General features: G+C 36.3%; 1 protein-coding gene and 2 long non-coding RNA genes across 6 annotated transcripts in view; 2 read left to right on the top strand and 1 right to left on the bottom strand.

Moving 5' to 3' along the window:
• The window catches only part of ERBB4 (erb-b2 receptor tyrosine kinase 4), a 1,157,221-nt gene extending 1,115,490 nt beyond the window's left edge, over window positions 1–41,731 (top strand). For 2 of the 4 annotated variants that reach the window (XM_047722026.1, XM_047722027.1), the window contains exons 23-28: window positions 2,843–2,989; window positions 5,449–5,546; window positions 6,665–6,835; window positions 34,929–34,976; window positions 35,741–36,038; window positions 39,066–41,731. In XM_047722026.1, the coding sequence (XP_047577982.1) occupies window positions 2,843–2,989; window positions 5,449–5,546; window positions 6,665–6,835; window positions 34,929–34,976; window positions 35,741–36,038; window positions 39,066–39,511 (1,208 nt within the window). In that variant the 3' untranslated portion in view covers window positions 39,512–41,731. The remainder of the gene's footprint in view (window positions 1–2,842; window positions 2,990–5,448; window positions 5,547–6,664; window positions 6,836–34,928; window positions 34,977–35,740; window positions 36,039–39,065) is intronic. The other 2 variants (XM_047722028.1, XM_047722029.1) reach the window with 1 other exon arrangement.
• A 28,148-nt stretch (window positions 41,732–69,879) lies between these two features.
• Window positions 69,880–97,333, bottom strand: LOC125095406 (uncharacterized). Its single transcript, XR_007125870.1, has 4 exons — window positions 97,265–97,333; window positions 88,391–88,592; window positions 83,425–83,496; window positions 69,880–70,098 (listed from the first exon to the last, which is right to left on the bottom strand). It is a non-coding gene; the product is annotated as an uncharacterized LOC125095406 (long non-coding RNA).
• An 81-nt stretch (window positions 97,334–97,414) lies between these two features.
• On the top strand, window positions 97,415–143,678 carry LOC125095407 (uncharacterized). The gene is made up of 3 exons (XR_007125871.1): window positions 97,415–97,579; window positions 97,698–97,765; window positions 143,507–143,678. It is a non-coding gene; the product is annotated as an uncharacterized LOC125095407 (long non-coding RNA).
• The last annotated feature ends 501 nt before the right edge of the window (window positions 143,679–144,179 follow it).

Below are 144,179 nucleotides of genomic sequence, written 5' to 3'. Positions count from 1 at the left end.
TAGTAGTAAGAATGAATCAACACCCTTTCTAAGTTTAAATATGTTGCAAAGAACCAGTATTTCTTACCAATTGAAAGCATGATGCCCTTTAAGCAAAAGGTGGTGGTGACTTGAACGTATGTTACAATTAAGTTTACTCAAATTTAAGTCTAGCTTTATCTTTGTTCTTTATTTTTAGAAAAAAGACTTAATCATTTAATCACTAAAGAACTTATACCTCTTATCTAGAGAAGCACAAATTATCTTTTAAAAAAAAGTTAAGACATTTCCGTAAAGTGTTTTTTCCCTCCACGCACGTATGCTGTTTGTTTAAAATTTCCACAAAGGTTCTGTGTATTCCACGCACATATTGCATGGAGCACTGGGTGTAGTACATAAACAATGAATTTTGGAACACTGAAAAAACAAAAAAAATTTTAAAATAAGCTTTGAAGTAGAAAGTGTGCTGTGCTTGAGATTTAGACAAGTATAGGGAAACTATTGAAAAATTTAAGTTGTTGAACTGTGAAGACTACACAGAACACAAATCTAGTACATATATTACATGAAACAAATTAGATTTTATATTTTAATATTTGACATGTATATTTTAATATGTGACATATATATCACTTTTCTTTTCCTTTTTTTTTCTATGAATGTTTCCCTCAATTAAATGTGGCAATCTGCTGCCAGCAATTTTAAACAACCTCTAAAATAAGTACATAGATAGATAGATTAGTACTCTGCTTTGAAACATAGCCTAGGTCATCAACTCATATCCATAAGGCATTTTAAGATTTTTATGATATATCATAGTTGATTGCAAAAGGCATATAAGTCAGAGAGTAAAAATAATGTTAACACTGCACCTTTGTGGAAAATTGCCACCAGATGTGTATTTATTTTTATATAATTAATTTTTTAAAATAAATATGCATTAGATATGGTTTATGTTCAAATGATAAGATTGCAAGTTTTGAGGATGTTTCTGATTCAGTTTTCCTGGGACTGTTCTTCTATATCCATCTCTGTTTAACCCTATCTTGTGGTCACTCCTGCAAAGATATAATTGGATTATTATTGGCAGAGGTGGGGATTTTGATGTTCCTTCTTTTGTTTTTATATTTATTATAGTTTATATTCTCTTTATTATAGTTTCCATTATTTTGATTTGTAATTGCTTTACAATTTTTTATAATAGAAGTTCTTTTTTTTAGAAGTTCTGATAGAGAGGTGAAAACATCTGTTCTTTTATAACTGCATACGTAAGTTAACAAAATGCCCTCATTAAATACATATTCTATAAATACGTATTTATATTGACTGGATGAATAGAAATGGACAGCCATCCTCTTCTTAACTTGTTCCGCCTGCCTCTTGGACACTCAATCTTAATTACTGGTTCTACAGAGCCATTCTTCAATATGCAAAATTAAGTAAGATTTAATCAAGATCAAACAGTTAAATTATGTTACTAGTTACATTTTTATATTGTACCTAAGAATCATAAGATGAAAATATTAGCAAGAAAAATCAGGTAATTGTTAATGATATTATGATAAAGGATAATTTGAAGTTCACATGTACTTTTATATCTTAAGCTTTATATTTTTATTATCAGCCAGTAATAACTGTTATAAGCTAAAAAAGACCTCAGTTTGAATAAATAATTCATTCCAGTAGGAAAGAAAGCATAGTCCTAATTAAAACATACGTTGTGTATTATATGAACTCATCAAAATTCACTAGGTAAGAATCTTATGCACAGACTGCTATGTATGAACTTAAAATCCTTATCCTTAAGAAATGATAACTTTTTAATTGTATATTTATGAGATCATAAAGAGACCTATAGCGTATATACTATTGTTCAAACCAGAATCATTATTATTATCAGAATTAGCTATTTGCAGGCTGGTGTTTAGGGTATTTGCTTTTACAGAGGGAATCACTGTTCTAGTGGTTCAAGAAAGTGATTTCTTATCTAAGGAATCGACTATTATTGATTCCCTTCAATTTTGTGATACCTCTTTCACAGGTATTATGTTATATTTGGATCCCTCAGGCTCTCTCAGGTGTTAGGTATAGGAATGTGTTTCATTCCATCTGTTCTCTTTGTATGAGTCAAAAAGAGAGCCACAATGATTTACCATAACATAAGGTAATCATTCTGGCAGCCCAGCTTAGCCTATAGGACTTGAAATCACAAAAATGGTAATCTCAAAATTAGTCAACATCAGATTTTATCTGCAATCATAATTACTTGGTACTGAGCATACATGTATATAATAAATTGTTTGATAGGCTCTATTGCTGCGTAGTGAAAATTAACTTGGACCAGCAAACATTAATATTACCTAAAAGTAGAAATGGGGAATAGACCCTGTATTCTGACATTCGCTCGGAATTGTCTCTGCTACTCATTAACAAATTTCAAGACAATCGTAAGATAATTGAATTTCCCACAAAGATTTTGTCACTGGGCTTCTCCTAATGGATATAGAAATCTGAAGAGCCTTTCTTTAGACTACTTTTTTAAAAGACTTATTTATGTACTTTAGATTGGTGGTGGTGGTGGGGGTGGGGTGGGGTAGGGGAAGAGAGTCTTAAGCAGACCAGGCGCCGAGCGTAGAGTCTGAGGTGGCGCTCGATCTCATGATCCTGAGATGACCACCTGAGCCAAAACCAAGAGTCTGGATGCTTAACCAGCTGTGCCACCCAGGCACCCCTCTTTAGACTTTTTTTTTTTTTTTTTTTTTTTTTTTGCCTTCCAGGGAGTTTTCTTTGTCACTGGCATTCTGCTGGTTTCTTCAAATTATGTTGTTAATATGCTTATGTAAATATTTGATGTCTAATTTAGGAGTCACTATATGGGAACTGATGACCTTTGGAGGAAAACCGTATGATGGAATTCCAACCCGAGAAATCCCAGATTTATTAGAGAAAGGAGAACGTTTGCCCCAGCCTCCGATCTGCACTATTGACGTTTACATGGTCATGGTCAAATGTAAGATTGCAAAATAATTTTATCATCACCATTATCACGCTTAGTAAAATAATAGTATGGATTAACCTACCTGCCTAATGTTTTTATATATTGAAAAATGTGAAGGCTCAAAAGTAATTACGAAAAATCATGTAAACACCTGTGTTTTTGGCTTGTTGTTAATAGGAAGCAATATGCATCAGTATGCATGCTTCCACGTTATAAAGTTGAAATTATATGACTCTTACTCTTCTGATTCATTTCACTTTGATTCTTATCATTTCCATGACAATCAAATTGTCTTTCACAAAGAGATGTAATTAGTCACAATAATGTTAGTAATCTTTATAGGAAAATAGCGATCTAAACAAATGATCTAAATATAAAGAAAGAAAGCTTGAAACTGATAGTTTAAAAAGATGAATTAAATGGAAATAGGTTTACCAGTTTTAGTCAACAGGAAATTAGCAGGGCAGAATGGGAAATGAGAAGACATGAATTTCTGCAGTGAATTAAAAGATTACTAATGTTTGCTTTTTTAAAAAAATTTGATCATTTGTTTACATCAAACGCTCTTACTTTTCATTCTTCTTTCTATGCCCCAGACACATATGTATTATAAATGTGTTTTGGCAGCCTAGGCTCTTAATTTAAATAGAATTAGGGAAGTCTCTGGAGTTTCCTACTTAATTTAAGTGAGATTAACATTCAGCAATCTTTCTTGTGTAATCTGGGGTTTTCCCCTTTTGATTTACACAGGGTTAGCAAAGAAACAAACTGGTGAAGGTGAATAAGCATCTTATTAATACGAGACTTTGGACCAAGGTCTACTCAGATTTATATTCATGACATGTGTGATACATTCTGTCAGTGAGGGAAGAAATAAAAATGTGCTTTCCAGTTCAGGTCAGCTTGCCCTTTTCTCTAAGCATAGTTCTATTTACTCAATATTTAGTTAGAAAGAAACTGATACCTCCCAGCGAAGTTAACCTTTTTTGATTCCAGTAGTTCCAGAAACACCTATTTCCTCATTAGCTTCTTGGTATCAAAAGCATTTTTTTTTTTCCTAAGCGGATGCAAATAGTTGAGCTTTGTTAAGAGAGAAAAAAATTCAGCTGATATTAATGATACATGAAATGACACCCAAAGACTTCCCAGAACAAGAATAAAAATTGAACTCCCGGAAAAAGGAAATAAACCTTATAGCTTTATTGGAACAAACATCATTCAGTAGTCATCTATGGAAGGAATTTTAAAGAACATGCATGCATTATATGATTTGATCTCATAACTAGCATCAGAAGTGATTTACATACTTCATTTAGCTGCTCTGATGAAACAATGAAAAATCAGGAAAGTATTTTGCCTCATAGGGAGTTTTACCTTGCTTTTATGAGTTTTAATACCTAGGAAGAGGGTCATTTGGCAAGAAAATAAGGAAAAGCTTGGTGCTTTTCTTCTTGTGATCTCATCAACTAAACAGAGCCTGGGGAGATAAGACCCACTTTATCTAGACTCCCAGCTAAATAATAATACATACCTTGAAAATTGCTGATAGTATTTTTATGCTGCAAAGGCTAGTACTTAGATAAGCTAATGGCTATTGCTGAACAAACATTACCAATCATTTTGCACTGGTTATTCCCCACCAGGAAAAGAATATATAACCCACCAGGAAAAGAGTAGCATGAGAAAGTTGCTTTCATTTCCCTTCTCCCCCTCTGTGCTGGTGTACTGCATTGTAACCAAAGCTCCATGTCACTCCTGACATAAAATAATAAATTATATCCCAATCGCGTCTTCTATTACCATCAAAAAAAAGTTTAAAAAAAAAAGCATTCTCTCCATACTTAAGGAAATAAAAAAGAAATCAGAGCTTCTGTAAGTTCCCATAGTTAGCTTAGGTTATGATTCCTAAGAAGAAAAATTAACTTTAAATTAGATCAATAAAATAAAAATTTCTGTTCTTTTTTCTTTTTTAAAGATTTTATTTATTTATTTGAGAGACAGAGATCACAAGTAGGCAGAGAGGAAGGCGGGCGGGGGCGGGGGGGGGGGGGCGGAAGCAGGCTCCCTGCTGAGCAGAGAGCCTGATGATGCAGGGGTCGCATCCCAGGGCCCTGGTATCTGTGCAGCGTTGGTGGTATACTGGTGAGCATAGCTGCCTTCCAGGACCCTGGGATCATGACCTGAGCGGAAAGGCAGGGGCTTTAACCCACTGAGCCATCAAGGCGCCCTTAAAAATTTCTGTTATTCTATCATATATTTCATTTACTTCTGAATATCAACAAACTGATTGAGATAGAAGCTCACCTATTGGATTGTTTCTTTCTTTAGCTTTCTTTGTGGGTTTTTTTTTTTTTAGATCATTATTATTAAAACAACATTTTTCAAACCTAGCCTATGTTTTCAAAAAATTAACATCCTACTTCTTCATAATTATGGATAGAGTGACTTTTGTGTTGTGTGTGAATTTCTAGGTTGGATGATAGATGCTGACAGTAGACCTAAATTTAAGGAACTGGCTGCTGAATTTTCGAGGATGGCTCGAGACCCTCAAAGATACCTAGTTATTCAGGTTGGTACAGATCTGGTCTTTTTAACATGCATTAAATCATTTCCATTATTATAATCTTTCCTTTTCAGAATAAAAGAAAGATGGATTTTTGTTTTAATCTTTTCCATGGTTGAAGACAGTGAATTAAAAGTTTCAATATATTGACATTTAATTTCCTAAAAAGTATTTATTAATGTGTCTTGTTTGGGAAGATATACAGTATCCAAGCAATAACTCAGATTCAAGTGAGTTGATGTACATATGAGTCAAATGATAGCCCAAAGAACATTTTATATTAAACAGTAGAAAAAATGGATTAGATAATTTAAAAATTATAGTATATTTATCTATGATTATTTTTACCTAAATCATAACCAAATAGACCCTGAGTTACTTTTTCCTCAGGAATTAATTTTCCTCAGGAAAACAAGGTAGCATTTATCCTCCTATCAATAGTCTGACATGAAGATAAAAGCCAGGTTTTAGAATAGTTTCTAGTTATCTTTTTCCCAAATTAATTTGCACAAACAACTTGTTTACAAAAATATCCATAATTTTGAAAAATGAAAAAATCATATTTAAGAAATAGTTGAAGGAAAGAAAAGAGTAGGATTTTGGTGTCTCTCCCACCTTCATTTATATGATTTGCCTCTTATTCTGTGATTTTGAAAGCTAGCACATTAACAGTGTTATGTTATAGGACAAATCATGGAGCCTGTGTGTCCTGAGAGTACTACAATGTCAAATCAACTCAATAAAGTAAAGTAAAGGTTGATAAGTCAATTGCCCTTTATTATTTATTCTTAAAGTCAGAGCTCAAACATCCTGGCAATGAAGCCTACCGTTATTCTCAGATCTGAAATAGATGATGCCTCCCTCAAAACAGCCAGAGCATCCTGCTCTACTCATCTCTGATGGCATTTATCACAATCTGTTAAATGTATTTATCCTACCCTGTCACATCTAAGTGTGTTACAGGCTTCTTCATGACTGGTACGTGTGCTAAAGAATTATGTTTTTAAACGAGTGCATGGATTTTCAACCACTTGTTTTGATATTCCATAAATTTGCTGCAAAGTCCACATGTTTCAGAAGAAAGGAAGAATTATCTTTTCTTTGTCTGGTGGGCAAACTTTTAGGGTGATGATCGCATGAAGCTTCCCAGTCCAAACGACAGCAAGTTCTTTCAGAATCTCTTGGATGAAGAGGATTTGGAAGACATGATGGATGCTGAGGAGTACCTGGTCCCTCAGGCTTTCAACATCCCACCTCCCATCTACACTTCCAGAGCAAGAATTGACTCAAATAGGGTAAGAAATAATCATCTACCACCTCCCATTTTGTTTCTGAGAAATGAAATCATGCAGAGGCCCCTGGGTGGATCAGTCGTTAAGTGTCTGCCTTTGGCTCAGGTCATGATCCCCGGGTCCTGGGATCAAGTGCTGCATTAGGCCCCCTGCTCATCAAGGAACCTGTTTTTCCCTTTCCCACACCCCCTGCTTAGGTTCCCTCTCTCTGTCGAATAAATAAATACAATCTTTAAAAAAATAAAAATAAAAATAAATAAATAAATAATAAAAAATAAAATCATGCAAATATATTTTAAGCCCTAGAATTACAAAATAATTATGCAGCTCATTTCAACAGGATTGCTAGATTAAAAACATACTCTATCAATGAAAGGCCATGTATAGTTAATTTTGCAATACAAGCATGGGTAATATGATAAGTACTCTGAAATATCTTTAGGATTTCAAGATGAGAAATGTTTTCTTTGTCTTATGTTAGTTAAACCTTAGTTTTTAAAAATCTACCAATTCACAAAAAATCAACCCATTCAAACTAATAAAACTGTGTGTTTATAAATAAATGAAAATTCTTAACAAGGTAGGCTCTCTTAAAAAAATGGTATGACCATAGTCAAGAGGTGATACAAGTATAACTCTTTCACTTAAGAGACTAAATATTCTCTGTCAATTTGAAGTATAAACAGAAAACTTCAATACTTTGGACTTTAACAATCATTTTGGGAAGACTGCTGAATCATTTCTAGAGGTAGATTGAAACTTCAAAGGCAACTTCTGAAAAGAATTTGCATTTAATATTAAATATTTAGCCCACTCTATATGAATACCATTCTTTTTCTGAAAATTGTCAATCCATAGTTCGGTTATTTTTAAAAATTCATTTATTATTCACTCAACATGTATTGAGTATGTCTGTATGCGAGACATTATTAGTTACTTGAGGTTCAAAGAATTTTGACAAAACTCCACCTTCAAGAAGTGCTCAGGTTCCTGCATTTAAGGACATTATCACAGCCAGTGAAACAAACTATTCATCTTGCCCATAAGCATGAGAAAACTTTCCACCTGCTGCTTACTTTCCAAAATAAAGTTGTTTGCCTTGTTTCAGATTCACAGCAATAATAAAGTAACACTCACCTGGTGCTTACTCTGAACCAACACATGTATACTAAGTCTCCGAATCCTTACAACAATTTCTTTCGGTTCTATTATCATCCTTTCCATCTGACAAATGAAGAAAACTTGTCACAGTTAAGGTATTTGACTGGTGTCATACAGTTCGCCAGTGGAATGGTAGGATTCCAATGCAGGCAGTCTGTCTCTACTGCACATACTATTGCTTCAAAGTTATTAGAACATGTTATCTTCATGATACAATGTTTTTCTTGACATCTACCTCACTGTTTGAGGCACCTGTTGCTTGGAAAATCCTCCAGGTGATTTTCTTATGAAATGCATTCCCCAACCTACTCCATACTTTTGTTCATTTGCCCCATTCAGAAGGGCTGATGTAGAAAGAGGCAAAAAACAAAAGAAAACACCTCAGTTTTTCTTTCCTATGAAAAATATGTCATTCCATCCCAATGGGGAGAAAATAACTAAAAGGTTTAAATATTAAGTCAATTGATAGTCATTGACATCAGTACTGTTTATAGGAAGGAACAAAGTCTTTCAGGTATATAAAGGAATAAGTTTTTTTTCCCATTTTATGCTTAGCAATGTGGCCAACTTGTAACTCTGGTATTTAAAACTTTATGTGACATATTAATTACTTTTATTAAAACAGACATTTCAGGGGCACCTGGGTGGCTCAGTTAGTTAAATGTCTGCCTTCAGCTCAGGTTACCATCCCAGGATCAAGTCCCACATTGGGCTCCTTGCTTAGCAGGGAGCCTGCTTCTCCCCCTGCTTGTTTGTGGGCTCTCTCTCTCTCTCACTCTCACAAATAAAAAACAAACAAACAAACAAACAAACAAACAAAGAGAGACATCTCAGAAAGTAGTTTTCTTTCCTTAATATGAAATGCTATAAAGGCCAACAGCTTGAATCTTTTGCTTTTATAAGGCTTCTCAGATTCCAACTCTGTTCATTTTAATTTAGGCTCAATGCAAAGAATTCTTAATAAAGGTTTGAATTAACTAAATGAAATTAGTGAGACAAAGTACAAGCCACCTGAGAAATTATTTGGCCTTTAGTCATCATTTCTTATTCCACATTATTATTTAAACAATGTTATCCGTAGATATCTTTTTAGTTTTTCAGGTCTTTGTTAAGGGAATTGTTCTTAAATACCATTTTATTTTCAGGCATTAAAAGGCCTTATTAATCACCTGTATTTTCCTGTTCTTTAAAAAAAAATCTAGTTTTATGTAGCTTCTATGGTAATTTCTAATTTGTGCAAATGCTGTTTTCCCTGTATAAAACTAAATTATATTATTTTATAGTTAGAAAATAAATTATTTCAACTTTAGGTTCTGTGCCAACCTATGTGGTAAGGGAATATCTTAGAGTGAATTTTAATCAAATGTTTCTTGAGCCTATCTGTTGAACCTTGAAACCAAAATTTTCAGTTTTTGAATATAGACTATTTTGCTAACTAACTGATAAGTTTTAGGTAATGCTCTTAACTGTCTTCCCAACTTCTTTCTTCATTTGTAAAATAAATACAATAAATAGTCAACTTCTGTGATTCTTAACTAATTTTCTTTTAAAAAGTTCCAGGCAACTACTTTTTCTTTTCTAGAATCACTCAAAGTTCATTTTTAGTTATTTCCTTGTCAATATCGTAAATAACTATGTTTTCTTATAAAGTTTTCCTTCTTTCTTTCTTTCTTTCTTTCTTTCTTTCTTTCTTTCTTTTTTTTAAGATTTTATTTATTTATTTGAGATAGACTGCACAAGCCCGTGTGTGAGCACAAGTGGGGGCAGGGCAGTGGGAGAGGGAGAAGCCAGTTCTTCACTGAGCAGGGAGCTGGACCTGGGGCTTGATCCCAGACGCAGAGGTCTGGACCTGAGCTAAAGCAGATGCCATCCAGGTGCCCCTCTTATAAGGTTTACTACACATTTTCTATAAAAAAAAAAAACAAAACAAAACACACACACACACACAAACAAACAAAAAAAACTGTTCCTTCAGTCACTACTTGACAAGGAAATTATTTCTGCTGATGTACTTTTATAGAAAATAAGATATGGAACTCATTTCTCCTATGGTGCTTTTGGTTATTTCAAATTCTGTATGTATTTTGATTCATTATAACTTTAAAGCAATGAGTCAATTAAAAATACAATGTTGACATTTATCCAGCAAATTGATAGATACAAATGCAAGTAATGCTAAAAAAAAAAGAACCAACTAATTTATAGTTGTTGTGTTATTATTGTTGTTATTGTTAGTGCCTTTTAATTGTATCTTAAATATCTTTATCACAAGAATATACCAAAAACTATTACTCTAGCATGACGTGAATGGGAAAGCTTGAGAAAATGTCGAATTTCTACAAACTTTAGTTCTGCACATCTGTGAAATGGGATTAAAAATAGTCTCAAAATATTGTGAAGATTAACTTTTTAGGATATCAAAATGTGTTCCCCATTGATGGATATGTAGTAGATACTCAGTAGTGTGCAAATAAATGAAGACCCACTAAAAGAGAAAGGTGAAGGCTCTTTATTCAGAGCTTGCTATATAGTAAGGGAGTTAGCCACTGCCACTTGTAATGTGCAAAGACTTAAAGGCAGGCAAAACAGTGGGAAAGCTTTATAGTGGAGAAAAGGGAAGTCTTCAAGTTTGCCTTGGTTCCAGGCTTTTGGTGTGGGGAAGGTGTAAGGGGGGTAATTAGAAGTGAGGCATTCAATGTGATTAGTTTGAGGTGGCTATTTGTCAGTCCCTGGTTTCTCCTAAATTGAAAGTGGTGACAATTTAGTGAAACTGTTAGTTATCAAGTCTTGACTGCTTTGCTTCAGTTATTATAGATGTTATTGTTTAGCTTCCTGGATTGCTGCTGGAGGTAACAATCTGACTTCCTGCAAGTCTGACGTAGAGCAGGTTGGCTTCCTAGGCTGTTTATTGTAGATATGATTTCCTAGTCAAGTTGCCGTAAGCTGGGAGTTAGACTTCTACTTTTATGTATGATCTGGCCTCTGTCCATTTGTGTATTCAGTTTGTAATAGGTTTTAGGTTCCATTGCTGCCTTCTTTCTCTCTTGATATATTTATTTAAGTACATAATGGCTGATACTTTCAATTAAATGCCTGCAATGGTTTTGAATTTTTATGTAGATATTTTTCTGTTAAAAATTTTTTGTCTCTCTTTTTTTTAATTACCCAGATTTGTATTTCTTTGGCATAGTGAGTTGTACACCAAATGCAGCAGCAATTAAGAAAAATAGCTAATAATTTGATGTGGCTAAAGATACATTAGCTTTAATGATATCGGAAATTTTTATTTAATTTAAAAGCTTCAGTGCATTTTTGTAGACAAGGCTTCAGTTGTTACAGGATCATTCAGTCATTGGTGATGAATAGTTTTAGAGATGCAGTGTTCTATGTCTTTCAAAACATATCAGCTAATTCTTAGTTATCCAGACCAGGTGAAGACAAAGGAATTATATCTGCTGCCCATTGGTGTAGAAGGCAACCCACAATAGATCTCTCCTTGCAATTTAAACCTTTCTCCACTTCTTTCACATCCTCTAAGAAATAACTATATTAACAGAACCGTTTTTTTCCTTCTTTTTTGTCCTTTCTTTCCTAGAATAGGTAAATAAATGAGTTGCAAAATAGGAAATGTAGGCAGAATAAATAAAGGATGAAGAAAATAAAGGATCTTAGTATCTCAAAAATGAGACCAGTTTCTAAATAATTAATTTAGGCTGAATATTTGGCTGCTCATAAAATGGGATTTCATATATTTTATTTTGTGCTACTATCACATTTCCCTCAGATTAAATTTTGTAACTTTGATAAAAGTATCCTAGAAAGGTTACCACACACATGGTAATTCCTCTTAAGATTTTTACCAATTCACCACACAAAATTAAATAGAAATACAAGAATACTTTGGTCTTCTCTATAGGTTTTATGATAGTGTGCTAAATGTGCTTCCTAATGATGTATATAAATTAGAAAAAATTCAAGCAAATAGATAATGTAGGAACAGTGATGTCATTTTTAATAATGACATTTTAAAATATAATTTTCAAATGTGTTTGTCTTTGCTGCCCAAAAAAATCAAAGCCACGATTTCTTATTTTTTGAAATAATGAAACTAATAATAGTTACATCAGCTTAAACTTATTGAGTGCTTTCTATGATCAAGGTACTATGCTAAGTGTTTTAAATTAACTATTTCACTTTTATTTCACTAAGTCCTATGAGGTAGACATTAATATTTGTCTCATTTTAAAAGTTAAGAAAATTGAATATAGAGAATTTAGATAACACAAATAATAAAAAGCAAATCTAGAAATTGAGTCCAGCTTTCCACAATCTCACATGGAGGCCATACCTAAAATAACAGTGGCTTGGGGGAAAGTTCCTGAAGTTGCTATTAAACTTCTTACGATGTATGAAACTAACACTTTTTATACATTTAATGGCAATTGGATAAAAGAAAGTAGGTAGGATGTCTGGAGTCTCACATCCTAGAACAAACTCTTTGGCATTACAGCCTTAACCCTATCATGTAACCAAATTCAGTTTCTTCACATCGGTGATGAGAAAATTGAACTAGATCACTGATAAGTTCCTTATAATTTTAAAAATTACCTTATTATTGAATGACTTTTTTGAACTAGTTATTATATTTTATACATTTATGTATCTTCTAGAGAATATTTAACTGGAAAATGGCCAAAACCATTTTGGGTTACCTCTACATACTTTTGTTCTTATGTGATTTAATACAGAAGAGAAAAACTCAAGGACACAGTGAAGGAAGCATCTCATAGCTAAATGATGTAGTGGGAGAATTTTGTGATGATATAACAAGGTTACTCTGGTAGCAATTTACCAAGGATCAATATCAGTTCTAACAACAGCTGCTTCTTGATGATAAATGATTGTAGTCTCAGGATATTGGTTTTACATTTCTTCCAAAATATGTCAAGGATTCCTGCATGGTATCCTTGATGTGATGCTTGGGATTTTTTTTGTTTTGTTTTTTTAAATCTATTAAGCCTAAAGAAGGAGCTCTTCCTACTGTGACATTTCATATCACTAGATACTTTTTGTTTCAAAGTTTTCTCCATCTACATAGTAATTTTTAAATTGTTCAAGTTATTATGGTGAAGGAATAGATGAATCAACACAGGAGCTAGGCACTGTGTTGGACGATGAGGGTACAAGAGTAGCAAATCCAAAGTCCTGCCTGAAAAGAGTTTGTATTCTAGTTGAGGAGATGATTTTTTGCAAACCATATGCCAAGTATTATAGGAAAAAGGCAAAGGAAAACAAATCAGCTTAAGTGTCTACAGAATGAGTTGTATTTGAGCTATATCATTATTAGAGAATGAGGGTGTAGCTTGCAACAGGAGTTTTGGTACTGCAGGTCTGAAATGGGTCAGAAGGAAAGCTAAACAATAAAACCAACCAACCAACCAACCAAACAAACAAACAAACAAAGCCCACATGAAAAAGGGCAAGGAGATGTCTTTTTGAGAATACTTTTAAAAATCTGTGTTTTTGTAATATTTCCATTTTGTACATGTTGAGAACTCTTTTATGTTATCAGAGGAGGTGGGGTGGGCTTCCTCCCAAATTTCCTATTTATCATTGTTAGGAAGGCTTGAAATATGATTTTGAAATCTCTTGATTCTCATTAAAATCATCCAATTCAAAACAAAATCCTTTCTTGACCTTCCTCGTAACAGCTCTCAAATGTCTCTTTTCTCTTTCTTTTGTCATAATTGCATTTCAAGCCCTCATAACTTTACAGAAATTACTAAGATGTCTCCCTAACAGACATCTGCATTTCTTTAAATGGGCTTTATTTCTAAATATAGTGTTTACATTGTACCCAATAAAAGACAATATTACTGAATATTTGAACCCTAATTCTTTTCTTTTTTTTTTGTTTTCATCGATTTAGATTATACCTATCATTTTTATCAATGAGATAAATCTGAATGATATATGTTATATAAGAACTCTCTTTATATGATATATAATCCTATTGTCAACAATGGTTGAAGGATTTTTGAACATTAATCCTGGGAAATTCCATTGGTCATTCCAGTTGACCAGTCTCTGAAATTTATTTTTTACTACCCTCTAGCTCACACACACAAAATTGCCCAGAGCTCTAAGCATTTTCCCACTGTTGATCTCTTTCAAAATACAGATCATGTTGGGGCTTTCTGTTTTAGTTTGGAGGTGTGAGTAGGTAGTTAATTTGTTTTAACATAGAGGTATCTTTCCTAATGCATTACAGATTTGTCTCTTTTTTTACTAAATGAGAATATAATGTCGAATTGCCTTTGCTTATTCTTCAAAGTTCTAAGCAATGACAGGGATATTAAAAATGGTTCTAAGATCTCTGATTTACCACTAATTTGAGAATATGCCTCACCCTCTCAAATGATAGTTTTTATACAGTAAAATATCAAGTGACCTTTTTGCGCAACGTTTTCTCTACCAGTGACTTCCTTAAAATCTGGATATATTATTTTATTACACTATTCTTTGTAAACTTTTCTTCTCTTTTTCTTTTCCCCATTGCTATCATTCTTTTATTTCTCACTGACTTCCTATGGGTTTTCATTGAATTTAGATCATGACATCCTGTTAAACATTATGTGAAACCCTTTATAGTACCTGCTCTAGATTCTTCATTTAAACTTATGTTAGAAATTACAAACAAAATCAAAGTATCTTTTAATTTCTCAAGTAAAAATTTTTAGACCTCTTTCTCTAATTCTAACTTCAGGTATCATAGAAATCACTTCTAGTAGATTTGGACTTTGGGAAGAACCTCTTTGTTGTAGCACATTATGATTTCCTCTACCGTTGTTTCTTTATTCTTTAGAGAATCTGCTTTTTCTGTTAGTGAATGATTGTATACCCTTCAAAATTTTTTCTTATAATAAATTTTAGTATTATTCTCTTTCTCTCCAATCTATAAACAAAGTCTAGTACTACATGTGTGTAAAACCTCGGTACCAATGCCTATAAATGTGTGCTTACAGATTTGATTGAAGTGGAATATTCCCTATGTCCTAGTAAATCGGAGTGATTTCTCCACTCCTGACACAGGCTAAAGTAGCATCAAGATATTTAGAACTTCCCAGCTCCAACCTTGATGAAGGAAAAGAGGTTGGCAGCACATACATACATACATAGCAATACATTATTTCGTGTACATTAAAGTCTGTGCTCCCACATACACAGAGACAGGAGCTCTCCTTATCATATCAACAAAATAATCTTCTTCCTATCATTTACCACTGCCTTTTCCTTCCTTTCTCCTATCTTATCTCCTTCTCTGGACACTTGTTTCAATGAGATTTTTCCTAGTTGAAATATAACCAGTAGAATAGAAATATAACCAGTGTAGTTTGTCCTTGACCCATGTAAAAAGATCAAATTAATATAGTAATTTGCAACACTCACATGTCCCGTTGTAATATGAGATGGATGCATAAGTAATTATAAACTCATGGAGTATCAGAGTGGAAGAGGTCTTACAGCCCTTCTAGCACAAACTCTCTCACTTTATAGATGTAGAAACCAATACTGAAACAGATAAAACCTATAATTCAGCATTCTTTACTTTCAAGGGAGCAGTGGGAAGCCATGTTCTAATCTCTCAAGTCTAAGTCTAACATTCAGTCCTCTCTTGGCTCTGTCTGGTTTTTTACTGGTCAAAACATGGAAATCTTCATTTTGACTTCAAGTCTAATGAGAGTTCGCATCAATTGGTTTAAAAGTCTCCTGCTGGGAGTGCAATGAGAAGCCAGAGACCCTGCTGCTGTTTTGCCTCTTCTGTTTATTCTTCTGTGAGACTCCCCATAATCAAGAGTTAATGGTTTAGGAGGGTCAAATGGAACTGACAGAGCCAAGAACAAATTAAAAGAATTAAGAAAAGAAAAAGAAACAGAAACAGGGAGAACAATGTTTGCATGGAGACTTAGTAATTACAGGCTTGAAACTAAAATGATCTTTACAAGTTTCACAAATGTTTCAAAATTTTCACATGCAGACCTAAATATAGCTACCATTTATTGACCACATATTTATGTGTCAGGTTCTACTCTGAGCTCTTTACACTTATATCCTTAATCTTCACAACAAAGGTAGGTGGAGAATACTACTGCTCACATTTTATGACAATAGAAACTTGAGGTGAAGTTGCAGTGTCTTTTTGTTGAGACTTCCAGCTTGAATGATCAAAAGTGAGATTTGAACCCAGATCTCTCTGGTCTACACTCTATGCTTTTAACTTCCAACCTTCATTTGGGGGAAGAACAGATGACATCAACATATCCAATAAATAATAATTAAACAAATTATGTTATAAGCCCAATAATTATTCAAAGGAAGATTGTTAAAAAATGGTACAGATTTCTCTCTCTCTCTCTCTATATATATATATATATATATATGGCAATCTTTATGAAAACTTTTTTACTCTAGCTTACAAAATAGTATTTCAAAAGTCCCCTCACCCCTCCTTGAATCTTCTGGGGACTCAAAGTCCATTATAAGCAGTATAATTATAAAAGCAGGGAGTCACTTCTGTTCTTGAAACATTCTCAAAAATAAGTAATAGCTGAAAAGGCTTTGAAGTTTACAAAGTGGACATATGTAGCATTTTATTTTCACACCAGAATCCCCATTTTGGAGTAAACAAAATTCCTGACCTAGTAAAATGACTTGGTGACTCAGTTAAGAGCTTGGTTACTCAAGAACCAAACTAGCGTCAGATCTTCAGACTCCAAAGTGAGTGACCTATCTATTAACTAGTGATTTTTCCTGAGAGGACTTGTATCACTGTAGCTTTTTACTGGTACAGGAGTTGGATACTGGCAAACAGGTTCCCACAACACCGAGACAACAGGGACCAGGGAAATGCTGTTTGTTTAAGGAGAGTCTGGCGTCGAAGAACATTTCAGTGATCTTTACGAAATTATTTTACACTTGAGCAATTGTCAGCTGGCGTAAGAAACCTTTGTGAACAATCAGAAGAGGCATTTTTCCTTCTTTGTTCAAATGTACTAAAGAAGAAAATCAGAGCTAGGAAAGAAACAAAGAGGAGGGAGGGGCAACTAGAAATGATACTTAGCTTTGGAATGTTAATGAATGTTTTATCTAAATCATTTAGATGGTTATTTTTTAGTATTATTACCACAAGATTCCTAGCTCTGCTCTACATTATTCGAAACATCTCATCAAGAAGCCTATTCTTTACTGTGCTAGACCTGGAGAGCTCAATTGTGAGTTTCTTTACCCTTCATACAATAGAATTGGGAGATTATCATCAACTTTCTATTCATATTTTGTGGAGGTTACTTAATTTATGTATATCTGTATTTATTTATTTATTTATTTTTACAAATCCATCTTTGTCTGCCGGAGCTCCCTGTTCAGGCCAGCCTGTTAACGATGATTGCTCCTGCAAAGGCTTGAGAGAGAGAGGTTCTATTTCATTCTCAATAAAGATTGATGGCATTTTGAGAGGTTCAGAATATCCTTTGATTACTCTGGGAAACGGAATGGAGAAGATGGTTGTGGATGGTGGGGGGCGGGCCTGCTCATCAGCTTCCCTTTGTGCACTTCCTGCCATTGAACGTACCCTCATCACAAGCATCTTGTGTTTCAGCCCCTTCCCTCGCTCACCTGCCCAGATGAAGAGTTCCCTTTTCCCGTTGAGAATTCTGACAGACCCGAGTGTTCTAAAGCAAGGCCGGTTTGTGCTCTGTAGTTTTCACTCAGACGCTGTAAATGAAAGGCTGTGGACTAGCCTCTCGTTACACGTGAGCAAAAGCTGAATCGAGAGATGGGTAGACACCGTGGGAAAAATTCCAGGTGTGATGGCTGCCCTTCTTATTGCAAAACGTTTTCTCCACTGTGATGACAAAAGTATTACAAGTCAGAGAGGGAAAGAGATGGGAAGTTTAATTCACAACTAATTCCAACAATAATCATACACTGTGGTTAGTAACATCCGTGCTTGTTTTCTGTCCCTGGAAGAAAATAATAATGTTTTAAAGTCTTAGTGTGTTGGATTATGTAAAACATACATAATTCAGATTCATTTGGAATCTGATATAGTCTCTTTTTAGTTAGAGGCAGTAGCACCTGTGGTGGCTGTGGTTGGACTGGATTGGATATTCTGGGTTGAAATGAATAGATTCATTCTTTTATTCCTAGTAATCCCATATATTTATAAGACTGTGAGATGATTTAAAAAAAATAAATGATAAGAAGTGATGCCCATTATTATGTGCCAGGTACCCTGTTGTCTAATATTTATTAGTTCTTTAAATCTCATGAAGACTCTGGGAGGTATTTACTATTATTACTGCCTATTTTGTACATGAGGAAACTGAGGCATGGCTATTAAATGACAAAACCAGGCAGCCTGAAGGAGGTAGGTGGGAGTCTGGGATAAGTGGGTGGTGGGCACTAAGGAGGTCACTTGATGTAATGAGCACTAGGTGTTATATGCAACTGATGAATCAGTAAATTCTGTCTCTGAAACTAATAATACATTATGTGTAAATCGAATTTAAATAAGGAATTTAAAAATAAATAAGTTTTTTAAAAAAATTAAAACCCAGGCAGCCTGGCTGCAGCATCTGGAGAGGCTGAGGTCTTCACCACCGTGATGCATCTCCTCTAACTCCACTTCTGACTTTTTTTTTTTTTTCTGTTTTATTATTGCTCTAAGTTCAGTACTCAGTATTTTAAAGATGAGATGAGTACAGGAGTAAAGAATTTTGACTTTTAAAATTTTTTTATCCTTAAATTCCTTATAAAGGTTAATGTTGATCTTTAAGGGGTTATCTGAATAGTCTTCGAGTAGTGCTTCCACGAATTCAGACAGACATTTTCATTCATCTCTGCCAAATAGGAGATTATTTCCAGCAAGTAGCAAAGACCAGCTGTTCATTCAATCATTTATTCTTGATGGAACATGAGTGAGTTATCTACTATGTATCCTAACCCTCATGATTACCTCCTACGGACACATCCAGCCCTGTCCTCAAAAAACTTACAGATAGGTAACTAGCCAATAAAATGCAATGAGAAAAAATGTTACAGTAGAGACAGAGAGTGCATAAGGAGTCATTTGAACAAACTGGTGTTTTTAAATGGGGAAAGTAACAAGGTCAGATTTTCTCCTAGTGGGAAATTCTGGCAGCTTTTGAAATGTGAACTAAAACAGATGGATTATCTGCTGAGGCAAAGGAGATAACATGTAAAGTTTCATGTGGGTGATTTTGTTGTTGTTGTTGTTTTTGTTTCTGTTTTTATTTTGTTAGTTTGTGTAAGTGATGGTTTTGGAATAGAATCAACAGGATTTGGGTATCAGTTGGATATTACAGAATGAGATAGAGAAATCAAGGTGACACCATTCTAATTGGAAAACTGAGAAGATGTTAACATTATTATTAGTGATTTAGAACACAGGATGTAGAATAAAGACATACAATTAATATCTTGGAATATAAATAGATAATGCTCTAAATCAAATGAAATTACATCTTCATTTGGAAGCCACCATTATTCATGATTCATGACATATTGTTATTCTTTTTATATTTTAAGATTTATTTGAGAGAGAGAGAGAGAGAGAGCTCACGAGCTGGTGAGGGGCAGAGGAAGAGGCAAAGAGAATCCTCAAGCAGATTCCCCACTAAGTATGGAGACTATTGTAGGGCTGGATCCCAGGACCCTGAGATCATGACCTGAGCCGAAACCAGTAGTTGGCCGTCTAACCAACTGAACCACCCAGGCACCCCAATATTGTTACTCTTTTAGAGAGGAGTTTCAGTGGTGTGGAGAGCAGAATACAATTATCTGAAGAGTAAAGGCAGGAAGTGAGAATTTCTTTGAAAAATTCTTCCATGTGAAGGAAAGAAAGGAGACAGAATGTGAAATTAGAGAGAAAGTGGTCTCTTCAGTAGGAGCAAGTCCTTTCAGACTTCACTTAGTCCCTTCTTTCTTTTTCCTAACAACAAAAATAATTCTTGCCAGGACTTTGTGAATTTGGTGGATTTGACTGAAGACAGAACCGGTGGGTAAGACTGAAGAAGGATCACATCTAGAGAAAAATCTTCTAACTTACCCTTTTCTCTACTCTTTGCCTTTCTCAGCTCTGTTTTCTCTCAGATTAACCTAGGCCTCTAAAATTTTCTTTTTGTGTTGTATAGTATAATCTTCTCTCTCTTATCTGAAAGTTTTGAACTCAGCTCTTGGTTGATTTACCTCCCACTTCAAACATTTCATGAAGTTTTTTTGGTAATTTTTCACAAATTAGTTAGTTGTCTCCCAAAAGATATTCAGACCAGTCATAATAACAAATAACAAATTTTCCACTTCATTTAATTTTGAGAGTAAACTGACTCACATAGAGCCAATTAGATTTTACTCTCCCTATTATATAGAGAGTAAGGTTGTCAGAGAGAGAACCGAGATGTGTTAGGGAGTTTAAAAAGATTGGCTAAGTCCTGAAGGAAATGTAGTAGTAAGGCATGTGAACAAAGACTAATGAGGTACCAGTAAATCTGAGGTCTCTCAGAGGTAGAAAACATGGCTTTTTATTTGTTTTTAATTAATTTATTTTTTTTAAAGATTTTATTTATTTATTTATTTGACAGACAGAGATCACAAGTAGGCAGAGAGGCAGGCAGAGAGAGAGGGGGAAGCAGGTTCCCCGCAGAGCAGAGAACCCATGTGGGGCTCGATCCCAGGACCCTGGAATCATGACCAGAGCCAAAGTCAGAGGCTTAACTCGCAGAGCCACTCAGGTGCCCCGAAAACATGGCTTTTTAGAAGCACCATTCTACTTGGATGAATGATTGTTCAGTCTTACCAAGAGATGAGCAATGGAGAGAAAAAGCATGTTTGAAATATCAAGGATTCAGAATTAGTAAGTAGCTACACCAAAATAATATGGAAACTGAAGGCTCTAAAGGTTATGTTGATGGTAAATGAAGTAATTAACCATCGGTACAAGTTCTTTAAAACAAACAAACAAAAAAATCTATCAGGGCACCTGGGTGGCTCAGTCGGTTAAGTCGATGCCTTCAGCTCAGGTCATGATCCCAGAATCCCGGGAATTTAGCCCTGCATCAGGCTCCCTGCTCACCAGAGAGTCTGCTTCTCCTTCTGCCCCTCACTCTTCTGTTGTGCTCTCTTTCACTCTCTCTCTCTCAAATAAATAAATACAATCTTTAAAAAATTAAAATAAAAAATAAATAAAAATAAATCTATCATCTATTATCTACCCAATTGTGGATAATTGTGTATGTAATGTGAACTGAATGTTATATAGTTTCTTTCTTTACATACATTCGTATTTAAAAAAAAGAATACTAACAAGAGAGGGGGCATTCTTTCCCCCATTTTAGGCCAAGGAAACTCAGACTCAGAGAGGCTGAGTAGCTTGTGACAGACCTAGTAAGTACATAGGATTCAAACCATTATCTACCTTACTGCAAAGCTCATGCTGGTAAAATAAAATGTCGGGCAATTAACTGAAAAGTACCAAAAAAAAGCAGAAGATCTGACTGAATCAGAGGAAAGGAATCACCAAAGTGAATGAATAGAAGCCTATGGTCAGAAAAAAGGATACTTTTATAAAAATTCTGTGTTGGGAGTTTTCCCAGTTGTTATGATAGAGTCATGTGGTAAACTGAGGTAGAAGCATAGGCAAAGAGGAAGCTCAGAAAATTAGATAAACAGTGGTGTTCAGGGTGAAAGGGATTAAGTATGAGTTACATATCACAGAGTAATTGGAATATACCAATGAACATCTGGGTGTTGGAAAGTGCCTGCAAAGACTATAGATAATCACAAGGATAAGGACCTGTGGAATAATCATCTGGTATGAACCTCAAAAAGAGAAGGAGTTTGAAGGAATTTTGACCTATGACCTAGAAGCTTACAGCATAGTAACCTGGGCTCTGATGCCTGAGTTGAATCATGGAAGGAAGATACTTTACTAGGAAAGGATATTCCAAGGAAGCCTTCTGGATGTGCAGGATGACTGCTCATGAATGCCAGATTTCTTTTCTTTTTCTTTTTCTTTTTTTTTAAAGATTTTATTTAATTAGTTAGTTAATTAAGGGAAAGAAAGAGCACACATGTGCATGTGTACGCATGAGAATGGGATAGAGAGTGGGCGGTAAGGAAGAGGGAGAGACTTCTAAGCAGACTCCACACTGTGCATGGAGCTCTATTCAGGGATTGATCTCAGAACGCATTAGTCGTGACCTGAGCTGAAATCACGAGTTGGATGCTTTACAGATTGAGCCACCCAGGTGCTGCATGAATGCCAGGTTTCTGATAAAAAATAAACTTCGGAAACATTCTCAGGAAAGTGAGGGTAAAACTTGGGTGGATCAAGGCTATGTGGAGCCAGACACATCATTGAAAGTAGGGGTAAAGGGGCGCCTGGGTGGCTCAGTGGGTTAAGCCTCTGCCTTTGGCTAAGGTCGTGATCTCAGGGTCATGGGATCGAGCCCTGCATCGGGCTCTCTGCTCAGCGGGGAGCCTGCTTCCTCCTCTCTCTCTGCCTGCCTCTCTGTCTACTTGTGATCTCTCTCGGTCAAATAAATAAATTTAAAAATCTTAAAAAAAAAAAAAAAGAAAGTAGGGGTAAAGCCTCTTTTAGAAAAAGAATACAAAAATAAAAATCTGACTTTTGCAAGATTTACCAAATTCCAAAACCAAGTGAATCTATGATGGGTTCTTTCCCAGCCTTTCCCAGGCTATACAATTGAAGAGCCTGAAGCTCTCAGCTTTATCGGTTTAAAGTAAATTCATTCTGGGCAGGGAAGGTGAGGAAACATGTAAGAGTAATGGTTGCCAGGAATGAATGTATTCTTGGCTTAAACAGCATATTAGTGAAATCTTCCTTTGGGGCTTCTGGTATTTAGAAACTCAAGATGGATGGCGCTGGCCCCGAAAATTTAATATAAAAACAAAGAACCCTTTATTTATTGTGCTTCTTTCCTCCTTTCTGGAGGAGGATGGCCCAGCATTTTTAAAAATTTTATTTGTGGGCTATAAACATTTTATGAATGTTCATCTGACCATATGCTTAGGATGTGCTTGTTACTTGTTTTTGCTTTTCTCTCGACCAGAATTTAAAAGCAGGAGAATATGAAGGTATTTCAAAGCAAATAACTCACAACCTGGGCTTGTGTCAAGCTCTCTTGGAAATATCTTCTCCTCTTGCATAATTGACATCCAATATGCTTTTGTATGGTAACAGGCTGGATGAAAATCCTGGAAGTTCTCTCAGATTCCTAATATTACTTTGAATTTCTCTTGCTTGAATTGAGCTTTTGGTTACCTACCTTTCAATAATGATTTGGGAGATCAGTCCTAGGAGTGATCAGAATGTCCTCTTCTCACTTACTGTTTTTGGCAAAATCTAAGGTTTTACTAGCTATCTTTTTAATACTCAGATGAGTAAATTTGGAACAAATATGAAAGGAGGTGAGATATTAACACAACTGGTTGCCCATATATTTCAGGAGCTTGTCACCCTAAAAGATGATGCAGATGAATTAGAAACAGCTTCTAAAACTCTTAGAAGTATTTGTAAGTAATAAAAACAGTAAAGATTCCTGAGAGAGCCTGGGGTGACTTACCACGTAAGATTTATAGCAAGAAAGGCAGTCTTCCTCTCCTTTGTGATTATATTTGTAAGATGGAGCATTAATATTTTCTTTTGTCAAAACATAGCTGCACATTGGCTTAATATCTTCCTTTCGAAATGATGAATAATAATTACTCTGGTGTAATAAAGGACAAAGGGGCCTGGGAAAAATACTAGGGACTTTTCTTATCTGTCTAGTACTTTTTTGGTTTGTTTGGTAGTCCTTGGGAGAAAGCCCAGGGTATGTAATATGTGCGAGAGTCCAATCTATTTTATTTTTCCCAACTCCCAAGTCATTTATCAAATTATTTCAGGGTCGTAAATCTAAGCACTTTTCTGTAACTCAGCTACTTTCTTTCCGAGACATATCTTTCTTGAAGAAGTTTAGTGGGCTTTTCAAATCTATAAAATGCTTAATGTGTTAAAGAGGTGACACACAGGAATTCTTTCTCCGCCAGCATCTGAGAGTTCAAATATTTCTTGCATTACCACGTGCCTCCCTTAATGTGCTTTCCCTGAAAAGATTCACAATCACAGGGAAGAAAAAAAAAAAATCAATCTAAGCACGCATTCAGCACTGAGGACTTCTCCTTGGCCTGTTGACAACGCCCCAGCATGAATTCTGAGACATATCTTATTAGGAGTCTATCTGGATGCGTTCAGGCGTTCGCTAGCAGTGATTCAGGAACGTCGAGGCCAACACACACTGGGCAGAGATGTGAATTTCCAGTGTTTGTGTTTCATTGACTTTCTCACCCTCATCATCTAAAGAAAACAAAAGTAATGAAGATTTTATTTTAGTTTATCATAATCTCTACTATTAGGTCACTCAGTTAATTTATTTTAGTTGCATTAAAGAATTGATCTTTGGATGTAGAATATGCACCTTTCTGTGACTAAGGGGTGGAAGAGAGTTCTGTGGGGTCTTGTTTTGATTTACTGTGGTACCAAAAAAACATACCATTATTTTTAATTTTCAAAAGATTATTTTACAATGGCTTTGAATGGTGTAATAACCAATATGTGTTCAAGGGAAACCTGTTCATTTTCACCCACTATTTTATTTACATCAATAACACCAATCATTTTTGGGGTGCCTGAGTGGCTCCGTGGGTTAAGCCTCTCTGCCTTCGGCTCAGGTCATGGTCTCAGGGTCCTGGGATCGAGCCCCGCATCAGCTTCCCCCTCTGCCTCTGCCTGCCTCTCTGCCTACTTGTGATCTCTCTCTCTGTCAAATACATAAATAAAATCTTAAAAAAAAAAAAACAATTATTTTTGACAGTGGTTTCCAATGAAATATGTGATCCCAAATTTGCAAAATAGCCTCTTGGCACACAGAGAAATATGTAGCTGTATGAGGGCTCTTATGCTGCTAAGAAGCATGTGCTTATTTGATTTGCAGCAGTTAGTGTGGTCTTGTGTGAGTGATACTTGGACAAGTCAGGATTCAGCTGTATTTTCCTTAACTAGAAAAAAATACCATGTCACTTATGTGTATTTTACATTACTTTATTCAAAAACATTTAACATAAAAACAAACTTGTAAAATTCGTAAAGCAGGCAGGACAGACATTATTGTTCCCATTTTACAGAGGAGGACACTAAGCTCTGAAGAAAACTTACCCATGGTGGCAGCACGGTAGAACAGCAGTGTTTCCTCTTCTGGAGCTCTCCTCCTTCAGCTTCTTCCCTTCTTGAGATACCCACTCTGTAACTTTGAGAATTTCATTTATTTATTACTTTGATTTTCTATACTATTCAGCCAAAATTCCTTTAAAACTGCTTTTTGAAATATTTAAAGTGGTCCTTCCCTTCCAGTGTTTGTTTTGCACCACAGTGTAGAAATCCAGGTAGGTGGTGTGTACCACATAAACGGATACTAATTGGGATTTGTGTTTGACCTGATGGGCCAAAACTGCATTTTCCATCTGCCTGATGGCACTTTATCCTTGTGTTTGTGTTTCGTAGCGTTCTTAGTTAACAATTTGTATCTTCAGGGTTAGAGCCAAAGCCTGAGTTTGCTAGACCGCCCAAGCATTAGGAAATACAAAGATGTCTCAAGAGGTCGTTGTCATACTAGTGATAGAATCTTGGTTTTATAACTGCATGGGAAATATGTGCCGCATTTGGAACTACTCACTTTAAGAAGATTTTTTTTTTTTTTTTTGCCATAAGAATTAAGATTTCAAGCAATGCCTCCAGAAAGAGTAATCACTGATAAAAAGAGTAAGTGTACTAGATGAGAGATAATATTCAGATTACTGTATGGGGGTTCAATTTCAATTTAAGACTCATCCTCAGTATCTATAGGCTAAGATGTGTATAATATATAATTCCAGGGATGATAAAATCATATCCAGTAAAGCATAACTTGCTGGCTGGCTTGGGGGAGTCCCTGAGATTCTCATTAATAAAGCCACTCTTTGGGTTTCATATACTTTCCTAACTATCCATCCATCCTTTGGTCCAATATACTTTTGCTGAAAATTTCACCATGTCCATGTCCCTAGTCTGTGTTAGGCATTGAGGCTATCATGACTATTAGCGTAAGTCCTCTTCTGAATCTGCTCACGGTATATGGAAGAAAGTATACTAATGGAGTAAATAAACAACTAGAATACAGCGATAAATCATTCACACAGGGTACATAATAAGTTAATAATTTTCTTGAATCAATAAACATGATACAGGGTGTGAGTTCAGTAACTCCGAATGGTACACCTTCTTTGCAAGGAGGCTATAGTCACTTTTCCAATAGAACCAGGGCTGGAATCAGTGGGCTCTGCAGCCTGTTAGTGGAAAGTAAATAAAACTAGGCCGGAAACTAAGAAGTCAAGCTTGGTGAGGAAACACTGAGATCAGATCTCACCTGCTTTACAGTTTTACTATGTTGCCCCTGACTTAGATATTCTAAGAACATCAAGTAGATTTTTTTTCTCCCCATTATAAACCATAAACATGTTTTTGTAATTAGGTCTATTGACTTTGGCTTGTTAGTAACTAGCTGTGTGACCTTGTGAAAATAGGGTATTTGGTGATAAGGTGATCTCTGGGATCCATGTTAGATTTAAGTTAGATTCTCTTATTTTAAGTCTTTTATATTTTGCCTCCTTCATATATATATATTTTAAATTGAAGTGTCAGCCATTTTCGTATTTAAAAGGAAATGATTATGACCATGGGCCTGGCTAATTTAAGTTGACTTTGGCAACAAAGAGCGTAAATAGGAAACTAAGAAGTATTGGCCTTTTGTTTTTGTTTTTGTTTTTAAATTCCAAAGTGGTCCACAAATAGGTAGAGGGATTCTTTGTATAGTTCCTTCTTCCTTTTTATATGCAGCAAAGTCAAATATGGAATCTTTTTGGAAATGGTGCAAATACTTAGACTATAGCCAACAAGTAACTCTTGGGAAGAACTTTTTTCTCTTGGGGTGCTACCTTCAATCTGATATTCATTTTGGCTCAGATCAGTTGTAAATACCATCCTGTTTCTGTGAAATGTAACTGGTGTTTGCTCTGGGCTGGTGGGACAGCCATGTGCTGTTTGCTCTGTCAGTAGCTGTACCCAAGTATCTACAGTATATTATTCAGATCAGCTCTCATGAACCAGCTGTCCTAATTCCAGGTGGACCATGAGAAATCTTTCTCCTTACAGCAATAGCTGTGCCACCTGGTAGCTTAAAGAGTAGTGGCTGGATGAATCAGCCATTGTTACAAATTCACTTTTTATCTGGTAAACACTTTGCATAAACTAGCATAACTGAACATATTTCCAACCTGGTCTAGGACTGAAATGAAGTGAACACTGAAAGCCTTATCTGTATTATGTTAAATTGTTTGCTTATTGTCAATACCTATCATTAAAACACTGAATAAAATCTACATGCCAAAATTAGATTTATAAAATTTACAATTCTGTTTCTCATCATACTGCTTTCAAACTCTCATGATATAACTATGTCTTTCATATTCTTTACATTCTCACACAGAGATTACTCTAAATACTGTTATTGCTATTTTAAATATATAATAAAATTTCCCCAAGCTTGGATTTTTGCTAAGGAAGTTGAACTATGCAATATTTTACTATTGCCTTATTATTAACAAGTAATAAAAATAACTCCAAACAACTACTAAAGAAATAATTTCTAAATAGAACTCTTATACCTAGTGTTTTAGGGAACAAGATTTATTTAGTTGATAAATGATATCCACAGGTGAAAAACAGTAAAAACAAAACAAAAACAAGCCACAAATGATCTGACAGTCTGTTAAAAAAAAAAAAAGTTTGAGTGGGTTCAATAAGCCTGTTATTTTGTTTTAAGCTATTAATTTTCTTAGTATGTGTATGAATGCATATACACATGTACATACAAAACCTAAAATTGTGATTTTCAGTCTTTATTAATAATACAAAAGGAAGCATATTATACCTAGGGCAAGGTATAGCATTTCAAATTTTTGAGTAATGTCATTAGGCAGAATATTCATCTTATGTACAAATAATTTGATGGTTAAAAGTGATTTTTCCCATTGCCTGTTCCATAGTCTGACTTCTCTTTTCAAAGATAAGTAAATTGAGGGTCCAATAGATTAAGGGATTTGTTAAAGATCCCATTGATTAGTGGCAAAATGTTCAAGAAAACAACCCTATAGGCAGAAGAACCACAGGTGACCGCTGGTTACAGATCTGTGGAATTGCGGTCTTCAGAATTTCCTGGCCTCAATGCATTGCTCATGTATTAAGAATCTTCATTAATATTCTTCATGATGCTGGGATAAAAAACTTTCAAGCAGAGAGGCAATTTTAGGCGTCACTTGAAGACTTAGATTTCCCAAGAATTTGAACATAATAAAGACTTAATGATTTCATTTTTACTCTTAAACAAAGATGCTGCAGTTGAACCAAATGTTCTTAAAGACAGGTTAAAAATTTTAAGAAAAGCTACCATGCTTTTTCTTACTGAAATGAACTAGTAAAAGGTCTTTTAGAAACCTCCTAGAAGTTCTCCTCTTTAAATTTCTAACAGCATGTGTTAACTAAAAGCTAGGTGATAACTACAAAAAAGGTTCAAATACCACAACACATTTCTGAAAAGAAATATAAACATATACAAGAAAATTGCCAGAAACCAACTAACCACAAAAGATATTTAGAATATGTACCAGGATGAAGGAATATAAATTAATTTTTCACAAGAAAAAAAATTGTGAGAATTCATTTAAGAGAAGAGTTAAGGCACTATGCCATGGCAGAGAGAGGGTACAGATAAGAGAGAAAAGATATACTAAAGTCAAAATCTACATGTGGCATGCATGATAAAGGGTAACAGAGTCAGATAGCCACTAATGGCTGTGTGTACATGGAAGAACTTTTAACTTCCCTGGTCCTCCGTTTTCTCATCTATAAAATGCAAGTCATGATTTTTAGTGATGATATGTACTTTGAAAGGTTGTAAGAATAAATAAAACCTAAGATAGTCTCTGACATATGGTAGGTACAGGACACATGTGAGTCTCGCTTCCTGTTTCTCAATTTGCCTAAGAGCAGTCATATATTTATCTGTGAAACAGAATAGACATTATAATTAATTGGACTTCAAGAACTGAGTTAGGAAAGTAGAGTTATTAGTGTTTATAAAAAGCATCCTCTACAATTTGTAAATTTTGGATTGACTCCCATTCATATTTACTGATACCATTCATAGCTTCCCTTCATTAGAAATTTTTTTTTTAGTAATAGAGTAGATGAAACATATGAGAGAGGTAAGATGTTCTAAGGTTAATGAAAAAAGAATGAACAAAGGATGAGAGCCCAAGTTAGTATTCCTTCAACTGAATCACAGGCCTATTATTAACTATTTGTTGATGTATTTAAAATACTATTATATAATTTTGTGTATTTTTATTTATTGTTATATCGTTATTTATTTATTTTGTGTATGATCGAGTAAAAACTTAAAGTTTCTTTATTTTTCTATTTTTTAATTGTTCTTCAGTGTGATTCTTTTTTGTTGCTGCTGCTTCTTCTCTAAAGAGTCTGAATCATCCTATATTTAATTTTGCTTTATGTTTGATTTTTAAATTTGGAATGTAGTTTTATATTTCTCCTTGTGTTCCCAATTGCTTTTTTTCTTGATTATCAAAGAAACATATGCCTTTTTTTTTTTTACAATATCTATAACAATATCCATATTTTTGTTGAGGTATAATTGACATACACTACATATTATTTTTAGGTATACCGTATAGAGATTCAACATTTGTCTACATTGCAAAATGATCACCACAATAAGTGTAGTTACCCTCTGCACTTACAAAGTTAAGACAGTGTGATCGACTCTATTCTCCATGCTGTACATTATATCCCCGTGACTTTATTTTATAACTGGAAGTTTGTACATCTTGACCCAAAAAGCAGCATCCCACATAATCAAACAAAGTAGATGGATGAGGACATTAATAAATAAACACATACATAAATAGACAAAAGGTGTTTTGTGGAATTTGTATATACATATGTGTGTGTGTGCATGCATATGACTGTAGGAGCCAGCTGCCTACCTAGATTCAATAGGGTTTCTCCTAGTTCTTGCTGACTTTTTCATACATGGACACACTTTGCTTTCTTTTGCCTGCTTTATGAAAAATGAAGATTCTAAATCTAGGTGCCTCAAGCATTGATATGTTGAACTCGGTTGTGAAAAAATACATAAGTTGTAGCCAGGTACCAGGACTTGGACGTAATGCCAAAAACATTTTTTATCTGTCGGCTACCTGACCCATAACAATGTGAAAAGGCCCATCGCAGTGTTAAGAATACATGCCAGGGAGGATAAAAGGTTGAGAACCCTTAATAGTGGCATGTGTTTAGATAATAAATGAGTGCTGATGGATTAGTAACATCTTACAGAGATACATTCTGTTTTAGTTAAAAGGATTTAGAGTGTTTCTTGACCCTAGAAACTTTAATCCTATAGTTAATATTAATAGGAACAATTATCTAAAGATAAAAAATAAAACCCTCTCTCATTAAGTGCATGTTTAATTTAGATAGCAGTTAGGCATTAAGTATGTATTTTTGTTTCCTGAGAACATAGATTTGTATGATATTTAAAAAAAATATTAAAAGACAAAACCCATCTGGTTAACAATTTAAAATTCCCCAGGAGCAATATTAAACAATATAATGTTCTAATTAAAACAATAAATATGAGAAATACAGTGCCTGTAATAAGACATTTTCATATTTTTATCATTCAACTGGAATGCAAATTTCATAACATGATGTATGCAAAGTGCATTTAACACCATATTTGATACATTTGCTGATATTTTCCTTCTCTATAACCTCTGGCATCTGAGTCCAAGTTAATCATACAATGTCCGGGTGATAGGGCCACAAAATTAAACTTGACTCTCTCCATCACCCTTACAAATCCCCCCCACCAGAAACAAACTCCCTATCACCTGCCAGTTTATAGCCCACCTCTTTCTAGCTCTGTGCAGCTGACAGTAAATCCCCTTACCAGCTAATTGAACAGAGGCACTCTTTACTTCCTGAAGATCCACAAAGCTGGGCTTTGATGGACAGCAGAAAATGGCACAATGAAAAAAAAAAAACAAAAGCCTTTTAACTGAGAGCACTGCTTTGTTCTGCTCAGAACTTTAAGGTCACTCCAGCGTGTTCTGACTGTGGGGATCTTAATTTTTACTCAACCAATTTACTTGCAGCTGTCATTCTTTTCCATATTAAAAGTTCAGCTCTTCCAGTGTGGGGAATTGGAAGGGAGTGGGGTGGGGAATGAGAAGAGCTTGTTACAAACTAAAAACAGCAAAAACAAGTAAAATCTGGCTTGGCTCTTAAGTACAAAAAGTTATTTTCAAAGCCTATAAATTATGACATAGTGATTAACATGTAATTTAAATATATTTAAACAACAATTATATCACATTTCCAGCCCGGCTAATTGGCCTCACAGATGTTCCCTTGTAGCTGCATTGCCCTTCCAGGGAGAAAATGAATGAGGTGCTTTTTATCATGGAAAACAGAAAAAAAAAAAAAAAAGGCAAATAAAAAAAATGGAAACAGAAAAATAAAAAGCAGCCAGTAACCCTAAAAACAATGAATGCTAAAGGGATTTTGCTTAGCATTTTTTTTTTCCATTTTAATGCAGAAAACTAGAAAGAGCATGAAGACACTCCTGTTACTGTGATGGTATCTGGCAGCATGTCCAGATCCAGATTTGGCTGATGGAAAGACTTGTCAAAGCAGGGACAGTACCTGCATTCTAATATGGCATGGCCTCTTTTCAAGAGGTCCAGTTATTTATTTTTTTTTTAAGATTTTGTTTATTCATTCATGAGAGTCAGAGAGAGAGGCAGAGGGAGAAGCAGGCTCCCCACTGAGCAGGGAGCCCGATGTAGGACTCGATCCCAGGACCCGGGGATCATGACCTGAGCCGAAGGCAGATGCCCAAACATCTGAGCCACCCAGGTGCCCCAAGAGGTCCAGTTATTTTTAACACAACCTTTTTACAATCAAAGGCAGTCTAGCTCAGACCATGAATATATATAATAAGGTATTTCCTGATAAAGAATGATTTACGGGTTTTTCCTTTCATCACTTATCCCTCAAGTTTTATAAAATCCAAACTGGATAGCCATAGCCGTCAGTGCCGTTTCCTGAGCTGTTATTCTAGTCCAACAGGACCCAGTACGGCAACTGTTGTAATGTAAGAGGTGAAAGGAACAGCAGTAATTACTCATATTTTGGAATAACTGTCTTCTAATATGCAATCATAGAATTCAAATAAATTCACTGCAGCTTCGTCTTACTCTTGCTTTTCTTCTGATAATCTCAAGTAATATTTGATCGTTCAGTATAAATTGCAAAAGGCCAGTGGTTCTATCTCTGTCTCTCCTTGTGTCTCATGGTATCTCCAGCATCTACCATAGATCCTGTGCTTTCACGGTAGAGGTTTAATAAATATTTGTCAAATGCTTGCTCAATAATTGGGGTTTAATGATAGGGTAAAGGCCAAGGTTTATAATATGATAAAATTCCGCCAGGCACTAGTCGTATTTCCCATACCTTCCCTCTATTTTCCATATCACTGGATTATATGGCAAATTTCCCCTCAAATTTTATGAAAAAATGTATTTAATTTTATATCTTTCTAAAAAATAACAAAATATACCTATACTGAAAATGATATGGAAAACAGGGAAGCTTTTTTTTTTAATTTAAAAAAATTTTTTTTTTTTAAGATTTTATTTATTTATTTGACACACAGAGAGAGAAATCACAAGCAGGCAGAGAGGCAGGCAGAGAGAGAGGGGAGAAGCAGGCTCCCTGCGGAGCAGAGAGCCCGATGCGGGACTCAATCCCAGGACCCTGAGATCATGACCTGAGCCGAAGGCAGAGGCTTAACCCACTGAGCCACCCAGGCGCCCCAATTTTTAAAAAATTTTTAAAAAGATTTTATTTATTTATTTGAGAGAGAGAGAGAGCATGAGCAGGGGGAGAGACAGAGAGAGAGAAGCAGACAGGGAGCCCAGGGCAGGGTTCGACCCCAGGACCCTGAGATCATGACCTGAGTGAAGGCAGTTGCGTAACAGACTGAGCCACCCAGGTGCCCGAGGAAGCATTTTTAAATGCCTCTTGATAAGTAGCTTTGGCATTTTGATTGATTGACTTTAAAAATCTGATTTAGCAGATGTGAATGCTTAAATTTTTATCTATCCTCTACGTTTTTATAGTAGTACACAGCTTACCAAGTTCATTTATATACACCTTCTTACTTTGTCTTCATTAAGATACAAGGAGTGAGGGGCCAAGGATAAAAATGAGATCTGAGGTGTTTCACGACTGACCACATCACTTGTAACTGGGACTGGGGCTAGAGATCTGACAAATCATAAAACAATGTGTCTACTGGACAATACTACCTCTTATGCTTAGCAGATTAAATATGTCTCTAAATATATCTTCAAGACGTTCTTAGTTATTAGAGAAGGAAAGAGATCAATAGTTTCTATCCCATCATGTAAATGACTGAAGTTTTGAAGAGAGTTAAAATGTAAACTTAATGTAAGATTTCAGACCTGGTCTTTGATTAGTCCAGGGGACTATGTTAATTATGAGATATTGTGTTATCTGGTTGCTATTAATTTACATTAAACAGTTAATCTCCATGGAACCATATTTTTCTTAGAGTTTGTTTTATGAATGTCTAAATTGTAAAAACACTGGCCTGGAATAATACTTAGCCAAGTTTCATACATGTATGCAGAGAATGCAAACTTCATAAAAGCAACGATTTTTATCTGCATTATTCATTATCTCCGTTGTCCAGAAAAGTGCCTGGCACATAGATAGTAGGTTCTCAAGAAATGTATGTAAAATATGTATATTATTAAGAAATGGTGTTGATATTCATATAACCCCCTCTACTTACCCTAAGGAATATTATCCTTAATATTTTATCATATTTTTATATCCACTTTTATTTAGCCCATAGGATGGAGTATTAAGTTATAAGAATACAGATGCCCTTTTTTTAAAACTGAAATCTAATTTTAACTGATTCTAAATACATGAAAGTAATGTATGCAAAGCATAGTTCCAGGAACATAATTAATTTTCCAAGATTTTCTTCTGTTTCTTAACTTACAAAAAATCAGACTGAGGAGAAAATAGTATGTATTTTTTTTTTAAAGGAAAGGCTAAGAAATTGACCCTTTGCTGCAATAGTGAAAATAAATGTAACTTGGTAATAAAAATTATTCAAGGAAAATTGAAATCCACTTCCATCTCCTTGTGGATAAGTTTCTTTTTAGAAGAGAGAATCAGTGCTGTGGTATATAGCCATTTTAGCCATACAACAAGTAAGGAAGGAAATGGTTCTTTATTTAAAACTGTAGTTAATTATTTACCATTTTTTTCTTTCTTCTAGGGTTAATCAGAAAAATATTCATTACCAATTTAATTTTTAATCTATTTAAAATTTTACTTTATTTCTATATAATTTTTCTTTTCAGGGATTGAATTAAAATATTTAATATTCTCAAAATATAAAAATTAACTCATTTGTAGCCAGAGAGCATAAAATTTTACCATTTATTAAACTTCACTGTTGTGCATGTTTTCCCCTTCAGTTCATACAATTCATGTGGCTTTTCTTTTCTTTTTTCTTTTTTTTTTCTTTCCATTCATATTACCTCTTATTATATCCATCATTCCATTTTTCTTTCCTATTAGAGTGAAATTGGACACAGCCCTCCTCCTGCCTACACCCCCATGTCAGGAGTAAGTATTTCATGATCAACCTTCATCTTTTAGTATTTATGGTCTTTGCTTATCATGTTTCTTCTCTCTTGTCTCCCCATAGTTTCCTCATTTTGCTTTTGCCAACAGTGAGTTAAGAATTTGCTATAGATTGTATAGCTGGCTTTGTGGATATGTTTTATCTCAGTAGATAATCCAAAACTGAGATACCATGCATCAACAGTAGCTTTCAATTTTTACCTGAAGGGCTTACCTGGACTCAGAAATTATGCTTCTCGTTGAGGAGGTTATCATTATCTCCATGATTATAGGTTGTGTGCTAAAAAGTCAGAGTCTCTTTAATGATTCCCCTAGTTAGGTACTTGGGGACTCAAACTCAGAGCAACCACAGAAGAGAAGGTAAGAAGAAAATATCACCATCCAAATCTCTGTTCTTAATGTCAACTTTCTACAGTTAATAACGTTTTCATTTGTCATGAAATTTGAATTATATATCAAAAATAGGTGACTGCGGAAAATAACATGAAATAGTTTATATGAGATCATGTGCTGGGTGGTCAGTGACATTTAAATATGTATTTCCAAATTCTTTCCCCAGGTTCACTTTTAAAGAAAAATTGGAATTTTAGGTGGTTGTAACTCAAATTTGTTAGCTATTCAGGGGAAACACTCAATTAAGAAACTGTGGCTTTTGTCTGAAAGACAAGTTTTACTATCCTTTTGGCTATTTCTTTTCTACAGCTATTTCTAATAACTTCTGTCTAAATGTGTCTCTCTATTGACAGAACCAGTTTGTATACCGAGATGGGGGGTTTGCTGCTGAGCAAGGAGTGCCTGTGCCCTACAGAGCCACAACCAGCACCATCCCAGAAGCACCACTTGCTCAGGGGGCTACAGCCGAGATTTTTGATGACTCCTGTTGTAACGGCACCCTACGCAAGCCAGTGGCACCCCACGTCCAGGAAGATAGCAGCACCCAGAGGTACAGCGCTGATCCCACAGTGTTTGCCCCTGAACGGAGCCCACGAGGAGAGCTGGATGAAGAGGGTTACATGACCCCTATGCGAGATAAACCTAAACAAGGTACAAACAAAATGTGCAGAAATGATCGTCATTCTGCATTTCACTTCCATCAAAATGAGCAATATAATATAGAAGGGAAATTGCCAAACCACTGGACGTCATAACATTTGTGACCCAGAAAAGACCTGGGCTGTTGCTCTTTGTAGCATATTGTCCAAATCCGTAACATTTACACCATCTGAATCTCAGGCACCACCTGATTAGGAATATGATTTTTAACAAGATCCCTATGTAACTCTTATGCGCAATCAAGCCTGAGAAGCACTGATCTAAACTTACCTTCATAGGAATATCTCTATTGAATATTTGAGTGAGGTAGCACATCGCAAGATTTTAGAGCCATGGCTTTTCTTGAACTTACTGTTGAGTTCATAAAGACTGGTATTTTTTTTTAAAGATTTTGTTTATTAATTTATTTGATAGACAGAGATCACAGGTAGGCAGAGAGGCAGGCAGAGAGAGAGAGGAGGAAGCAGGCTCCCTGCTGAGAAGAGAGCCTGATGCGGGGCTCGATTCCATGACCTGAGCCGAAGGCAGAGGCTTTAACCCACTGAGCCACCCAGGCGCCCCAAGACTGGTATTTTGATGGTACCAATAAAAGATTTGGTCAGTTCTTTAAAATCTTGCATCATTTGGGTGATGTTGGTCATTATAGGAGATTATGATTCCTTATATGATACATTTCAAAAATTAAAGTTCTGACACTACGTTTACTTATAGGTATACCATCATGTCTTGAAAATAATTCAGTTTGTGGTTCTACAAAGCTCAGCGATGACTGTACAAATTTACTAGCAGAAATATTAGACATACAAATCAAATGACTTTTTCAACTTTGAAAAATCCACTTTCCTTCCATGGTAACAGCATCACATGAAGGAAAAGATGGATAATTGTTATTAAAAACTGATGATTGTGTCTCAGGGTCTTCAAAGTCAAGTAAACTTTATTTTAAGACTCCATATGAGGGCCCATTATGCCTTTGAATATATGGTTATGTTTAATTTTATAAAATGCAATTAAGGGATCCCTAAGTACACATTGTAAATAACTTATTAAAGAATATCTATGTAGAGGCATAGATAGGCATTACGATACTGAAGAATTAGATGCTTTGGAAGAATTGGATTGCAGCCCAGTACTGACACAAATATAAGTTTTGAGAAGGTTTGGCAGATCACCCTAAAAGTACAATACTCTCTGGGAAGAGTTTCACCTTAACCATAGAGTTATTTCTCCAAGTAGATAGATAAGTAGATTGGATTGAGCAAAGGTAATATGAACCTTCTAGGAGAAAACACAAGACTTCTAAGTGAATCTAAACACTCACTCTAGAGCATCCCTTGATTTTGTCTGAGTATAAGCTTCTATAGAAGATTATTGTACTCCAGCCTACTTCTCAGAGAGCAGAGAATGTTAGTACAGACATTCTTACACTTTCAGTTAAGAGGTTTCAGGAAACCGGTAAGGAAAATCAAATTCTGCTTCCCTTAGAAGTTGTTGTTTTTTGGGGTGTTTTTCCACACATTTTTCTTAAAATGACCATTACTTTGAAAACCATTCAAATTCCAACATGTTATGATGTGAAAAGTACTCCCTACTCCTTTAGGGACAATAATGAAAATAGTACAGTAGAACAAGAAGGCTGCTCAGGGGATTTTCGATCTGAATTCTAGTTCCGTACTAGTTGTATCCCTCATACATCATTTAATCTAGGTTTTCTGTTTATAAAGCTGAAAAAAATATGGCTTCCACTTCCTTCCCTACAGGGTTGTTGTGAGCATGACTTAAGTTCCTGTCATTCCAATATGTGATGGTGGGATAGTCATTACTATCTTTTAACTTGCCCATTATGCTAAATACTTAAGTATATCAAGCAGGCCTATATCCAGGGGCAAATCACCCTGACTTGATGAGATTATTTTTCTCTACTTGTCAGGCTAAGTATAGGGGATAGAAAAGAAAGTTTGTTTCAGAATGGTGGCATCTCAACGAACAGTTGTGCTCTTTCCCTGCCCCAACACCAAAATAGGAATAGCTAAAATGTCATATCTGTGTCTACATTAAAAGAGAGGGCAAGAAGGTCTACTGTATGTGGGAATATAGGCCTATATATACTCTATACATAGAGGTGGAATTAAATTTAAGAAGAGCAGCATTGATTAACACCTTTTTAAAAAATTCCAGGTCAATATTCTTTAGTAATTTATTAGATCGAATCATGCAAAACAGCCACTACTATGAATGGTTTCAACCTACAAAACAGTTACTTCATATGATCAAACTAACAGCTTGTTAGTTTGTGATTATGGTTAGCTAGTGGAAGTGAATGTTCTAATTACACTTTATTCTTAGGCGTATGTATTGTCACACAAGTCAATTTAGCAGCATGTTAGATATCGATCGGGTTTTATTAGTTGAGTCTTTTCTTTAGATATTTCCTTTCCTATGTGTAAAGCTTTCTGGGGAACATCTGTAATCAAATCCATTTTACCTATATGGACATTATAGCAAAACACACAGACTGAAAAATGTCGTTCCTTCACTTGATCCATTCATCTTGGCATGGAGTTAAGCTATAGACATTTTGATTTTCCAGTACCCTTTTAGAAATTCTAATTTCTCCACATTTCAAAGCTCTTTAACCTGGTTAGATTGTCCTATTTTTCAACAACAACAAAAAATACTGACTTTTAGAAAACGGAAGCATTTAAACAAGTAGCCTCTTATGTAGGAGAAACAAATGCAATTAGGAGGAAAGAGAAACAATCTAGAAGACAGGAAGTCTGCTTCCTGACTCTTTAGTCATTAATAGTTTTGGTCCAACCTACTCTTTCCTACTCTTTTGACATATGACAAAAGTAATCAATGAAGTAATCAACAAAATGGTTTTTGTGAAAACTCATGAAAACAAATCCATGTTTGCTTAATTGTTCTGGAAAAAGAAGCTAACCATCCTGTACAACCTTGGTCTGATTAACACATTCCAGAAAGTAGATATTGACTAATATTTGTGTATTCCCCCAGAATACCTGAACCCTGTGGAGGAGAACCCTTTTGTTTCTCGGAGGAAAAACGGAGACCTTCAAGCTTTGGATAATCCCGAATATCACAACGCTTCCAATGGTCCACACAAGGCAGAGGATGAGTATGTGAATGAGCCACTGTACCTCAACACCTTTGCCAACACATTGGGGAATGCCGAGTACCTGAAAAACAATGTACTGTCTGTGCCAGAGAAGGCCAAGAAAGCATTCGACAACCCTGACTACTGGAACCACAGCCTGCCACCTCGCAGCACCCTTCAGCACCCAGACTACCTGCAAGAGTACAGCACAAAATATTTTTATAAACAAAATGGACGGATCCGGCCTATTGTGGCAGAGAATCCTGAATACCTCTCTGAGTTCTCGCTGAAGCCAGGCACTGTGCTGCCTCCTCCGCCCTACAGACACCGAAATACTGTGGTGTAAGCTCAGCAGTGGCTTTAAGATAGAGACACACCCGCTCCAATTTCCCTGCCGCCTCTCTTTCTCTTACAGTCTTCCTCCTATTCCCAAGGCCAGTAGTTTTGACACTTCCCGGTGGAAGATATAGAGATGCAATGATAGTCATGTGCTTATCTAACTTGAACATTAGAAGGAAGAACTGAAAGAGAAAGACAGGAGGAACCACACTGTTTCTTCATTTCTCTGCATGGGTTGGTCAGGAGATTGAAACAGCTAGAGAAGGACCAGCAAATATAAGGCAACACTGCCTGCTATCAAGCTAGTTCTCAATGTTTTCTCTTTTTCTTTCAATTTTTTTTTTTTTTTTTTTTAAAGCAGATGCCTGAAAGACCCGTGCTATCTGTTCCTACCTGTAGGAACTGATCTCTATATTTTCAGTACCCTTGGAAATCGTAATAAATTTTCCATTAGAACAAAAGGATAACCTTTTCTAGAACATATGAAAGTAACAGATTGAAAATCCAGGTTCTTTTCCCAACAGTTTCTATCCTGATAAGCAAGAATGGACAACTCCGCTTTCATAATTTCTTAATCTTTCTCAAAGTTATAACAAGTAATTATGTTTGGAGGGATATTTTTGGTCTTTTTGATTCATTTTGTTTTGCTTTGGTCTGTCCCTTTATATTACTTTTACCCCCATATATTTTTACTTTAATATCTGATTGGAAATATTTTTACATCAAAGTTTCTTATGTGTTGTTATAAATTGACAGAACTGTAAAAAAATATTTTAATATGGTGCAGTGACCGTTATTTTAAATATATAGCCTTCAAATTTAGAAGGGGAGGCCAAGACACTAGTCAAGTGTAACATCAAATCTAACTGTCATGTTTTACACTATTGAATCTGTATCCCCACTTCCTTTACATTCTTCAACATTTTCTTCTCCATAAATGACAGTAACATAGGCAGTTGATAATGTAAAGAGTAAAAGGGAAACTAAGAGACAGTTCTGTGTGGTTCATGAAAACTACTGACACTTTCAGGGGTGGTCCAATGGGGAATCCATTGAACTGGAAGAGACACTGGATTGGGTATGTCTACCTGGCAGATACTCAGAAACGTAGTTTGCACTTAAGCTATAATTTTATTTGTTCTCTTTCTGAACTCCATTTTGGATTTTGAATGAAGCAATATGGAAGCAACCAGCAAAATAACTAATTTAAGTACATTTTTTTAAAAAGAGCTAAGATAAGGAAAGACTGTGGAAATGCCAAACCAAGCAAATTAGGACTTTGGAACAGTATCCAGAGATTATGGTGAGAGGGCCAGCACATTATCTACAAATGATATCACATTTGCTACACAAGGAAAGCTATCCAGTTTGTATACTCCACGTGAAGGAATGTAAGTAAAGATTGGCTTGATTCTATGGAATTTCTAGTATGAGACTCTATTTATATTAAGTAGAAGGTAACTCTTTGCACATAAATTGGTATAATAAAAAATACACAAACGTTCACAGTTTATAGGTAGATTCTTGGGTCAGAAGTTGTAAATAAACGTGAAAAAATTCTCATGTAATTATTTTAATATCCAACATACTAATCTTTTGATACTTTGTATAATAATACTTTCTTCAAATATATCATCCTAGTTCTAGAACCATCTTTTTATGTATCATTTTAAAAGAATACCTACTAAGATGAGCAATGGGAACAAATGTTAGGAATGAGTCTCCTGGAACAAGAAAATCAGGTAGTCTCTCTTTTCTAAGAAAATCTGCTTGGACAGTCATATGAATTAATTTTTTTTTAAATGTTAAAATTTTGGCATCAAATTCAAGTCTACTGCCAAAAAAAAAAAAAAATCAATGAGACTAAAAATCTTTGTTGGTAAAGCAGAGAGTTTACAGAAAGGGAAAAAAATGCAAAGAGATCTAGGTTTCTTCCAGTTTTGAAAAAATAAGTCAATCCATCCATTCAGCTCCCTTATTTTTTCAACTGATATTTATTTAGAGTCTACTAAAAGCACTGTGTAAGTGGGGAATATCAACATAAATGCAATATTATCACTAACTTAATGATTTGAAGTCAATTTATTTAGAATAACATTTGAATTTCCCCCATAAATTCAAGGAATAAGATTTTATGGACTACTTTGTGAGCAGTCATCATAAAATCCATTGTTTATTAGATCTCCTATGAACTCATTTGGAACATGAATTAAACAACCTACAATTTACCAGAGCTGACAAGTCTACGGCCATACCACCCTGGACGCGCCCGATCTCGTCTGATCTCGGAAGCTAAGCAGGGTCGGGCCTGGTTAGTACTTGGATGGGAGACCAGAGCTGACAAATAAGATAGTTTTATCCAAACAGGAATTGGTGGAAGGATGCCTCACTGGCTAATTGACTTATCTGGATTCTACTTTGACCATTAAGTCAACAGTAGGTGTTGGTCTTTGGCCAAGAATATTGGAGGTGTCAGGACTGGTTTCTTATTAAGTTATGAGAAAAAAGGTAAGCTAAAAGAGTGAAGCAGAGCAAGGGAGAGGTTTGTAAGACCCCTTCTAGTAAGGTTCAACTATGAACTTTTCTGGGTTGAAGTCACAGAATGACTTAGGGGCTACAGCCCAACAGCTTCAAATTCTCTCACCCATTCAGAAGATTCTCCAGAGAAAGGGGACCTCACATAATTTCTTGTAAGAATTTGGATATAAGCCTCCCTTTCTAAATAACTCTGTACCAACTTAACACTGACAGCATGCTTGTTGGGTACTAGAACTTTTTTTTTTTTTCCTTCTGATCTACAATAGTCATGGTTTCTTCTGGAATATGGAAAACAGAATCACTTATTTTGAGAAGGAAAGAAAAATAATTTTCTTACTGTTAAGGTAATAGAATATATTCAGTGAATGTAGTTTCCTTCATTCTAAGAACACAAAACCCTTATACATCAGGTAATCTACCACTAACAACTAGAGATAGATGCAAGTGTAATCCAAAAAGACCCAAAATGCTTCACAAAAACCACTTTATTGTTCCTTTTGAATGATTTCTATAGTACATTTTTTATTTCAGTTGTTTTTGTCCCCCTGGGAAAATATATTTTGATGTGTGTGAAAGGAAGAAAAGAATTGTTTTATCTGTTCCAAAAAATAACTTACTCAACCCAGCAAAGTGAAATTTTAAAACGCCATTTGAAGCCTGCAAAATGCATCAGAATATCAAATCCCAGAGGCTAGTTGTAGTAATTCAAACATGCAGAACCAATTAAGTAAATTTGAGGAAAATTAGTAGTAAAGTTACACAGACTATATTTTTTAAGTCACCAAATTTTGTAGCCGATCTTGGGGAATCCCATCTACAGATAAGGAAACACTGTATAACTAAATGGTTGTTTGAAGAGCCATTCTTTGGTTCTTACATGAGAAAAGATGTTCTCTCAATCAGAGTAGACCCAGAACCACAAAGCATCCTGTACCATAAAGAGGTGCTTGGACTACTGAGTAACATTTGGTTTTCCAAATTTTTGTGTCATAGGTTAGGGTGAGAGTTCTTTCTCAAGTAATATTCTTGAAATTGAATTAAAAACAGTGCAAACTCATATTTTATTAAAATATTCAAACTAAAAATATGAACTTCTCTTTTAGTAGATCAGAAAGAATGATTATTTGTATATTGAGAAACAGAAAAGAAGAGAAGTGCTCTAAATGTTATAAGGTATGTGTTAATACCTTCTAAAAGTGGGACATGACATGAAGATCGTGCATATTCCCAAAGCCGAGGACAAATCAGTAGAAGGTCTGTGAGGTTCTGCTGCTAGATGAAGTCCAAAGGGCTATCAAATGCTTTTTGAAGTGTCAAAGTGAAAAGAAAAATAAAATTGTTTCAGCCCGACAGGGAAGGATGTAAATACATGTTTTCTAGAGCTAACTAATCTTTATTTCAAAACTTGAATTATTCATCCATCTATAAATGTTGATTATTTAACTAGTATGTAGTTCATAAGGTAATAGAAAAGGTGATCATGAGAGCATGTATATAGCTGGGCAAAACCATGATAATCCTGTAAGATGTAGATTTAGTTATCAGATATTAAATGATTTTAATATTATTAAATAAATCAAACTAGAAAATTAACCACAAACTATTATGTAACAAAATAAAATGCAGGTTATGAAAATGTAGGATGGATTTTGCATAGTAAAAAATAAGTTTGCCATTTAAAATTGTTATTTGTTAGGTTTAGCGGAAAGTAGGCATATAAAGAGCTGGTTCCACTTGTGAAAATTTGTTTTAAAGCATTGCAATTAAATTTTTTCTCATTCTCTTATTCTTTTGCCATTTTTAATTGCATTAAATGTGAAGAGAACTTTTTTTAAAATTTGTTTTGCAAACACCACTTGCAGAGTTTAACAGGCAAATATGTTATGTGACTTTAAGTAAGAGGTCTTCAAAACAAAGTAAAGGAAATGTAAATGTTCTATTACCTTATGCAGAGAAAAAGACTGAGTGGTGCCCTTTATTTAGTAAACAAACAAAATGCATTTGATTTGTGAAATATCCCTTTTTTCCCTGTGTTACCTTCCCATTTCCAAAAACAAAAAGAAGCAATTAGTTAATATTCTGATAAATAGTACTAAACCAAGCATTTCAAACTGCTGTTATTTCCATTATTTTGGACTCTAGTTATTAGACTGATGGTTTTTAATACTGCAAATGAGGAGTCCAGGTGTATAAACTTCTAGTCATTAGAAAGCCAGATAAACTAACTTCTGTATATGCCAAAGGCAAGAAAATTCTGCTGTGCCTCTTTTTGTGTATATGGACTTTGAAGGGCAGCCTTGTACCCGTGTAGACACATGAAGGCAGACTCATGTCTCCTGATTGCCATTTGCTTAAGAACGAATGACATTATACAGATGTAGATTAGATGTGATTTTAAAATAAAAGTTCTCAGTGAAGACCTTGATTTTACTAATATTACAATGGGGCCAGCTTTTATACTTCTGGGTAGAATGAATACAACTTTTCTAATCCCAGAGATGCCTTTGCAAGAGTAGTTCTCTCCGTACTTAGAAGCATGAAGCTGTTGTGGGCACCATGTTGGGTCAGGAACTCTTGAGTTTGTATGGACAAATGGCTTTTAACATCGTGGGCTGCATTAAAACGCAAGTTTCATTAAAACGCAAGTTTCTATCAAATAGTAGAAATCTCAGACACTGTTCAGGTGCCACTGTTTTTGTAGAGGTACAAAAATGGAGGCTGTGTCACTTTTGCAAACTCCTGCCTCACCTCTTTCCTGCCAGGTGATATTTCGGGCAGAAGAAAATGCTTCTCTTTCAGTTATGAGCTGAAAACACTCTAAGCCCCAGCTTCCTGGGGGTAGACTCATGCTTCTCTTGGAAATTACCCCTTGACAGTCAACTTTGTGACTAAGTGATTATCTTGTTAAGAGTTACAGAAAATTAATTTCTCTCGAGATTTAAAGAAAAATACCACCTTTGCTTCTTTCCCCATTGACACAATCACCTCTGTTCTCTTTATTGTCTACCACCCTCTTCAAAGTGGCCCTTTTGAGGCTGTACCTCTCTGAAGCCATAGTGGATCTCTGAGATCCCATACATTGCTTTGTGGAAACACTGACTTAGCCTCTGCCCTCAAATGCCTGACTTTTCTATAAATGATTCTAACAATGCGGACATTGTTAAAAATACTTCTCAAAGAAATTACTGCACAGAGTATTCTTTATGATATGAAAATTATGTTTTTCCATAAAGATCGATTCTCTTACAATATCCTTCTCTGCAGGAATTTGAGTCGAGTCAGCCCTGTGATGAATCTTGAAACTCACATATGTGCACGTACCCTTGGTAGGACTTAGATTTAATCTTTTCATTAGAAACTTACATATAATCAGAAGTTAGTTTTGCCAGCAAATTAACTTATTTACTTTATATATTTATTTTATTCCTGATCGCAAATATTTCACAGCTGCTGTATTTTTTTTTTTCATAAATGAAGAGTCTTATTATCAGAAAGGTAAAGGCTATTCAGCTTTGAGACCCACCTATAATTCTTTATTGGACCATTCATCTATCTGACAAATACATAACGAGGGCAGTTTCACTGCAACAGAAATCTGTGTTCTCTAGTAAGTTGCCACCTTTTCTCTATTTTTGATTTTTAAGGACATTTTTATTTCAATGCTCTAACAAATTTTACCCATATCGTCTGAAGTGGTTTTATTTGTACAAATATACAAATATAAGGAAACCAAGTTTCATACCTGTAGACAATAGTCTGACTTGTCCAAACCACTTTGCCTTTACTGCTATTTTTACCCCTAATGTGTAGATGTTACCCCTCAGCCTGCAGCTCTTTGGAAATAAATCAAATCATACCTCCTACATATTGACATAACCTGGTTCTTGAGTATCATTTCCAGATTCTTCAGTTAATGGGGGTTGTACATTGTCCCTAATGTGAGAGTCATTTTCCTGTATATTTCTGGATCTCTCAGGGGCTGGGAGGGGGGGGGGAGTGAGGGGACTACACCATAGCACTCCAAGAACCCTTTTGGGCTTACTCCAGTAATCAAGTATGGAAGTTATTTTCTAAGTGTAGATATGTAAGCTGTTCTTTTAAAGTAAGGTACTTTGAAAAATGTAGCATAAATTGGTACTGCTGTTAAATGGGTCGATTATAAAACTGAGCAGCTGTGTGAGGGCAGCTAACTTTGAATGCACACCTCACTGGCTGGTGTTTCTACATCTCCCGTTGTGACCACCAGGGACTTGCATTGCTGCATGTCAGAACTGCATCTTTACATGGTATGACTAGTTCATCTCTTTCTTAGGCACCATTATAGCAAGATCAAATGAAAATGAGAACAGTCTGCAAGACAATTCATAGCACAAAAAAACAAAGTCATGTTAAATCGTCTCTCAAACACTCATCTCATACGTGCATCCAAGTAGTTGACTAAGATCAGTTCAGGTGATAAAGGGAGACATTTTACCGAAAAGGCAGAGGCTTAAGGTGTTATATACATTTGTATTCATTTCCTTATGTTCTTAACTTGTAAAAAGAAAACAAGCCCTCTCTCTTGTGAAGTATCTTCAAAGGGCAGGGGTGCAAAAATACCTAGCTGGTAAGCCATCAATGTTTCATTTAAATCCCAGTGTTCAAAGTTAGCTGCCTTTTTGAAATAAACAAACAAAAAAATACTACTGTATGTTTGAAAATGTGAATAGTATTTTTATAGCTTGTTAAAGACATGGCTAGTTGCATTTGTAAATAAGGATAATGTTGCTTTGATTTTCTTTTGTGGACATCTTTATTTGGGACATAATGTCTTTAGGATTGATTTGTATATAAGTAATTGGCTTGTGATTGTTTCCTTTTGGTTGGAAGTTATCATTTTGACATTACTTGTGATTCTGTGTTCAGCACTATTGTGACGTGTTCAACCTCTGCACTCGCTTACACAATAGGATATGCCAATTGTGTGTGGTGTAATGTTATTTTGATTTTTTTCTATTTTATCTATGAAGGATTATGCACTTAACACATACTAACTTTTTTAATGTTAGGTATATTTTTAGTATAATTTCCCTTATTCTTTCTTCTCTGCCAACCCTTCACCCAATTCTACTTTCCTTCCCCCAATTTCTGTTGTTATTTGAGAATGAGGGACAAACAGTAATTTAAATTTCTGTAATTAGGCTTTTCAGTTAGTTCTCAAGGATCCTCTCTTGGCTCTTGGGAAAAAGAATTGTACCTGTATAAGGCAATTATAGAATGCGACCTGCTTTGCCTCATTCCATTCTGATCATCCCAGCTGAACAATTTGAAAACTGTTCTGCCTTTTTGTTACATGAATCTGTCAGAAATATATTTTTAATTTAATATAAATGAAATTCAATAAAATATGAAACAAATGTTCTCTTCTGTGTCAGAAATTTGTCATAAGAAAAACCAATTAGGAAAGAGGAAGATTTGTTCTAGATTTAATAATTTGAAGATGTGAACATGAGCTTATTTTTGTCCGCATTTATGAATGCCATTAATTATTCCTTGGAACTCTTTGGTTGTTTGGAATGTGATACATTCCATATGTTTTTGCCATCTAACACATATGCCTATTGATGTGTACAGACTTACTCCTCCGTGCAGACTGCTTTATTAACTGTTTTGTTTCTTTGAGAACTATATATATATGTGTATATATATATATATATATACATATATGTATGTATATATATATATATACACATATATGTATGTATATATATATATGGAATATTTGTATTTGGTAGGTGATATCCCAAGAAAAGTAATATTTTCTTACAATTTTTTTCTTTCTGCCCTCTTGGCAATTTACACAAATGGTTCTGGAAAATCTTTTGTTAGAAAGAATATCAAATGTTAGTACCATGCTTAAAGAGCAGGAAAGAGAATGGGTCCATAAATAGTCAATGAACTGACTGCTGATTTTAGATGAGCCTGTAGAAATGTGTGAGAGTAATTTTAGAGACACTGATGATGTGAAAACGTTCCTCTCTCAAGTTTCTTATTCTAACTCTATTTCAAATACTGTTTCTTACTCCTTCATGCCTCCCAAGTGTAAGAATTTTAAGATTCCAGTAACTTTTCATTCAAGATTCTATTATCCTTTCAAGCTACTAGGGTTATTTGATTACATATGATCTTAAATGAGTCAGTGGACAGAAAGTGTATTTTTCACATTAATAATTGGAGTAAGTTCTCTCAAATCTGTTCAGATATGGGTCTTTAAAGATCCTGTTGATTGCATCTCCTACTATTTGCGTGGACATACACAAACATATTCTCTTCCTTAGATGTTTAGACCCATTTATTTGAGATCACTGTATTTTGTTGTGTCCAGGGTGAGATATGTCAAGGTACCCTGCATTTTAAGCCATTGATAGACTGAAGAAGAGGGAGAAACAACTTAGGTTTCTAATGCTTTAAGGTACAGTTGACTTTTCCAGCGGTACCATATTAGTTGCAAGCACAAGTTACATAGTGCTTTACAATGTATATACTTATTCCACATACTTTGATTCATTTGGCTCATGACACCCTTTTGAGATAAATGTTATTGAAATACTTCTGGTCATCGGATAAGGGAAATAAGACTAAAATAACAAATTTAGAGTCATGTGACCATTACTACTAAGTGGTTGTAATCACCCCTAAAGCTGCATCTTCTGACTTAAATATCTTTCTTCTGCTACTTAATCACTTCTCTTTCCTCCTGTGCAAAGGGGGAATCCCATTCTGATCACAGCATACTTCCTCCTGACACATTGACTCAATTTAAGATCACCAGTGGTCTTCATCTGTCCTTTGACAACTGATCTGATAAAACTGAAAACTTCCTTCTGCTTTCTCAAACTACACAAAAGCCACTCATCCATGATGGAGAGTCAGGTTCCTTTCATTCAAGACAGATAAATACACCATAATCATGAGTAAACAGATTTTTTTTAAATGACCATAGGGAGAAACTCTTGATTGTCTCCCTTTCTCAGAGTCTTACAATCTGCCTATTAAAATCACCACTTGTTCCCTACATATATCAGAGAATATAGCATATAACTACTCTTATCTCTAGCAATTTTATTACATAATATTAATAGAAGGGAAATCTCACATGAAAAACCCAATTTACAAATAACTTGGTAAATTTCCTAGATTTACTACCTGCTAAACAGTCACTGAAAACCTTTTCTGAAAAACAGCATAGAATCTGATCCTGACCCAATGACAAAACTTCAATTAAAATGATGATGATAAGAGGAAAAAAATTATGGAAAAACTGTGAGGTATATAAGGGAGTAGAAGGTTAGAATCCAAAATGAATGTCACAATTCAGATTTGAATTCACAATTGTTTAATTGTGTAAGCCTGTGGAAAGATAGATATCTCTGTATACAGATCTTCCTTGACTTATGATGGAGTTATGTCCTGATAAACCCATTGTAAGTTAAAAATATTGTAAACCAAAAATGCATTTAATACACTTAAACTACTAAACATCATAGTGTAGCCTCGTCTATCTTAAATGTGCTCAGATCACTTATATTAGCCAATAGCTGGGCGAAATTACCTACTCCAAAGACTTTTTTATAACAAATTGTTGAGGACTGCTTGGGTGGCTCAGTTGAGTTAAGCGTGTACCTTTGGCTCAGGTCATGATCCTAGAGTTCAGGGATTAAGCCCTGCTTTGGGTGGCCTGCTCAGCAGGGAATCTGCTTCTCCCTCTACCCCTCTCCACCACTTGTGCTCTCTCTGTCCAAAAAAAAAAAAAATAAATAATAATAATAATAATAATAATAATAAAGTGTTGAATCCTCATGTAATTTATTAAATACTATACAGAAAGTGAGAACCAGAATGATTGTATGGTTCCAGAATGGTTGTAAGTGTATCTATTGTTAACCTGGTGATCACATGGCTGACTGGGAGCTGTAGCTCACTGCTGCAGCCCAGCATCATGAGTATTTATTACCTATTACTAGCCCTGGAGAAAAATCAAAATTCAAAATTCAAAGTACGCTTTCTACTGAATGTGTATCATTTTGTTACCATTGTAAAGTTGAAAAATTCAAACTCAAACCCTTATAAGCCAGGGACTGTTTTCCTAGACATATACATAAATATCAAGAGAGAGACTCTATAGAGACAATATATTATATAAAATATTTAGGTATTTTTATATATTACAGAATTTCATACAGAATCTCTGTTTTCAAATGATTTCACTACAAGCCCCAAGATGTATATCATACTACAACTTACCCTCATAAAATTGTAAACTGAACAGGTGCATAGTTAGCTAATTGTATTTCCCTCCACAGTATCATCAAGCTGCATGATAAACCATGGGGAGCAAAGCCACTAGACAACCATCTTAGATTAGAAACAGAAGACTGTCACCCAGATAGCAATTTTAAAGCTATAAACAGAACAATTCACCACAAGATAGCAATCAGGAGACTGTAAACCAAATGGTACACATGAGACATGCAAATAGTGAAATACCTGCTCTTGCAAGTTACCCACAGATTTTTAAAAGAAATACACTCATCTCACAAACCTGTTTCTACCTATTTATACTTCCATGAGAAGTAGCGTGTTGTACAAGCTACAACAGTCCAAGTTTTTTGCCTTTTTTAGGAACAAAGAATAACAAAGATTCCAAGCTATAAAGACATATTATGTTACCTGTCCACTGATTCCTATAGGAAGCATGCATGTACCATAAAATACCCTGAAGATAAAATCTTAATATCTCATGTATTACAGGGATTTGTTGATTCATCTTGCCTTTACTTAGGGCAAAGCTATTGTATTTGTGTGGATTTTCAACCACTACAACATTCAAATAATAATAAACATTGATTGACTATTTCTCTTATGACTGGCACTCTATTAAGAACTCTATTTCGTTGTTTCATTTTATGTTCACCACAACCCTGTAAATTGGGTGCTATTATTTTCTTCTTTTCAGAGAAAAGTAAAATTCTAGAAACATTCAAAAGCTTGTGCAAGGCACATAAAAAGTGGCATAGCTGGAACATGTATCCACTCAACATCAAAATACTTTACCCTTAAAACTATATTGTATTTGTTTAATAATACTAATCACAAGGGAGCAGGTGTGGTTTTTCCTCAAACATTTAACTCAGTACAATAAATGTAAGTTTATTTTTTTTCCATAACAAAATATAGTGTCTTTCCCAAATCTCCAGTTTATCTAGAAGGAGCAAATACAAACTAACCAATTAAGGAGTTTTCAAAATTAATTCAAAATATATTCAGCCAATTTAAGGTTTTCTCCTATCACTTTATCTCAGGGGAGATATCTAAATTCTAGGGTCTATAAAGAGTTGCAAGATTCAGTAGCGATGACAGATTAATCCTAAAACATCACGGACTTATCATTTAAAGCTTATTTCTGATACGAGGTCTGACACCTTTCTTCCAAATGGTCCTTTAGGAGATCAATCATATTTGCTTCATCTGTGGCTCATATATGTCAGCATGTTACCTCCATGATTATTGCAACAGAGAAAAGGATGTCTGGGGTTAGCAAGGGGGTTTCACTACCACAACCCAGAAGTGACATATCACTTCCACTCACAATCTGTTGGTTAAAACTAGTCACCTGGTCCTACCCAAGTTCAAGGTAGCTGTGGGAACATGTGGATATAGATAATGAGTGAACATAAATTCTTCTGACACATGGCTGATGTAGCATTATGTCAATGAAGGGAAATGTCTAGTCCTTGGCCAATATATGATGATCGTATCTGTTAGGGTATATAACATTGCCCTAATTGTTGGTAATGATTCCTCTTCTTGCTCTTACACCAAATGTCTACATTCCTATCAGGTATCTAGCTATTTGGTCTAATCCATATTCCACTATCATACACCCTTAATGGGACCATAGTTCTTGGATTCTCCTATAAACCTTTCTAAAGGTTACAGTAAAATTTGCTTGCTTACACCACTTTGAGGATCTAGGATGGAACCGAAGGACGCAGCTTTTATGTGGCAAGCCAGATGGAGTTAGAGAGGTTTCTCAGGCTTTCTGTAGATTGTTTTGAATAATTCCGCAGGCCTAAGGAGGAAGGAGGTTTGGCATCTGGAGTCTCTGGCAGTTGGGTGTGTGTGTGTGTGTTGTAGCCCAGGAGTGCTAGAGTCTAATAAGGGAAGGGATTGGAGTGGAGTCATAACAAACTTCCCACAAAGGAGTATTGAGAGTTTTATAGCAATGACCTCAAAACCAAGTCAAGACAACACTTTCTGAAATATTACACTACAAGTTGTCATGGTTTCTTTTCAGTCAAAGTAACTGAAGTATACAAGTGTTAAGTCACTTAGCCAAAGTCACACAGGTGGTTCTTTGCTGTACTGGCAATAGGAATGTAATTGCTTAACATTCTACAGAAAATGATCAACTTCACTCTTGTTACATGCTATACTCCCCCTAACTCTCAGTGAATGACAGATAAAGTAATCAGCCATTTCGATGGCTCATTATTATGATCTGATCCATAGTTTTCACATTCCAAATGCCCACAAAGCAAAACTATATTGCCTAGTCACCCACTCTGATTATCCCATTTCAGGAAACTCCCAGAAATCTAAATGCTCAGGAAAAATTCTATTCACCCAACTGTAGATATGGTCCCAGATAGGCGATATAGAAAAAGCCCACGTACAAAGGAAAAACATATATAAATGGAAGTTGTTGATTTTCCAGCGGATCTATAGCAATAGCTAAAATGTTATGTTACTGAAGTAGCTTTATACATGAAGCATAGTATATAAAATTTCAAAACATCTCATAGATTTCAACAAATGATTAATGATTTGAAACTGTTTCCTAGAAGAAAAAGCTGGAGGAACGAAATATAGAGAGCAAGGGACAAATGTCCAAGGAAGGAACCAATAATGCTTCAGGACAAAAAACTATCAGATGAACGACAGAGCATCAGTGATTTGTCTCCTAAATAATCTCCCCAAATCTACCGACACCAAAGAACCAAGAGAACCAAAGCAGCTGCTGGGTCCTAGGCACTTAGCTTCTTTCTGTTCTTCTCTGTGGTCACTATGACCAGTCTTCTGCCTGGGCCCCTCTCCGGCCTTCTGTCCTCTATGATGAAGATCTCACTACGGCTTATACTGCTTTCTAGCTCACATTAACATTTTGATTCTCAAGTGTCTCAGTAGAGTCCCCAGTCAAAGGTGTAGAAGTGTAATGTTCTCCTCACATGACAAAAAAGAGAAGGCCCTTGAGGTGAGCCTCTTAGATTCAGTTGCTCATTAAGATTGTTAAATAGATGATTTCTAGACAAATATTGAATACATTCTTGGTAGGGAACAGAAATGGCAATGCAAATTATATGGCTAGGAAATTCTGGGTGGAGTGGGGAGGTTATGTTGTGGGGGTCTGACTACAACCTTGAAGCTTTCTAATTCACTACAAGGACTCACGACACTCCCTAGCAGACTAGGTTCACAGCCAGAAGCAGAAGTAGCAAAAGGAAAAGAAAAAAAGGTATGCATAGGGAGGAGTCCAGAGAATTTAGGCATAAGCTTCTGAATCCTTTTCTTTGATCATATAAGATGCATTTTTCCCTGTAGCTGGGAACTGTGGAGATCCATGCAAATTGTCTCTGTCCAGGGAAGCCTGCTCAAGTCTTAGGATCCAAGGTGTTTATGGAGAGCTGATCACATAGGCACACCATGCTATGTAACCAACCATGGTAACTGAAATTCAGAATCCCAACAGTGAAACCAGGAACATCACCAATCTTCATGTTTGCATAAATCAATGCTGACAAGTTCTGACAAGCTGGTATAGCATGCCCCATCCCTCTAGGCTTACATACATCATCAATTAGTAACATAAAAAAGATTCTGAGAGCTACATTTCCAGAGGTTAGTCAAGTGTCAGTAATGGTTCCAGGCTCCCCTGGAAATATGCAAGGATTAAGCAACCTGACTTGATATGCTAACTCTCTCCCCACATCTGTATTTGGAAGTAGAATGGGAGTGTGACCCAATGATTACATTCCCTGCCTGCTTCCTTACCCAACCCACAGCTTTAGAGAGACATTGGTGAGTATCATTCTTTGATGTTATAAAACACTGCAGGTTTGACATCTAGGAAAATTTTCTCCTGCTACTTGGGGATAGTAAACTAGAAGGGGCTATGGTAATCTGCTTTGTATTTTTTCCCTAATGAGTAGATAAACCTAGGAGGCCAACTTTGTATTGAAGTCCTTAAGTAAGGAGGGCTAGCTAAGTTGTTCACTCCAATTATGGTGGAAATGACCCCAGAAAGTCAGCAGATAGAGCACAGACTCAATATTTTAACTATTTTGGGCAAATTGATTTTAAAGTTACTTTAGTATTTGGCTTACAAATAATTCATATTTATTGGATAAAAAGAAAATACAGATACAGAGAATAAAAATTTAAGTCATATGCCATCATATCACTTACATATCTTTAAATCCACAGAATATTTTGCAAATATGAAATTGCTTGCTATATATGTTTCATTAACTTTTTTTCTCCCTCAACATATCATAACCATTTTCCAGGCAGGTCCATAAATACTTTTTCAAAAGTTTGTTTATAACAGGTACCTATTCTTGTATTGTTTGGAAATATAATATTTTTAACCAAATTCTTTATTGATGACAACTACATTGCTCTGGCCTTTCATGTCCATCATACGTTATTTTCTTAGGACAAATTCTTAGGAAGAGAATTTTGGAGACAATCACTGTGCACATTTTTTAAGAGACTGTGAAAGAATGGTTTAATATGCCACAATTTACATGTCTGGCTTTGGGGGATCTTTGTGGACAAACTTAAAAACATTTTGATGAGGGAATAGAAGGCAAGCTGAGGACAAAGCAGAAGCTGACACCCCCAACTCCCCCCTCCATATCATGTGTCATATATATGACATTCCTCAGACTCCTGGCTGCCCTAAAGCAAAGGAAAAGAAAGGAAAAACAAATAGTTAACTTACAGAGATCACAATCCTGCAAGACACAAGTCTCCCTCAGTTTACTATTTTAGCAATCTACAGGAGCAAAGCATTTCTATCAATGGGCTAGTTTCCAGAGGGAAATGTAGATACAATTAAATGTCTTATAACCTGCAGCCCATGACAGATACTTGAAGCAGGCACGGCAGAGTGTAACGTTCTTCCAGGAAGCTCCCACGGATCTTATGGTTAATGCCTTGCCAGAGGGAAAAACAGTGTTAACTTGACTATGACAAGGCCTCTGGTATCCTGTGAGTCTTCTTTAACATAAGAAATCCTTTTGAAAACCTCCTTTTTCCTTACCTCTCCCAACCCCATAGTATATAACCAGGCACCCTTCACAGCCCCCATGCTGCCACTCTTTCTGCCCATGGGTCCTGTCCCTGGGCTCTAATAAAACCACCACTTTGCACCAAAGATGTCCCAAGAACTCTTTCTTGGTTGGCAGCTCCAGACCTCACCCTACTGAGACCCCCCACCCCCGCCATATACCCACACCCTGTCAATGTAAAACAAATAAAAACCCACAGAAGGCCAATTTGCCGGCTCATTTCTGGAACTTGTTGTGTTGCTAAGAATGCTGACGTTGAGCTCCCCCTCGCAGAGACAACGTTTTGATGTAAGACAGGACCGACATTCTCTACCGCAGGGGACTTCCTTAATCTTCACCGGCAACCTTTCACCTTAGTCATCTGGATTTTGATGGGTTTTTGGTTTTGTTTTGTTTTGCTGTTATTCTTTTCTGGTATGAGAGACATGAGCAAGGGATGGGTTAATAAGGGAAGAGGAAATTGATCTGAGATCTGAGATCAAGATGCTTTTCTTTATAAAGTGGTCTTTAACACAAGACTGATTGAGCAGGGATACAGATTTTGAAGCCATAGAAATGTCTTTTCCTCATTTGAATTCCTTTTTCCTCAACCACAGATAGTAGCTCCTGGAGCTGCATTAGCTTTGTGTTAGGGCCCTGTGATTCTCCCTTGGGGGATACGACATATATTCCTTCAGCATTCTCTTGCTACGTAGCAAATATACCAGTTGGCATTGATGCTACTTTGTGCTGGCGTCCATTCTTTTATTTTCAATTTCCACCCCAATCCTCCACTCCTCCCCCACCAGCCACCCACCACAACTGAAGACACTATTACCCCTACAGCAAATCAGAAAAGATAACAGATTTTACTTAATTTTCTATTAAAAAAAAAATAGGGATTTTAGAGCTGCACTTTGAAGAGCAGGCCCTGGGACACCTGGGTGGCTCAGTTGGTTAAATCGCTGTCTTCGGCTCAGATCATGATCCCAGGCTCCTGCGATCAAGTCCCAGGTCGGGCTCCTTGCTCAGTGGGGAACCTGCTTCTCTCTCTGCCTCTGCCTGCCTCTCTGCCTGCTTATGCTCTCTCTTTCTCTGACAAATAAATAAATTAATTTAAAAAAAAATGAAGAACAGACCCTTACATTTACTTAAATATTTTTTTTTTAAGATTTTATTTATTTATTTGACAGAGAGAGATCACAAGTAGGCAGAGAGGCAGGCAGAGAGAGAGAGGAGAAAGCAGACTCCCTGCCAAGCAGAGAGCCCAATGCAGGACTCGATCCCAGGACCCTGAGATCATGACCTGAGCCGAAGGCAGAGTCTTATTAACCCACTGAGCCACCCAGGCGCCCTTAAATATTTTTGAAATGAAACTATACAGGTTATGCAAATATCTTTACTTTCCTTCTAATAGTCTTAATTGCCTAGAGCTCTTTGAGGAATAACATCACCATTCCCGACAGAAAGTCAAGTCCCCCGTCATGAACAATTACAATGTATATTCGAAATATCATGAACAATTACAATGTATATTCAAAATACCAACGAAATATCATGAACAATTACAATGTATATTCAAAATACCAACGAGACCATGTGCTGTCCATCTGGAAGGAGCGGGAATGGAACTCCGCAGCCTTTTAAACTACTGCCAAGACTCCTTCCATCCCATTCCGTACTCTTGCGATAGTCGTCCCCGCCACTGTTTTTATATTATATCGTTTCCCACGTTGATCATGGTGCGTTGAACACAGTAAGAGAAGCATCACTTGAAGAATTTGAGATGAAAAACATTCAAATGATCTAAATAAGTGGGCATTTGCATTAATGCCACTACCAAAAGGGATTCTGAAACCAAACCCCGGGGAAAGCAAGACCTAGGATAATAGAAAAACTACTCAAACTCTACCAGGGCCCTTTTCTAAGAGGGCAAGAGAAAAGTCTGCATTTTATAATAATTTTAAAAGAAATTTAAACTTTTTTTCCTATTTATTAAGCAAGCGCTACTCATCTTTAGCATATAAACGAGGAATAATAATTTTCTGATATTGAAGAATAAATGCTTGACAAAAATCCATGACCCTACAATAGAGGTATTAGAGAATTAATTAATTACTTGATGATCAAAATATGGTGTTAACAAGATAGAAACGTCACGATAGCTCCTATGCCTGATATAGCTCCCGAATTCCTTGGCCAAATTAGAGAAAAGGGGAAGCTACATCCTATAACTGCAAAGTTGTTCGCCACACGAAGGTGGTGAGTGCTTTGTGTTTTATCTAAGTGTATTAGATCATAGTGAATTTCCATTTGTTTTTCTCCTGGGGCACTAGCTGTACAGATAAAAATTTTTCCAGGCAAACTCCTCTTCATTTTCAATATTATGAGTTTTGGTAAGTTAAATGCCCTAAGTCTAAATGCTTGAACACCTCAAATCTAACTTTCCCAATAAATGTGTAATCTGGACGCAGGTGAGCATTTTATATTTACTGAGAAAAAGTAAAGGTCATTTAGCTCTTCAAGGCATATTTTTAAATATTCCAATTTCCCTAGGTGCCAACTATTTGTTTCTTGAATGCCCTCGATATTTTATATTCACCAGCCTGGAAAGGTCATTTCCTAGAAATGTAATTCTCTTAACTGGAAATGTCCATGTTTCTCATTGTTTACTTGGAATGTAAAATATGTTAACTTGCATGTAACATGCCAGAAATAGATGTGTGTGCTAATTTACACAAAGTTTACAGCCCCAAGTTGTGTGTGGGATGAAAATCATGCTGATTTTTCCATATCTTTACAAATTTCTCCTATTGAACACTGGTTTTCCAACTTTGTTTTTCTCTGCATTAAATATTGAAATGTTAAGTTGATACACAAGACAAAAGCTCTATTAATTCCACACACTCATATTTGATGCACATGATACAAATTGCACCAAAACACAAAACAAAACAAAAAATGTTTCAGCATAAAATTTAACTTCTCAAAGCAGTTACACTAAGTTTTTTAAAAATATACTTAAAAAATGGGATGAGATGAGGAAAAACATGCCTTCGTGTAGCTAATAAAACTTATATTTACAAAACAGTTGAGAAAAATATTCCTTTGGAGGGAAAAAGGAGTGTGGGATAATCCTGAAAAGTGTGATGTGAGTCACATGTGGGCTCTTCGAAGCCCTCCTGCTTCTTCAGAAGCTGGTTTCTCCTTGGGTTTTGTGACTATTTTCTTACACACCTACCTGATTAAGTTTCTTGGTTAGCCACTGCTGCCTCTTTTCCTTTTGCCTCCTCTTTCTCCTTAGTTTGCACATTTTTGTCTGAAAATTTGTTTTTTTCTGTTGCCTTTTTGGTCTATCTCCTCTTGGTTTCTCCTTTTATTGTCCCTTAGCTGACTTGACCTTCCTCCCAGGCCCACTGGCAGTGGTTATGAAAGGGGGGAGTATGGTGATAGCCTCTGAGAGTCCAGGCTACCCCAGGGCACTGCCTCTGCCCTTGTTTCTTTTAGTAGTACCACTCTTGGCTTCACATGTCCAGATAGCAATCTTTGTAATTAAGCAGTTATTAATATTGAATCTCTTCAGTTTGAGGGAGAAATAGAACACTGCAGTCCACACTAGGATCTATAGCTTTAGAGTATGATTCATCTCAAGATGGTTTAAGCCTATTGAAAATAAGCCTATTATTTTTTTTTCCTCTTCCAAATAATGATATTATTTGGATGGGGATCTTTTTCTAAGAAAATTCTTAAATATGATTTTTTAAATTCATTTCTGATCTATGTGTCTGTCTGAAGGCCTGTACAGAGTTTATATTCTAATAAATTCTATCAAGTTACTCTTATCCATCTCTCCTTTCCATTCCTATTTCTGTTATTCTCAGTAACTCTGGCCTGAAGAATTGATCCATAGCGTCTGCAAATTTGTTTCCTTGACTTTGATGTAGAAAAGCAATAAGATGTCCTGGTTCTAACCCCTGTTTAATCTCTGTGTGGTATTTTCAACTCATTTAACCTTACTGGAGCTTAGTCTCTTCATGAAGGTAGCAGAATGTGCCACACAAAAATATCACTTTGGGAGTGTAAGACTTACCATTCCGAAATATGGCACCTTGGTATATTGGGTATTTTAATCTGTAGGCACTTGAAAAACAACTAATGGAGAGAGACTTTCTCTGAACTCCTCTTATCTGCCTAGAGACAGACCCTCCGAAAGGAAATCAATTGTCATAAACCACTTCACCAGGAGTTTTATCAACTAAGGAAGATTGAGTCTTACCATGAGATTAGAAGTCCATACCATACCCAGATAAACTGTCACAAATCATCATACCTCCCATCTATTCTTCTAAGGCCTCGTTCATCTTTCCTGAAAACCAGTCACTTTCCTCTAGGAGGCCTACCCCTTCTACATGAAGATGGTATGCAAGCCTGAAATCTAAGTCATATTTGAGAGTTATTCATTTTTCCCTCATTATTTCCCAAGTACGTCTGAGGTATACATGCTAATAAACTTTTTATTTTTCTCTCGTTAATCTTTTTTTTTTAAGATTTTATTTATTTGACAGACAGAGATCACAATTAGGTAGAGAGGCAGGCAGAGAGAGGAAGGGAAGCAGGCTCCCTGCCGAGCAGAGAGTCCGATGTGGGGCTCAATCCCAGCACCCTGGGATCCTGACCCCAGCCGAAGACAGAGGCTTTAACCCACTGAGCCACCCAGGCACCCCTCTCTTGTTAATCTTTTATTGCAGAGGTCTCAGGTGAGATCTTAGAACTATAGAGGGAAAATCATCTTTGCTCCCTTACACTCATTTATAAAACCTTAGATGTTAATTAAATCACTACTTAAAAAAAAAATCACTACTTCTCAACCTATTTTCCCCACTAGTCCCAACTGAGCTGTCAGTGTGGACAAGACTGTCATTTCTCAAGCATTAATGTGTGTGAGCATGGTCTAGTGATCTGTTACAATGTAAAAGCATCCTGCCACTGCTTTGGCCCACAGACTGCCCTTCAGCTTTAGACTGTCTACTTGCTCATTGTCAAACATATGCTCAGGGCTTTATTCCAGAAGACCTTCTCTTACTCTATCAAGCTGCTCCTTCGCCTTTAATTTCCAGTTCAATGCCATCATCTTCAGTAGGTCTTTGCTAGTCACTCTCTTGATTATCCAAACAGCACACCAAATTACCTTATACTGAATTCTTATGAAGTTGTAGGGTTACTAACATGGCAATTTCCAGCCTTCACTTTGATTTTTTTTTTTTTTTTTTGGTAATCTTGTCTTATTTTTCTGTTTGATTTTAAACTCCATGGAGGTTGTTACCCATCCAACCCATTGTTAGTCACTCTCCCTCTTTATGTCTAGAACTGCAGTTCTCAGACTTCAGGAGCACCAGAATCAACTGGAAGGTAAATGGAACACAAACTGAGGGGCTTTACTCTCAATGGTTCTCATTGGTCAAATGGAGTCAAGAAATTTACATTTCTGCAATCTAACAGTGCTGAACATACTGGTGGGTTAGGCAATTATACTTTCTGAGACCCCCTGTGTAGTAAAACTTCTGGCTTTGGAGTCAGAAATGTTTGGACATGAATCCCCATTTTTTTTGTGTTACACTGGGATGTGCCTAAATACTTCTCCTTTCCATTCTTATTTCTTCACCAATAAAATAAAGGTTTTCATATCTCCTAGGAACTGGGAGTGCAAGAAATTAAAGTATACATGAAGGTCCTTTTTGTTATCCATTAGTGTTTTTTCTTTATTCATAATCAAACTTCAGTTGTTTTTGTGATCATCCATAGATAAGACTAGGTCTCTTGCAGTGGGCTCCATGGTTCCTAGGATTTCCCTCATCATAACATTTTTTACACACTTTCTGGTAATTACTACCTTAATTATCTATCTTCTTTATCTTTATGATAAACTGTAAGATATCTAAGAGCAATGACTTCTAGGACCCTACAGTATTTGTTTGTAATCTTGATTGAGTACACACTGTAGAGAAGGAGCATAATAAATAGTGATTGAATAAAAAAGGAAAGAGAGAGGGTGCCTGGTGGCTCAGTGGGTTAAAGCACCTGACTCTTGATATCAGCTCAGGTTATGATCTCAGGGTTGTGAGATGTACCCCCGTGTCAGGCTCTGTGGTAGGCGTGGAGCCTGCTTGACATTCTCTTTCTCTCTCTCTGCCTTTCCACACCCCCACATCCCTCCCTCTCTTAAAAAATAAATTAATAAATAAAGGGAGAGAGAGAATATTGCCTCCAATGAAATGGGAATAACAGTAGTTACTATACAACATTATTTTAAGAAAAAAAAATTCTATCATACTTAAGGCATGTTAAATGCATCTAATGAATATTTCTTTCCACGGTAATAATATATGAATATGATGTTCATCCTTCTGAGACTTTCCAGAAGAGCTACATTTTACTCTTTTAAACAAAATCAATTTATTTATATGTGTAATATAATTGCATTTAATATATGTGATAATGTAATATAATTTGTATTATTATTATGTCACAAATCAGTAAATTCATGCACCACAATCTTGGATTTAAGTATTGGTGAAGACAGGACATAGAGTAGTGAGTGGTTAAAACAGTTCTCTCTGGAGCCACATTACTCTGGTTTAATCTCGGCCTAGTGACTGACATAGGAAAGTCACTTAATTTCTCTTAACTTCAGTTTGCTCCTCTCAAAAGACAGTCACCTACAATGCCTACCTTGTTAGTATGTTATGGTGATCAGATAAATGATGCAGTTAAAGTTCTTCAAATAGTGCCTGGTACATACTATAAACCCAAGAAACACTGGTCCCCTGTAATAATGGTCATAGTTGGTATTAAATAAGTAAGTATTTGCTGGCTGAATTAAGGAACACAAAATGTATATTCCTTTGATCAGAAACTTGGTTAAATGGTCATAATGAGTATGAAAGGGGGAAATCCATGTTTATTAAGAACTACCATGTGTCAGTTATCGTGGCAGATTGTATTTCTCAAATTAGCCCCAACAGTATTTCCCATCCTATGTACTCTTCTGACAATGTGACTTTGGCATTCCTTCCACTGAGAGGTGGGGCCTTATATTCATGCCCTTGCATCTAAATGGATTTGTTACCAGAGCAAAATAAAGCTATGTGACTTCCTAGTCTAGGAATGAAATGATGACAGTTTCCATCTGGTTCTCTTGGTACATTCATCTTTGGAGCCCTGAATAGTCATGTAAGAAGTCTTCTGCTGAACAGTCCCAGCTAAAGTCCCTGCCAACAGTCAGATCAACTGTCAGACATAAGAAATTGACATATGTGACTCACGTGAAGATACTTCCTGATCATTCCTGCCTCCAGCTGACAGGTTACCCCATCTTTGATTCCTCCCAGCTAAGGCTCCAGACAATGGAGCAGATACAAGCTATCCTGGCTGCACCCTTCCAAATCTCTCTGACTCACAGTTACTTTAAGTCAGTAAATTTTGGGATTGTTTATTACACAATTATAGAAAACCCTAATATTTAATATAAATTTAATTAGCTTATTAAATGTCCCTCACAATATTATGAGGCTATGATTATTATACCCAATTCACTGGTGACGATACTGTCAGCAGTAAAAACACATTTTACAAAGGCACCAAAATGTGAATGGTGAAGCTGGGATTTTAACCCAGATCTTTTTAATTTCAAGGTGCATAGACTTTATATTATTGGGAGAGAGGGAGATTTCTTATGTCCTCCAGACATTATTTTATTTTATTATCTACTTATTTTAGAGGAGGGGGAGGGCAGTGGGAGAGAGAAAAAAAATCTTAAGCAGGCTCCGTACCGAGGACAGATGGAGCCTGAACAGAGTCCTGACACAGGGCTGGGTCTCATGACCCTGAGATCATGACTTGAGCCAAAATCAAGACTCTAACGCTTAACTGACTGAGCCAGTCAGCCACCCCAGCACATCATTTTAAAAAGTAAAAATCTTTATAAGGACCTGCTCATTATGTTAGGCTATGCCTGATTTCTTTTAGGTTCAGAAGATGGAAATTTTCACAATCAACCAGAACTATCAATGACAACTGCCTTTCTCAATTCAAGGATTAAATTATCAAGTTTAAAGATGTCACATGATTTTCTGGGTATGTCCATCAGTGCCTGAATTAGAGAGGGGAGACCTATGGTGAGCTGAAGTGATTGCATTTTAAATCATATAGATTTAAAAAAAAAAAAGGCTCAACTGATTTTTAGATCTCATGCTGGGAAATATGTGTGGTATGTACAGTGAGTATTTGCAGTATCTGGTGTGTGTGTGAAAGAGAAAGAGAGAAGAAATGAATGTTCACTCATGATTAATAACACCATGCAGCCAGACAAAGGAATCCATGGCATTTAAGGTATGAGAGAGGTTTCAAAGAAGGGAGGAGGCTACAAGATTCTCTGTTTGTTTATCTGCTCAGTACAGGCTACTGCCTATAGAATAAAGCCTAAACCCCTCAGTATGGGCACAACCTGCACCATCATCTCTAGCTCCATGATTCCATGGCCTCCTCTACATCCTAGTCATCACTTGAAACAAGTATTCTTTCCTCTGAAATTACTTCTTTACATTTCTATCTCTTTGTACTGTGATATACTTAAAACCAAGGACTATCCATTCTGTTCATCTTCAATTCTCAACATATAACTCAATGCCTAATAGGTCATAAAGAAATGGTATTAAATTAATAAGTCAGTTGAGAATCCATGTCATTAATGACAAATAGTAAGAATAAATTTCCCTTCCCTTGTCTCTCCCCCATAGGTAAAGGAATGCTCCTTTGGAAGAAAAGAATGGAAAGATTATAAATTACTCGACATGGAGGACAAAGTCATATTTTAGAATGGCTGTAGGTCTCTACTAGATAGAGGAAGAGAGTTAATTTGAGATTCTTTCTGGAATGGTCTTCCTCTACTTTGGGTAAAGGGAGTACACAACAGGGTTACATCTTTTTTTTTTATGGGAAGACTGCTGTGTTTTGCAAAACCAGTTGGGTCAGAGCAGATTTCAGAAAAGAGGAAGCAAAAATCGGGTTGCTCAAGGCTGCCTTTATCAATATGATAGTAGTTAATAATAATCTACTGATAATATGCACGTGTGTATCAGACACTGAGCTAAGTGGTTTATATGAATTATCAGAGTTGATGCTCCCCAAAATCTAATAAAAAAGGTCACATTGTGATATCTTCTTTATATATGAGATTATACCTACATTACAGAGGTATTAAGAGCAGTTGAGACTCAATCAGTCAATGCTGAGATCTGAGGTAGACCTTGTGTGGAGATGGTTGTCTATAAAAGCTTCTGGCTTTAAGACCTGCAAATCCATAAACCCTTACCCACATTTCCAAAGTCTCCCAAATTCCCAAACCTCCAAAACTTGGAAAATCAGACATATTTTCTAAGTTTATGGAAAACTGATTGATGAGGAAACTTGGCCCGTACCGATGCCAGATTATTATAAAAATTGCTTTTTATCTTATGTGGTATAAAAAGCCATACATCTTGCTATAGACATACGAAGTGTTTGATTGGAGAGTCATTTTTCTTCTGATCCTGCTGCATAATATAGTGTATTTACCCACTATAACCTACCTAAATTCCAAATGAAGTATGCTATCCAGAACACATCTGGCACCAAGGGTTTCAGATCAGGAACTGTGGATGTTATTTTTTACCTTTTGTCTACCTCTTTTTCTGTGCGGATGGTGCCTATTGGATGCAACCAAATCTTGCTTTCCTTATTGCACAGCTCCTCCCTAGTCTCCTTGTTTCTACACACTATTTCCTCATGATACTTCCCTTTATTCTTCTGCAAATATTTCTCCCCCTTCAAGATGCATGAATCAAGACACCCTCCATCTATCTTGTCAAATTCTGGATTACTTTCCACTGAAGATTCTAGGATTAGCTCACAGTTTTTCTCTCTGTTTCTATGTCCTCTCTCATAGTAGCTTAATTTATGTTTGTGCGGTATTCCTGATAACAACTCAGCCTTAATATTTTCATCTCAGCTTTTCATCCTCAATCTCTGCCTTTTATAAACCACATCCCCAAACTTGGCATCACCTGGAACTGTTTCTGCATCTAAAAAATTATGCTTCAAGATTTCTCATCAAAGCTCCAACACTCCAGCTCTCCCTTTCCATTTTGCCCAATAAATTTGTTCTCCGATATCAACCAGCACCATGAGAACTCAATACTCTTATTTTCTCCCAATAAATCAATGCAGTGCCTTCTCATTTCCTTCCTTGTCTATTCCAAAGTCTGTCATCCTAACCTCTTTCTTGACTATATTCTCAGCATTCTTGCTGCTACTCTCCCTTTCCAACTTTCCAGAACTTTCTGAACTTACTGTGATCTTACTATCACCAAACTCTTTCTGTTTGTTGTGCTGAATCACTTCCTGTTTCCCCAAAGTGCTTTGCTTTCTTTTGTCTCTTTGATAATCTGTGTACTTTCTCTGCTTAGGAAGCCTCTCTCCTCTTCCTTATTGTGTCTGTCAGGGTGTAGTTAGGTGTTACTGTCTCTTGGAAGCCTCTTCTAACCTCTCCCTAGCTTCCATCTATAGCTTCAGAAAATACCAGCTTTATGTTGTGTATCCCCGCCGGTTACTTTCTTGCCTGATTCTCTAGGGCACTTTGGGGATGGACTCTGTCTTTTATTTTTGAATCCTCAACTTTTAATACTTAATAATGCAGTGTACATAAATGGGAAGAATGATTATCAGGAAAGTTTCTGTAAAAGTAATAAAAACTGTCAATTTGTGTGAAATTTATGTTTTATCTCTCAACAAAATGAATATGGCTGAGATAAGTATAGTTTGAATGCAAATATGTGGTTTTTGTTAAATTCTACCTACCCAGGTCTCATCTAATTCTCAGCAAATGTTTAAAAAAAAAAAAAAAAAAGGGATGAACTGCTTTAGGTAGCCAAAGTAATCATGAGTAAGTCTGTCTTTTATAGAATTGGAATATAGCAATTATGCTGGGCAGGGCTTTGGAGCCACATCACCCCATAACTCACTTTCTGGTCTAATACCGTGATCCTGCACCCCGGCCAGAGTTGGCTCAGCCAGAGCCAGCACCAGAAGGAGAAGGCAGCCCTCCAGAAGCTGGCCACTGGACATGTGTCGCCTGACATGGCTGTTCGGGCTAGCAAGCCTGCTCTACCTCTCACAGTGATAAGTGATCTAGTCAAATGCTCTCCTGGGAGTTTGGGGAACTATCCAGAGACTTAGAAAGTCAGTCAGAGCAGAGGGGTGACTACACTAAATCCTCAAAATCTCAAAACCACTAGTTTTGGGGATCGCAACTCAGATTACTAGACTCTCAAGGGTCCCGGCCTTGTTGCTGCAAACTGCACACTTAAGAAGCCTGGCTGTGCTGCTGTGTGGCCTGCTTCCTCACGGACATTTTTTTACCCTGTACGTTTCCTCCTATTGTTTCATTTCTTTTCCTTTGATGCCCGCAATTCTTGGCCACCCAGCTTCGAAGACTGCAGAGATAGACCCAACAGAGAGCAGTGGGCAGCAAAACAAAGTTTATTGAGCAACAGTACACAGCTCCCGGAGTGGGAGGGACGGAGAGGATTGTCACTGGGAGTTTCTAAGTCTAAGAGTTTTTATGTGCTTGTTGGTGGGCTGTTTTGCTCTGATTAACCCTCCTGGAAAAGGGTGTGGGGCTCTTTCCAGGGTTAGAATCCTTTTAAGGGTGGTTTCTTCATAGGGCAGGGGCCCCTTGTCCGTTCTGGCCTTTCTTCCGACAATCATTTCTTCATTACTATCATTTGAGATAACCAACCCTGGCATTCTTCCTCACACTCTAAAAATATCTAACAAAGAGTTGAATACAAAATCCATGAAGGTACTAGGCTTTATTTCTCTCATTTATAGCCCAGCTCCAGTGCCTAGATCGGTGCCAACTACTAGAAATCTAGTTTTGGGACCTAATAGTTTGCCAAATGAATAAATAACTAACACATTAATGTGGTCAATTTTCTATAATTTAAGAAACTGCATCCCATTAGGTTGAGCTTTCATGTCTAACTGCCTATGTTCAAATAGAAAATCCTCCTCTTACTAGACAGGAGACTTGACTCCTTGCCTCTGGGGTTTAGCTCAGTTTAGTTTAACATATAGAGGCAGAACACTAATGTTACTTATCTCATAGAATTGTTTTTCAAATGTGATGAGAAAATCCAGGCAGTGCTGTGTCTGACATATAATAAAAACTCAGTAAATATTATTATAATAACATTAGCATTCACTGCTAGTTTTTCTTCAGGTGTAATTACCCCAGATAAGGTCATATTTACAGAGATAATACAAGCTCATAAGGTAAAAGGAAGAATAAAGGCCAGAAGACAGAAATCCTGGGTTCAAATCCTTTTCTCATGAACTTTGTGGCCAGGAGATAAGTTTTTGGTTCAGTTGTTCATACTTCTGAAGAGGGATGTCAGAGTTACTCTCAAAGTGTTGAAGAATAGTTGGAAGAAAGGCAGGCAGGGACAAGGGGCTCTGCCTTAAGAGGAAACCATCTTTAAAAGGATTTTACACCCCCTTGGCAGGAGCGCTCCACCCTTTCCCACGTGATAGATGACTAAAACCTGATTGGGTGACAGGCGCCTGGAGAATTAATCAGATCAAAACACCCCACTGACAAACCCATAAAAACCCCTAGACTTAGAACTCCAGTGGCAACCCTGTCGAGTCCCCTCCCTCTCAAGGAGCTTTGTACTAACACTGCTATCACTTAATAAACCTTGCTTTGCTGCCCACAGCTCTGTCTGGACTACTTCTTCATTCTTTGAAGTGGTGTGACCAAGAACCCGGCAATAAAGGAAAAGAAATCCTGTCACAAAAGGTCACTTTGAGCTTTAAAATTTCATGATTTTACATGAAAAGAAGTGATTCCATTTAATTCATATTGTTACTTATTAGTAACTGTAATTAAAATATTGTTGGGGAAATGATTCATTTGTGCATGGTTTCGAGATTTGTTTTATTTGGGAACATTAGGCCCACAGACTAACAACTATTTATATTACGAGTTAATTCAATTACCATGTAATAATTAAATTATTCCCATGTCCCATGCTATGTTCATGGAGATGTTCAATAAATATTAACTGACTGACTGGTGTGATGTCTTGTAGATGTGATTGACCGATTAATAATAATTAAATCCTAAATCCGCTGAAGCAGTCAGATTGAGTGTTCCTTCGTTTTGGCAGGAAAGAAGAAGTGTATTTGCCAATTCAATTGACTTTCTTTTTATTATTTAATTTGGTTTTTAAGACACCTCATAATTCACGAGGCAAGAATGAGCACATTTTGTAAAATGAACCTAATTTTCACAGTAAGTACTGATTATATTGGTGAAGAAGACAACTGAGACCAATTGCAGGTGACCCTTCTTGGAAGAATGGACTGACTTCAGGGGCCCCTGGGGAGCCCCCTTTGGTTGCCATGAATAGCCCATACCTTATTGACAACAGATTTATTGGTCCAGTTCACATGGCTCTGCAACTTTTGCATAAACTTGAGGAAACCTGGAGAGCCAGGCAACCTGTTTCTTACTTGAGTTCTTTCCACTTCTCAATGTGATACCAGGATCAAAGTGTCTGCTTTTCATTTTCCCCACCCCCAGATTCCTGGCCCCTTGCTGTTCTCCAGTAATCCCTTAGAACTAATCTAATGACTACCTCAGAGGCAGTAGCTCTACCTCAGAGGCAGTAGCTCTTCCGATAATTCCGAAGATAATTTCACATAATCCTTTCAGTGAGTTTAAGTTTTGAAAAACAAAACCAGGAAGTAAAATTGAAGGCTACACCTACTTTTTACACTATTACAACCCTCCCCTGGGGCAAGTGAGTGCCTAGCATCCCATCTAAGTGGGAGAAGGAAAGTACTGGAAGACAAACAAAGAATTATCTCAAATGATTTTACCACACAAGGTACATATCCACTGAGTCAGCTTCATGGAAACCCGTGGTAACATTTATTCTAGGTTCTCCTTAAAATTATCTTTTCTGGCTTTATCTTTTCAGGATCATTTTGGCTAATAAATTTTCAAATGCCTGGGTGATTAACTAAAATGTATCCAGCCAGATGTTTTTACTTGAATACCAGGATTAGGTCTTTTATTTGCACCATACTTTACCAAACATTTATATACTGTATCTCTATTGGTCACTGTGATCACCCTCTACTACCTGGAATGCAAACATTATTAACAGGCCACTAATACTATTTGTAGTAAGATGAAAGTAACCAAGAGATGTTAAATGACTGAACAATCTCAAAGTTATTAAGGCACAGAAACAGGAAAAGGTGTTTCTGATTCTGAGTTCAACCTCCTCCGCTGCTTCTGTTGCTTATCTTGCCACTAGGGGCCATTAGCTCACTTGCAGGAGAAATTGAATGAACTAAGATGTCAGGACATAAGCAATTAAATTTTACTTGACTGGAGCTAGAGAAGAAACACTATTTCTTAGACACTGAGAGACATAAAGCATACAGGAATGAAACAACAATGATCGGCTGATGGATTAGGATGCGAAGTTCCTCTTCCAAATATCCTTTGTCATCTTCACACTCCCCACAGGAATTAGCTGGATAGAAGCTATTATTTTTAACACCTTGGAGGTTCAACCTGTTAAAGAATGGTATAAGGAAAGCTTCATAAACAAGTAAGCTGGCCTTTAATTTAAAGCTTAAAGCGTAAGCACCAAAATCTTTTTTTTTTTTTTTTTTTTTTAAAGATTTTATTTATTTGACAGAGAGAGAGAGAGATCACAAGTAGGTGGAGAGGCAGGCAGAGAGAGAGAGAGAGAGAGGAGGAAGCAGGCTCCCCACTGAGCAGAGAGCCCGATACGGGGCTCGATCCCAGGACCCTGGGATCACGACCCGAGCTGAAGGCAGAGGCTTTAACCCACTGAGCCACCCAGGTGCCCCAGCACCAAAATCTTAAACTCATACTGCTGTGTCCCCGGGTTAAAGTATTGTGTACACACTTGAGGATCTTGATTCATACCTGAAGCCTCCCATAGGAAATATATCATGTTTGTCTTATTTCTGTCAGAAAATGCTTGTTTAGCTTCTGAAAGGCACTAAAAGTTTTAAAGATTCTAAGTATTAAATGCATTTCCCAACGTAAAGCACATCTCCAAACCATTAAAAAATATGCAATTTGTATAATGTCTTCATTCCTTAAAATAAGGTATTTAACATTTGATTGATTCTGTTCTGACACCAGGACAGACATTTGTTTAGTCCTATGGATAGAGTTTATTCTTTGGTTCTTCATCCTCCAGTTTCCAGACCTGCTGCCATATTCTACCCAGCTTGCCTTGGAATTACCATTATTTGGAGATGGTGTATACTATTTTTTCCTAGATCCTGGAAATCACTCTACCCTAATCAAGTAAAAAAGTACATACATTATACTTAACTAAGTAAATGACCCGACCAGGAATCCAATTATATGATTTTTTTTCCCCATCCATCCGCCTCCTTCACAGTGTATGAGGGGAGAGGATGGTAATTCAGTAATCCCCTTGAAACAATTGAGTATCCAAGGTGACAGAAAAATGTATGCAGATGGTAATTTATATTTTGTTTTCTCTGCTGTGAAAGAACCAGAGCTATTTGTACTTTGTTCTCTGTATTTTCTTCTCTGCCATTCCAAAATGTATTGCCTTATTTTCTCCTCTCAAGGACCATACACAATCACCTTCCTATCATTTGTGAAAATCTAAATCAATTGAAATCTTTCTTCTTTCTTTCTTTCTTTCTTTCTTTCTTTCTTTCTTTCTTAACATATAATGTATTACTTGTTTCAGGGGTACAGGTCTATGATTCATCAGTCTTACACACTTCACAGCACTCACTATAGCACATACCCTCCCCAATGTCCATCACCCAGCCACCCTATCTCTCCCACCCACCTCCCTCCAGCAACCCTGAGTTTGTTTCCTGAGATTAAGAGTCTTTTATGGTTTGTCTCCCTCCCCAGTCCCATCTTGTTTCATTTTCTCTCCCTTCCCCCATAACCCCCTGCCCTGCCTCTCAAATTCCTCCTATCAGTGAGAGCATATGATAATTGTCTTTCTCTGATTGATTTATTTCACTTAGCATAATACCCTCTAGTTCCATCCACATCATTGCAAATGGCAAAATTTTTGTGGGTTTTTGATGACTGCATAGTATTCCATTGTATATATGTACCACATCTTCTTTATCCATTCATCTGTTGATGGACATCTAGGCTCTTTCCATAGTTTGGCTATTGTGGACATTGCTTCTATAAACATTTGGGTGTACGTGCCCCTTTGGATCACTAATTGCAGTGTTTCTTATAAGAAAACAGAGGAATTCCTCCCATAGTAGCACACTCAGAGCAAGACAATGGGGAGAATGTTTGAGGCCAGGAAAGGGGCAGTGTTTGGAGACCACAGGTATCCTCATAGGGTCTTGAAACAATGGCACAATTTCTCAGGAGAATGGATATCCAAGATACTTAAGGAGGCTGACCTTTGGCCGCTGGCCTTGGCAGTGTTCCTTTTTCTAAAAACAGCAGAGAATTAGAAGAGTCAATGGACAACACAGAACCATGTGAGTTTCAGTAATGAGCTCACTGGGGTCATCTGTGTGAATTGAAACTGGAGTGGTCATTCATGAACATTTTGCTCTGCATAAGCTACATAGGTCAACTGAAATCTTTAGAAAGTCTGATCTAAAATTTAACTTCTGGGTGTCACGAAGCAGAGATGGAAACTGATTTAGTCTGATTTAAAGAAATAAAGCACCATAAGCTTCTCACATATCTTTAGTTGCAAATTCATATGCACCAAACCACACTACTGCCCCAAAGGCTGGCAAGGGACTCAACTTTCTATTCCCTTCAAAGTGTTTGCCTGACACTCCATCATCTGAATGTCTAGTTCATAAAGTTCCTGAAGCTGGCACTGACATTCTTATGACCTCTAGAGGAGAGAAAAATTCATGGTACTTAACGTTAAAATTATTTTTTTCTCCACACCAAACATTTTCATCTTTGTCTTCCATCTCTTCATAGAACAAAGAAGAAGACTGGATGTGTGGACAACAAAACAAGCCCAGACTCCCACTGTGGCTAGCAAGTTCAATTACCATTCAGTGATCATCACATTTGGGGTTCTTTAATCCAAAATGCAGCTAAACCTATTGCAATGATTCTAAATTACAATTCCATTTGGTGCAATTATTTCTGAATAAATTCTGTGGGTAATTTTCTTCATCAAACAAACAATCCATTTAACATGGGGGCAGGGAAGCACATTGCTATGTTTATATTAACAGTTTTTCAGGAAGATATACCATTGCATTATAAAACTTTGGATTATCATACCAAAAAGGAAGCAATATTAATGATGTGTTTATTAGAGTGATAACATCCAAGGTGAACCCAGGTCCATCAGTTTCTCAATATTACTTCTCATGAAAAGTAGCTGAACCCTAGGAAAGAGCAGCAGGTGTTATCCTAAAATGTTGAGAAAAGGTGGAGAGTGCTTGGCAGGCTCTTCTTTGATATTCTTCTCTTTACTCAGACCAAAGCTCACACCCCGTAGGGGATGGAAGGTGCTAAAGCAGGGTCTTTTAACAACTGAGGCTTAAGAAGTGATTGCAAGGTCGGTGGGGAAGCCAAAAACCTGCTTTCATTAATAAAATCTCAGGTGTCCTTTGAAAATCTTCCCATCTCCTGTTTACAGTCCAATGACCCAACATGATCCATCTCCAGACTCTTTCCTATGTCACTATATTAGATTCATTTGCTGAACAAATAAATTAGTGAACAAAGGCATACTAAAACAATCTAATATTTTCTTACTGTTAAGAATATAACAGAAAAAAAAAAGAAAAAAATAAGAAATTCCTAATACGAACAGTCACCTTGACTGCTTCTGGGAGAATTAACAATTTTGCAGTTATGAACAATGTGTCATATAGAAATCTTAGATAAACAAGACAGCATTTTCATTTTTGCTTGGCTTGAGTGGGCCCTAACAATGTTGAGCTTTACCTGAGCCCCGTATTCTTGGAAAACAGTGACACTTAAGAAAGTCTCCATCTTTTCAGGGTTTTTGTTTTGTTTTGTTTTGTTTTGAAAATGCCTAACTGCCAAGAACCACCTTTCACATATGACTTAGCACACTTGAGAGTGAGCCCTCATTACCTATGACAAGGCCAGTCGCAGACCCTGCAAATTGCCTTTGTCTCATGAAATGATGAACTTCATTGTTTGGTTCCTACTGTTCAATCTTAAGAAAATGTCCTCAGATTTAACCCTACTTTAATCAGGCTTCTCCTTCCCTGGGACCCCTGAACTTTGGTTCAGTCTTAAGCTTATGCAAGCATTGCAGAACAACCCCTTAATGAAAATGAGCTGACAAGAAAAAAAAAAAAAATCCTGCTCAGCTGTCTGATCCTACTACCTGATCATCCCGCACACCCACCCCTGGTTCTCTCTAGCCTTATTTACTGCTCCCAATACAGGAAAATCCCTTTCTCCCTGACTTTTGAGAAAATTCTAGATCTTATCATTGGAGTGTTCTTTCTATGGTAATAGTCTCTTTCCCTCTATTAAATTAGTTCCTCTTCTTATATACAAAATCCTCCTTACCCTACTGCCATAGTCTCCCTTCCTTTATTACCATAATTCACCTCACAAGTTGCAATAGTCTTTGAATCAGCCTCTCCTTACCTAAGTCCAGATTAGCATTTTATTTGATAGCCCTCATGGGTCATCTAAAACTCAAGCTTAATCATTTGAGTGAAACTCTCAGTGAGGCAAATTTAAACCATGTTTAGTAATTCTATGAACTTTAGCAAACATTTAGGAAAATTGAATTTACATTGATTGTTATTTTCCCTCAAGCACCCACAGGGAAAAAGAAAAAAAAAATCTGCACCATTTAAGGGTGCCATAAAAATCTAATCAAACCATCTGCTTCCACCTGGACGTTGAATTATTATAGAAATAGGGAACAAGTGATATATTTGAACACCTAATTTAATTACCATTTCCTCTCCCACCTTATTCTTCGACTCTCACTAATTGGTTTTACCTTTTATCTGTGAAATCTCACCCCCCACCCCAAATGACCTAAGGGTATCAGTTGTTCCCAAGAACATGTAATAGTAATTACTATTAAAAAAATTTTTGAGGGGGATGCCTGGGTGGCTCAGTTGGTTAAGTGGCTGCCTTCGGCTCAGGTCATGATCCCAGTGTCCTGGGATCGAGTCCCATGTTGGGCTCCTTGCTCTTCGGGGAGCCTGCTTCTCCCTCTGCCACTCTGTCTGCCTGTGCTCTCTCTCCCTCTCTCTCTCTGACAAATAATTAAATAAACTCTTTGAAAAAAAAAATTTTTTTTGAGGAGGAGGGGCAAGATGGCAGAGAAGTAGGAAACCCTGTTTCAATGGGTCCTAATTATCTACCAGAACACTCTGAACACCCATGAAATCAGCCTGAAATGTAGGATTATACACTTCTGGATTTCTACTGGGGCAGACAACACCAGTGGAAAGGTAAAGTGGAGAGGGAATGATCGGACTGATATCAGAGGATAAACAGAAGGGGAAGGGAGCCACCAGAACTGACCCATTGGAAAGCAATACCCCAATAGGAAAACGTCCTGTGATTGGGGACCAGCATTAACTTGGAGTCTGGTTACAAGCACTCAGAAATAGCAAAAGATCTTAAGGGGCAATTGGAATCGGGTGGTCACAGGCATGGGCCTAAGCCCACAAAACCAAGACAGCCACTGCCAGTGACCACCCTTGCCAGAGAGAGTGCCGCGAAGCCTCCAGGCCATGGTCCCAGCACCCCCAGCTTTCTGCTGCTTGCACCTCTGCTCAGCTAGGTGCATTCCTGCTGGCGCCCATGAGGGAGTCTGCTGTGGACACCAGCCTTTCACAATCTGCATGCACTGCGCAACTGGGGTCTGAACTGTGCGGCCCACCGGTGCTTGAGAGAGTTCTGTGCGGGCACTAGCCAACAGTCTCTAGGATAGGCCAAGAGCCTGAACACACCTAGCCCAGGCTTGAAAAACTCGGCGTGCTATCTCTGGTTGGGCTCTCAGGTGGGCAGTGATCTGTGAAATCCTGAGGTCTGGACCCCAGTCAGCAGTCCCCGCTAAGGCAGCCACTGGAAGCAGGCTCCTTGGACCAATATTGCTCACGGTTTTAGTGGCACGGGGTCGGGGGGAGGGTGCAGAGACAAGTGGGTGCTTTTGGCGACCCCTGAGATGGTGGCTAGGGATGTGCTCTGCCTGTGGGAGGTTGCACAGCTCACCAGAGTTTGCAGAGGGGGAGTCTATGTGTTCTGGACCACCCAGAGGGGAACAGACTGAGGCTTCTCTCTGAGACAGAGGTCTGGGTGCAGTTTGCTTTCCACTAAACCTCCGAAAAGCCACAAAAAGCCACCAAAGAACAAAAACCTCCAGAGAACAAAAGCCTGAAATACCAGTTTCCACAGAGCCCAGCCCCGTGATAGGCAGCAGGAGGACTCAACCCAAGCAAGACTGACTGAAAAACAATGTGGCAGGCCCCTCCCCCAGAAAGCAAGCCAAAAGAACCAGAGGACAACCACACAGGGTCCCCATAAAACTGTAAAACCCCAATATCAGGGGAAGACAAGATATTAAACTCCTGGTATTACCCTAAAACCTATATATTTCATAGATACAACTTTTTAATTCACAAATTTTTAATTCATTCTCACTATTCTTGTTCTTTTTAATTTTTTTAACCTACTAACCATTACAATGAGAGTTTCAATAAAACATATTCCATAATAACCTTTTAACTCAAACTTTTTTCATACATATAACTGTGTTTTTCTTTTGCTTTTCTATTTTTTAATATACATATAGATATAAACTTCAGGGTAATACTCTTTCCCTAATCAATACTACCCCTATATATAAACCAGTTTTAATCTCCCTTTATCTCTGGAGAGTTGAATCCTTTAACAAAGACACCAAGATACACCCAGGAAGATTCAAAATAACCTTACTTGTAATCCCACCCACATTGAGGATTTATGACCAGCCTCCCATCTTTTTCTTCTGTCAGTGTTTCTGTGTATTTGTTTTTGTTCTGGTATTATATAAATCTTATTCTTAGGGTTCATTTTGGCTGGATTCTTTTTTTTTTTTTTCCTTGTCATTTACTTTGTCAGTCTTTTTGTTTGTCCATTTTTGTTTGCATACCTTATAAATCTTATCTTTGGGGCCCATTCTGGTTGGGTCTTCTCTCTCTCTCTCTCTCTCTCTCTCTTTTTTTTTTCTCTCTTTCTCTCTCTCCCTTTTAATCTTTTTTTTTTTTCTTTCTTTTTAGTGGTGACTTCCGTTTGCTCAGAAGCATTCCAGGGGGCACCTTGCCTGGATTGTGGTTGATTTATTTAGCTACACATCCCCTCAATCACCTCTCACCAAAATGACTAGGAGTAGGAACACCCAACAGAGGAAAAATTCAGAGACTGTGCCCTCTCCATCAGAACTATTGGATATGGACATAAGCGTATGTCAGAAAGGTAATTCAGGGTAATAATTATCCAGGCAATGGCTATGTCAGAGAAAACCATTAGTGAGAACATGGAATCTCTAAGGGCAGAAGTGAAAGCTGCCCGGGAAGAAGTTTAAAATGCTATTAATGAGATCCAATCTAATCTAAATACTCTAACAGCTAGGGTAACAGGGAGGCAGAAGATAGAATTAGTGATGCAGAGGACAAACTGATAGAGAAAAAGGATCAGGAGGAGGTATGGAAGAAACAGCTTTGAAACCATGAAAACAGAATTAGGGAAATAAATGAGGCTATGAAACTTTCCAACGTCAGAATTATTGGGACCCCTGAGGGGGAGGAGAAAGAAAGAAGACTAGAAGATATAGTCGAACAAATTCTCCATGAAAGCTTTCCCAATCTGGGGAATGGAACCAGTGTTCATGTCCTAGAGGCAGAAAGATCACCCCCAAGATCAATGAGTCTAAAAGACCTTGACACACTGGATTGTGAGACTGATGAATCATAATTTTAGACAGGGGCTCCTGAAGGCAGCCAGGTGGAAGAGATTCCATATGTATAGAGGAAGACCCATCAGAAAAATTCAGACCTGTCCACAGAAACCTGGCAAGCCAGGGCTGGCAAGACATATTCAGGGCACTAAATGAGAAGAACATGCAGCCAAGAATACTTTATTCAGCAAGGTTGACATTCAAAATGGATGCTGAGATAAAGAGCTTCCAAGACCAGCAAGGTTTAAAAGAATATGTGATCACCAAGCCATCACTACAAGAGATATTAAGGGGTGTTCCATAAAAGAAGAAAGAACCCAAAAGTGACATAGAACAGAAATTTATGGAGACAATCAACAGAAACAAGGAATTCACAGGCAACATGATGTCAATAAAAATGTATCTTTCAATAATCACTCTAAATGTAAATGACCTAAGCACTCCCATAAAATGGCACAGAGTTGCAGATTGGATAAAATGACAGGATCTGTTGATATGCTGTCCAAAAGAGACCTATTTAGAACCCAAAGTTACATCCAAACTGAAAGTGAAGGGATGGAGAAATATCTTTCATGACAATGGGCCTCAAAAGAAAGCTGGAGTAGTGATTCTCATATCAGATAAATTGGATTTTAAACTAAAGAGTATAGTCAGAGATAAAGAAGGACACTACATCATTCTTAAAGGGTCGATCTACCAAGAAGATCTAACAATTGTAAATATTTATGCCCCCAATATGTGAGCAGCCAACTACATAAGCCAACTATTAATCAAGATAGAGAATCATACTGATATGAATACATTAATAGTAGGGGATCTTAACATGCCACTCTTAGTAATAGATCACCCAAGCAGAAAATCAATAAAGAAATAAGAGCATTGATATCACATCGGACCAGATGGACCTCACAGATATATACAGAACATTCCACCCTAAAACAACAGAATACTCATGCTTCGCAAGCACACATGGAACTTTCTCCAGGATAGACCACATACTTGGTCACAAATCAGGGCTCAACTGATACCAAAAGATTGATATTATTCCCTGCATATTTTCAGATCACAATGCTTTGAAACTGGCACTCAACCACAAGAAAAATTATGGAAGGAATTCAAACACTTGGAAGCTAAAGACCACCCTGATTAAGAATGTTCGGATCAACCAGAAAAAAAGACGAACTTAAACAATTCATGGAAACCAATGAGAATGAAGATGCATCGGTCCAAAACCTATGGTAAATGGCAAAGGCAGTCCTAAGGGGGAAATACATAGCCATCTAAGCCTCACTCAGAAAAAATAAAACAATCCAGAATACACCAGTTCTCTTTACACCTTAAAGAACTAGAGAATCAATAAGAAATTAAGCCAACCCCACACACAAGAAAGGAAATAACCAAGATTAGAGCAGAGATCAATGAGATAGAAACTAGAGATACAGTAGAACACATCAACAAAACTAGAAGCTGGTTGTTTGAATGAATCAATAAGATTGATAAATCACTGGCCAAATTAATCCAAAAGAAAAGAGAGAGGATCCAAATTAATAAAATTATGAATGAAAAGGGAGAGATCACAACTAACACTAAGGAAATAGAAACAGTCATCAGAAATTATTATCAACAGTTATATGCCAATAAGTTAAGCAACCTAGATGAAATGGATGCATCCCAGGAAGCCTATAAATTTCCAAGACTGAATCAGGAAGAAATTGACAACCTGAATAGACCAATATCTAGTAATGAGATTGAAGCAGTGATCAAAAACCTCCCCCAAAACAAGAGCCCAGGACCTGATGGATTCCCTGGAGAATTCTACTGAACATTCAAAGAAGAAATAATACCTATTCTCCCAAAGCTGTTTCAAAAAATAGAAAAAAAGGGAAAACTTCCCAACTCTTTTTATGAAGCCAGCAGTACCCTGATCCCCAAACCAGGCAAAGACCCCACCAAAAAGAAGAATTTCAGACCAATATCCCTGATGAATGTGGATGCCAAGATTTTCAATAAGACCATAGCTAATAAGATCTAATAGTACATTAAAAAGATTATCCACCATGATTAGGTGGGACTTATCCCTGGGATGTAAGGGTGGTTCGACATTCACAAATCAGTCAATGTAATGGAAAAAATCAATAAGAGAAGAGAGAAGAACCACATGGTCCTCTCAATTGATGCAGAAAAAGCATTTGACAAGATACAGCATCTGTTCTGATTAAAATGCTTCAAAGTATAGAGATAGAGGGAAAATTCCTCAACCTCATAAAATCTATCAACGAAAAACCCACAGAGAATATCATCCTCAATGGGGAAAAGCTGTCAGCCTTCCTTTTGAGATCAGGAACACAACAAGGATGCCCACTCTCGCCACTGTTGTTCAACACAGTACTAGAAGTCCTAGCAACAGCAATCAGACAACAAAAAGAAATAAACGGTATTCATATTGGCAAAGAAGGAGTCAAACTCCCTCTCTTTGCAGATGACATGATACTTTATGTGGAAAACCCAAAGACTACACCCCCAAACTACTAGAACTCATACAGCAATTCAGTAATGTGGCAGGATACAAAATCAATATACAGAAATCAGTTGCTTTCTTATACACTAACAATGAAAATAGAAAGGGATATTAGAAAATTGACTCCATTTACTATAGCACCAAGAACCATAAGGTACCTGGGAATAAACCTCACCAAAGAGGTAATGTTTCTGTACTCAAGGAACTACAGAACACTCATGAAAGAAATTGAAGAAGACACAGAAAGATGGAAGAGCATTCCATGCTCATGGATCAGAAGAATAAACATTGTTAAAATGTCTATACTACCTAGAGCAATCTATATGCTCAGTGCCATCCCAATCAAAATTCCACTGGTATTTTTCAAGAGCTGGAACAAACAATCCTAAAATTTGTTTGGAACCAGAAAAGACCCCAAATTGCCAAGGAAATGTTGAAAAACAAAACAAAACAAAACTGGGGGCATCATGTTGCCTGATTTCAAGCTTTACTACAAAGCTGTGATCACCAAGACAGAATGGTACTGGCACAAAAACAGACACATAGACCAGTGGAACAGAGGAGAGAGACCAGATATGAACCCTCAACTCTATGGTCAAATAATCTTTGACAAAGCAGGAAAAAATATACAGTGGGAAAAAGACAGTCTCTTCAATAAATGGTGCTGGGAAAATTGGACAGCTACATATAGAAGAATGAAACTCTACCATTCCCTTATACTGTACACAAAGATAAACTTGAAATGGATAAAAGACCTCAACATGAGGCAGGAATCTGTCAGAATCATAGAGGAGAACATAGACAGTAACCTCTCCGACATCAGCCACAACAACTTCTTTCAAGAAATGTCCCCAAGGGCAAAGGAAACAAGAGTGAAAATGAACTTTTGGGACTTCATCAAGATCAAAAGCTTCCGCACAGCAAAGAAAACAGTCAATAAAACAAAGAGGTAACCCAGAGAATGGGAGAAGATATTTGCAAGTGACACTACAGACAAAGGGCTGATATCCAAGATCTATAAAGAACTCCTCAAACTCAACACGTGCAAAACAGATAATCACATCAAAAAATGGGCAGAAGACATGAACAGACACTTCTCCAAAGAAGACATACAAATGGCTAACAGACACATGAAAAAATGTTCATCATCATTAGCCATCAGGGAGATTCAAATCAAAACCACATTGAGATACCACCTTCCACAAGTTAGAATGGCCAGATTCAATAAGACAGGAAACAACAAGTGTTGGAGAGGATGTAGAAAAAGGGGAACCCTCTTACACTTTTGGTGGGAATGCAAGTTGGTGCAGCCACTTTGGAAAACAGTGTGGAGATTCCTTAAGAAATTAAAAATCGAGCTACCCTATGACCCTGCAACTGCAGTACTGGGTATTTACCCCAAAGATACAGATGTAGTGAAAAGAAGGGCTGTCTGTACCCCAATGTTCATAGCAGCAATGGCCATAGTCACCAAAGTGTGGAAAGAACAAAGATGCCCTTCAATGGATGAATGAATAAAGAAGATATGGCCCATATATACAATGGAGTATTATGCCTCCATCAGAAAGGATGAATACCCAACTTTTGTATCACATGGACAGGACTGGAGGAGATTATGCTGAGTGAAATAAGTCAAGCAGAGAGAGTCAAGTATCATATGGTTTCACTTACTTATGGAGCATAAGGAATAACACAGGGGACATTGGGAGATGGAGAGGAGAAGTGAGTTGGGGAAAATCAGAGGGGGAAATGAACCATGAGAGACTATGGATTCTGAGAAACAAACTGAGGGTTTTGGAGGGGAGGGGGAGGGGGGTTGGGTGAACCTGGTGGTGGGTATTAAGAAGGCATGTATTGCATGGAGCACTGGGTGTGGTGCATAAACAATGAATTTTGGAATACACTCACAAAATAAAATTTAAAAAATGTACCTGGCACAATTTTTGAGAACTTTTGCTTTGATGATTTGAAGTTAGTGACACTGAGAAAAGAGCGAAAATGTCATATTTGAACAAGCTTTGGTTGATTTTGGTAACCATCATTAATATTTTTATATTAATTAATGAAAAGAAAATCCTAAGTAAAATGGTTCTGGAAAGAGGACATATCCATGAATTCACTGAAAAAATGTCCAGTTGTGGCAAAAGCATTTGTGTGGGAAAATTCTTGTCATTTATGAGGAAGAGAGGGAGGAAAGAAAATAATATGAGTAAAGGTAAAGAACCAGAGGATTAAAGGGCCCACAAATATGAAAATGGAGGGGCGCCTGGGTGGCTCAGTGGGTTAAAGCCTCTGCCTTCGGCTCAGATCATGATCCCAGGGTCCTGGGATCGAGCCCCATATCGGGCTCTCTGCTCAGCGGGGAGCCTGCTTCCCTTCCTCTCTCTCTCTCTGCCTGCCTCTCTGCCTGCTTGTGATCTCTGTCTGTCAAGTAAATAAATAAAATCTTTAAAAAAATATATGAAAATGGAGATGTATTCAGACTTTCACATATATCACATATAGGTGATATATATATATATACATATATATATATATATTTCACACACTTCAGACTTCCTCTGTATATGTTATATTATATTTAATATATCATACATTATATATTTAATTATTATATATTTATATATTTTTAAGGTATCTTCCTTTCAACTTATTTTAAAGGTATTATCTTTCATTATTTCCAGATAATTCTTCCAGTTCACATTTTAAATTAAGTAAAACAACCACATTCTGTACAGCTTAGTAAAACACAAATTATAGTTAATTTTAGCAGTAGATTTTGTCTTTGATTTGTTATTGTAAGTAAAGATATCTGCTTTTTTCAGTATTACACATAGAATAAATCTAGATTTGATGATAAAGAGCATTTTAAAAGGATTTTAAAGAACTAACTTCCTTTTAACTTCATCCTCACATTTTTTAATTTATATTTCAAATATTATATGAGACTGAGCTGAAGAAATGGAGGACATTTCATCTCTATAGCCTCCAGAAGATTGAGAGGACTGTGGTTGAGAGGTTGATGAGAGGTGATAATAGGTCACCAAGTTATCCTCCAAAGTCAGTTTCTTTGTTCTTAATGTATTCTGTATGAATTTCTGATTTCACTGAGAATTAGGAACAAAAATCTCTATGCCCTCATCCAGAAGCCTCACATAGAAAAGGACCCCCAAGGAAATGGTAATGTGGAAAACACTGTGCTCAATCTCAGGAATAAAGGCTCCAGGAAAAGAAGGTTGGCCCCAACTAGTCAAACACAATTTAAATTAGTAGTGAGATAAGACAGTTGCATGGGCTCTGAACCACAGGCAAGGTAAATGTCTCATCCAATCAGCACCTGCAAGTACAGGACAGCACCCAAACAGAAGGTGACTTTCATGGATGAGCCATTATGCCTCCCACTTACATGGCAGCAGAGAGGGTCTTCCTGTCAAGATAACACTGTTCTGGCCACATGTAGAGCAGTGAGAGAATGAGTCTTCACACATGAAAAAAATAAAAAGAATAAAAAATTTTAAAAAGACTACTTTTAGCTGATGCTGTCTCTGCAGAGCAGTAGCACTCCAATCTTATCTGCCTACTGTTCACGCCATGGGAAGGAAATCTACTGACTTTAAAGGACATCCTTTGTTTGAAGCTTGAAATTTGGATTCTAAAAATGAGAAAGTGTTAAAACCAAAATAACCATGACATTGGGTTGCATAGATGAGTATACAACTTTGATACTTGTTTTTACCATTTTACCTCTTCCTTACTTTGATATATAATTCACAAGCAATAAAATATACTCATGTACTGTACACTTTGATAATTTTGATAATTGTATAAAGCTTTGTACTCACCACCAAAATTAAGATATAGAAAAATCCCCAGCATTCTAAAAATGTTCCTTATAACTCTTCATTGTAGATTTCCTCCCCCATTTCTCAACAATAGGCAATAGTGATCTTCCATCACTACAGTTTTTCATTTTTTAGAATTTTATATAATTAGAACAATGTGGAATATAATGTTTTATATTTTACTTTTTTCACTTAGCATGTGTTTTCTTTTTTTCAAATTTATCTATGTTGTTGCATGTCTTAAAATGTTGCTCCTTTTTACTGTTAAGGAATGAATTGTAATATTAATGGTCACAAGATTACTAATTGATGGACATTATATTGTTTCCAGTTCTCTGCTCTTAGGAAGAATGCTATATTGAACATTTGTATACAAGCACTAATGTTTTCATTTTTATTGGATAAGTACTTAGGAATGAGATTGCTGGATTGTATCATTCATGTGTGCTTAATTTTATAAGAAATTGCCTTACTATTTTTTAAAGTTGTTGTACCATTTTGCATTTCCACTAGCAATGTATGAGGGTTTCTTGCCAATAATTGGTATTGTCAGTCTTTTGACCTTTGGTCATTCTCATGGATCTAAAGAGTATCTCATTGTGGTTTTACTTTCCATTTCCTTGATATCTAATGTTATGGATTGAATTGTGTTTCCTCAAGGAAATATTGAAATCTTAAGCTCCATTACCTCATATACTGACCTGATTTGGAATAAGGTCGTTAAGCGTGTACTTAGTTAAGATGAGGTCATACTGGAGTAGGGTGGGCATCTAATCCCGCATGACTTGTGTCTTTATAAGAAAACAGCCGTGTGAAGACAGAAACACACTTCAATAAGTAATATCTTCTTAGCTGCCTGTATGTTGCCTGAAATTGTCCCACTAAGGACTTCAATGAAATGACATTTTTAATTATATATAACAAAAATTCAATGGAGGACTCATGTGCTGAGTACTAAACTAGAGTTTTAGTGCTGCACAAAGACATGCTCATTGCCCTCAAAAAACGTCTAGCACAGTTAAATTGAGCAGAGTATAACAAATAAGAATGGGTATACATAGTTGAATATTAAACAGAATAAAATAAACTCTGAGGAAGGAACTTAATGTACAGAGATCCCAAGGAGGAGTTATAGCTTCCAGTATTGGAAATAAGAAAGTATTCATGCAGAAAGTATTTGAGGTAAGTTTTGTAAGATGAGCAAAATTTCAGAAGATCTTGAGGATGGGAAGAAGGCATTCTTACTGCACATTTCCATCTGGAGGCACATCCTCATGCCTCTGAAACAGAACATGTGCAAATCTGGACACAAGTCCTTCTGCTTGTGCTTTGTATTGTGGTTAATGACGTCAGTGTTGGGGTCTAAGGTTACAAATTAGAGATTTGTGTTTACTCCTCTTTCTCATTCTTCTGCATTCAAAATGTTCTTTTGATTTGTCTCAGAAATTTTGTCTCCTAATTATCATATTATGCTTAAAAGAGTCTAGTAGCTTGATCTCTCTCACATCAGTCTCCTATGGTGTGACCAGCCTTTAGGATGGTTCCCAGTAATCCTCATCTCCTCTTACTGATAATCTTACATAGTGCCCTCCCACAATGGAACAGAGTTGGCAGACATCATGATATATTCCTTCTGAGATCAGGTTATAAAAGACAATCTAATATCTGTCTTCATTACACTGTTCCTCCCTCTTTTTCTTTCTTCAGTCACTCACTCTAGGGAAGGTAATATGTCACAGAGCACTTATGGAGAAGCCTATGCGTTAACTGAGATCTCTTGTCAACAGCCATGTTGGAAGTGGATCCTCCAGCCCCAGTCAAGCCTTCAGAGAACTGCAGCCATAGCCAACTTCTTAACTAAAACATCATAACAGACCCAGAGGCAAAACCATTCAGCTAAGGCTCTCTTGCTTTCCTGACACTCAGAAACTGTGTCAGATAATAAATGTTTATTGTTGCAGGCTGCAAGTTTTGAGATAATCTGCTATGCAGAAAAAGAAACTAATATACCCTTGATGGCACTTAATTTTCCATACTAATACTAGTTATCTTCTAATTAAAAAAAAAAAATCTACCCATTCCCCGGTATTCTATGATTTGGTACTTCTCATATTGTTTTGTCATTAAGATATGCCTGCATTTACTATAGAACTTGATTGATAATAACTATTCAAAATGTTGGGATTCAGAGCAAAAAGCATAAAGGAAAGGATGTATGGGTTATCTCTGTTAAGTTATTTGACTGCAATCTAGAGGAGTAATTGCAATTGTCCTGGATAAATTAATTCTCAGATATCTTGTAGAGGTTATTGGTTATAAGAAGGGAGGAATTTTTAACAATATTTGGTTAAGTGAAGGCCAGGAATTTGTATTAGCCATGTCATCCAGTGGGGAAGAGGAATCCAAGGAAATATGTCAAAGTACTAGTAACTTGAAAAGAAAATGTAAGCTAGGGAAGACAAGGTTATACATATACGTCAGGGTCCAAAGAGTGTGTGCATATGTGTATATGTATGTGTGTGTTCACGTGTGTTGTGAGCATGGGATGGTAACAGAAGGTGTAAAGGAAAGGCAACCTAGGCTCTTATATGAGGTAGAGAGGAAGTGGAAATTGCAGAAGAATGTTTAAAAAAAAATGGAGGGATGCCAGAGATTAATTTGTCTTTCTTTTCAGGTCTGATAAGTTGAGCAGGAGCAGCATGACAGAAAATGCTGTGGCATCAGAATCCAACAGGTTTGAATCTCAGTTTGGTGCTAGAGAAGTTAATAATATTCCTAAGTTACAGTTGTATATTTTAAACTTGGAGAATAACACTTTCTGTCCAGGATAAATATATTAAAATTAGGAAATGCAAAGAACCTTGCATGGTGCTGGGCACATAAGCATTCACACCAGGCAAGTCCAATGAAAGCCTTCCAGCATTCACCATATAGGCCTATATGTGATTCTGGAATTCTGATTTATATTCTAGACTTACCAAAAAAATGCACAGAATTGTTTAAATTAATGTATCCTCTTCTCTGCATAAACTTTGCTACAAAAAAAAAAAAAAGAACCTCCCCAAGGAATATAACAATACTCATTCTGAAATGTTAGTGCACCCCATATTTTTTAAAGTTTTTATTTATTTATTTGAGAGAGAGAGAGAGTGAGAGAGCACATGAACAGGGGGGATGTCAGAAGGAGAGGGAAAAGCAAGGTGCCCCACTGAACCAAGAACCCTATGTGGGGCTCAATCCAAGAGGCCTATGCTTATGACCTGAGCTGAAGGCAGACATTTAACCAACTGAGCCACCCAGGCGCCCTGTACCTCAGATTTTTTATATCAAGTGCTCATTATTAGTAGCTCAATCTCTAGATCGTACAGCTGGTAATTCCACTATCCCTTGCATTCATGGTGCTTGTCAATCTTTTGGTTTTTTATTGCTTTCCACTTGATTCCTGCTGTCCATGAGATCAGAAATGGCATCTCTGAGAATTTTAATGTACTAATAGAAAGGAGGCTAGAAGACCTCCCCTTCCAATCATCAGTCGAGTCCTGGGGCAATGGTGTTTTTTCTTTAAGACCTTATTACTCTAAGGGTTTTGAATTAAATGGCAATGTTATTTATTTAGTAGACAATACTTCTAGGAGTTAGCATTTCCTATGAAACATAAAACCTGTCCATTATTTAATGTATGCATACAAAGAATTTGATTTCTCCCTATCTACATACTTTTCAGGACACTATTTGTCAAATTGGAATTTGAAAATGCTAAGGCTATATATTCAGATTGACCTAGATCACCAAAGATCACAAAAGAACCATAATAAAAATAACACATGAGCTGTAATTCTTTGCAAAGGAGCAGCAATTTAACACCTCATATTCCAGCTGCCTGCAATGATATAATAAAAAAAAAATTGTGCAACCTGATGCTTTATTATGGTCTGGATATATGAAAGCAAAAGCACTGGTCTTTCCTTTTCCAGTGACTGATGAGTGTGATTCATTATTGATCATCACGTGTACCTTTCAGCAAAGAAAAGGTTAACGTCCTCTCTTGCTTGCCTCTGTCTCCAGGAGAAATGGAGTTGCTCCCCCTTTTTTTTTTTTTTTTAACAAACAGAGTCCTTATACCTTGGAATTTCTTCATGCTTTTCCATGACACAAATTGGATTTTTATATATTATTTTTTTCAAATTCTGTTTATAGATTTATATTAAAAAAAGAAAGAAAGAAACAAATGGGAGCAGTGTGGGATGGGAGCTGGATTTTTCTTCTAGCTTTTGCTTTTATTAGCCACCATAAAGTTTTCTTTCTTTCTTTTTTTTTTTTTTAAATCCACAATTCATAACCAGGAGCAATAACATAAAAATCAATAAGCAAGAAGTTAGGGTCTTGCCAGCCATCCCAAAGAATTTAAACCCTTTTTTCACATCTAGTTTAGAAGATGCCAGTTGAAAGCTAAATCAATGCCTAGATGTGTGACTTTTTTGCACTCTATGCTGAGGGAAAAGACAGAATTGTGCTTCTTTTTGTGAGTACCTTCTGTCAAAACAAGGGTGGAAAAATCCAAAATCAGGCAAATGTCTCCTCACTTTAAAGGGCTGACATTGTTATTCCTCTGTTAGTTGTAAATGTAATCTGGATAAAGCACTGGCGGATAACACATCCAGAGATGATCCCTCCCTGGGATGTTTGTAAAGTCTTCCAGAACCTAAGGAATTGGGGTGGTGTGGGGCTGGAGCTGTGGGAGACAGAACAGTGAACAGTTACGGAAACAGGCTTTGCCAACAGAAAGCTCCATCCCCAGCACTAACCAGAGTAATAAGGTCTTAGTTACTTAATGTTCTCAGGTATAAAGGTTCTTTTTATTTCTGCCTTACAGGATTTTTGTGAAAATTAAACAAGATTATTCATCAAAAATACCCAAATCCTGTATCATCAGGGGAATTACTTTTCCCTCCCAATGGCTACCCTTGGTAGGGCTTTCTTTCTCCCTTGCCTCTCAAGCTTCTCAAGACAGTCAATTTGCATTTCCATCACTTGGAACCAAATGTGGACTCACTAACAAATATTTTGCAAGGAAAAGTGTGCACGCACACACACACGGAATACCCAAAGGGTGCAAAGATTCTAATAGCAGCACAGAAAGCTTTTTAATTATCAAATTTACAAGTCTATACTGTCAAGCAAACAGAGATTTGGTTAAGTTTAAATGGAATCATATCAGTCATTTATTAACTTGTCTCAACTGCTATTTATGTCTATTGTGCTATTATACTGATATAGTGTTTATTTTTTCCACTAAATAATAAGTACTTTTTATCCTCAATAAAATAACTATAATTTTTATATATTCAGAGAGTCATTTGGAATATGAACCTATTTCTTGGTAAATTTTTTGTTAACCAAACCTCATTAGATAAAAAGCTGGTAATGGTGGAAATTGAAATAATTTGCCTTCATTCCTTCACATTCTTCTTTCCTTATTTCTCTCTGACCTTCGAATTCCTGTTTCTAACCTCCTGGCAAGCAGATGTTTCAGTTCTGGTATTCCATTTAAATCTGCCCTGGGCTCATAATGCTCCATGCATTTTCCTTTTCACTCTTCCTCCCTTATTATAAATACTATTACTTTATTTATAAGATTATACCAAGATTCTGGGAGAAAAGACTGTCCATCCCTAAAGTAAGGCATCTTAAGGTGTTATTGACAGTGCAGACATTCCCAGGTTGCTGTTATTAAAAAGATAATATATTAGGTGAATTACTTTGTTAGGACATATGAGATGGGAAGCTAGTTTTTTCTGGGCTGTTTTAGAAATTCAGAGTTAATTAAGTTGATTGGGCTGAAGGATATTTAATGATTTTTGCCATTCTCATATCTTATGGTTTATTTATTCCTAGTTCTTGAATTCTACAAGCCAGTTACTGTTTCACTGTAAAAGCCAGGCCAGCGTAAATTTTAGTGGAAAGAATTAATCATCAGTGTTTTTAAAATACTGCAAAAGGATAAAGTGTTTCCTTTGCATCAGATTCTTTCCCTACTTATTTTAGATTAGAACTGAGAAAACGTGTACATTTCTTATACGTTTGGCAGTTCTCAAACTTCACTATGCATAAGGATCACCTTAATAGCTCGATAAAAATCTACCTTCTCCCCAATCTCCTTCAATATTTACTTTTTTACATCCTTTTCATAATGATTTTTTCTCTACTTCACTATGTTCCCCTTCTTTGGCCTGCTTCTCATCCCCCATTGTTCCCAAGGAAACTACATTTTTTGCCACCACCCCAGGTGATATAGGAGTCAGAGTTTCCTTGGAGCGCCTGGGTGGCTCAGTGGGTTAAGCATCTGCCTTTGGCTCAGGTCATGATTCCAGGGTCCTGGGATGTAGGTCCTGGGATGGAGCCTTGTATTGGGCTCCCTGCTCAGTGGAGAGTCTTCTTCTCCCTCTCCCTCTGCCTCCTCTCCCACTCCGCTGGGCTCTTTCTCTCTCTCACTCACTCTCTTTTTCTCAAATAAATAAATTCTTAAAGAAGAAAGAAGAAGAAGAAGAAGTTGATGATCCCCAAATCATTCTTGAAAAGACTAGATAGTTCAAGCCCTTTTTTACTTAGTAGGGAAAAAGCCCAGAGAAGTTGCTACCTATTGGAGTAATCGCTGATTTTAAAATTGGAAATGTTTAAAGAAATGTACATATATAGGTAGAGATCTACAGTGTTAGAAAACAGTAAAAGGCTTACTATTAGCCATTTTCCTCTCGTGCTTATTTGCTCTTATTTAGATTTCCACCTTTTGACTCTTGTTCAATTTAACCTTTAACACAATTAGCCCAACTGCAGCTTAGTGAACTTCTCCATACCTCAGAGTAATTGCCTGAAAATGAACCCCAGCCTCCAGGAGCTGCGCTCTCCACTGAGACCTCACCTAGCCCATCCTTACTTTTAAGGCTTGACCCAAATCATCCATTTCCAGCCCAAGTTCATGCCAACCCACCCTCTTCTTCATGTTTGTCCTTCCCCTGGACCCAAAGCCTTTTCCTTTAGAAAATACATGTTTGATTAAAAATTCTAGACAATGCAACAAAAAATAGAGAGGCTAAACATCCTTTTCCAGCTGCTTGATATTCTCTTTGTAAGAAAGTTTCTAAGAAAGTGTGAACAAAATGTTGTTGCTTTATTTTTTTTTTGAAGGTGAGGTGTGACCAAGATGCCCTGAACATTTCCTTCAACTTGACCAAATTTCTTCCTGACCCTAGACCCCTAACCACCCTTTCTTTACAGCATTTCCTTTAGAAAACTCGTTACAGCAATTTTTTTTTCCTGCCCCTTTGACATATGAATCTTTTTAAAGTGTCTTGCCAGTTGTATAACTCTGGACTGCCTTTTTCAAGGATTTGGGAACCAACTTGTTGAAATGCCATCTGTAGGGTAACAATGCTCCTGTCTCCCAACCTCTCTCCCCTGGTCTCGGTATGGGGGTAGGAGCCTGATCTCAGTGGACCCTCCCTTGTTCTGAGTCATAAAATTACCTCTTATCATGAAAATAAGAGAAAATTTGCTTTTCCTTCAGGTAAAGCCAATTAGTGATCATTACATGCCCTCCTTTCTCTCCACCTCCACCTTCACCCCATCATCTAAAAATGCTTGGTGTTTTAGTTTCATGGACTTGAGCTTAAACTGAGTACTGTCCTCTTTCCCTTAGTGCAATAGTCTTGAATAACTTTCCTTGCCTATTTAAGCTTGATGCAGTTTTTCCTGTAGCAGGTGTTAATAAACTTTTTTTTTTAAAGATTTTATTTATTTATTTGACAGAGAGAGATCACAAGTAGGCAGAGAGGCAGGCAGAGAGAGAGGAAGGGAAGCAGGCTCCCTGCTGAGCAGAGAGCCCGATGCGGGACTTGATCCCAAGACCCTGAGATCATGACCTGAGCCGAAGGCAGCGGCCCAACCCACTGAGCCACCCAGGCGCCCTGTTAATAAACATTTTGAAACATCTTCCCATCCCATATTGAGATGGGACAGGAACGTGGTGGTATGTGTCTTTCAAGTGAATCTCTTCAAGTGGGACTATTTCTTTACTTAAAAGGGCATGTATTTATGTCACACACACACCCCCAAAAAATACTGGCATACTTCCAGCAACTGTCATCATATTCATAATAACATACTTTTAGAAATGGAAAAAAAAAAAGAAAAGGATCTAAGTTTTAAATCTTAAACTCAGATGCTTTAATTCCTTCTGGAGATGTTTCTAATAGGTAAAAACAAACAAACAAACAAACAAAAAACTGTATTAATTTGTGGCGTAAGAGGCAGCATTATCCCATGATAATCAAGGGATTATCATGATTAGCCTCTGATTTTAACCTCTAAAATTGGTGAATTCCATTAACTTTTGATGGTATTTCTTTCATCATCCAAAATGGACAGATTATAGTTTTATCTTTGTTAGCCCTGTTGAGATAATAATTGTGTTTACATTTTATAGGACTGAAAGCTCAGAAGTTTGATGTTTTGCTGTTGTTTTTAACTCTTGTCACTGACTCATGGTTGGATTTTGAAGAAATCAGTTGATGACTTTATCGTTACTGATTTTTTCCCCCAAGATGCTCAGGAAAATCAGAAACTACCTGGAAACTGCTCTCTGTCAGTAATAATCAAGAGTGAAACTTCTGACTAACCTCTATTTAATGATGAAAAACTTGTAAATAATACTAGGTTTTAGTGTATGAGCCAAAAAAATACTGCTTGATTAATGCTCAACACATACCACATCAGATCTTTGGAAGCTACTAGTTGGTATTCTAGTGAACACTGGTTTTACACTATTATTCAACTAGGTTAAATACAAATAAATAAACAAATAAATATTTCTATGTCATATATATATATAAATATACATATATCAATATCACTTGGTGATTTTTCTTGGATTATATTTCTTTTGAGTGATAAGAAAAAAAAATAGAATGCATAACAATCCTGTGTACCACATATATCACTGACAAATTTTGGCATAATCTTTACTCCATTGTTTAAATGTAAGGTAACCAACAATGCCAGATTTGAATTATATTATTACTGTCTTTGTAGGGATAGATATCCCAAAAGAAGTCTTAGATGTAGCTGCACAAAACATAAGAAACAAACAATCAAATTATCCAAACAATAATAGAAGCAATGAGAGACTTGAATTACCTTGTGAAATATCATATCAAGATTTAACTAATGAGGGGTGCCTGGGTGGGTCAGTGGGTTAAATCCTCTGCCTTTGGCTCAGGTCATGGTCTCAGGCTTCTGGGATTGAGCCTTGCATCACATCAGGCTCTCTGCTCAGCAGGGAGCCTTCTTCCTCCTCTCTCTCTGCCTGCCTCTCTGCCTATTTGTGATCTCTGTCTGCCAAATAAATAAATAAAATCTTAAAAAAAAAAGATTTAACTAGTGAAAATACTTTATGACTAATTAATATTCAGCCACTTGTTATACCTGACAATTCAAAAATCAGTACCAAAATTTAGCAGATAGTAATAACTTGGATTGGTAGGTTTCTTCCCTAGGAAAAGATTAACATCTTACTTTTGTCTATTATATGCAGTCATAATTTGCTAAAAAAGCAAATAAAAACTTATCTTGCTAGCACTTTGTAACATGTTCTTCTCTTTTTGGGAAGATGAATATCTGAACTGTTATGTACCTTCAGAGGAAACGAATATGTGGTGCATTCTGTAACAAAGATTTCCAACAGCCTATTGTGTATGGATTGGACATTCTTAATAGTGTATGAATATCCTTGTGAAAACTAATTTTCAGTATGCCTTCTGTTGAACTCAACTCCAAAGTGGTCATGGCTGGCTTATGCCATAGCCTATGAATTCCTAGGTGACTGGGGGCAAAGGGATTGATCATTAACACCAAGACCTCTTTTTATTTTGTTGTCCTGTTGTTTAAAAATTTTTTACATATGAATATGGAAATGATGACGTATTTTTTCTTGTGCTTAGAAGAATTTCAAGCAATGTTTCATTAATAGAATTCCCTGAAAAAAAAATCACATTTTCCAAAGTCCAGAATATTTTAAGTGGAAGTTCAAAGTTCAGTTAAATGCAATGAATTCCTAGCATATATTTATAAATCATAGAGTTGTGGGTAAATAAAATAGGTAGTAGATGTCCTGATTATGGAGGGAAAAGCTGTGTTGGTTCTTTGAAAGTACAATAATATTTTAAAAAACAAAGAAAATCAATGATTGAAAGAGAAGCAGTTTAGAACAGATCAGCAAAAGCAAGTGTACTTATATACATACACACTTGAGATTTTTTCCCAATGAATTTTGCTTGATAAAAATTATCATACAGAAACAATAATTCAAATACAATTCATTATGAGGATCCTTTTCCTTATATCCATATTTTTAACCACAGGAGATTCCAAATGCAGAATAAGCTATATATTTGGGGGATTTCCAATAAAAAACTTCTGCAGTCAACAGTTTGTGAAAGATGGGATTTAATTTGCTTTTTCCGTCACTGTAAGAATGGAAGTTAGGTATCAGTTGACATCAATGTTGGATCCAAATTAGTGAAGATAAAATGGTGGGGTTGCCTGAGGAGGTGGCAGGGGGACAATGGCTACTCTGATGAAGGTGGACAGGAAAATTAACTGGTTTAAAAATGTGATTTCTCTCTGAGATCAATTTAATAAGCAAGATTTCTCTATTTCTCTATTTCTCTTAATAACCAATGTTCCTCTAGCAAGAAACATTATAGAAATGTTAACTCTTATAGGAAGGCTGATCTCTACATGTTCACCAGAAGATAGGGCGTGGGTTTAGAACTTGTCAGAATGATAGATACTCTGCTTTTCAGAGGCTCTTCTGTAAATTTCCACAATATGCTTTGGTCTAGAAAAGGAAAAATTAAAAACTAAAAATTCAAGCTCCATCCCTTATAATAAAATAGATAAGTAATCAAAAAAAATAAACAGTTTCTTATTTTAGTTAAATCAAGTCAACTTCAGTAAGCATTATTGCATCTTGTTGACTCTGAATTTCAGGACCTTAATTGCCTTCTTTAAGAACTTATGTCCCTAAAATTTATATAAAGACTAGAGGATAACCCTGCTTTACCATTTCTCAAAAAAAAATTTTTTTTCTTCTAAAAAATAATGAAAAGAAAACTGAAGCTAAAGGGGAGAAAAGGAAGACTGTTTATAGAAATTGTGAGCCTGGTGACATCCTGATCTTTCAGATTCATCCTTGATTAAAAAACAAAAACAAGGGGTGCCTGGGTGGCTCAGTGGTTAAAGCCTCTGCCTTCGGCTCAGGTCATGATCTCAGGGTCCTGGGATCGAGTCCCACATCGGGCTCTCTGCTAAGCAGGGAGCCTGCCTCCTCCTCCTGTCTCTCTCTGCCTGCCTCTCTGCCTACTTGTGATCTGTCTGTCAAAAAAAAAAAATCTTTAAAAAAAACACAAACAAACAAACAGGGAAAATACCAGTTCGAGTGTAAAATTCTAGTCACAGCCAAGTCAACTTCAGTAAGCCTTATTGCATCTTGTTGATTCTGAATTTCAGAACCTTAATTCCCTTCTTTAAGAACTTATGTTCGTAAAATTTATATAAAGACTAGAGGATAACCCTGCTTTACCATTTCTCAAAACTTTTTTTTCTTCCAAAAAATAATGAAAAGAAAACTGAAGTTAAAGGGGAGAAAAGGAAGACTGTTTATAGAAATTGTGAGCCTGGTGACATCCTGATCTTTCAGATTCATCTTTGATTAAAAAACAAAAACAAACAGGAAAAATACCAGTTCAAGTGTAAAATTTTAGTCACAGCCAATTAAGAATGCAAAATTTAAAAAGGAAAAGTTTTTTTCTCAATGACTCTTGATTTCTTGCAAATGATCTTTAGTTACTTGACAAATAAGGAAATAAGTTTCTGTCTCCCACAACTGTTCTTAAAGGAACCGTGCTCTAGATAATAAAAATCAAAAGTCTATAAAAGGTAATTTTCCTAGTGTTATGAAATTAGAGTGTATGTATGGAGTTAAGAGCCCCTGTCCCAGTGAGGAGAAGTACATCGAAGAGAGAGAAGCTCTCATGAGGCTTCTTAAGTCTCAACTACAGTTTTTGGTCATCTTGATTGAGACTCTTCTAGACCCTTAAGGCCCTATGTGACTTACTAGTTCTGGGCAACTTGTAAATCCTGTGTGCGTATATGTCTCTGTGTGTGTACATATGTGTATGTGTCTATCTAATACTCGGCAGTCAATTCCAATGTATGGATGTTTTTTCCTATACCATCAAGCACTTTTTGGAAACCAGCTCAGTGTCCTATATTCAACTCAACTCACTATTTACCTGGACATAGCATCCAATACCACAGGTTGAGTACTCATTCCTATAAGACTGCCTCCCTCCCTGCCCCTTCAGACACGAGTTGCAATTCTAATGCCTCTGTGTTTCTGACTGGGCCACTCTAGATCAGAGGTTTCAATGATCCTCATCCTTGGGTACCATTAATTTGTTAGAATGGCTCACAGAACGGAAACATTTTACTTATGAAGTTACTGGTTTGTTGTAAAAGGATATAACTCAGGAATGGTCAGATGAAAGACATGCACAGGACAAGGTATGTGGAAAAGGTGCTCAGCTTCCATGCTCTCTGAGAACACTATCTGTGCCCCAATCTCTATGTGTACACCGACCCTGAAGCATTCCAATCCTCATCTTCTGGGTTTCTATGGAGGCTTTATTACTTAGGCATGGTTGATTAAATCATTGGCCATTGGTGATTGATTCAACCTCTGCCCCACTCCCACCCCCATCCCCTTAGGTCAGGGAGGTGGGCTGAAAGTTCTAACACTCCAAGCACTTGATTGATTCCCCTAGCAACCAGGCCTATCCTGAGGTGCTTTACAAAAGTCATCTCATTATAAACTCACATGTGGTTGCAAGGGATCTTTCATGACTATCAATCAAGATACTTTTATAGCTCTTATCATTTAGGAAATTTCGAGGTATTTAGAAACTCTGGGCCAAAAACATGGATAAAGACCAAAGGTATGTATTTTTATTGTAAATCAAAATATCGCACCATCATTTATATCTTTCTATCTTATCTAAGTATTTTTTAAAAAAGATTATTGAATGCAATAAATTAAAAACTAGATGTTTTTAATAATGTTTTTTATTTGAGGTTTCAGGCATCAGAGTCTATAATTGAGATACTGTTTGAGATAGGACAAAGATGTCCATGTCCCAACCCCCAGAATCTGAATATTTTGCTTTACAAGGTAAAAGAGACATTGAAGATGTGATTAAAGATTATAGTAATAAAACCTTTATATTACCCTTAGTTCTATCTCTGATTTGAAGTACAGGCTTCTTAATTTACAAATATCACAGGGAGTACCTTAACCAGTAGGAAGCAAATGTCCTAGACTCAGAAGTAGAAGTGTCCTCAGGTGCTTCTCTGCCTTAGTCTCTAGAATCTACTGAACTTGATTGCAACATAGTGATTCATGACCTAGGAGCACATTCACAGGTCCACTTGGTAGTCTCATGTTATACAGCTGATGGTAGAGGCCCAACTCTCAGGTCTGCTAGCATCCTGTCAAATTCAGTGAGTCCTCTAAATCTTCTATGTTTAGGATCACATGAGGACCTTTACAAAAACATGTCGCCTGTGCTTTATCACTTTATCTCATTCTGATTCAACAATTTTTTGGTAATTGACCCCAGGAATATGGATTTCTTTAATAATCATAATTGTCCACGCCCAACCTCAGTTCAGTAAGCACGGTTATATAATACCTCAATATTTTTGACCATCTGTCATGTTTAAGTCCCTATTCTAGGTGCTATGTAGTGATACAGAAAGGAATAAGACTTGGCGACTGCTTTAAAGAGGAAGGTAAGTCATAAATAATTCACCACAAATAAAAGTGAGAAATAAGAAGTGCTAAACAAAAGCACTAGCTCATGGGATCAGATTGATGATTAAACATGCACTGATTTTCGTGGGTAAAGCTGGAGGCAGTTCCCAAGAGAAGGCGAGTTATATTAGGTCTGTGGGATTGGGAGAGAATATGGCCTTAGGCTCAGGAATCAGACAAGTTTGGATTTGAATTTACAACTCCACCTCGATGTCTTCCCTTTGACGAGATTCAATTTCTCCTAAGAAAAATGGGACAAATGAGATAAAGCATTGATTAATGCGTGTAAAGTCCTTAGGGTAATGCCTGGCGCATTGCAAACATTCAGTGAATATAAGTGGATGGTGATGATGACAATGATAAGGAAAAAATTGAAAAATCACTTATTAAGGCTTCAAATCATAAAGATTAATTCTTATTCCATCTTTGCCTTTAGCTTCAACAATTTCTTCTCCATCTGCAAACACACACACACACACCCACACACACACACACAGACCTACACACACTTTATGGACATGCTAACTAAACAGTATGTTAGAGACTAGTTGTAATTATTTGAATAAATAGAGCAAGAAAGAGCACATCAGTGAAAGAAAGCAGAAAATATAAAGGGTCAAGCCAAGGGGTTCTTGGCAGAGAGAGGATAGATAAGCCAGTAAGAAGAAAGCAGAGAGAAACTTGAGATGTTGCGGGAAAATAAATAAAGCTCAGACCACACAGTCCGTCAGAGATCAGATTAGGGATTTTGATCTTTCTCCTAAGAACAATGGTAAATTACTGAAGTGTTTAAGCAGATTACTTCAATGGTCAGATTTACATTTGGGTAGTTTCTACAATGGACATGGGGCTTGAACTCACAACCCTGAGATCAAGAGTTACATGCTTTGCCGACTGAGCCAGCCAGGTGCATTTGGCAGATTTGCATTTGGCATCTAATACTCTACCTGCATGAAGTGAGACCAGTTAAAAATGTGCCCGAGTAGAGGCTTGACTGGGTAAGAGATTATTTGCAGGGGTCCATCTAAGAGATGGTGGCAGCTTAAAATAGAGTGGGAATGATGGTGTAAGGAAGTGAAGATGATAGAGATACGGATACAGACATATCCTTATAACTCGATTTGTTGATTAAAAAAAGTGTTAAGGAAGATTCCCAAATTTATGATTATTGTAACTGGATAGATGGTGCTGCCTTTGTCTGAATTAGGGAAAAAAAATGAAGCCCTGATTGCTTGACACAAGTAACTGTAGGTTCAGTTTCAAAGACAATCATTGAAACACTGTCCTAGGCAGTTCAATATGCCAGTTCAGTGCTAGGAAGATAAGTCTGAGTAAGAGATACAAATTTAAGGACAATCTATTTTCAGGCAGTAGTTCAAGTGATAGCCAGAGATGGAATCCCTGATGAGAAGTTAAGGATGACAGAGGTAGGAGACCCAAGAATGAGCCCAGTGGAAATCCCAGCACAGGTAGGGGATGACGAATTGATGGTGGAAATCACTCTAACCTGGAATCATTCTGACTGTTAGAAGTAACAGCTATTCAAGTGTAAGTCTGCAGAAAAAGGATCACTGGATCCACTGAAAGATGTGTTTTTTCCAGATAAGCTGAAAAAATAACCCATAAAATAATACAAGTTTATAATAATGATAAAAAGTGTTATAGAAATGATAACCATGTAATGTAATAGGAATAAGGCAAAGATGTGCTTTTGAGAGGAAAAGTTGATGTGCCAATGAAGACATGGCTGTTCTTTAATCCATACTCAGGGCCTTGAATATCTTACACATATTCAGAAGTATAGCACTTGACTGGGTATTAACTCTGCCTATGATCAGAGGATAACTCAGTAAAGGAAAGAATTTTAAAGGTCAGTTTGGGCAGAATCTAGGAGAATTCTGAGCTAACTCTGGTAAATGGTTTTGACATCTTAACACTGAGGCATGAAAACATTGACTAGCTATCACATAAAAGCCAGTCTGTATCTTCAATGTCATTCCTAAAGAAAAATTCTCTCTTTCTTTTCTTAGCTTTTCAGAAAATTTTGGGTAACATGAGGCTAGAGATCATGACTAGAGCAGTTTTTTTAAAATATAATCATTTCAATTTACTGAAGTAAGCTGTCTGGAAGTAATAAATGGATATAGAAAATGCGAACAGCCCATGGCAGCAAATGAAAAATTCAGAAATAATATTGTAATGGAGACAGCCTCTGTGAACACTGCAATGATGGTTTTAAAGTGCGGTCATGAATTTATTTTTCAGATTTAAGAAACATTAGTCAGAAATACTAACATATCAGATTTTGTTTTAAAGATATCTCACCCATCTGGTGGGTATATACATGAGAGATCAAGAAGGTTTTTAACTCCTTTTTCTGTGTTTAACTTCAGTTATAAGATTTTTATTATAAATTGGACTCATTTCAATAATATCTACCAAGGGATTGATAAACTATAAATCTCAGGATAGATTAGCATAACACAACCAAGAGTATAAAAAAAAATCAAAGAGAAGGAGCTTTGATATGGAATTAAACAACCAGTCTTGCCATGTGAGTTCAAACTCTCAAAGTTATGTCAATGCACCCTACTGGGAAATTTTACCCAGCCTTTGGAAATTCCATTGTCTGTACTAATTAGCTAGGAGGGCATATTCAATACTAGATTATACTTTTCCATTTTTGAGGTCTACTTGGCCAGTGGACAATTACTTTCCCCTAAAATTGCTTAATGTTTTGCTTGTTTAATTTTAGATATGGAATCTTATTTTCCTCTGCTCTGGTCTTTGTTTGTTTATTTAAAGTAACATTAGCTCTAAGTTATATAAAAGCCATAATTATTCCCTCTGGCTTATTTATTTTAAAATAGAACTTTTTACTATTCAAATAATAGGTCAAAAAGTTGTTTCTTTGTACTAGAATATGCTGTTTGCAACAATTATCCAATTATAAGACTAAAATAAGTAAGTTATTTGCAAATAATTGTACCATGTAGACACAGACACTTGGAAATTGTTACACAGTCATCCTAGACCCTGTGAGTAACAGAAATTCAGTACTTAATTGTTCATTATCATGAACTTTTATTTTAACTCATTGTTATCAAAAGAAATTACTCTAAAATAAAAAAAGCATTAATGAGCAATTAAGTAAAGAGGTATAAATTTATATCCTACAATAAAAAGTCCGCTACAGCAAGAACATTTAAACCATTTTCAGTACACTTGAAAGGACTACTCAGCATCTGTTTCCCACATATATTCCATCTACATGTAAATTAATTTCCCAGGTTTCTCACTGACTGGTGGTTGAATAGCTCCATACGTTTCCAGGGCTAGAGTCGGTGTAAGGGGTGCAGCAAGAGGCCAGGAGAGGGAGCAGCTTTAAGTACTTCTACCATCACCACCTTAGAAGGGATGGGTCAGATATTCTCAGGGGCTGGTGTCTAGGGATGCTTCTGAGTGAGCATCTTGTGTGCTGTCTTGGAAGAAAGGTGTTATGTGTAGGCTGGAACATGTTAGGCAAAGTGAGATGGGCTATTGCTGGTCACCTTTCATGTTTAATCAAGTGTTAAAAAGCAAACTCTGTTAATTAAAAATTAATTACATACACTATTCGTGAGTTTTTTTCGTGTAATGTTATTTTTTTATTTTTTAGAAAGAGCTTACAAATCTATGAATAAAATAAGGTCAATTTGCTTTTTTTGCTTTTTTACCTTTTTTTTTTTTTGAGAAAGAAAGAGAGAATGAGTACAAATAGGGGGAGGGGCAGAGGAAGAGAGAGAATCTGAAGCAGACTCCATGGGCGACATGGAGCCCAATGCAAACCTAATCTCACAACCCTGAGATCAAGACCTGAGCAGAAATCAAGAATCAGAGGCCTAACTGACTAAGCCACACAGTCACTCTAAATTTACTCTTTAATAAATAGTTTAAAAAACTATATATTTTAAAATATTTTTTTACTCCACTTTGCTGTCTAAAGGTCCAAGATTGGATGGTAAATTACACAGTTGCCTTTTCCTTCTTCGTCTTAGCCACATTACTCTAGAATTTTCCCACGTTGTGGTCTTTATACATGCTGCTCCATGAACCTGAAAAACCATCCCTCCAAAATCCATTACTTTGGAGCACATTATTCCTTTAGGGAAACTTCTCTGAATTTCTAGACTATGTTAGGTCTTCAAGGAGAGAGCTTCTTTTTATAGCACTGGATTTTTTCTTCTTTAAAACTTTGGTCGGGGCACCTGGGTGGCTCAGTGGGTTAAGCCTCTGCCTTCGGCTCAGGTCATGGTCTCAGGGTCCTGGGATCAAGCCCCACATCGGGCTCTCTGCTCAGCAGGGAGCCTGCTTCCCTTCCTCTCTCTCTCTGCCTGCTTCTCTGACTACTTGTGATCTCTGTCTGTCAAATAACTAAATAAAATCTTTAAGAAAAAAAAAAAACTTTGGTCACAGCTTAAATTGGATATCAATTAGTGTTTTTATTTTATTCTCTATCTTACTTATCAGTGTAAATCCAGAGCCTAGCACAATGCCATCATATATTAAATAAATGAATTTACTTAACTAAATTAAATAAAATAAATGATGAATAAGTGCCTGGATAGAAGATGCAAAATGGGGGTTAAGAAAGTGTTTTAAGATCAAGTATGCATGTATTTAAAAATATATATATATAGCCAGTAGAGAGGAAAAGATTGAAGACACAAGGAAGAGCAGAGCTCCTGATAAACCAAAAGTTTGGGCTGACATTAGCAACACAACACATTTTCCATTAGAAACAAGAGAGGAGAAGGAAAGTTAAATAGTATGTGTAAGAATCTTGCTACGTTATGGCAGGAATTTGTAAGAGTATTTAATAATAAATTCTATAAAATTTTTTTTCTGGGAAAAAAAAGGAAGGAAGGGAGAGAAGATGAAGGAGCGTGGAGAAGATTTGAGGTAGCTCTGGTAGGGACTGGAGAAGAACTCTTATAAAAATGAGAATGAATGATGGGGAGCATCTCAGAACTCAACTGAATAGAAGACTGAATTGGTCGTGGAAGACTTACCTCCTTGGTCATTAGATATTTTCCAGTACCTCTCAGTAGCTTAGGGCAGGAATGGAGACGAACGATTGGCTGACCCCAAGGTTGAAGTTTTACTACATTGACAGGGAATTGCACATGCTGACAAGCATACAAGATCTGTCATTTTTTACAGCACTTTTTTCAAAACCATTGCTTTTGCTTACTCTCTTACTTCACGGGAATCTCTTCTCAACTGTCATTTTATCAGAGTTCTTCCCTGATGATTCCATTCAAAATATTATTTCTGTTTTTATTTTTATATATTTAATATATTTTGTTTTCCTTTTAGTTCTTGCCATTATGTGGTTTAATAATTATATAATTTATTCCTTCCTTCCTTCCTTTTTTGTATCTATCTCTCCTCTTCAAAATTATACTATAGGAGAGTAAGAACATTTTAAAAATTGTTAGGCCCCAGCTCTAACTATACCCAGAATATAATAGGAACTTACTCAATATTCAAATTCATTTATAATTTAAATAATTATGTCAAAGACTGAGCACAAAGAACTTTATAGAGAGAAATTTGGGGGGGAGGTAAGATAAGGATATAAAAAGTGATAAGTTGGGGCGCCTGGATGGCTCGGTCACTTAAGCATCTGCCTTCAGCTCTGGTCATGATCCCAGGGTCCCAGGTTTCAGCCCCACATCGGTCATCCTGCTCACAGGAAACCCACTTCTTGCTCTCTCCCCTGCTTGAATTTTTGCTATTGTTCTCTCTCAAATAAATAAATAAATAATTTTTAAAAAAGTGGTAAATTATATTTTCAAGGCTGATCAGTGCTCATTTCCTATGCATAAATTAAATTATGTTTAATTTACGTTAACTTACATTTAATTTTTAATTTAAAATATTTGGCATATTTGTTGACTTAATTGTCACAATAACTCTTTGAAGATTCTCTTCTTCTCTTTGCAAATTATCTGGTTAAAAGTCAAGGTCTTCTATGAATCCTATGAATTTGTCCTATCTCACTTGCATAATTTCATATTCCCATAGCACTTTTTCCATATATTGACTGCTGTCATCATATTGTATAAAATTATTCAGTTATAGAATTTATCTTGTTGTGGAACCTGGACTGGATCCTGGCAGAAGAACCAAGTGGCATTCGGAGACTTTGGAGGATCAGAGGTTTATTTAACTCCAGTGGGGTCAGACAAGGTTGTTCTCCAAAAGTCTGAGTCCTCAGCACAAGCAGGGAGGGGAATTTATACCCTTCTACTTCCCATACTTGGTACATTTGGCGCACACAGGAAATGCGGTAGGAAAGAAGAACCCGGAAGGGCTTTGAGACAGGGACTGGAATTTCCTTGCTGGTTTGGTTGGCCATCTTAGAGTACAGTTTTTATCTATCAATCTCTTTCTATGTAATGAATTCTCTCTCTCTCTTTTTAAAGATTTTGTTTTATTTATTTGGCAGACAGAGACCACAAGTGGGCAGAGAGGCAGGCAGAGAGAGAGGGGGAATCAGGCTCCCCGCTGAGCAGAGAGCCCAATGCAGGGCTCAATCCCAGGACCCTGGGATCATGACCTGAGCTGAAGGCAGAGGCTTAACCCACTGAGCCCCCCAGGCACTGCTCTGTGTAATGAATTATTAATCTAGAATTCACACACACATTGTTGCATTTATCACTTTAACAGAGTCTGGGCCTATTAAATTTGAATAAATAAGTAACCTGTGACTGAATGAATGAATGTCCGTTTGACAGAAAAGAAAACTGAGCCCCTGGAGTAGTTAAATGGTTCACCCAAAGCCACAAAGATGACAAGGGAAATCACACTGGCCTTTTGATAACTAGATAAAGCTCACTGTCAAATATATTATACTTTAGCCATTGACTTACATTTTTAGAACTGCCATGTGAATTTAATATTTTCAAAGAATCTAAGTATGAGCCACTTCAAGTTTTCAACTTAAATAAAAGCCCATTAAGCCCTCTGTTTTGTTTTTGCACATTTCATATCCTTCTGTGCAAATGTTTTTCATCTTAGCTGATCTAAAGCAAAGGAGCCTGATTCTATAAACAGCAGTATAGAGCACTATCATGTAGCTGAATGGGATGCCCCTTTGTACCACAAAAATCCATGAGGGCTGAATAATTCAAAACAAAATAAGAAATCACTTTAAATAATATTTTAAAAAATTTTCACAGAATTTTTCACAAAATTTTTCACAAATAACATTTAAAATTTTTTTTATGTTTTATTGACATATCACAGCACTAACCATAGCACATACCAGCCTCAATATCCATAACCAACCACCCTTTACTTGCTCCCTTCCCCCCCGCAACCCTCAGTTTGTTTTGTGAGATTAAGAGTCTCTTATGGTTTGTCTCCCTCCCGATCCCAACTTGTTTTATCTTTTCCTTCCCTATCCACCGAACCCCCACTTTGCCTCTAAACTTCCTTATATCATGGAGGTCATATAATTGTCTTTCTCTGATTGACTTATTTTGCTTAGCCTAATACCCTCTAGTTCCATCCACGTTGTTGTAAATGGCAAGATTTCATTTCTTTTGATGGCTACATAGTATTCCATTGTATATATATAGCACATCTTCTTTGTCCATTCATCTGTTGATGGACATCTAGGTTCTTTCCATAGTTTGGCTATTGTGGACATTGATGCAATAAACATTCAGGTGCACATGCCACTTTGGATCACTACATTTGTATCTTTAGGGTAAATACCCAGTAGTGTGATTGCTGGGATTTATGGTAGCTCTATTTTCAACTTTTTGAGGAACCTCCATGCTGTTTTCCAGAGTGGCTGCACAAGCTTGCACTCCCACCAACGGTGTGGGAGGGTTCCCCTTTATCCACCTCCACGCCAGCATCTGTCCTTTCCTGACTTGTTAATTTTAGCCATTCTGACTGGCGTGAGGTGGTATCTCATTGTAGTTTTGATCTGTATTTCCCTGATGCCAAGTGATGTGGAGCACTTTTTCATGTGTCTGTTGACCATCTGGTGTCTGTTGATCATCTGGATCTCTTCTTTGCAGAAATGTCTGTTCATGTCTTCTGCCCATTTCTTGATCGGATTCTTTGTTCTTTGGGTGTTGAGTTTGATAAGTTCTTTATAGATTTTGGATACTAGCCCTTTATCTGATATGTTGTTTGCAAATATCTTCTCCCATTCTGTCAGTTGTCTTTTGGTTTTATTGACTGTGTCCTTTGCTGTGCAAAAGCTTTTGATCTTGATGAAGTCCCAATAGTTCAATTTTGCCCTTGCTTCCCTTGCCTTTGTTGATGTTTCTAGGAAGAAGTTGCTGTGGCTGAGGTCGAAGAGGTTGCTGCCTGTGTTCTCCTTGAGGATTTTGATGTATTCCTTTCTCACATTGAGGTCTTTCATCCATTTGGAGTCTATTTTTGTGTGTGGTGTAAGAAAGTGGTCCTGTTTCATTTTTCTGCATGTGGCTGTCCAATTTTCCCAAAACCATTTGTTGAAGAGACTGTCTTTTTTCCATTGGACATTCTTTCCTGCTTTGTCAAAAATTAGTTTACCATAGAGTTGAGGGTCCATTTCTGAGCTCTCTATTCTGTTCTACTGATCTATGTGTCTGCTTTTGTGCCAGTACCATCCTGTCTTGATGATGACAGCTTTGTAATAGAGCTTGAAGTCTGGAATTGTGATGCCACCAACTTTGGCTTTCTTTTTCAATATTCCTCTGGCTATTTGATGTCTTTTCTAGTTCCATATAAATTTTGGGATTATTTGTTCCATTTCTTTGAAAAAATGGATGGTATTTTGATAGGGATTGCATTAAACATGTAGATTGCTTCAGGTAGCATAGACATTTTCACAATATTTGTTCTTCCAATCCATGAGCATGGAATGTTTTCCATTTCTTTTTGTCTTCCTCAATTTCTTTCATGAGCACTTTAGAGTTTTCTGAGTACAGATTCTTTGGCTCTTTGGTTAGGTTTATTCCTAGGTATCTTATGGTTTTGGATGAAATTGTAAATGGGATTGAATCCTTAATTTCTCTTTCTTCTCTCTTGTTGTTGGTGTATAGAAATGCAAATGATTTCTGTGCATTGATTTTATATCTTGACACTTTACTGAATTCCTGTACAAGTTCTAGCTGTTTTGGAGTGGAGTCTTGGGTTTTCCACATAAAGTATCATATCATCTGCAAAGAGTGATAGTTTGACTTCTTCACCGATTTGGATGCCTTTAATTTCTTTTTGTTGTCTGATTGCTGAAGCTAGGACTTTTAGTACTATACTGAATAGCAGTGGTGATAATGGACATCCCTGCCATGTTCCTGACCTTAGTGGAAAAGCTCTCAGTTTTTTTCCATTGAGAATGATATTCGCTGTGTGTTTTTGATAGATGGCTTTGATGATATTGAGGTATGTACCCTCTATCCCTACCCTTTGAAGAGTTTTGATCAAGAAAGGATGCTGTACTTTGTCAAATGCTTTTTCAGCATCTATTGAGAGTATTATATGGTTCTTGTTCTTTCTTTTATTAATGTACTGTATCATTGATTGATTTATGGATATTGAACCAACCTTGCAGCCTTGGGATAAATCCCACTTCGTTGTAGTGAATAATCCTTTTAAGATACTGTTGGATCCTATTGGCTGTATGTTGGTGAGAATTTTTGCATTTGTGTTTATCAAGGATATTGGTCTGTAATTCTCCTTGTTGATGGGGTCTTTGGTTTGGAATCAAGGTAATGCTGGCCTCATAAAACGATTTTGGAAGTTTTCCTTCCATTTCTATTTTTTGGAACAGTTTCAGGAGAATAGGAATTAATTCTTTAAATGCTTAGTAGAATTCCCCTGGGAAGCCATCTGGCCCAGGCTCTTGTTTGTTGGGAGATTTTTGTTTTTAAAGATTTTATTTATTTATTCGATAGAGAGAGATCACAAGTAGGCAGAGAGGTAGACAGAGAGAGAGAGGAGGAAGCAGGTTCCCCATCAAGGAAAGAGCCTGATGCAGGGCTCGATCCCAGGACCCTGGGATCATGACCTGAGCCAAAGGCAGAGGCTTTAACCCTCTGAGCCACCCAGGTGCCCCTGTTGGGAGATTTTTGAAGACTGATTCAATCTCCTTACTGGTGATGGGTCTGTTCAGGTTTTCTATTTCATCCTGGTTCAGTTGTGGTAGTTTATATGTCTCTAGGTATGCATCCATTTCTTCCGGATTGTCAAATGTGTTGGTGTATAGTTGCTCATAAAATGTTCTTATAATTGTTTGTATGTCTTTGGTGTTGGTTGTGATCTCTCCTCTGTCATTCATGATTTTATTTATTTGGGTCCTTTCTCTTTTCTTTTTGATAAGTCTGGCCAGGGGTTTATCAATCTTATTAATTCTTTCAAAGACCCAGCTCCTAGTTTCATTGATTTGTTCTATTTTTGTTTTGTTTTTGTTTTTGTTTTTTGTTTGTTTCTATTTCATTGATTTTTGCTCTGATCTTTATGATTTCTCTTCTCCTGCTGGGTTTAGGCTTTCTTTGTTGTTCTTTCTCCAGCTCCATTAGGTGTAGGGTTAGGTTGTGTATTTCAGAACTTCTTTTTTTCTTGAGAAAGGCTTGTATCGCTATATATTTTCCTCTCAGGACTGCCTTTCCTGTGTCCCACAGATTTTGAACAGTTGTGTTTTCATTATCATTTGTTTCCATGAAGTTTTTTCAATTCTTCTTTAATTTCCTGGTTAACCCATTCTTTCTTTAGTAGGATGCTCTTTAGTCTCCATGTATTTGGGTTCTTTCCAAATTTTCTGTTGTGATTGAGTTCTAGCTTTAGAGAATTGTGGTCTGAAAATATGCAGGGAATGATCCCAATCTTTTGGCACCAGTTGAGACCTGATTTGTGACCCAGGATGTGATCTATTCTGGAGAATGTTCCATGTGCATTAGAGAAGAATGTGTATTCCGTTGCTTTAGGATGGAATGTTCTGAATATATCTATGATGTCCCTCTGGTCCAGTATGTCATTTAAGGCCTTTATTTCCTTATTGAACTTTTACTTGGATGATCCAGCCATTCCAGTGAGGGGGATGTTAAAGTCCCCTACTACTATTGTATTATTGTCAATGTATTTCTTTGATTTAGTTATTAATTGGTTTATGTAGTTGGCTGCTCCCATGTTATGGGCATAGATATTAAAAAATTGTTAGATCTTCTTATTTTTGAGTATGACATAGTGTTCTTCCTCATCTCTTAACCTAGTCTTTGACTTAAAATCTAATTTATCTGATATAAGGATTGCCACCCCAGCTTTCTTTTGATGTCCATTAGCATGGTAAATTGTTTTCCACTCCCTCACTTTAAATGTGGAGGTGTCTTTGGGTCTAAAATGAATTTCTTGTAGACAGTATATTGATGGGTTGTGTTTTTTATCCATTCTGATACCCTGTATCTTTTGATTGGGGCATTTAGCCCATTTACATTCAGGGTAACTATTGAGAGATATGAATTTAGTGCCATTGTATTGCCTGTAAGGTGACTGTTACTGTATATTGTCTCTATTCCTTTTCAGTCTACTACTTTTAGGCTGTCTCTTTGCTTAGAGGACCGCTTTCAATATTTCTTGTAGAGCTGGTTTGGTGTTTACAAGTTCTTTTAGTTTTTGTTTGTCCTGGAAGCTTTTTGTCTCTTCTTCTATTTTCAGTGATAACCTAGCTGATTATACTATTCTTGGCTGCATGTTTTTCTCGTTTAGTGCTCTGAATGTATTATTCCAGTTCTTTCTGTCCTGCCAGGTCTCTGTGGATAAGTCTCCTGCCAGCCTAATATTTTTACCATTGTATGTTACAGACTTCTTGTTTCGGGCTGCTCTCAGGATTTTCTCTTTGTCACTAAGACTTGTAAGTTTTACTATTAGGTGACGGGGTGTGGACCTATTCTTATTGATGTTGAGGGGGATTTTCTGCACCTTCTGGATTTTAATGCTTGTTCCCTTTGCCATATTAGGGAAATTCTCTACAATAATTTGCTCTAATATACCTTATGCCCCACTCTCTCTTTCTTCTTGTTCTGGAATCCCAATTATTCCAATGTTGTTTCATCTTATGGTATCACTTATCTCTTGAATTCTCCCCTCGTGGTCCAGTAGTTGTTTGTCTCTCTTTTGCTCAGTCTTTATGCTCCATCATTTGGTCTTCTATATCACTAATTCTCTCTTCTGCTTCATTTATTCTAGCAGTAAGAGCCTTCACTTTTTATCATACCTCATTAATAGCTTTTTTAATTTCAGCTTGGTTAGATTTTAGTTTTTTTATTTCTCCAGAAAGGGCTTTTATTTCTCCAGACATAGTTTCTCTAATATTTCCCATGCCTTTTTTGAGCCCAGCTAGCACCTTGAGAATCATCATTCTGAACTCTGGATCTGACATATTACCAACATCCATATTGATTAGGTCCCTAGCCTTCGGTACTGCCTCTTGTTCCTTTTTTTTTTTTTTTTTTTTTTTTTTTGGTGGTGAGTTTTTCTGCCTTGTCATTTTATCCAGATAAGAATATATGAACAAGAGAATAAAATACTTTCAGAAAGTGGTCGATTTTCTGTTTCTAGAATTGCTGCTCTTCTTCTCTTCGATCTCCTGTTGGATTTATAGGTGTTTGGAATGTTTTGATAACTATCTAGCTGAACTCCTGCTGCCTGATGTCATCTCAGCCTGTTACTCCTCTGCCATCTTGACTCCTTCTTCCACAAATAACATTTAAAAATTTCTTCCATAAAGACCAATTTGAAAGGATTCATATAGTAATAGAGACATTGTGGAAGCTGTTTTTAGTTAGTGATTCATTACATTCATGGTTTTGTAAACCAGGTAATCATAACTCTGGAGACATGGGATCAAGAGAGTTAGGGACAGCTCTCAAATGTTAGTGATAGGTGAAAACCACAAGTGTTATACTCAAAAAAAGGAGGGAAAGTTCAGAAATGTAGATATGTATTCTCCATAAGAATAAGTCAACTAAAATCTAGGGATGCCTTGTATTGGAAAGTAAGAAACACAGAGATCAATTGGACAAAACCAGGAGCCAAGAGACACAATGTGCATCAGGTACCAGTACTTCATTCTTTTTAGGGCTGAATAATATTCCATTTTACAGATATACCACATTTTTTTATCCATCTTTCAGCTGATAGACATTTAAGTTGTTTTCATTTCTGGCTATTATGAATAATTCTGTTATGAACATTCATTTATACATTTTTGTGTGTTCTTGGACTGTTATTTCTCTTTGGTAATGATTCATTATATTTTCCAGGTAATTTCTGCATTATAAGGTATTGCAAAGCAGAAGCAAGGAACTACATTTCCCAGAATCTCTCTTCATTTGATTCCTAGTTAGAATATGCCCATGAGAGACTCCTTAGTGATATTTGGAAGGTCAAAGACGAGGAAAGCCCATTATTTTACAGAGGTAGTTGACACCAGACACCTGAGGTAAAGGGTTTTTTTGAGCCAGCTGAATTTTCATTTCCTTCAGCTCAAAATAATCCACAGGCCAAAGTGGCATATTCTGTTCCCTCTTGATATAAACCCATACATGCCCAAAAGAGGTCCAGGAAAGCAATACCATATAGAAAGGAAGCTATGACTCCATTTCCATTTTTAGTTATATCATAAAGCTTTAAAAAAAATTGAAAAAGGAATGAAAAGTAATGGAGATTAAATCCAAATTCACATTCAAAATCACTCCAGCTGCATAATGAGTGATAATCAATAATCATGTTCTCCCACTGTGTTTATCCAATTCACTGCAACTTGTTAATCGAAAGGGATTGCACTCTGTTAAAAATATTTGGGTCTTGATATTCAGTCAGACATGAGAATCTTCTCACTACAGGGGAAAAAAAAAAAGGTAATGGAGACTCTGGGGCATATTGGGAAATAAAAGGAAGCTATTAAATTGGTAATTTTATGCAGGAAGAAATCAAAGCACCAGAAGAGAAAGAATAAAAAAAGGGTAAGTCTTTCAGGAAGTGCCAAGCTGTCTCCTGTGATCTTTTTACATAACAAATACAACTTTTTTACTTAATCAACAATGTAGGGAGTAAGTATTAGGATGACTCTACATGAGCTGAACATAGTAGAAAATATTGTTGGGGAGAAAATGAGAGAACTTGCTGATAATACAGTACTTGCAAAACAAGCTTGTGATATTTCCCTCTTGACACCGTGTCTGTTGTCTACCAGGGCAATCATATCCAACAGTAATTGTCTAACAATTGTTCCGTACTGAGAAAATACTTCTGATTACAGACATTAACACGTTTAGGCATTAAACCTCCTCACTGTAATTACCCTTGAGCTTATTTTCACAAATGAATTAATATGCTGATCACTTGGACTAATACAACCAGCAAAAGGGTGATGAATTGCTTCCAAATCAGATAAAATGAAGCATGACATCATTTAATTAATTTCATGGAAGTGGGGGGTTGAGGCAGAAAGAAAACATTTCCACTGGGGCTATCTTGCCAGAATGGGGTGTGAAGTCTGGGCAGGAAGAAGGGAAAAGTATGTGAAACACATTGTTACTGAAAGCTTCTTTGTTTTTGAGTAAGTGGGTTTGCATATTCCCTCTTACCACTTGACACGGTGATAATTTTGTAGCCCAGAGCAGGGCAATTGAGTGCCCCAGCAGAAGGACTTAGAAGGCAAAATGTGTGTGTTTCTCCATTTTAATGCTGAAGATAATTTGCCTTCCTGAATGAGTAGCTTGAACTAAAAGGATACAAATATCAAAAACTTAGTTTTTGATAAAAAATAAATAAAATAAAAAATAAATAAAAATGAAACAAGCAAACAGAAAGCAAAGACAGTCAGAGGGGCACCTGGGTGACTCAGTTAAGTGTCTGCCTTCACCTCAGGTCATGATCTCAGGGTCCTGGGATTAAGCCCAGCGGGGAGTCTGCTTCTCCCTCTCTCTCTTTGATCCTACTCCCTGCTTGTGCTCTCTCTATGTTGGTCTCAAATAAATTGATAAAATCTTTATCTAAAAAAAAATAAAGCAGCAAAGACATGTAGAAAAAGAGATGTGCTAACAGTTGTGATTAGGGCACAAAATAAATTCTCCTTCCTCATAACCAACAAGTAAGGGATAGTGGGAAGGAACAATGTGGCTGGGTGAACAGGTAGTAAATGTTCCTGGTGTGGGTCCAGAGGTGACTCACTTGCGTGACTGTGAGGATAGTAATCCATCTTCCTGACTATATCCGTGTTGTTCAGTCACCCCCCCCCCCAAAAAAAAGAGCTTTAGAAAAGCTACTGGCAAATCAATAGTCCTTTATTTAGATCATGGTTTGATTTCTTCCACTATCTCCTACCCATTCCTGTCTTTGAAGAAACTGGAATCACCTTGCTAGGGATTTTTAAAGAAAACACGTTTGATTTAAGGTGGTTTCCTTCAAACTTTACTTGAAGCTATTTTTGAGATGCAGAACTGGAGTATACCTATTAAAAATACCATTGATAATAAGACAAATTAAAAACTTGAGATGTTTCAGTTATCACTTTACATTTTTTATAGAAAAAAATCATAGTCATGTTTTTATCACATAATAATAAATGAAGGCTTAAGTTTTTTTAGTCATTGGTTTTCCATTTTTGAGTAACAGTGCATAACTTTGCAAACAATGGGCTCTAAGCAATGCTTGTTAATTAAATTTATATATATGAGAATACAAGCTCAGTAATCCTACAATCTGATTTGGATCTCAGCTACTTACTGTGTGACTTCAGGCAACCTGTTTCAAGTCTGCATTTTCTTAACTACGAAAGGAGCTCAATCACACATATAGGCTTGGGTAAAGATTTGATGTAGGAAACATATGTAGCTTGCATTCAATAACTATTGATTTTTTTCTTTTCATCAATTGTTGAATTTGCCAACATTTATTGTTAGCATGATTCTATTAATTCAACATGTTGATCTCACATCCATTCAAAGCACATCCACACCTACACCAAATATACTTCCCTCCTTAACGTCTCTATGCTGCTCCCATTCTTACCCATCTTCAAACGTTTTTTTATAAACAGTGAGGATAATCATCTTAAAATACAAATTGGATTTGTCATATTATGTACTTTAATACCCTTCAGTTACCAGAATTTATACTTCAAATGAAACCCAAACTTCTTTCCATTCCTACGTTCTTTGACTCCTACTTTCCCAGTTCATCCCTATTGCTCTGTACCTAAGTCCTTCTATTTAAATATTAAAGAAAACATAAACATTAAGAGTCTAAATAATGAGCACAGAGTGGAAAAGTTTTAGTGCCCAATAAGGAGCCCAATTTAGCAGAATCTTAGCTCTGGATGAGGAGGTTGGAGAAAGAGTAGATTTTGTAAAGCCAAAAAGAAGAACAAAAGAGGGAACTGTTCAAGACTAAGTGAGAAGCCTCTGGAAACACAGGGTGGACTGTTGGTGTAGTCTTGCTTGTTTGGTGAGTCTTGTGGGCTATGTGGTTTATGCTAAGCATGTGGACAGCCTGCCTGGATGGTGGGGTCCAGCTGCCTCCACTATGATGGCACCATGTCAGAGTCAGGATGATGGTATCCAGGCAAGTCCACTCCATATCTCCAAAGCTGGGCAGCCAGGTCTGTATTGGTCCCAGCCATACTTGTCTTTTTTCATTTCTGGAATACACATGCCTGGCTTGAGGTTTTTGAAGATGCTCTTCCTTCTTCTTGGAACATTCTCCTACTCTTCATCTATCTCTCTCATTCTCTTTCTTCAGAGTTCACCTAAAATTCTACCTCCTCCAAGAGATCTTTCCTGACCACCACTTTATCTCCTCATATTCTTTACCTCAGCTCATTTTTCTTCATTGCACTTAGAATAATGTATAACCATTCTACTTACTTACTTATGTACATATGTGCCACTCATGCATGCATGCATACATCTATGTCTCTATTTGTCTATTTATTTGTTAGTCTCTATCCTATTAGGCTTTAAACTGCATTTGTGGAGTGAGCTACAGAAGAGAAACAGGATTGTTTTTCACCTCATTTTCTTTAATTCAATAGGCAAAAGGGAAGCTATGATGACTGAATGAGTGTCAAAAAATCTAGTTATATTTAATTCATAGGTATTACATAGAGATACCACTCACATTCTCTGGGGATATTAACAGTGGATCAAAATGAATATTCCTTTAGTAAAAAGCCTAAAACTTCATTTCTGTATGTGTAGTGTTAATATTCATATATTTGTATGCAGTCAGCCTTTGGAACAAGCAAATGTCCTCTAACTGCAATTTCAGACTGGTCAAGGTAACAGACCTTTTTCATTAAGTACTTCCAAATTTCTAATCTATCCATGAACGTGAAAAATCTGTGCTAATTAAAGCCTGTCATATAGGCCAATAGTGCAGAGAGGACCTGGGAGGTTCCTAAAATTTAAAGGAGCAGCCTCTGTATTAAACATAACTAGGATTTTCTGTACCACAATGCAAGATGTTGTTTCATTCTGGTTTTGTTACCTGATTTATGAACCACTGTTAAAATGCTCAGTGGGATTTTCACCTTGTAAAATGTTGATAAATTTTTGTAGCTAGAAAAAGGAAAACTGCTCAATGTAGAGAACATTTGCTAGAACAAATTTAGTGGGTAAAATTCCCACTTCTTTTACATCATCCTGTCATGTGTCCCAAGGATTTCAAACTCAAATGTCTTCAGAGGTCTGGCAGCTGGGTTGTGCAAAATGGAGACTTCTCAGCTAGCTAGGGGTAGTCACTGTCAGTTCCAGAAAATTCTTGCCATGCAAAAACAAATCGATGAATGCAGTTTTGTCTGATTTTCTAATTTTTCAAGAGAAGTCAGATATCAAAATTTTTCAAAAATTATGTATATAATAGAAAACATACAAATTTTGTGTATATGTATATATATATATTTATTATATATATAATGAGAGCAATTAATGAAAAGTTTTGAAACATGACATGAACCAACAACAGAAGTCTGTGTGTTAAACATTCTCTTCCAATTTGTGGCTTCTGCACTAAATCATGCTTTTATTCTCTAGAGCAACACTATTCATTAGAAATGTAACATAGAGACACATATGTAATTTTAAGTTTTCTAGTAGCCACATTAAAAGGAATAAAAAGAACCAAGTAAATGTAATGTAAACAATGTCTTTTACTTAACCCAATATATCTGAAGTATTGTACTTTGACTACATATTCAATATAAAAATTAAAGGTAGTATATTTTACATTCCTTTTATTGTACTACATCCTTGAAATGTGGAGTGCACTTTACACTCACAGTGCATCTCAATGTGTAACAATCAACAAAGTCATTCAACAAGTTATGCTGTGCTCACCACAAGTGTAGCTACCATATCTGTTTCATTTTTAATGGCCACATAATATTCATTATATTCACAAACCATAAGTTATTTATCCAGTTCTTGAATGTTAGACATTTAAGTTGTTCTTATTTTTTCATTAAAATGAACCATATCATGATTAATATTCTTATACAGAGTTTTCCTGAAGAAAAATTTCCAGAAATTTAATTTCTGAGTTGAAGGGGCCAAAAAAATTAATTAAAAAATAAATAAATAAAAGGTCAAAGTTTGTGCCAGTGCCAATGTACATCCTAATTTATATTTTATTTGAAAATCCTTTTCTTTAATCTGACCATAACTTTTTTTAGCATTACTAATCTCATAGGGAAAAAATGATGCCTCGTCATTTTAATTTTTATTTACCAAATGAATTTTTTCTTGTCAAGATGGCATCATTATTCTCATTTTGATGCATTTCTTCTAAAAATGGCAATACTAGATAAAATAGAGCTGGAAACACAAGAAGTGGATAGGTTAAATTCAAATTTATGAAGTTAAATATGATTGGAAAATGTCCTTTTGCTCATTTTAAAATCTTGTATTGATCTTTACACTCTTGTTTTGTCAGAAATATTTGCATATTAAATTATAAAACTTTAACTTACCATATATATTGCAAATCATAATTTCCAGTTTAATTTTTTTATCTCTTCTTTTCACTGCATGAAAGTTTTCTTTTTTTTTTTCACGTTATTGGATCACTTTACTCAGTCATTTTTATTATAGTTTCCTTCTCTGGTTTATGGTTAGAATTTATGCAAGATTATTTAAAAGCAAGATTACTTAAATTTATTTTTTAAAATAAATATTTTAGTAGTGCCTGGGTGGCTCAATCAGTTGACCATATGACTGTTGATTTAGGCTCAGATCATGATCTCAGCACTGTGAGATCAGCCCTGCATTGGGCCCTGTGCTGGGCAAGGGGCCAGCTTTGGATTGTCTCCTTCTGCCCCTGCCCCCACACTTGAGCTCTCTTTCGCTCAAATAAATGGATAAATAAAATCTTTAAAAAAATAAAAATTTCATTTATATAAAATCATTTATGTCTCTAGTTGATTATTAATGTATCATCATTAGTCACTAGTAATGTTTAGGGATTGCAAAGTTGGTTTTCATTTGCAGACAACAACTAAGATTCATAGAGCTTTTTGATATCAGAGTCAACGGTCAGTATTTTTCTAAAAACTACTTCGCTGCACTGTTTTCTAGGTTAGCATAGTAGGTCAATATTAAAGAAAAATATTAAGAAAAAGTTTCCATTTCAATGATGGGTCCTACATAGCATCTGTATCTCTTTCGCCTTCTCTTAGAAATTACCCACACAACAAAAATAATGAAAAGTCAAAACACAAATTCCATCTTTGTTGGAGTTAGGGGAAACGAATAGGTGGAAATTGTATTATAACAGTTGAAAATTAAGTAGTGAGCAAAAGCAGAGAGGAGATAGCCATGAATGCAAACACCTTTTCAAATCTCGGAATTGCAATTCTCTAAAGTGAAGTGCATATACCAAAGTGAAAAGTAGAAAGTTCTATTTGCAGAAGGAACTAGATGTATGGGGGTGATTTATGGAACTTCTTTATTATTAGTTTGGTTCTGAAAAGCAGGAAAAAATGAGTTGAACAAAGGGTTTTTGTTTTGTTTTGTTTCATTTTTTGTTTTGTTTTGTTTTTTAAAGGCTAAAGTTTCAGGTAATAACCAAGCTTATATTGAAAGTTAGGGAAGTAGGGAAGGTGTTTTAGTGAAGTTTGAAGGGTGTTTGCTTTTCACCATTGCTAATGAGAAGAAAAAATGAAGCTAACTCATAAAAATTTCTTGTTAGCCAAAAACACAGTTCTAGGTTGTTCACTACAGTAGCCTTCTGCAAATAGCTGGTCCAGGAAAATTCACCTTATTGAAAGATGAGTTGGAGTGATCAATGTAGGGTCAATATGAACATGCTGTAAAAAAGTTATAAAAACAAGTGGAAAACAAATGACAATTGAAAATTACTCAGAAGAAAAATTTGCTGTAAGTCAGATGAAACATATTGCATTTTCTCATGAATTAAAACTTAAGTAATTACCTCTGTAAAACAAGAGTGTAAAGTATGTATACAAAGATTCAAAGAATAGATGGTGAGAAAACAGAAGGAACTAAAATATAGGGTAGCAGAACTCAAGACATGAAATGAAGAAAAAAAATGAAAACTTCACACACACAAACATCACAGCAAACTGGAAAAATTACGAGACTACAGAAAGCACAGTAAGGGACATAGAGGAAAAGAATAATTAAATAAAAATGAACAGAGATAATTTTAAAGAACTAGACAGAAGAATATAGATATGGAGTAAAACAAATGAGATCTAATATATGTATAGAATTTCCAAAGTAGGAAACTGACTGCATAGAATAAGGAATATAATTAAATTAAAAAACGAGAAACGTTTACAGAAATAAAAGTAAGACATTTTAAATGTGCAGATTGAAAAGGCATACTATGCCTCAGGAAATATTAAAAATAATTTTCAACATCTAAGATAAATAAAGAATGGTTTCTATAGTCAAGGTGAAAGATCAATTCATTTATTTATGAAAAACAAATCAAGCTGACCTCAGACTTTTCCACAGCATTCAATGTTGGAAAGCAGTAGAATAAAACTTTTGATACCACAAGAAAAAATAAAAAATAAAAAAAATACTATGCTAGAATATTATGTTAAGTCAAATATCATTCAAACATGGAAGGAACATCAAACAATTTTAAAACTGTAAGAGTTCAGGAATATCTTGTCCATGAGGTTTTTGGTAAAATGAGTAAAGGATCATTCAAAATCAATTGTAAAAGTTTTTTCAGTGAGTGTTGAATTTATGTAACAATGCAACAAATACAAAAATAAATAAGGTACAAAGGAAAGGTAAATTTGTAGGTAAATATAAGTGAATATTGACTATACAAAGCTATAATCATGAGACTAGTTGATTTAAAAACATATGTAGGTAGGATTAAGATGCATGACAAAATAAATCAAAAGTCAGGGATGGGTAAGGAGAGATGAGTGTTCTAAGTTCCAGTACTATCAGAGAAGTGGTAAATGTCATTTTTATGAAACTATCAATGACCAAAGATAAATTCCTGTAATCTTTGAGTAACAGCTAAGGGAATATTTAAAGATCTTTAACTTTAGATTAATCAAAAGGAAATCAGGAAAAGAAAGAAAAACAGCATCAAACAGAAAATAGAAATACAGTAAATGCACACAAGTGTATGACTAAGTACATTAATGTAAATGGACTTCATTATGCAGTTAACCATCATATATATCAGCCTAAAGGAAACAAACTGCAAATAAGTATTGTACTCAGCTTTTTGGATTTTACTTTTTGAAATAACATGGCTATAAGAATTTTGAAACTAACTTGTGCGTATTGCAGGATTTAGCAAATGAGGAAATGTGACTGAGAACCTGGTTCTCACTGTGGAAAAAGGGTGACATTAGATATATGAAGAATTTTGCAGGTGCGTTAAATTGAAAGTATCAGTGCAATCTCTAACCTCTCTCTTTCTCTCATCTCAATACATATATATCCACTGTAATGGTCTAGAAACAATGACACACAAGCATCAAAGAGAACACTTAACATTCATATCCTCATTTCTAAATATGTTTCTTCATTAAAAGGAAACAGGATACCGTAGAAGAAGAAGAATAAAGGATTCTAAAGCTGGAGAAAAGAACATAGAAGATAAACCTGAAACATCTTCGTGTGTAACAAAGTAAGCAGTGTCCTCACTAGTAGAACAAAAAAAAAAAAAAAAGATTGATTTTTTTTTTAATTTTTTATTTTATTTTATTTCTTTGCTGAAGAGATGTTGTCCCAGAATACAGGAGCCAGGCTGAAAGTGTTTCCAAATATTGAGCAATATGATCATGAAAAGAAATAAGAACAGTAATGAGTTATAATACTCTGAATAAAATAAGAATCCACGAGCCCATTCTGATAGTAAATACTATGTAAATAATAAGAAACTATTCCTTATAGTGCAATGCTTACCACTCTTAATCCATGATAAATCTAGTAGGGAAAAATACAACTAACAATATATGACCTAAGTAAAATAAGGTGTATCTAATGGGTACTCCTTAGTTACCAATGTTTATCTAATGGATGTACGTCATACTTTAGATGTTAAAAAGAGAGACTACAGGGGCGCCTGGGTGGCTCAGTGGGTTAAGCCACTGCCTTTGGCTCAGTGGGTTAAGGCGCTGCCTTCGGCTCAGGTCATGATCTCAGGGTCCTGGGATCGAGCCCCGCATCGGGCTCTCTGCTCAGCAAGGAGCCTGCTTCCCCTTCTCTCTCTGCCTGCCTCTCTGGCTGTTTGTGATCTCTTTCTGTCAAATAAATAAATAAAATCTTTAAAAAAAAAAAAAAGAGACTATATCTTATTCCCATGAGTCCCCAAACTGACTGTATGTTACTACCCCAAAACTTCTATGTATTCTCCAAATGTAGAAATTGTATATTACCAGATTTCAAAGCTATGAAATGAAAAATTATTAAAAATTCCCATAACAAAAGACTATATTGCAGAGGTCAGAAGATAACGAGTTAAACTAAAAAGCAAAAATGCTAGAAAAGAATAATTATAATAGTAATAAATACACGTGGGGATACACTCAATGCAATGTTCAAAACAAATTTACTTATATTTAGAAATACTTAATGTGCTTATATTAACAAATGAAAATAAATATTAATATAGAAGTTAAATTGCCCAATCAAAAGGTTTGAGACAAAACCAAGAAGATAAAAGAGAAAGTGAGAGTGAAGATATAAAAAGATGCTTAGTATTACTCATAGTGACATTCACTTAGATTAAAATAACGCTGTTATACAACTTCTAGCTAACCAAATTAGACATGTCTGGTAGTTTAATAACTGTGTTGGCAAGGGTATTCAGAGACTGGCACTCTCTTACTTGCTGGTGATGGTATAAATGAGTATGAACTCATGGGAATGCGCCTTGACCAATGCCAGCACAAATTATTAACCCATCTCCTTTTATAGAGCAATTCCACCCCTAGGTGTTTGTCCCAGGAGTACACTGCATGGTTGAGAAAGACTCCTAAGAGGTTGTTTGTTGAAGTATTGTTTGTGATGTAAAACAGCAGAAACAACCTCAAGGTCTATCAATAAAGAACTGGCTAAGCAAAATATGTGGGATCTGTCTATGCAGTGGACTACTACACAACCAACTAAATGAACAAGAAAGCTCTTTTTGTAGTGATATGGACCAATATCCACTTTCTGTATCGTTGACTATAAAAAACAGTAAGTAGAATGGAGGTAAACAAAATCTACCTTTTGCTAAACAATTTAAAAGTTTATATTTTTGTTTTATCGACATAAAGAATATTTCTAAGATTTTTTTAAGAAACTGTTAATGATCGTGGTCTCCACGGAGAGGATTTCTGTAAGTATACGGTGCATATTCTTTTATAGTCGTTTAATTTGTACTGAATAAAAATAAATAAGATCATGGTTATATTTAAAAGAATGGAAAACAACAAAACTGAAGAAGAAAATATATTGGTTTATCATATCTTATGTGAAGGCAGTAGAATGTTTTCTCTAGCACCTGGGAAATGCACTAAAAGCAATAGAGTTAATTAAAATGCCCTCTATATGTTAAAAAAGTGAGTAAACAAGCCTGGTGGGCCCATTTTCCTTTAAAACTCCATTATTATGCACTTGAATAAATGCTAATTAATCCCTCAGAATAGGGTTTATCCCTCAAATGTCACCACCTATATGTTACCACTACCAGTTTATACAGTATTTTAGTGTGTTAATTAAAAGAATGTTTTATGATGCACTAATGGCTTGTTTCTAGGGGAAATGCACTTTCATCACTGCTCATCATATTTGGTAAGTTTTTAATATTTAAGAACAGAATTCTCAAAAGAGAAAATATTTTTACAAGAAACTGAAATCTATTTTTACATAATTTCTAAATAACCAGGATTTGTTGATCTAAACAGGCTTTAAAAAGTGATCACTCAGTAAAAGCCTTGTGAATTAGAAATAGCACTAGTAATTCATGGATTCTAGAAGGGTCGAAAAAAAGGAGAAACAAGAATGAATTGTTCTTCTTTTTTTTTAAAGATTTTATTTATTTATTTGGCAGACAGAGATCACAAGTAGGCAGAGAAGCAGGCAGAGAGAGAGGAGGAAGCAGACTCCCCGCTGAGCAGAGAGCCCAACGTGGGGCTCGATCCCAGGACCCTGGGATCATGACCTGAGCCGAAAGCAGAGGCCTTAACCCACTGAGCCACCCAGGCGCCCCATGAATTGTTCTTAATTCATAGATGTGTGTATATGTGCATATTTGTTTTTCACATGTCTGTCCATGCGATGTAAATATATGACTTTCTATAACATGTAAGACTGGGTTCCGTGCAAGCTCCCCACTTTCCAGAGACGTTAGAGTTTAGTAGTAATTATAGTATGAGCTGAAACAAAATCAATACTGAAAGAAAGTACTGGAAATATGAGTATTAGAATTGAGAAGGCTATGAAAGGGAGGATTCACTCACATTTATGGCTGAAAAATCTCTCTGACCCCATCAATTCTTAGAAAAAGTAAGATTTGAGTTTAATGGAGATGGAAGTACACAGACTCCAGAGCAAGTGCAGTTTCCACTGTAATTAATTGAAAGCCTGTTTTAATTCTTATACTTTTGATTAAGTATAGTTTTGATTAAGACTTTTCTTTTTTAAGTAGTTCACAAGAATCCAGCAATTTACACAATGGTTAAGAGCACAGCCTCCAAGATTAAGTAACCTGGACTTCCAATCCTGGATTCAGCCACTTAATATCAGTGTAGCTTTTGGTCAAATGAGTTGAGTTATGGGAAACTCAGTTTCCCAATCTGTAAATTCTTTATAAATAACACCTATTTCATGAGATTGTAAAGATTAGGTAAGAAAAATTACATTAATGCTCAAGTATTACTCAAAAATGATAGTTATTAGTAAAATAAAATGGTGAACTTATTTTGAATTAATTCATTCTATTTTATTTTGATATTTAGACATGCTTAAGTATGTCCAGACACTCAATACGTCTGTGGTCGTGTAATTAGATTTTTGATGGCATACCAATTAATAAAAACAGCTCAATTCATCCCTCCTTTCCTTCCTTCCCTTTTGTTTGTTTCTTTCTTTCTTTTTGTCTTTCTTTCTTTCTTTCTTTCTTTCAACTCTTTTTCTCTTTCTCTCTCTTTTTATTGGTTTTGTTAAATGATGAGTCTTACTCCACATCCTTAGAGATTTTTTTTTTTTTCTATCTAGGCCAAAGATAAGAAACCTCTATCAATTCTTCACCTTGATCTTTGATATTTAGACATGGCAGTTTCCGAATACCTCAAATTGATATTGGTATAGGGGAAACAGAATGTCAGAACACTTTAGATGGGCCATAGGACTATTTTAATTACTTAGCATCTTCAGTTCTGGTAAATACCTGTCTTACCTCACTGATTTTTTTTTTTATAAGAATTTTGATCTAATTTCCCTAAGGTGATGTTCCAATGGAGAGAAAAAAAAAAACCTCCAAATATTAATATAAACATGTTTAATTACTGCTTGACAATTAACTAGTAGCAGTGTGCAAGGAAAAGTGCATTGGGGAAAATAATAAATCCAGAAGTGAGTTGGATTTAAAGTACAGAAACTCAATAAATCAGTAATGGTACAGATTTTTTCCATGCAGTCTCCTAAGAAGTAGAAGCATTAAAATAGCATTGCGAAATTAGGTGGGATCATACCAGATCATACCAGAACTAGTATCCAAAGCAGTCCATGATGAGTAAGAATCCAGTAAGGTTGCTGGGTCACTTGTAATAAACTAATTATGAAAAATTCCCCAGCTTTTCAACCCTCCATATAGGCACATAAATTCCAAGAAGAAATGTAATTCATCCAGGAAAAGGTAGCATCTATTTTCCTACTCCTTGGTCTGGACCAACTTGTTTTTCTAAGAAGAATGCATTATATTAAATGTGTTAAAAAGAAGTGATGGTGTAGCAGTACTGTCTAGCCCTCAAAAGGCCTTGATCTTCTCTTACCTCCCTTGAATTTCTGCCTCTTCCATTAGAACAAACCCTGGGCAACCTGCTGGAGGAGAATTTAGGTATACCCACTCCAGAACCCTGTTTGCAGCAGATTGTAGACATTTGACTAGCTGAGAGTTAAACTACTTCCTAGTTGAGCCCATCCTAAACTGCTTAATCCCAGAATTGTGAGCTAAATAAATGTGTTGTGTTGTTCAGCTACTATATTTTAGAGTCAGTGACAATGAGCTGATAACATTTCAATAGCTATGGTTAAGCAAGGGGTTTCTTAGCAACCCAGATAGTCCATCTGATTTAGAGCTACACCTTAGAAACTATTAGGGTACAGAGTGGAATCTTGCTGTAGTAGTAGAAAATTTTTCCTAGCTCAAGCCAGAAGACTAAGGGTAAGGACCAGGGTGAGGTTTCAAGCTCAGCAAGGAACTGGAGTAAAATCAGTAACCTACAGTTTAGACCTGGTTACCCAGATTGGAAAAAAAAAAAAAAATTCCTATTGAAGTTCAGTAGAAAATAGGGTGTCTAGAGTTTCAAACATTTGTCAGGTTGACCAATTCCAGACATTCTGAGGCTGATAGTAGCCTTACTAAGAACTGGGCAGACCTGAGCTTGCAGGGGACAGACTTCAGCCATGAAAACTGAGAGATCTGTCCAAGACAGGAATGAGACAGGGAAATAATGAGACAATAAGGAGAACCAGAAAGTAGGAAGGAAGTACAGTGTTGTGCAGAGGTGATAGCAAGCTACTGTGGGAGCATGTATCTTCCATCTTCCCACAAGCGTTGTCATCACCACTTCCCTCCTCATTCCTCCCCACATGGAGCAAATTTTATCTTACTATATTATAAAAAATGTAGAGATAATTTAAAAGGCAGAGTATGATGATCAGGTAAGTTGGTGTATAGCTATTGTGTTATTTATAAAACAGATGTAAAAGGAGACAAGAATAATACACAACAAAACAGAGTTATATAAACATATGGCAATTTTGCCTTAAAGACTAAAAGCAGAATGAACTCTTTAGAATGTTTCTGAGAATTGATGAGAAGGCCCAAGGATTTGAATAGATAGCATCAAGTTAATGGATATTGAAGAGAACACTGAATCTGGGCTCTGATTCATCCTCATCTGCAGTAATTATGTTGAGTTCTGAACAATAGGTTTTTAATTTAATTTAATTTAATTTATTTTTAAAGATTTTATTTATTTATCTGTCAGAGAGAAAGAAAGAGAGGGCAAATACAAGCGGGGAGAGCAGCAGGCAGAGGGAGAAGCAGGCCCCCTGCTGAGCAGGGAACCCAAAGCGGGACTCCCATCCCAGGCTCCTGGGATCACGACCTGAGCTCTAGGCAGATGTTAACCAACTGAGCCACCCAGGCATCCCATTTTTATTTTATTTTGTTAAAATATTTTATTTATTTATTTGACAGAGAGAGTACACACAGGGGGAGCAGGAAGCAGCGGAAGGGGAGAAGCAGGCTCCCCACTGAGCAGGGACCCCCGAAGTAGGGCTCCATCCCAGGATCCTGAGATCACGACCTGAGCCAAAGGCAGATACTTAACTGACTGAGCCACCCAGGTGCCTCTGGACAATAGGTTTTTATTTTTATTTTATTTTTATTTATTTATTTTATTTTATTTTTTTGGACAATAGGTTTTTAAAAAGATCACCCACACTTAGGACAAATATGAGGCAAAGGGTGCCTGGTATTTAAATGGTCTGGCACCCTGTTTGAAGGAAATAGTTGCAAGGGCTTAGAACTTTCAATATGAAAAATAGAAGGCCGGTACTCCTGGGTGGTTCAATCAGTTAGGCATCTGCCTTTGGCTCAGGTCATGGTGCTAGGATCCTGGGATAGAGTCTTGCACTGGGCTCCTTGCTCAGTAGGGAGCTACCTCTGCCTGCCTCTCCCCCTGCTTATTCTCTCTCTCTCTCTCTCTCTCTGACAAATAAATAAATAAAATCTAAAAAAAGAAAACTAGAAGACAAAAAAGAAATGGCCATTGTCTCTGATTATATAAAGACCAATAGTGTGGCTAGAGATTTATCCCGAGTTTCTCTGTGACAAATAAACTGGACACAGAAGAATTCAGATTGCAAGGGACATGGGCTGCAGAAGGGAGAGAAACTGAAATTTTAAAACAAAATTGAAGTTCCACTGGATCATATTTTGAGATTGGAAACTCATTTGTTGAGACTAAAGTTTCATTACTTAGGTATAACCAGGAAAAACCAACCTACACAATAGATTTAAGGAGACAATGAGAGGGAAAAATAATAATGCTTTCTGACTGTTTTATGAAATACTTGTTACGTGTACTAACGTAACAAGAAACGGGTGTTTTCTAAAATCGTGCTTTGTTCTCCTGTGCTTACTGTATCTTGAATAAGGGTGATCAAAGTAAATGGCAAAGCAAGAGATGACATCTTCCACGTAGCAGATTCTAAACACTTCCAGTTTTGAGCTGTCAGCAGATGTTGATGTCATAAAGTTCTAAACAAGTTAAATATTCATTCAACTCATATATGTTAAATCAATTGTTTTACTGAGGCATCATAATCACCTGAAAAAAATCATTAAACCTCATTTTATATCATTTTTGTATCATCCCATGATTTTCTGGGATTTTTCTTTAAATTCTTTGGGCATTATTTAGAATAAATTAAAATATAATAGTTTCTTTTTTTTTTTTTTAAGATTTTGTTTATTTATTTGACAGAGAGAGATCACAAGCAGGCAGAGAGGCAGGCAGAGAGAGAGGAGGAAGCAGGCTCCCTCCTGAGCAGAGAGCCTGATGCAGGGGTCCATCCCAGGACTCTGAGATCATGACCTGAGCCGAAGGCAGAGGCTTAACCCACTGAGCCACCCAGGCACCCCAAAATATAATAGTTTCTTATCATTAACAAGGTAAGAGCCCCACATGCAGAAGAAACACAGATTCAAGTGAGGTACTAAGGCCATTTGGTTACATTGTAGAAAATAATTCAAGCATAAATATACCACCACCATGTGTTGATCCTGATTGAAAGAGGTTAGGGACTGTTGAGGTTGAATTTTGAGTGTGAAGAAACAGAAACTGTATAGTTTCTATTTATACCCAGCAGTACTGCTGGTCCAAGTGAAGAAATAAAGCAGTCCATTATCTAGTTTTAAAAAATAGTAAAAGACATTTCAAAAGAACTTTCTTTTCCAGTTATTTCTTAAGCATACTTGAGGTCACTTCTCTGGGTAGGAGAGTGACTGGTAGTATTTGAAGCTTATCTTTCTTTTTGTCATAGTGTTTTTGTGAGTATTTTTTATAGTCGATGAGCAATTTGATTTATTTTATTTGAGGAGAATCATCTTCACCAGAGGAAAAAAAAAAACAGCTTATGTTGGGAAATTAATTTACCTATCTAAAAAGCAATCATATTCTGTGAAAAGTTGGAAGAAATTATTGTGACTCCACTGAGGAATAAAAAGCCCTCAATCTTGAGCTTAATATACCCATTGCTCTCCCAGGATTTACCTATTTTCAATGCTAATCAGGGTTATAAAACTTTGTTTTAGTTGCCTAGGAAATCCAAGGAATGAAAACAAGCTGTACGTCTTCTTTTTTCTACTTGAAGGTATGTATTTGTGCCACTTCAAGAATCAGTTTCTAACACAGGAGGAAACTTACTTTCTCTATATTTTCAAAGTCTTAGGTAGCTTTTTCGGGGGTGCAAGACCAACATTTCAGCTCTAAGAGATGAAAGGGAAAAAAGACAATACTAAAACTATCACCTTTTCATTCCTTGGAAAGCCGATTCATCACATGTTCTCATTTAATATTTAAAGTTTCCAGGGGTGCCTGGGTGGCTCAGTGGGTTAAAGCCTTTGCCTTTGGCTCAGGTCATGATCCCAGGGTCCTGGGATGGACCCCTACATCAGGCTCTCTGCTCAGGAGGGAGCCTGCTTCTTCCTCTTTCTCTCTCTGCCTGCCTCTCTGCCTACTGGTGCTCTCTGGCTGTAAATTAAATAAATAAAAATCTTAAAAAAAAAATTAAAGTTTCCAAATTACTGTCAAGGAATTTGCAAGTTACCCATATTTTTCAGGGAAAGCATCAATTTTCTCCTAAATTTAGGAAAATATATTTCTAAAATTTTATTGGAACCATCCACAATCCTAGGGTAATATTTGGAAAAATATCAACTATCCATTGGGAAATCAGATGCTAGTTCCTTTAGAGATTTTGTAGTTAGCATTAAAATAAACATAAGAGAACACAGCTACATATACACACAAATGTGAAAACTGCTTTCAGTTGGATTACACAAATATAAACAGAAAATTAATTCTTCTTAGAATCAGATGTCCAGAGTCTCACCTGGCTTATGTCTCCCTGCAAAATGTAATTATCTTAAGAACAGATTTTCAAATTTTTTTTGAAAAACAGATTTTTTTTTCCTCAGTAGGTCAAGGTTTCCCTTAGTTTTATATTTAACAGTTAGAACTCAGATAGTTTCTGTAAGATTTTATTCCTCTGATTATTGCTGTGCTTTTTCAAATATACTTTTGAGAGGTGCCTGGGTGGCTCAGCTGGTTAAGTGTCTGCCTTCAGCTCTGGCCATAATCTCCAGGTCCTGGGATCAAGCCCCATGTCTGGCTCCCTGCTCAGTGGGGAGTCTGCTTCTCCAGTACCTCCCATGCCCACCCCCAAACCCCATTCCCTGCTCCTGGTGCTCTTTCCCTCTTTCTCTCAAATGAATAAGTAAAATCTTAAAATAAAATAAAATAAAATATACTTTTGACTTGAAATTTGTGTTTCTTTTTCTCTTCCTCATTTCCTCCTTTCCTCGTTTCTTCACTTTTTTTTTTTTTTTTTTTTTTTTTTTTAAACAGGTCTTTCCTGCAAGTGAATTCAGGGGATTCTTCCTAATTCTTATCATGCTCTATGACTCAGAAATTGTTAGACCCCAAATGTCAATCTGACCTCCTTTTTAAAAGTCTAAATCACATTGAGACTAAAGAGCAATTTCTCTTACTGAGTCATTTTTACTTTTATAAAACAGTCAGGGATGAATTTCATTTCTAGAAGGAAAAGCAGAGGATTTAAAAGAGTAAAGTATAAGGTGATCATCTCAAGAGTGATGATCCAAATCATCAAGGGACATTTTTCACTACAGTAAACTACATTTTTGTTAACTCTGTATAACCACAAATTATAGTGATTTTCCAAGGGTAATCTGTTTGTTGTAATAAATCATAATTTCCTTTAGATTTTGAATTTGGTGTCAGGTCCTTCATATATCCATTATTACAAAGAGAGAGTTTATAATCTCATTTAAAAATATAGTGGACACATTGTATATTTGTTATTTTTTCCTTAAAAAAATTTTGGTGCAGAAAGTAGAGATAATCACACTTTTTTGACTAGTTAGTTGATTGGCTCCCTTCTAACCCCATTCCCTCCTTAATCCCATTTCTGTCCTCTCCACCAAAAGCAACTCATTGTTTTAGGTATGCAAAATCATAAAATATGTAAGACTGTTCTGTAACATATATTAAGCTATAGGCTTATTCCTTTCTTGTTATATTCACTCAGCGCTGTGGTTATATAACATGTACCTATGGCTCTCTGTGTATACATTGTCCCTTGTTCCTAAAAGTTACAAATATTCTATAGTGTCACAGAGAATACTGATTTTAAAAGATGCCAGTATTAGTTTCTACTGCTCCTGTAATAAGTAGGTATAAATGTAGTGACTTCAAACAGCACAAATATACTATCATACAGTTCTACAGTCCAGAAGTCCAAAATAAGTTGGTAGGGCTGTGGTCCTTCTGGAGTTTCTGTTTCTCTGCCTCCTCTAGCTTTAAGAGGTCAACAGCATTCCTTGGCTTGTACTTTCCTCCTCTAAATCAACAGTGTAGCATTTTCAAATCTCTCTATCCATCTTGGACCTCTGCTTTTATTGTCGCATTGCTTCGTTAAGCTCTGACACTCCTGTCTCCCTCTTTTAATGACTTTGGTGATTATATTGGGTCCACCTAGAGAATCTAGGATCATTTCCCCATCTGAAGAGCCCCTATTTGATCACATCTGCAGTCTCTTTTGCCTCTTAAGGAGACATATTTACAGAATCTTGGATTAAGAATGTGGGCATCCAGGCTCTCTGCTAGGCAGGGAGCCTGCTTCCTCCTCCCTCTCTCTCTCTCTCTCTCTCTCTCTACTTGTGATCTCTCTCTGTCAAATAAATAAAATATTTAAAAAAAAAAAAAAAGAATGTGGGCATCTTTGTAGGGTCAATACTTTGCCTGCCACAATGCCAGAAAAAAAATGGAGATGGGCCTCGTTGGGGTCCTTGGTTATCATCATCTTTACCGTTGTTCCTTAGGGCAGGTTATGGTACTCTGTGTGGCACAGATACCACAGGGTTGTCTTCCTCACAAACTGCAAACTTAGCCATAATCCCCCTGGAAGTGTTGCAAAGGCTTCAACATGGGCTTAGCAATGTGGTGGGCGAGGAGATCACAGTTTCCTGACACGTAAACTCCCCAAACTTCATCATCCTCCCTTTTCACAAAGCTGATTGGTTTTGTTTGGTCTTGCCACTCCTGGCTTTTCCTAGCCTTCATTTCCCTCCTGCTCATCTGTTACCCAGCTCCCTTGCTGAAATGAGCCAGATTTTTCCAGAACAAAAAATTGGTATTGCATGGAAAAAAATCTACTTTGGGCACTATATAAAAAAATATCCATAAAGATTCTATATTTAGGAACCCAAGGATTGAGTTACCTTCTTAGGATGGGCAAGCATACTCTTACAACAGAGAGAAGGCAGCAATCATACCAATTACCAAATTCTATTTGCCGTCAAGTTAGCTAAAGTACTTACTCTTTAAGAGTTTGGTTCATTGTCTTGGTTATATTAGTTTTGTGAGATCATGAACAATAACCAATGAGGATGCTGAAATCATGGCCAGACACACGAAAATCCTGCCAATTCAGATTTTCATGCGTAATCTTTATTGACAGGCTTAGATGTACAGGTTGATTATCAGCTTTTTCTGCACATTGTACTGGTTAGCCAGCTTTTTATTCTTTTTTGTACTCTGGTGGAATGCAACTGATTCTAATGCATTTTCTTTCAAGCAATTTTTTACTTCAACTCTGATTGGCTTGTGGCTCCTGCTGATTGACAGGCAAGTTCACCGCTGTGGGTTCTCTTTTGAAGCTTTTTTATCTTTTCTCTTTGACTTTCTTTTAATTTGATTGGATTCACTCTTGGAGCACCCTGTGGAAAGAACCCTGATTACTCTCTTTTCTGCTGCTAGTTGGTAGATGGCACAGCACACACAGAGGTCTTATCCCTTCTTTGTGAGGACCGGCTGCCCTTGGAAGCCCTGGGAGTGCTTATCTTGGCTGGCAGATAACTGCTCCCAGGTTTAAACTTCAAAGGCAAAACCCAGGCAGCCCCAAAGAAAGAAACTTCAGTCAGCTTCAAGGGGTGAGTGAGCCAGTCCTGTGGCTACTTTTGGAAATATGAAAGGAAGGCACACTGAAAAATCAGGCTAGCCTCAAGATCTTAGGGTCACTTTTTCACATTTGGATAGTAACTGCAGGGTCTTGGAAAAGGGCCAGCTCCATAGTTCTGTGGGCAAGGACAGTGAGACTCGGCAGGAGGGCTGTCATTGAGAGAGTGTCCTGGCCTCACAGCTAGACACCTCGGGGAGTGGTACGGTGCAGTGAGAGGGTAATTCCCCACAAAACCGCAGTCCATTACCTGAAGTCCAACCAAGAGTTTTGTGCCACAACAGGAGTGATTTGTGTCTGAAATTGACAAATCGCATGCATTCAGTAAAATTAATCAAGGTTTCATGGGAAAAACTCACAAATGTGCCCCCCCTCCACTGCCCTCAAATAGATATTTGTTAATGTCTACAACCTATTTTTCTAATCCTGAAGTTAGAATGGCTGGAATGTCAAAGAAAAAATACTCTCATTGTTTTTTCCAAAGATAATAAAATGACAATCCATTTTCCATTCTCTCTGCCTTTCCTTTTTTACACACATGTGCACCCTTTTAAACTGGACTTATTCATGGAGTACACAGTGGAAAGAATGCCAGTTATTCCCTTTTCTGTTGCTACTCTCTACATATGAAAGAAAGAGAGAAAATAATCTCTAGAGCCAACCCTAGCTTCTTTAGCTTTTTAATGCTCTGAGTCTCTGCTTAATTGGTAGTAGGCTTCATCTTCAGTCATTTTGTGACCTCTCTAAGCATTATTTGTTCCACCCAAAAATAAATAAATAAATAAATGAAATCGAACTTCATAGTGGTAAGAACCTTATATGGTTATTGAGAGTAGCTAATGAAACAGTAAGTATTCAATAGATCTAAATGGCTATTACTTATTGTTGTACCCTTCCTAATTGTCCCCATTGAGTCTCTCTGGCACAGTGTGTGTTTGTATGTGTGGGAGTTGAGGCTGGAAAAGGATGAGGAGGTTAATCCTGTTCCCACACTCACAGTTGCTGCCCATGCCTGTGATCACCTAGTCATTTTCTGTCTCTTTCCTTTTGATTCTTTGAGCTTTGGTCACCTAGTTGGTTGCTTTTTTCTCCATTGTTAACCTCCAAACCATAGATCTTCATGAAGCTGTGGGGTGGCTGTCACCATTGTTGCTGATTCTGCCAAACCTGTCTGTGAGGCTTCTCTTGCTTAGCTAGCAAGGAAATGCCTTTTGTGACCAGCTCTTTCATAGTGGATCCTACTACCAGAAGCTTTAGACTTCAAACGACATCTCTCTTCTTTCTGAGAATCATTATAGGTGGAGAGACAGTAGAACAGAAGACCAGGTTGTTGGATGGTCAGGCAGAAACAGCCTCACATGAAAGCTGGAATCATTGCTTTCTTTTATATATGGGCTATGCTTGACCTGTTAGTCCACTCTACTAGACTCCTAAATGAATAATAAATTTCTCTAAAGGGCTTATTTTATGTCTTACTAGTCATTCTATCCATGGGAAAGGTCATTATACATCTGAATCCCAACTGTGGCTCAAGTTCACAATTTCTCACAGGGCTCCTGAAACTAACATCTGTATTACTATCAAAACATCTTCAGGGATGATGCCAAACCATACTGAACAACCTACCTACTCCTGATGGTTTGCTCAAAGAGATGTCAATACTTGTGTAAGTGCATTGCAGTACTAATTCAGTGCCTGGTGGACAAGAGACACTCAATAGATCTTGACATTCCCATTGTGAGAATACTGTGCAATACGGTTTTTAATTTCTATTTTAGAAATGGTGGTAGCTATTTGGAAATCATATATAATGAACTGAGAGTTCCTATGAGTTTAATTCAGTGTATCTGAGGTCTAATAAAATAATAATTAAATAATTATTTAAATTAAATAAAATTAATTATTTAAATTAAATAAATAATTATTAATTAAATAAAACATTAGAAAAGAGAATTCTGTAATTCCTTTCATGTGTAGGGTTCTAACGGATCATGTATGAGGAATGACCAAACATCTCTGCATATTTGTGTGTTTGGAAAGTATTTGGAGGAAATGCCATTTACACTAAGATCTAAAAGGTGAGGAGGAATTATTCAATATAAGAGGGAAACATGTGGGGCGCCTGGGTGGCTCAGTGGGTTAAAGCCTCTGCCTTCGGCTCAGGTCATGATCCCGGGGTCCTGGGATTGAGTCCCGCATTGGGCTCTCTGCTCAGTGGGGAGCCTGCTTCCTTTTCTTTCTCTGCCTACTTGTGATCTCTGTCTGTCAAATAAATAAATAAAATCTTTAAAAAAGTCTCTAAAAAAATAAAAAATAAAAAAAGAGGGAAGATTTCCTAGGCAAAAGACATAATATGTAAAGGCAAGAGACCGTGCGTGGCTCATTCAGGGAGCTGGAAGTCATTCCATAGGGTGGAAAGGAGTGATCAGAAAGAAAACTGGGGGAATTTGAATAAGGTCAAATACATACAATCTTGGAATTTATGTTAAAGAATTTGGATATTATTCTAAATAATAATTTAGGAGGGTAGGAGGATAATGTGTCAGATCATTCTGATTGCAGAATGGATGGGAACAGGAATAGAACGGAAGCATGGAGACATTTCAAGCTAGGGCTGATAGTGGCCAGAACCATGACTGTAGGCAGCATGGTAGAACAATGGGTTCCTCATGATGTCCACTTGGATGTCCACCTGGATGATCCTTGGAACCCAAGACTGTGTTGTGTACCTGGCAGAGGAAATTACAGTTGTGGATGGAATTAAAGTTGCTATCAGCTGACTTTAAAATAAAGAGATTATTTTGGGTTACCTAAGTGAGCTCAATGTAATCACAGAGATCTTTTTAAAGTGGAAAGGAGATGGAGGAGGAGGTTGGAGTCAGAGAATTAAAAAATGCTGCATTACTGGCTTTAAAGATGGAAAAAAGCAGCGATGAATGGAGGAATATAGGAAGCCTTAAGAAGCTACAAAATGCAAGGGAATAAATTCTACCCTAGAGACTCCAGAGGAATGCACCTGAGCTGACACCTTGATTTCGGTCCAATGAGACCTATTTTGAACTTTTGACCTTCAGAACTGTAAAAGAATAATTACATATTGTTCTAAGGTGCTAATTTTATGGTAATTTGCTACAGCAACAATAGGAAACTGATTTGGTAGAGATGGAAAGAAGTAGGGAAGTTTGGGAGATATTTAAGTGGTAGGAATGAGAAGGTATAGCATTGAATTTAACATGCAAGAAGAAAGCGTGCTAGAATGAGTTGTTTTTTGGGGGGGGAAAGAAAGAGTTTTTTATGAGTTACGACTGGAGAAGTTCTTGTACTAATATGACCTATAACAATAAATTCAACTAGCATATTTGACTCAATATATCAGTGCATAATATTAAAGACAGAGATGGGTAAATTTCATACAAATGACTAATAACTTATTTCTCTGGGTATTTTAACATCAATACCTCTGCATTAGATTGATGCAGGATTCACATAGTTCACATGTTGATACTCAACCAAATGCCATGTATAAGTAAATAAAATTAAGTGTTGAATTTCAGGACATATCATATAAATAATAGTTACCACAAGTATTGCTGTGAGGTTTTACATGTTCTCGATAGTCCTGTGGCTTTCAAGCATTCTGAACATCATTTAACTACAAAATAAATAAATAAATAAATAAATAAATAAATAAATAAATAAAATTATTTGGGAAACTAAAGGAGACTTAATTTTTAGTTAAAAATACGTGCAGAACATGTGATTTAGGAAACAATGATTAATATTACTTTAGAACCAGTAAAAATGTCTGGCAGCTCTTCAACACCATTGCATTCATGAGATCAGAGGTTACCTCTTTCTTAAATTTTTCAAGTTCATCCTCTCTCTCTTCTTCCGGAATTATTCTTTTTCTTCTCTGTGGCTCCATGGCATGTCAACATATTTTATCACATTTCACCTTCTTCACTAGATTACAACTATTACTACATTTATCTATCCTTTCTATAATATTTTCAATATTTCACTTGAAGGCAGGAAATGTTCATCCTCATATTCATCAGAGTTCCTATCCCAGAGCCTCATATAAAGAAACTAGTGAGTGGTGGAAAAGATGAATTCAGTAACAAGACCCAGGCCAAGGGTTCAATTTCAGCTTCACTGATTATTTGACATAAACTTGGAGAAAATCATGTGATATCTTGGTGCTTAATTTTCTATTTGAAAACCTCATGATTCAAAACAAGGTGTTGCGGTTAAAATGAGCAAGTGTGTTTGGATAAACTGAGACCCGTTATGTGTGCTTCAAGTATCACATATAGTCACTAATTCGCAAATTAAGGGGCTGATGTGCTACGTTGGCTGCACAACTGAATTGCTGAATGGACTTTTATAGCTGGTGGGAAGAGAAGAAAAAAGAGAGAAAAAGAAAATTAGAAAGAGACACAGAGAAAGACAAGATGTCCAGAGGGAAGAGGAACATTTGGTGGAAAATGGAGATGCCTAAAGGAAACTTGGTAATATGTCTTATTGTTGTTGGGCTATGTAAATTGTCTCTCTGTCTTCCCATGAGTTTTCAGCAAAGATGATTTTTCTCCTAATGGTTTCTGAAGTTGGATCTATTTTTACAATACCTCAAAGCTCTGAGTATGGCCTCAACATAGGCATTGGGCAAGAGTAGAGGGCAGTGTGGGAAACCATGTACACTAGTTATTACCTGAATTACCCGAATTGCCTGACAATTACTGAACTTTTTAAGAATACAGTTTTATATTACCCTCCATTTATCTTTTGATGCTAGTCAAGACGTAAGACTGCTGAGCATTATTTCAGGTAAACTAGAAATATCAGGGGCATTTTTACTGTCTCTCAGTTCCTACAGTGTTTTGTCCCGTGAATTTTGTATTTGCTGGTGATAGTGAGGCAATGAGGATTTTGCTACCATTTTTGGCCTGTACTCGGTCCTGGCCATTGGTTACACTAATTAAGAATCCTATAAGAAGTTTATGAGAGGGGCGCCTGGGTGGCTCAGTGGGTCGGGCCTCTCCCTTTGGTTCAGGTCATGATCTCAAGGTCCTGGGATCAAGCCCCCCGTTGTGCTCTCTGCTCAGCAGGGAGCCTGCTTCCTCCTCTCTCTCTGCCTGCCTCTCTGCCTACTTGTGGTCTCTGTTTGTCAAATAAATAAATAAAATCTTAAAAAAAAAAGTTTATGAGAATTCCAGTTTGTTTTCCTGCTTTCTTAATTTCTATTCTTTCCTCTTTTATTTTCTTCCTCCTATTTTTGGAGGCTTAATTTGCTATTTTCCCACTTCTTGAGATAATTTTTTCTTAAGATTTTATTTATTCATTTGACAGAGAGAGGCACAGTGAGAGAGAGAACATAAGCATGGGGAGTGGGAGAGGGAGAAGCAGGCTTCCTGCTGAGTAGGGAGCCGGATGCAGGGGCTCGATCCCAGGACCTCTAGGATCATGATCTAGGCCAAAGGCAGATGTTTAATGACTGAGCCACCCAGACACCCTGAGACAAATATTTTTAATAATGATTTTAACTTTTTTTTCTACTTATTTTTTTATATTTATTTGTTCATTTTTATTTTTTATTAACATATAATGTATTATTTGTTTCAGGGGTATAGGTCTGTGATTCATCAGTCCTACACAATTCACAGTACTCACTATAGCACATAACCTCCCCAATGTCCATCACCCAGCCACTCCATCCCTCCCATTCCCCTCCCTTCCAGCTTCTTTGTTTGTTTCAGTTTGTTTCCTGAGATTAAGAGGCTGTTATGGTTTGTCTCCCTCTCTGGTTTCATCTTGTTTCCTTTCATTAATTGTTTCATTTCGTCTTATTTCATTTCATCTTTGTTTCATTCAATTTCATTGTCTCTCTCTGATTGACTTATATGCTAAGTCTTTTTCCTTATACATGCATTTAAGGCTATGTATTTCTTTAAAATTTTGGCTTTATTCACATCCACAATTTAATACATTTTCTCTTTTCCATGGTGAATTCTCATTTGGTTAATGGGTTATTTGGAGGCACATTGGTAAATTCCAAACTTAAAGGGAGTTAGCTTTTTGTTATTCACAGTTAGTTTATCTTTTCTGTGAACAAAGAACAAATTTTATTATTTTGATTCTTTAATCTTTGTCTAGACTTTCTTTCTTTCTTTTGAAGCAAGCATCTCATTATTTAATTATTGAATAATTTACATTTTTAAAAATTTAATTTTTTTTGATGTATAATGTATTATTTGCCCCAGGGATACAGGACTATGAATCATCAGGCTTACACCTTTCACAGCACCCACCATAACACATACCCTCCCCAAAGTCCATAACCCAACCACCCTATCCCTACTCCCCCAGCCCCCAGCAACCCTCAGTTTGTTTTGTAAGATTAAGTAAGATTTGTCTTACTTACTGGTTTGTCTACCTCCCAATCCCGTCTTGTTTCATTTTTTCCTTCCCTACTTCCCAAACCCCCCTCCCTACCCCTCAAATTCCTCATATCAGAGAGATCATATGATAATTGTCTTTCTCTGATTGACTTATTTTGCTTAACATAATACCCTCTAGTTACATCCATGTTGTTGCAAATGGCAAGATTTCATTTCTTTTGATGGCTACATAGTATTCCATTATATATATATATACAACACATCTTCTTTATCCATTCATCTGTTGATGGGCATCTAGGTTCTTTCCATAGTTTGGCTATTATGGACATTGGTGCTATAAACATTTAGGTGCATGTGCATCTTTGGATCACTACATTTGTATCTTTGGGGTAAATACCCAGTAGCGTGATTGCTGGGTTGTAGGGTAGTTCTATTTTAAACTTTTTGGGGAACCTCCATACTGTTTTCCAGAGTGGCTGCACAGCTTGCATTCCCACCAACAGTGTAGGAGGGTTTCCCTTTCTCTGCATCTTCTCCAACATCTGTCATTTCCTGACTTGTTAATTTTGGCCATTTTGACTAGTGTGAGGTGGTATCTCATTGTGGTTTTGATTTCTATTTCCCTGATGCTGAGTGATGTTGAGCACTTTTTCATGTGTCTGTTGGCAATCTGGATGTCTTCTTTGCAGAAATGTCTGTTCATGTCCTCTGCCCATTTCTTGATTGGATTATTTGTTCTTTGGGTGTTGAGTTTGATAAGTTCTTTATAGAATGTGGATACTAGCCCTTTATCTGATAAGTCATTTGCTAATATCTTCTCCCATTCTGTCAGTTGTCTTTTGGTTTTGTTGACTGTTTCCTTTGCTGTGCAAAAGCTTTTGATCTTGATGAAGTCCCAATAGCTCATTTTTGCCCTTGCTTCCCTTGCCTTTTGTTGCCTAGACTTTCTAGAAGACCCAGCACATAATAAATTTTGGCAAATACTGCATAGATATATCTTTTTTCTTTTTTTGAAAGATTTTATTTATTTATTTGACAGAGATCACAAGCAGACAGAGAGGCAGGCAGAGAGAGAGGGGGAAGCAGGCTCCCCACTGAGCAGGGATCCCGATGCAGGACTCGATCCCAGGACCCTGGGATCATGACCTGAGCTGAGGGCAGAGGCTTTAACCCACTGAGCCACCCAGGCACCCCTCGCATAGACATATCTTGTATTATGCACTGGTTGGAGGGTAATTTTCTATATTTATCAATATGATTAAATTAATAAATCATATTTTTCAGATATTCTGTATGCTTACTGATTTTTGTCTAATCATGTTTTCCTATGTTACTGAGACATATTTAAAAACTTATTACTTCTTAGTTCTGTTTATTTTTGATTTATATATTTTAGTTTATATTCTTAGCTGTACAAAAATTTAGAATTATTACATTTCTATCAAGTTACCTTTTATAACCATGAGAAAGTCTCTTGTATCTTTAATATGATTCTTGCCTTCAATGATATTTATCTGTAAGTAGAATAGTTTTTCCTGGTATACCTTTTTTATTATTTTACTTTCAGCCTTCAGGTTTACTTGTCTCATATTCTATCTTATAAAAACTTGTAGTTGGGTATTGTTTTTATTTTTTTAAAGATTTTATTTATTAATTTGACAGAGTTCACAAGTAGGCAGAGTGGCAGGCAGAGAGAGAGAGGGAAGCAGGCTCCCCACTGAGCAGAGAGCCTGATGTGGGACTCGATCCTAGGACCCTGAGATCATGACCTGAGCCTAAGGCAGAGGCTTAACCCACTGAGCCTCCCAGCACCCCTAGGTATTGTTTTTATTATCAATCTTTTAATTAGGGTCCTTAGTCCATTTAATGTAATATGGACTTGTTTAAGTCCAACTATAAAATCTTATCTGTTTTCTATTTGTCCCATATACTTCTTTTTTCTCCCTTTTAAATTGATCAAGTGTTTTATTATTATTATTATTCTCCTCTTATGAGCTCCTTGTTAAAATCACTCTGTTTTCCTATTAATAATTACCCTAGATTATATTATTTGTGTCCCTAATTTATAATCTCTCTGAAATTAATACTTTTATCACTCACTTATATAGCAATTTATAACAGTTTAGCTCCCTTAATCCCTCTTTAGCTTTGTGCTCTTGTCTTATTTTTATTATTACACATTATAAATCCTTTAAGATATTTTATTACTGTTATTGTTTGAACAGTCATTAATTGTTCATAGTCAATGACCATATTTACCATTTCTGATGTTCTTATTCCTTCTTGAAGCTCTGTTCTTCCATCTGGGATCATACTCCTACGAATTTTACTGTTTATGGAAGGACAGGTCTTTTGATGATGAATTCTCTCTTTCATTTTCTCTGAAAACATCTTTACTTGCTCTTCATGTGTGGAGGACATGTTGCTGGATATAGTATTATTCCTCTTCCTTTCCTAGGGAAGTCTGTCAGTCTCAATATCATTTATCACAGTCTCTTTTTTCACTCAACTTTAAAATCAAACAAACAAAAACAAAGGCAACTTCTCCTTTTTTAGCCCCCTAACTGAAATCACTCCTGAAACAAGAGACTATGAAAGACCTGGTTGTCTTTGGTGAAGCAGGATCAGGAAATAAATAGGAAAAGAACAAATTTATTATCTCAAAAACATGACAATATCGCGTTTGTGAACAAGATATGTGAAGTTAGGGGATATCATACAAAATAGCCTGAAAATTTCCTTGTGAAGTAAGAGGTAGGTTATCAGCTTGAAAATGAGAAAAATTTAAAAACAAATTTAAAAATGAGGAAAATAGTTGTGAATAAGAAGCATAAAGTTATTAGTTTTGTTTAGAAATGGCATATATGAGAAATTGGAGAGAGAACAGAACTAAGGACTTGAAAAAGAATTGCTGAGCTCTGCTGAAAACCCATCTGGAGACCAAATCGTTGGCACTAATTCACACAATGGTTTATTTTCTCTAACAGTATTCAGAAGTCTGGGAACAGCAAATAACAAGATGGATGGTTGCACACATGCAAGATAGATGATCTGAAAATTTTCATGATTGTGAAGTGAAGGAATGGGAGTGTTAGGATGCTAGCGTATAAGTTGATGAAACAAACTACCAAGGTGTCAAGCAGAGAGATACTGTGATGTGGTGACAGGCTGTGAGAAAGCAGAGGGAAAGAGAAGCCATATTTCTTCATGAATAAGAGCAGGCATGAGAAACCGAAAAGGGCAGGAGATTTGGTAAGATAATGACATTTTGCATTTTAAGATTTTTTGCAAGAGTTTGAGTGATGAGGTCCACAGTACTGTTGTGGTGGTGGAATTGGGAGTGGAATTGGGGTAGGGATGCTGATAATCAAAGTTAAGATACGTTGAAGCTATTCGTTGGAAAGATTACCTACATGTAAAAATTGAATAATTGATGATGGTTGATTTTACTGTGGAGGGAAGAAGTCCAAGAGCTAGGTTCCAAAGCCCACAGTGAATGAATAATTTTGTCAAGATGGCAAAGGATGACGTCAAAAATGAGAGGTACATGATGACATATATATCATGATCCTTAAAGAAAGAGTGGTTTTTGCTTTATAATAAAAAAAAATATTTGGGAGTTAGGAAATTACCAGTACTAACCCTAGGCCATCATGTTTCCTGAGCTTGAAAGTATAAAAAACTTTCACTCAGTTGGGAACAAGGGGAGAAGTATTTTCAGGGGAGATCCAGATTCCAAATCAATATCTAGGTAGCAGATTTTTCTGTGAAGAGAATAAGGCTACAGAGCAGTACAGTAAGAGCATGTGAGTTCCAGCAGCCACTGTTAAAAGGGAGAAATGAACTGTGCTTGAATTTAAGTTGGTGGAAAACCATGAGAGGGAAGAGAGGCATAATTGAAGTAATTATCTTCAAAGTTATTGCTCTGATAAGAATAGTAGACAACAGTTTTTGTTGAGTATTCAAAAAAAATTGACACTGGATTTATGTTTCAAGAAAATTCTCCCTGGAAGGAAGAAGTATAGCAACAATTTAATACAGAAATATTCCTAAGGAGATACTGTCAGGTTTATGAAATGGCTCTCCAACAGAGCTATCGCCAAGATCTCAAGGAAGAATATATTTTAGATCTTAAGAAGCTCATACTCTGAGTGTGAGACACGTTATTTCTAATCAGTCTACTGTTTTGGATTCACTTCAAGCCTGTTGGTGAAGGGTAATAGACAGTCTTTGAGTCTAGTGTTATACTAGCAACATGGAGGAGTGAATGTAATGCGACCTCCAAATTAATACACTCTACTTAATGAAGTCATAGTGATTTAAGTTGACTGGAAATCTTTTAGAGTCATTGCAATGGATTGAGGGGCTTGTAAATATCCACTCAAACTATACTGGAAGGAGAGAAGCCGAGGGAATTATCTTCTCCCTGCAGAAAGTGTTCAGCACCCTTCATGAGTCATGCCCAGTATATATTTTCTTGGTCGGGGGGAAGAATGATATGTTTTACATCATTTTACTAATTTTTATAATGTGAACTGATATAATGCTAAAATTTAGAGGCAAAAACAAAGTTCTTACCCTCCTAATCCTTTTTATTGGCATGGCTATCTAATCAAACTTTTTCAAAGCAAAAGAAAGACAGCACTGTATAAATGTAATTATTTCCCAATATGATTTTGTCATCAAACCCAGAATCAAGTCAAATCAATAAAGAACACTATACCTTCAAACAAGAATGTATCTTTCCTAATTTTTGAATAATCAGACAATTCCACCAAAATTGAGGCATGCAATATGGTACAAAGAAATATTATTAGAATGTATTAATGAAAATAAAAGTAGATCTCAATATACATTCTACTGATAACTATAAAGCCCATATCTGATACTGCATTAAAAGCCAAGAAAGAAAAAATCCTTTGAAACTGTTTTTGGATATTAGTAAAGTCTTGGCAGATTAAGAATCATTATTTTTCTTTGACATTGCTTACATATTTTCATCAATCTGCATCTTTAATTATTTGCTCTATTTTCTTAGACCAATGAAACCATGTTTAGTATTTTAGACTGGAAAGATAATTTTTAAATAATATAAGGAAAATTAAAATACAATCAGATTAGCAATGACAGTTGAGCATGGGGGCTATGATTAAATATACCATGGGTTGTTTAAATCATGTCTTGTATGAAACATGTATAACTAACTGATTTTTAACTTATGTAAAAGGGAGACACATGTAAACAATATTTGTTATTTAAACAAAACCAAATAACTTTCTTTCCCCACCCCCCTCAGTTGGCAAAACAAAGAGTTGTATTTATCTCAAAGCCTTTCTTAGAATTTCTTAGAATTCAAAGTAAAGGACAGAAGAGGAGTCACATGTATTATGCCCAAGAAATAATCTGATCACTAAGGGAGAAACAAAACAGGTTGGGAAGAGGAAGAGACTCCAGAATAAAACAGAACTCAGAAAGAGATCATGAGTTGTGACTATTTAATTTATAGTTAAGTGACATCCTATGGCATTGCAAAGAATTTCCAATAATTATTATGATATACTACCGGCATATGGAAATTACTATTTTAGAATTATGACTAGATCTATGAAGATACATTATAAAGAATGAATAACATAATTTCCTCTTTAGAGACTTCTTTTTCATTATATATTTAGAGAAGAGGGTGGGCAACAATATTAAAGGAGAAATATATTGTAAAAACAGCAAGTATGTACAGAGTAAAGTAAGTGGCTTTAAATAAGATATATATGAATTGAAGCTTAACATTGCAATGTCTTTAAGAAATCATTTTCTTTCTACTTAATTAAGTATCTAGGTTATTAAATATTTCTCTGCTAATGCATAGTTTTGTCACCTTTTTAAAAAATTAACTCACAACACAGGCCAATGGAACAGGAAGAATGCCTCATGCTACTTATGAACTGAGAAATAAAAATAAGGCATGGTAT

The sequence above is a fragment of the Lutra lutra genome, chromosome 3 (genome assembly GCF_902655055.1).
Source record: "Lutra lutra chromosome 3, mLutLut1.2, whole genome shotgun sequence".
Taxonomy (NCBI): Eukaryota; Metazoa; Chordata; class Mammalia; order Carnivora; family Mustelidae; genus Lutra; species Lutra lutra.
This window is presented reverse-complemented; position numbering and strand designations above follow the sequence as displayed.